At 33.2% G+C, this 115,084-nt stretch overlaps 3 protein-coding genes and 1 long non-coding RNA gene across 6 annotated transcripts; all 4 read right to left on the minus strand.

The window, feature by feature from the left end:
* Positions 1-559: 559 nt before the first annotated feature.
* Positions 560-5,093, minus strand: LOC127731007 (uncharacterized). Its single transcript, XR_007995411.1, has 2 exons — positions 4,689-5,093; positions 560-1,312 (listed from the first exon to the last, which is right to left on the minus strand). It is a non-coding gene; the product is annotated as an uncharacterized LOC127731007 (long non-coding RNA).
* A 3,803-nt stretch (positions 5,094-8,896) lies between these two features.
* On the minus strand, positions 8,897-15,077 carry LOC127730994 (uncharacterized). Its single transcript, XM_052239701.1, has 3 exons — positions 13,219-15,077; positions 11,812-12,108; positions 8,897-9,509 (listed from the first exon to the last, which is right to left on the minus strand). The coding sequence occupies exons 1-3, from the start codon at positions 14,681-14,683 to the stop codon at positions 9,184-9,186; spliced, it is 2,088 nt and encodes a 695-aa protein (XP_052095661.1). The 5' UTR covers positions 14,684-15,077; the 3' UTR covers positions 8,897-9,183.
* A 9,573-nt stretch (positions 15,078-24,650) lies between these two features.
* Positions 24,651-43,474, minus strand: LOC127731000 (uncharacterized). Of its 2 annotated transcripts, none has more exons than XM_052239710.1 (10): positions 43,420-43,474; positions 39,115-39,705; positions 37,631-37,754; positions 35,942-36,038; positions 34,663-34,755; positions 34,284-34,419; positions 32,164-32,276; positions 29,069-29,140; positions 28,582-28,645; positions 24,651-25,270 (listed from the first exon to the last, which is right to left on the minus strand). In XM_052239710.1, the coding sequence occupies exons 2-10, from the start codon at positions 39,626-39,628 to the stop codon at positions 25,113-25,115; spliced, it is 1,371 nt and encodes a 456-aa protein (XP_052095670.1). In that variant the 5' UTR covers positions 39,629-39,705; positions 43,420-43,474; the 3' UTR covers positions 24,651-25,112. The 2 variants fall into 2 exon arrangements, with proteins under 2 accessions (XP_052095670.1, XP_052095669.1); XM_052239709.1 differs by having other exon boundaries at positions 43,354-43,455.
* A 14,592-nt stretch (positions 43,475-58,066) lies between these two features.
* Positions 58,067-105,081, minus strand: LOC127730992 (telomere-associated protein RIF1-like). 2 transcript variants are annotated; one of them, XM_052239697.1, is made up of 34 exons: positions 105,010-105,081; positions 102,967-103,080; positions 101,029-101,193; positions 99,897-100,041; positions 97,815-97,909; positions 97,219-97,402; positions 96,379-96,471; positions 94,177-94,312; positions 93,402-93,553; positions 91,070-91,139; positions 90,403-90,570; positions 89,464-89,568; positions 88,547-88,704; positions 86,774-86,857; positions 85,943-86,016; positions 85,371-85,551; positions 84,876-84,980; positions 84,241-84,390; positions 83,400-83,496; positions 81,753-81,889; positions 80,902-81,105; positions 79,672-79,874; positions 78,461-78,572; positions 77,045-77,224; positions 76,678-76,757; positions 73,207-73,299; positions 72,526-72,553; positions 66,821-70,669; positions 65,639-65,761; positions 64,826-64,873; positions 63,372-63,517; positions 60,734-60,930; positions 58,694-58,935; positions 58,067-58,651 (listed from the first exon to the last, which is right to left on the minus strand). In XM_052239697.1, exons 2-34 carry the CDS (start codon positions 103,074-103,076, stop codon positions 58,133-58,135), a joined length of 8,433 nt encoding a protein of 2,810 aa, XP_052095657.1. In that variant the 5' UTR covers positions 103,077-103,080; positions 105,010-105,081; the 3' UTR covers positions 58,067-58,132. The 2 variants fall into 2 exon arrangements, with proteins under 2 accessions (XP_052095657.1, XP_052095656.1); XM_052239696.1 differs by having other exon boundaries at positions 58,067-58,935.
* Positions 105,082-115,084: the final 10,003 nt, after the last annotated feature.

Genomic DNA, 115,084 nt, shown 5'->3' on the forward strand with positions numbered 1-115,084 from the left:
ACCCCGTCTGACAACACATGTAAACCTTTGATCCCATACATGTATACCAAATATAGTTATGGTATTACTTATAATATGTCACAAATTCACTTGATAAAATCACTACACATGTAGTTTTTTAAGGAGCACTGAACAATGAAAATGGAATAAGGACAATGGACATATGTCTTGACAGAAACTTCTAAACATAAGGATTCCTTATACATTATCATGATTATGATTTTAAGTATGACAAATCCATGATTTCTACCCTCTGAAATATAAAACTTCATATAAATAGTAAATGCTGTTGTCCGATTAGCATTTCATGTCTTGCATGTCTTGTATTCTGAAACTTTTGTCACAGACAGGACATAACTGGAGACCTTTGAGGAATTAAGCCTACTTATACATGTTATAAGCCTCATGGTGATAGTCATTAATTTATCTGGAGGAAAATGAACAAGGAAGATACAAAAAGTGAAGGTAGACTAGTCTTCAGTTCCAGAACAGACATAGTTGTCAGAAATTTTTTTTTTAATTATCTGGTTTATCCGTTCAAATAAAGACAGAAGAAATCTATCTATTACTAAAATATAACTGTTCTGAACTGCATTTTATTTAATGAACATATAGCACTGTCAACATGTACAATGTACCTGACAACAACCAAGCAACAATCTTTTAGTTCACAAGTACAACAGCTTGATCCATATGTGATCCAAAATGTGCAGAATGCTATTATGGTGGGAGGTTCAAATTCACTTTATACTTCTCTACTTTGAATATTATATCCTATATCACCTTCATTGCTGGTGATCATCATGTCATGTACATGTAGAACTTATTTTTAAACTTCTATTGGAAACCAGATTGGTCAAATATGTCTTCATAACGAGTTGAAAATATGGAATGTCTTGGACTAGGTACCGTGGCTTCCAAAGATTTAAAGATTGTCTGATGGTCTTAAATCTGTATGGTATATGACTGTTACATGTATAAATGAAAAAGTCTTTTATATCTTTGCTTTTGTACAGACATCATTGACATTTATATTAGCAAACAATTTGCATTTCCTGGCATATCTATTTGTTTGGCGGCTGAACATTTCCAAATGCATGTTTCATGTTTTTCACATCCTTTTTAGTTTTCTGATGAAAATGCTGTTGCTTCCAGTTGATACAGATTCTATAGCTGAGCCTGTGTCTGGCCATTTCTTTATGTCTAGCATGTGTGTGAATTATTCACAGTGACTCTAAATTGCATTTCCCCAAACTTTCTGTGTCTGATTCCTTTCAATGAAGCTATATAGACCAGGGAAGAATGTCTGCTCCTGAAATATCAATTTAAATATATTTATGGAATATTCTGATTTCAAAACAATGCTGACTTCATCATAAAGCTTATTTATTTAAGATTATTTAACATCCGTTTCAGAGGAACTCATTTAATTTTTGTCTTTAATAATTATTACTAGCTTTTCCAGACTAAAAGATGAAGAAAAAATGTGGATAGTGTCCACATGTGGACACAGATGATGCCCCCGCTTGCATATCATATAGTTATAAAGGGACATAACTGAAGAACGGTAAAAGTGACACTACCCAAATTTGAACTTGATCTGAGTTTTGTGGTAATAAGCATTGTGTGTAAGTCTCATAACATTTGGTTGAGGCTAACTAAAGTAGAGAACAGAAACTAAAAATTCAGCAATTTTTCTATTTGTAATGACGCATAACTCTAGAACGGTTGTGTATAAATTTTACAACATTTGGTTGAGACAAACTAAAAAATTCAGCAATTTTTATGTTTATAATGGGACATAACTCTAGAATGGTAAAAGTGTTGCCACCTAATTTCGTACTTAATCTGTATTATGTAGTAATTCGCATTGTGTATAAGTTTCATAACATTTGGTTGAGGCAAACTCAAGTTAGAGAACTGAAACAAAAAAAATGTACTTGATCTTTACTGAGTTTTGTTGGAATGAATATTGTGTATAGGTTTCACAATGTTTGGCTGGGGAAAACTTCAGTTACAGAATGGAAACTAAAAAATTTTGCAATCTTTCTATTTATAAAGGGGCATAACTCAATAATGGTTAAAGTGACACTACCCAAATTCAACTTGATCTGTGTTTTATCAGTGGTAGTCAAAATTAAACATTGCATTGTATAAAGCATTGATTGTAGTTGATTCAACTATAATCATGGTCAAAGGAAGATAACTCCAATTTTAAAAATATATTATATAAACTTGATATTTAGAAGAAAATAAAAATTTTGCAATTTTTCCTTTTATAAAGGGGCATAACTCTAGATCGGTTAAAGTGACACCACCAAAATTCAAACTTGATCTGTGTTTTGTGGTAATAAGCATTGTGTATAAGTTTCATAACATTTGGTTGAGGCAAACTTGAGTTAGAGAACGGAAACTAAAAATTTTGCAATATTTCCTTTTATAAAGGGGCATAACTCTAGATCGGTTAAAGTGACGCCACCAAAATTCAAACTTGATCTGTGTTTTGTGGTAATAAGCATTGTGTATAAGTTTCATAACATTTGGTTGAGGCAAACTCAAGTTAGAGAACGGAAACCAATTTCGGGACGTACGGACGTACGTACGTACAGACGGACAAGGGTAAAACTTAATGCCCCCTCCGGTACGGCGGGGGCATAAAAATGTACATGCATGTTTGTTTAGGGTTTCCCTACCTACATGTACATACCCTGTTACTTAATATTAGTGTTTATTCAAACACATTTTAATTGATATGTTCCTCTGGTTAATGACAGAATGTTTTATTGTCATTAAATAAATGTTACTTACAGATATACATGTAGGTTATCTAAAAGTAAATTTATAAATTGACACTGTGAATCCATTTCTAGGATCCACATCTTCTTATCTTTGAACATTTTTTGGGGAAATAAAAACACTGGCCCTTGAGTAATCCTTTTTGGGATTAGTCCTTGAGGTGTGGATTCCCTAATCAAATTTGTACGTACATGTATTAATTATCAGAATCTGTACACAAATCTTTAAACTTGTATTTCATTTCATTTCACATTTTTTACTTTTTGTTTAGCATCATCATTTCCAGACATTAATCTTATAAGATACCTATTGATTTTGTTTGATGGTTGGTTGTTTTCTGAACAATTTAACATACATGTATGTACTATGATAGAGATAGCCTCGTCTGTCTTGTTCTTCTATATATTGATCAAGTATATGTATTGGACATGTTGAATTTAAAGATAGAGTATTCTATCAGTCAAGAGCATAATTACTTAATCAAGTCTTCAAAATTATTTATACTAGTAATGTTACAAATAAAAACAAAGCAGTGGCGGACCCAGAAATTTTCTTCATAATGGGGGCCTGTACAGCCATGCTTCAGTGATTCCCTATATAAACAACCATTTTTCCAAAAAAGGGGGCCTGAGCCCCTTGAGCTCCCCCTCTAAATCCACCTCTGCAAAGTTACTCAATCATGTAGTTAAAGCTAAATATTTGAGTATGAAAGACTACAATAAATGGGGAATGTGTCCATAGGACACAGATGATGCCCACTCTTGCAGATCATATAAAGTTATAAAGCGACATAACTGAAGAACGGTAAAGGTGATGCTACCCAAATTTGTGCTTGATCTTAGTTTTTTTGGTAATAAGTATTGTGTATAAGTTTCATAACATTTGGTTGAGGCAAACTAAAGTTAGAGAATGGAAACGAAAAATTCAGCAATTTTACCATTTGTTCTGGAACGGTTAAAGTAACACTTTTTGCCTCTTTCAACTGATTTTTATAGTTCGTTCTTATATTGTACTGTTACACCACTGTCCCAGGTTAGGGGGAGGGTTGGGATCCCGCTAACTTGTTTAACCCCGCCACATTCTGTATGTATGTGCCTGTCCCAAGTCAGGAGCCTGTAATTCAGTGGTTGTCGTTTGTTTATGTGTTACATACTTGTTATTCGTTCATTTTTTTAGTACATAAATTAGGCTGTTAGTTTTTCTGACTGTGCAATATGGGCTTTGCTCATTGCTGAAGGCTGTACGGTGACCTATAGTTGTTAATTTCTGTGTCATTTGGTCTCTTGTGGAGAGTTGTCTCATTGGCAATCATACCACATCTTCTTTTTTATATGTACATAAACAGGATGAAGTTATTTTTCTCACAAAGCATTAAACTAATATTTAATGAACACTGAAACACTAATTATCATTCTGACCCACTGTAGCCGAGTCCAAGAATAGTGAACAATTAATTTCTTTCTTGGCAGAAAATTTCCCCTAACAATTATCTGGAGCACCACATGATATCAACATGTATCAGTGTGTGACAGAAGTAAAAAAAGTATGCTGATATTAAAACTTCTTCTGCATGTGCTGGCATAAGTATACATGTATATCTTTGCAAGTACACAGTAGAATATCATTAATAAGATGACATTATGATTTATATACTATTTCCAATGAATTTAGATTTATCTGATCCCATATCTTCATTGACTTTGTAAATTATAGTTTTTTCGTAGGAGAATTAGGAGAATGAAGACTTGCAATGTATTTTCTGGGATATTGTCATGTTTTTTTAAAGTACACTGTGAATCCTCCACAAATATTTTTTTTAATAAACACTCGAGAAGTTGCCCAATGATAGAAAAATGTCAACCTTTAATAATACTCTATTTTCGAGAATTTACCTTTGAATGCAGACTTGATAAGTTGATTATCGCCATATCGGGTAGCAGATATCTGGTATGTAAACTCTTTCCATAGCCCGTTTGAAGCATGTTGGAAGCCTGACCATGCAATCTTTGATTTCCAAAATTTTTCTCTTCTCAAATTTCAATTCTTTCACTTTGTACTAAGGCAAAATTTCAGTTAATGCATTTTCTATGTTGTTTTTCCATTTCTACGTCGCCATCTTCAACATGTTCCTAGGTCGCGTTTATAAGGAGCATTCTGATTGGTCGATATAAATACTATCTGGGGTCAAATATTACGTTATATAAGGTCACAAAAGTGAAACCTTGTAGGGTACTTGTTAGATCTTCGTATGTAGTATAACGTAGTATAACGAAATCCGAGATCTATATTTTAATTAGATTGAATAGTCTTTGAGCTCAGGAGACATATATATGTATATGTCTCTGGTCTATGATACATGATTTTCTAATTAGTTGTTGTTGGTTTTGAACTTGTAGTTGATAGTAAATTTGACAAAGACGCCAACAAAAACATTTTGTATTTGATAGTAAATTGTCAAAGACGCCGATAACAAATTTCTTAGTTGATAGCGGTACATACCGTGTTTAGTATGCACTTCCTCGATAAAGTACCATTTAAGTAAAATATAAATACAAGGGTAATCAAAATGGAAATAACACTGTAAAAGTCTCTTGCGTCCAAATCGCACCCCAGGACCCACCTGCACCATGTGCGTAAATACCGAGTCACATCAAAAGTCATACGACAAAAAAAAACATAATAGCATGAAGACAAATAAAGTGAAAACTGTAAAGTAAATTAAAAGATACGCAACTTCAGCATCTAGAGTCTATAACTCAAGACCATCCTGTATTATTTGTGAAGTAGACACTGAATATTTATATATTACGTCTTGGTACTTTCCCGATGAACTTTTTGAGACAAAGGACGAGACGTTCTTTGACAAAACCCTGGCTCATTATTTTTTTGCTCAGACACAGATGACGTTTTACAAAGTCTGAGTAGCAGCTTCAAGCTCTTAAACATCGTATGAGTTGAGAAATGTATACTTCATACGCGGGTGAAGTTGGTATATTGATGCTAAGGTGAGAAAAAAAAATATAATTTCTAAATTGAAATCGTTTCGTTTGTCAGAGATTCTGGTACCGAGGTGACCGCTGTTGTCAAATTCGAGGTAAATATCTAGAAATGAGGCAGAGGAATCTCTACCTGTTGTTTCTTTAATCTCTAGTTCAGCGGGGGGATATATTAATGGGACCAAATGAGAAAAGTTTGGATTATTAATAGAAAGAACATCATCAATATACCTGTATGTGAAATTAAATCATCTAGCTTCTTTGATCTTCTTGTTTTTTACAAGTGTCGGAAGGAACTCCGACGCATATGAAAATAAGAAAAGGTCGGCCAGGTGAGGTACACAGTTGGTTCCGATAGGAATCCCGACAACCTTTTGGAAAATTCTACCACCATATTCAACAAATATGTTGTCAATGAGAAACACCAGCATAATGATCATTTGTTCTTCAGTGTATATCAAAATAAGAAGATGTGGTATATGATTTCCAATGAGTCAACTAGAATGTTTTATTTTCGGCTCATTTTTCACAAAGATTGCAGAATTATATCCCAAAACATTAAATTTGAAGCGTTTGTTGGTACCATTTTTATGGAGAAAGCATTGTGGATTATTTCTTAAAGATGGGTATATAATTTTGCATGTGGTATGGTGGTGTAAAGCGTAGAAAAATCGAAGGTTTTGATATAGAATTTATTTCAGAGAATGACCGAGATTTTAAATTTTCCAGAAGTAATTTTGAGGTTTTAAGAATCTACATATGGTAAATGCCACTTTGCGAGTAAACAGTGTCGCATTAATTCTGTAATCATTCTTTCACTACGGACAAAGTTTTGGCTAATCAAACGAACAATTCCTTGGTAGAACATGCAGATGAGCCGACAAGGTACCGTTGTTTGTACGGAGCTTTGTGAAGTTAAGGTATCCAATGCAAACATTGCAAGTCCTCAGATTTGTTGTTCATTGAAATATTCAACGAGGACATGAAGGACTTGTGGTTTGCCAAGATCTCATTTTTATCAAAGGTTACGTTTTTGTACGTGGGATTAGCCGAGTGTTCATTTACTCCTAACTCTTTGATAAGGCACTCGTAGTAATATGATTCACAAACAAAAACAATACTGTTTGAAGCTTTGTCCACGCGAACAAAAACAACATATTTGTCGAAAAGAGACTTCAGACTTATCACAGCCTCTTTGTCTCTGAATACGGACTTGGGAAACTTTTATGATTCTACAATGTGCGATAGACTTCCAGACCATTTCGAGATAGAAGGAATAGACATGGAACAGGTCTGAATGTTGCTGTTCCATACATGTGCAGTTGATATTAAAGTATTTTAGATGAATTAAAGCTGTCAAATTGATTTTTTTTACTTTTAACGTTTACTTTTATATCTGCCTGTAGGGGCATTATGTTTTCCGTTCTGTGCGTCCCATACCAAGTTTTGGGTTAAGGTGGTATATGGTCACATCAACATTAAACATATTAGTATTAACAAGTTCATAATGAAGTGAACCGTTTAAGTTAATGTATATGTAAGCCTCAAATCCGTTTACGTCTATGACATTAAAGAAAAGGACACAGATTTGAGGAAAGGATTATAGATTTGAGGCCGGACATAGATTCGAGACTAACAAGCCTCAAATCTGTGTCTTTTCTTTATTGACTAGCCTCAAATCTATGTCCTTTCTCAAATCTGTGTCCTTTTCTTTATTGACTCATAGACGTAAAAAATCCATGTCATTTTTTTCTCAGATCTGTGCCCTTCTCAACAAGCCATACCATATGTGCTGACGTCAGAATTATCAAAACGACATCTAGGATAAATGTTTGTTATCAAAGATATCAATTCCAGATTGTATTGTTCGAATTAAATTGATATTTGAAAGGCAAATAAAGAGTTAATGCTCGTTGAACTATGTACATAGGACCTTACAGTTTCTCGCAATAAAAAGTATACGCTTTTCATATTTCAGTCAGAAATTAGCCTTATCATTTAGTTTTAAATGTAAAAAATAGTTGGACAGTAAAAACAGTCACAATATAAAAAGCTAGATGGATTGACTGGGTTATAGAAATATGGTCATCCCTAGGGATTCTTCCCACTGGCAGTTGAACCCTCGCTAAATTGGAGCGTCCGTTTGGCTGTGCGGGATATATAACTTCGCAGCTACGTCCGGTCAGAATGGGGACGTTAAATCCGATGCCCCATGAAAAGAGTGCCACACTCTCTCCACATGGACCCTTACAACAACTCTGGAGGGTCCATAGGTGGTCAGTCGCAAGGCTAAATTTCGATCCCTATCCAACTTATCCCTATTTTCTAGTGGCGTTCAAAATTTCCTGTACGTCATCCCGGTAGAAAACCTACCTATTTTATTAATTGCCAAGTTAATTTGTTCTTGTCCTGAACATTCATGTAATATTGGCCACTGGACGTAAAGCAAACAACAATCAATCAATAATAACATAAAACAATTCTCTCAATATAAACGCTTTTTGAGGTTCAAAGAAATAATAATAATAGATCGGTTTTTTGGTGTCCTTTGTCTTTTTGTTAAATGATTTTTGTGCTTTGTGCCATTCGAATGAGTTTAGCCCTTTACAAATGATTTAAAATATTTGTTCTGGCTATGTTGTTCCATACAACACATTCTATCATGTGTCCGTCCCATAGTCATAAAGTTGAATGTAATGACGTCACTGGGCCCAGATTTGAGGCTGGACAAAGGGTCACATATTTGAGTGTCATGACATCATGGGACACATATGCGAGGCTGGAAATAGATTTAGCTCTAATATATATCAGACAAATTAAGGTTTTGATCGATATTTTGCGATTCACTTAACATAGTAATGTGATAGTGCGAGCAAGGCATGACCTTTGGTGTCCCGTGGACACACATTCTTGTTTACACTCTTTCTGGTATTTGATAGTTCTTGCTGTATGTCAATATTATTAGTATTTCTTCGAACCTCAATACATGTACTGTAATTATACGAGTATGTGATTGATATGGTTATTTATATATCTCTGGATATTTAAGGAAATTGAACATTACTACATACTAGCCAAACATTTGGTAAGATCTTGCAATAAACTAAGAGACGAGTTATTTATTTATAAACGAAATATGACAAAGTAAATAACATTTCATCAATATGTGGAAAAGGACGGGAAATTGTTCGGTACGACTGGTGCCAGCTGAAATGAAGAAATGAAATATGCTGCTTTCACACTATTGTACATGCAGATATATCTAAACAAAAACAACAAATCTGTTAGAACACAGATATGTCAGCTACAGTATCAACCAATGTGTACATTTCTATAAATAAGACTAGGCTTGTTAAAATGATTTTCTTAGTTCGTACTAATAGTTCTGTTTTCAAGAGCAAGTCAAATGAACAAATTTTTTTGACGGACATAGATTTGGAGACCAACCACCATATTTACATTCGTCCAATCTGATTTCATTTCCTGTACAATTAACTTTGTTCATAACAGCAACAACCTCTGTGGTAAGTACTTGTTCAGCACTGGGCGAGGATAGAACACCATCTTCATATCCCAGCTGCTTACAAACAACTCGTGAGTTTTCCGCCGACCAGTTAGTTGAACAAACCCGCGACCATTGATCCATGTGATGAATTTCTAGATAACCAATGTTTCTGCTATTGGATTCATCGTCTGTTCTTAATCGAACCATGTGATCTAAAATCAAAAGAAAACTGATATGAAAAATTGCATTACGATTTTGAAGAATTGTGGCTTTGAAAGGTGGACTGTTACTCAAAAAGATTACAGTATTAACTCAAATTATACATCCGAAAGATATCTGATAAAAAGTAAACGACTTATCATTGTAATGCTACAGGTACTTTATCTCAGAATAAGTGGTTGCAAGCAGTAACTGTGTATTGTCACAGATTTTCTTTGTTTAAATTAGTATGAACACAACAGAAAATAAGCAATGTATTTATATATCTTGTTTTCTGATACATAATCTAATGAATATTAAAAAAAAAGAAGACATGCATTTGTATAGAATACACGTAATGTGTCGATGTGTTTTTGACATTTCGGGGAATTTGGTGTTGATGGCAGATGTAAAAAAAATCTGTTTAATTTATTCATTAAATTTTATGTACTTTTCTAGACTCTGCGATTTAGAAATTGAGAAGCTGGAAACCGTATGTTGAACCCTATAGGACAAATGTATTTTAGTGTTTTGTGCTGTTGGGCTGTCTCATGGACGAATATCCAACATCTCCTTTTATTTATACGTAAAGTTAATGAAAAGAGCTAAACTTGACCAAAACTAATCAGTTCTAAGCAAAACAAACCATAGATATCACACAAACTTGTATTATGTTTTGCTAGATTAGTTGGCTATAGAAGTATCATAAGGTCACCGAATTCAGTTTTTCCCAAATTAAATATTCTATTACCACGTCATAAATGAAAAAGTTACACTATTTCGACTACTTGTTGTGAAAGAAAGGACTTGTGGGGTATGCGTCAATCAGGAGACAGCGACTCAACGACGCAAAATAAACAAACTGAACACTGTCGATACTGCGGATGGCAAACCTGTAGAAATAGTGAAAACCATGGACTCCCATGTTTCGGGTCTAAATAATACAAAGATTCTAAAAGGCAAGAGTCTACATATTCATCTTTATTGCAACGTATATATTACAAACAAAATATAACATACTCCAACCAGGACTACATTTAATCAAAATATATTACATACACAACCACCATTTCATATCCATTTAAATCGCAATGTTAACGAATACTGGAATGTTTTCTTTTCTTTTTAACATTGTATTACAAAAGGAATACATAATTTTCAATCAAAATTTGCACTTTTAGAGTTTAATAAATGTATTATAGGACCTGACAACTTGACATGAATGTATTATAGGACCTGACAACTTGACATGAATGTATTATAGGACCTGACAACTTGACATGAATGCTACTTTTTTCATAAAATAAATTGTCTGGTTTGTGTCCGTCCTTGATTTTGTTAATTTTTCAGTTAAATTCACTACAATTAATAACAACTGACCTTTCAAAACCAAATTATACAATGTTAACTACGACAGGACACTACCGATTATGACTGGACACGACTGGACACTACCGACCATGACTGGACACTACCGACCACGACAGGACACTACCGATCATGACAGGACACTACATACCATGACTGCACACTACTGACCATGACTGCACACTACCGACCACGACAGGACACTACCGACCATGACAGGACACTACAGACCATGACTGCACACTACCGACCATGACAGGACACTACAGACCATGACTGCACACTACCGACCATGACTGGACACTACCGACCATGACAGGACACTACCGACCATGGCAGGACACTACCGACCATGACAGGACAATTACAGACCATGACTTGGCACTACCGACCATGACTGGCCACTACCGACCATGACAGGACACTACCGACCATGACAGGACACTACCGACCATGACATGACAGGATAATAATACATTGATAATAAATGATAGATAATAAAAAATCATTGGTAGTCAATAAAAAAGGTCGTCCGGCTTTAGAGCAAAATTGGACTAGCTAGCTCATTTGAGGTTAGAAAACAACAATCAAACAAAAATCTCCAGATATTGCAAAAGTGGTATATATGACCCATACTTGTCCAGTTGCTCATGTGAGACTCTTTAACCATACTTTACATACAACAGATGACTGCGAAGTCTTGTTCGTGGTCACAGTGGTCAGAATGGATCATTGGCTCACGTGAGACTCTTTAACCATACTTTACTTACCACAGATGAAAGCGAAGTCTTGTTGGTGGTCACAGTGGTCAGAATGGATCATTGGCTCATGTGAGATTCTTGAACCATACTTTACTTACCACAGATGACAGCGAAGTCTTGTTGGTGGTCACAGTGGTCAGAATGGATCATTGGCTCATTTGAGACTCTTTAACCATACTTTACTTACCACAGATGACAGCGAAGTCTTGCTGGTGGTCACAGTGGTCAGAATGGATCATTGGCTTTACAATATCACACTGTCTTGTATATAGACAGCTAACATTCATTTTCCAGAACATTCCACTTCCACTACCGAAGTAACCATTTCCCGCCGAATTTCCTCCCATGTATCCAAGGTGACGACAAATATAGGCTGCTTCTATATGGCCGAACCTCCCACAAAGAGTTCCCCATTTGCCATTCTTGTAAATTTCAACGCGTCCTTCATTGTCTCTAGCACCTCCGTTTATAACAATAAAAGGTTCTGCAAAACAAGAAAAATCAATTTACTCAATTTATATATTCTGCACCGATACACAACAAATCTATCAAAATCTGATCAAAATCTATTACAAATTCTTCATGATGATAGCACGTGTTTCAAAAAGGTAATCGGTTTTAATTCGATGTGAAAGTCAGACTTAAACTGCAAATCGCGTATGGAAATGCCAATGAAAAATAAATGACTAAGACAGCAACCCAATGTCATAAATAAGAATATCAAAAAGACATCTGGATGTCAACTTACGGTCGCCAACAAAAGACAATTTTTTATACGATATGTCAACTTTAAAAAGACCATCAATTTCAAATTACGTAAGGACAAACATTACTAAAGACAACCACTGACAACTTATCTGACTAAGGCAGGCAAAACAACATGCAATCTGATTTAAATATAGATCCTATGTCCACTCTTTGCTTAAAAGATAAGCACAAAGTAAGCAAAGCGTGGACCGTAGGATTTGTGTTTCAATCAGATTGAAGAACATTTAGCGAGGTTAAATTACATACGAATAATTCGAGTAGCAAATCCTTTCCTAATCTAAAAAACAAATGGTACATAATTGACATAGAAGACAGTGCTCTAAAAAATCACGCCAGAAGAGACGTTCTTCTATGATAGTGGTAAAATAGACAAAAATAAAACAGACACGTCATATAATTAATTGGTCTAGTCAGCAGTCTCCATATCAATGATGTAGGGCTATGCCTTGTATGGGAAATGCAGGACTTTATTTGAGGCACAAAATGATCATGTCATAAAATTATATTATCTAAACTGGAGATTAATGGTAAAGGTCAAAAAGGAGGGGGGTGAACGCTTGCAAACATTTTTAATACCGACACATTCTGAATGCCTTAATGTCATGGATCCGCCTATGCAATAACTACCGGGTATTCTCTAGTCGTCGCAGATTTTGTATGTGTAATGTTTATAACCAATAAACAACAAATAAAGCTTAACAGACAGCTTGAAGGTTTTATGATAAAGGGAAAACTGGTTTTGAAATATCATTTTAAACAGCGTTAGTTTGTCGAAAGAAAACAAAGCTTTGGTAAACTTAACAAAAACTGAAGAATAAATAGATACCTGGCTCTCCTAATAATCGAGTCAATGGCGGGGTCAAACGTTCGAGCTTGGTAGCTGACTGATGGATGTAGTTAAACATTCTAGTAAAGTTTTCCACTGCAAAGAATTTATCCAATCCCGAAGTACTGTGACCTCTTTCGAGACCATCTAGAACACCCTGTATGCTCACAGAATTGGCTAATGTATGATTAACTTGCACTTCTACAAATTGTAAGTTATGGAAGATGTAAGGAATCCATCGCGTATTAGAAGCCACAGCCTCTATCATCTGTAATACTCCCTTTGTAGCATTTAACAACAACTCAAAGTCATACTCAATAAATCCATTGATCGTCGGTGGATTTTGGTGATTTATGTCTGTTTTCTTACTTTCCTTCAAGCGATGAACCTCTTTCAGAAGTTCTACTACGGTTGTTTTTAGAGAAATCTGACTAGTTTGGGCCAAATCAGTAACAAGTTCCACTAATTGTGATCCATTTTTCAATACTTGTTTAAATTCAGTAATAGCATGTACAGGAATTTCACATTTTGACACTTGTTCTGACTGTCTGTGATTAGACACCGTAGGAGGATTGGTTGAGGTGGGTAAAGTTTTATATTGATGGCTACAGTTCGTTATATTGGTCTGCTTCTCCAGAAATTCCCGCAGATCGTCGCGAATACTTGTTTGGTCTTCGGCAACTGTTTCTGTGGCTCCAACGATTCTCTCAACCAAATCACCAGTATGATAGTAGTAAGACATTGTTCTTTTAACATCATTATTCAGGCTTTTCAAAGTTTCAGTCAACACATTCATGACATGTAATGTTTTTCTATTTGTAGATTCATCTTGCATGTACCTTAAGCTACTTAGGGTGTTGTTCATTACAATATCTACTTTTTCTTCAAACTTTTCAAGTATGTTGGAGCAGTTAGGTTCTCTAACTTCTGGTATACTATTACGCGGTAATCCGTCTTGCATCTTCTGTGCTATTTCATCAGATGATCGATTAATCACTGATACCATACTTTGAAGGTTTTCTAGTTTCTCTGAAAATCCCTTGTTTAGATAATTAAAGTTTTGCTCCATGGCATCAAACATTAAATTATTTGTTTTCTCCACTGCTTTTAAATCTTGCTTCATCAAATCTACAGATATCTTTACACCTTTGTTTTCGACATCCATCAATCCCACTTGCGAATTCATTGCTTGCAATACTTTATTAACAGAATTTAGATTTGAATTGACTATTTTGAATTGTCTTACATTATAATACTGCAATCCATTGACTGATCTTTCTAAAGACGATATCCGTTCACTTAGAGAATCAAACTTATCGTCTACGATTTTTAACAATGAATCGACAACAGTCCGGTCTAGCTGTTGGAAGCTTGTTAGTCCAGTATGGGATGTTTCCATTGACTGTGCCCGTATGCTCACAATTCCAAAGAACACAATGCTTATGATATAAGCGTAAACGTCCATGTTTATCCTGTATCAAAAACGTTTTAGTTCACAGGGTGTATATGTGTTATTGAATTATATTAATTTAACACAGGAAAGTAACATAACAGAAGCAACCGCGTTTCAAGTTACAAGTAGAAAATTGACCACGAGGAAATACGTCACGATCAGAGGTTAAAGCACCTCTTTCAAGTTACTTAACATATATTACTTAATACATCCATTGTTTCCAAAAGGTCACTAAATTAGTTCTCCTCGGTCATTTTAGTGAAATCTTAAGAACGACGTCATCTAATGTTAAATTACACTTTCAATTTCATGCACAATTAATATCTTATTAAAACCACATATAATGAATTCAGCATCAGATGAATTAATCACAAGATAAGAATACACCTATGTGTTGAGAAATCTGATCGTCTCTGTCTAATCATCGGATTAGATTCTGTGAAGATAAGCACATCTTAAAGATCGCATACCTTTACAGTGTTTCACTTATTTTCATTAACGTAGGTATGCTAATTACACACATTTTGTTGTATTCCAACTGTATTTTGGTCATTCAGGTGAACCTGTTCAGTGCATCAAATAATTTGAAAATCTCATAATATTTATGTTTCAGTTACTACTAGCAGCTGTAATGAGGACAAATAATAAAAAATACTGAGAGCTTTTCTAATACAGTTTTAAATGGTTAGAGACCTATTATCATGTTCTCTGCATATTGTTATATTACCATTTCATTTTTTTTTACAAAACAAGTGTGGACACAGATCAGTGTGGATAGAAAATAAAAGGAGATGTGGTATGATTGCCATGAGACAACTATCCACCAAAGTTCAAATGAAGTGGATGTAAGCAATTATAGACAGCCGTACGGCCTATAACAATGAGAAACACCCATATCGTATGGTCGGCTATAAAAGGCCCCGACAGGAAAAATATGAAACAATTCAAATGAGAAAACTAACGGCTTAATTTATAACAAAACAATTTACGAAAAACAAATATGACAGACATAAACCAACGACAACCACTGAACTACAGGCTCCTGACTTGCGACAGGCACATAAAGAATGTGGCGGGGTTAAACATGTTTGTGAGCGCTCAACACTCCCCTAACCTGGTATAGTGGTGTAACAGTGCAACAAAAGAACAAACTATAAAAATATCTAACACTAAAATATCAATCATTACACATCCAACATCCAATGGATTTAGTGTAAAGACGTCATTAACAGTCAGAGAAAAACATGACCTTGTGCAATGCAAAACTATAGGTATCGACAGATTGTAGTACCGTGAAAGTACATATATGATTAATATTTAGTATGGTTTTAATTTACTGATAACAAAATCAATATTTATACCAATAAAACAATATTCAAAGATTTAATAACTGTTGAATAGGTAACCTTTTAGAATAAGTTTATTTAAAGGATTGATAAGTTTACCCGGATCGTATCTAAATTTCCGGGCTCGGTTCACACCATCACCGTAAAATTTAGGATGTGTTATTACGTTTGAAATAAGTTTTCTACGTGTACAGCCAAACTTGCAGACCAAATCTTTGTATCTATGGAAGAATTTAGTAAAGGTTTTAAGTAATTGGTAACGAATTCCCTGACTTAATAATTTACTAGTAATACACAGATTACGCTCATTGAAATCCAAAACGTATGTTTGAATGTTTGACAGTGTTTTCTAACAAAAAGAGTTCTCTGTTTTTCCCATAGGGTTTTATGTTTAACTGAGTTGCACAGTGATAGCCAACCTGTACCAAACACTCAAAATTATCAGTGTCGTTTATTTAATTTTTAGTTTTAATGTTCAAGACTGTCATGGAGGAGACACTAATTGCATGGATAACCAAATGATTCTGATACAATATGTTCCACAACTTTGACTTTGGATAGCAGCAAAAACTCAAAATTATGACAGTTATATATAGGTGCATTTCTGCATGATGTGATTTTAATATGCGAGATGGTATCTGAGAACCAGCATGCATGTACTATTTGTATGGTTCTATTTATGTTCCTTTGTGGTGGTCATTTCTTACTTGGGTTTGTCCACAAAAACTGTAAATTACTTAAGGATCTTCCCAGTATCATTAGTAAAAGATTTCGTTTAAATGTCGAAATAGTGTCTTAGAAGATAACTTATGGTTTAAGTAATGACAATACCTGGCATGACGCTTGGGGCTAGATGAGCTAGAAATACACGTTTGTGTTATGTTAGTTCTTTCTTCGAAAATGTCTTCTCCAAGGCTAGGTCGAAGTTAAAAAAAACATTTGACCAATATGAAAATAATGTCCATTAAAGAACCTTTATGAGCATGCTTCAAAGACTCATAACTCCTACAAAAGTCAACTGATAAAACTACATAATATATGTTCTAATTATCTACAAAGTTTCCTGAAATTCTGTTGTATGGTTTCGGAGGAGTTGCGATGAAAAGAACATGACTGATGGACAAACGGACTGACTGGTCAATAACATTAAACTTATTTACTTTGTTGTGTGGGGTATAATAACTTGGTAATTCAAATGAATTTGTTTATGATTTTTAATTTACAATAATAGTTAAAATTTTGAAGATAATGCTGGAAGGCTGTTTATAATGTACAGTGGCAAATAAAATGCTTATTCATGACGAGAACATGCTAATGAAATATAAATATGAACCATGCTTTGTACTGAGTCGGATTTTTAACGTGCTAGTTCACAAGGCAATATTTTACAGAAAGACATGTCACACACGGACACATTTTTATATGATTCCGAGCCGACCAGTCGTTGTTCTTATCCTTAATTAACGCCACGTTCTTAGGAGAGGAACAGCAAATTCTTTGACTTGACCCGGCCGTGGATCAAATATAAGGCCTCTCGCGATCGAGGCGAGCACGCTACCACGAAACAAACGAGGCGGTTTAAAAGTTAGGATGTAAAATCCGTGATTGGGGACTCTTTTTTCATCAGTATTTTCCGTCGGCGGTTCCATGTAACGTAATACTTTTACTTAATTTACATTAAAGCGAAAGAGAGACGTATAAAACAAAATTCTATTTGACATACTATTAGTATCTCCTTTAAATTACACGATTTCGACGGAAAGCTTAGCATAAACCCATGATTAAGATTTTAACCTTGACAATCCAACTACAGATTCAAACCGTATTAGCAGTACAGCTGTAACATATCAACAATGAACTCTTACTCTTATTTGAGCTGTAAAGTGGACACAATTTACCCTATATAGAGGCTGTAACATATCAACAATGAACTCTTACCACTATTTGAGATGTTAAGTGGACACAATTTAACCTATATAGAGGCTGTAACATATCAACAATGAACTCTTACCACTATTTGAGATGTAAAGTGGACACAATTTACCCTATATAGAGGCTGTAACATATCAACAATGAACTTTTACCACTATTTGAGATGTTAAGTGGACACAATTTAACCTATATAGAGGCTGTAACATATCAACAATGAACTTTTACCACTATTTGAGATGTTAAGTGGACACAATTTAACCTATATAGAGGCTGTAACATATCAACAATGAACTCTTACTACTATCTGAGATGTAAAGTGGACACAATTTAACCACTATAGAGGCTGTAACATATCAACAATGAACTCTTACTACTATTTGAGATGTTAAGTGGACACAATTTAACCACTATAGAGGCTGAAACATATCAACAGTTGCCACTTTTTGAGATGTAAAGTGAACACAATTTAACCACTATAGAGGCTTTAACATATCAACAATGAACTCTTCCCACTTTTTGAGGTGTAAAGTGGACTTTAACTTACGGAGAGAATTAAATCCAAGAAGGGATTAACAATGATGTAAAATATCATCATTTTACTACTAGAGGTATTCAAGAAAAAAAGATGGCATGAGTTGTTAACGATCAACAGACAGATGACTTGATTTCTATAAGCTGGGCAAAGGTCGTCAGGGCTATAATTGAAGGAAGTTTTGTTTTGCTATAACATCATCATATATCAGAGTTACAAATCAATTCCCTGTTCTTCTTACTTTTATCTTCCATATTGAAGGGCGGATTTACCCCTTAAAACGCAAAAAAATGTAAAATGTAAAATTACGGCCAATTTTGTGTCGAAATAAGGTCCTCAGCATATTCCCAGGAGCGCTCTCATAACATCAAATCCTGGATGCGTACCTGATATTTAGCATATCACATATCCTATAATTAATGGATTTGACAGAAACGGAAAGTTTTGATTAACTGTTTTTGTTAAAAAACATCGACAAATCGTCATCCTGTGAGTGAAACAAATAAACGGGAAATTGATCCTGCTTTGTCAATTTCACAAGAACATTTGCAGTTATCTCAGGGACTGTCATTTCAACGTTACTTTTCGGGGGAAAAAAAGGAAAAATTCTTAAAAATATTATTGATGATGTTGGATAACTGTTATTTCTCGAGTATTTGCTTTATATTAGCCCGTCTCGCTGAGTCGGATTTTTAACTTGCTGTCACAATGATTAATGAAACATATGCAAGATGATGTTTCAAAATTGCAAAAGTTGAAATTAAAATTGCAATACTTTTATATGTAAGTTATGCCCGAGACTAATATAACACCGTGTTATAGTAGTCTCAGGTTATGCATGATCATGCATAATATTCAAACTTAATGAACCATGACTGAAGGTACAGGGCCAAACAATCTCCATGGAAATGCCGCGGGGATGTGCCAATGCTAATACAACTGCGTACCCCATTTGTTTTTTGTTTTCATAATAATTTATTCTATCATTCAAATTACATTTGTAGCATTTTTTTTTTAGATGTAACCGTTTTCTTTCAGTAACATGTTTACAGCCCAATTAACTCCCTTGATGTTCGTTAATCAGTTGGTTATTCGATCTAGGGTTAATTAGTTGTCAACGTATATTTGTTCCGCTTTACAAAAGTTCCCTGGAAATTTTGTTTTAAACAATGTCATAACATCTGTTGGAACATGTGTATGTTTCTGTCTTTGTCTTAAGAAAAAATCTATTAAACAGTAATTATATTCAAAAATTTTTATTAATATACTATATTTACTTTTTTCTAATTTCCTGTGACCTTTTTATCTGAATCTAGAATAAGTAAATCTATAATTGCTTAAATCCACATCATGTGGACTCTGTTGAACAGTTGTTTCATTTTCAATCATACCACATCTCCTAAATTTTATATAAAAGTCGCCAATTGCTCACCATGCTTAGACTAGAGACATATAATACAATTGTGTTATATTTCTCTGCTTTATAGACCAATATAAAAATCCAATGCACAACCTAAGAACACAAAAATTGGAATTGTGAGTTCCAACTTGAAGAAAACTGTTTCATTTCATGGATTTGAAACAGCATACCCACAGTGGTCATAATTGTGTTACTATACATGCATGGTCACAGCGGTGTTACTATACATTCATGGTCACAGCTGTGTTACTAAACATGCATGGTCACAGCTGTGTTACTATACATGCATGGTCACATGGGTGTTACTATACATGCATGGTCACAGTGGTGTTACTATACATGCATGGTCACAGCTGTGTTACTAAACATGCATGGTCACAGCGGTGTTACATAACATGCATGGTCACAGTGGTGTTACTATACATGCATGGTCACATGGGTGTTTTACTATACATGCATGGTCACAGGGGTGTTACTAAACATGCATGGTCACAGCTGTGTTACTATACATGCATGGTCACATGGGTGTTACTATACATGCATGGTCACAGCTGTGTTACTATACATGCATGGTCACATGGGTGTTACTATACATGCATGGTCACAGTGGTGTTACTATACATGCATGGTCACAGCTGTGTTACTAAACATGCATGGTCACAGCGGTGTTACATAACATGCATGGTCACAGTGGTGTTACTATACATGCATGGTCACAGCAGTGTTACTATACATGCATGGTCACAGTGTTGTTACTATACATGCATGGTCACAGCAGTGTTACTATTCATGCATGGTCACAGCGGTGTTACATTACATGCATGGTCACAGTGGTGTTACTATAAATGCATGGTCACAGCGGTGTTACTATACATGCATGGTCACAGCTGTGTTACTAAACATGCATGGTCACAGCGGTGTTACATAACATGCATGGTCACAGTGGTGTTACTATACATGCATGGTCACAGCAGTGTTACTAAACATGCATGGTCACAGTGGTGTTACTATACATGCATGGTCACAGCAGTGTTACTATTCATGCATGGTCACAGCGGTGTTACATTACATGCATGGTCACAGTGGTGTTACTATAAATGCATGGTCACAGCGGTGTTACTATACATGCATGGTCACAGCTGTGTTACTATACATGCATGGTCACAGCGGTGTTACATTACATGCATGGTCATAGCGGTGTCACTATACATGCATGGTCACAGCTGTCTTACTATACATACATGGTCACAGGGGTGTTACTAGACAAGCATGGTCACAGCAGTGTTATTATACATGCATGGTCACAATGGTGTTACATTACATGCATGGTCACAATGGTGTTACATTACATGCATGGTTACAGCTGTGTTACCATACATACATGGTCACAGGGGTGTTACTATACATGCATGGTCACAATGGTGTTACTATACATGCATGGTCACTGGGGTGTTACTAGACAAGCATGGTCACAGCAGTGTTACTATACATGCATGGTCACAGCGGTGTTACTTTACATGCATGGTCACAGGGGTGTTACTATACATAGATATAGGAAGATGTGGTATGAGTGCCAATGAGACAACTCTCCATTCAAGTTACAATTTATAAAAGTAAACCATTATAGGTCAAGGTACGGCCTTCAACATGGAGCATTGGCTTACACTGAACAGCAAGCTATAATGGGCCCCAAAAAATAACTAGTGTTAAAACATTCAAACGGAAAAACCAACGGTCTAATACATATAAAAACGAGAAACGAGAAACACGTATGAACTACATAAACAGACGACAACTACTGTAATCAGACTCCTGACTTAGGACAGGTGCAAAAATTTGCAGTGGGATTAAACGTTTTAATGGTACCAAACCTTCTCCCTTTTCTGAAACAATAGTATAACATCGCAACATAGAAATGCATGGTCACAGCAGTGTTACATTACATGCATGGTCACAGCTATGTTACTAAACATGCATGGTCACAGCAGTGTTACATAACATGCATGGTCACAGTGGTGTTACTATACATGCATGGTCACAGTGGTGTTACTATACATGCATGGTCACAGCTGTGTTACTATACATGCATGGTCACAGCAGTGTTACTATACATGCATGGTCACAGCTGTGTTACTATACATGCATGGTCACAGTGGTGTTACTATACATGCATGGTCACAGCAGTGTTACATAACATGCATGGTCACAGTGGTGTTACTATACATGCATGGTCACAGTGGTGTTACTATACATGCATGGTCACAGCTGTGTTACTATACATGCATGGTCACAGCTGTGTTACTATACATGCATGGTCACAGCAGTGTTACTATACATGCATGGTCACAGTGGTGTTACTATACATGCATGGTCACAGTGGTGTTACTATACATGCATGGTCACAGTGGTGTTACTATACATGCATGGTCACTGTGGTGTTACTATACATGCATGGTCACTGTGGTGTTACTATACATGCATGGTCACAGCTATGTGACTATACATGCATGGTCACAGTGGTGTTACTATACATGCATGGTCACAGTGGTGTTACTATACATGCATGGTCACAGCAGTGTTACTATTCATGCATGGTCACAGTGGTGTTACTATACATGCATGGTCACAGTGGTGTTACTATACATGCATGGTCACAGCAGTGTTACTATACATGCATGGTCACAGCAGTGTTACTATACATGCATGGTCACAGCAGTCTTACTATACATGCATGGTCACAGTGGTGTTACTATACATGCATGGTCACAGTGGTGTTACTATACATGCATGGTCACAGCAGTGTTACTATTCATGCATGGTCACAGTGGTGTTACTATACATGCATGGTCACAGCAGTGTTACTATACATGCATGGTCACAGCAGTGTTACTATACATGCATGGTCACAGCTATGTTACTATACATGCATGGTCACAGCAGTGTTACTATACATGCATGGTCACAGCAGTCTTACTATACATGCATGGTCACAGTGGTGTTACTATACATGCATGGTCACAGCAGTGTTACTATACATGCATGGTCACAGCGGTGTTACATAACTTGCATGGTCACAGCTGTGTTACTACATATGCATGGTCACAGCTGTGTTACTATACATGCATGGTCACAGTGGTGTTACTAAATATGCATGGTCACAGCAGTGTTACTATACATGCATGGTCACAGCTATGTGACTATACATGCATGGTCACAGCTATGTTACTATACATGCATGGTCACAGCAGTGTTACTATACATGCATGGTCACAGCTATGTTACTATACATGCATGGTCACAGGGGTGTTACTAAACATGCATGGTCACAGCAGTGTTACTATACATGCATGGTCACAGCAGTGTTACTATACATGCATGGTCACAGCAGTGTTACTATACATGCATGGTCACAGCAGTGTTACTATACATGCATGGTCACAGCAGTGTTACTATACATGCATGGTCACAGCTATGTTACTATACATGCATGGTCACAGCAGTGTTACTATACATGCATGGTCACAGCAGTGTTACTATACATGCATGGTCACAGCAGTGTTACTATACATGCATGGTCACAGCTATGTTACTATACATGCATGGTCACAGCAGTGTTACTATACATGCATGGTCACAGTGGTGTTACTATACATGCATGGTCACAGTAGTGTTACTATTCATGCATGGTCACAGCTATGTTACTATACATGCATGGTCACAGCAGTGTTACTATACATGCATGGTCACAGCTGTGTTACTAAACATGCATGGTCACAGCGGTGTTACATAACATGCATGGTCACAGCTGTGTTACTATATATGCATGGTCACATGGGTGTTACTATACATGCATGGTCACAGCAGTGTTACTATACATGCATGGTCACAGCTGTGTTACTATACATGCATGGTCACAGTGGTGTTACTATACATGCATGGTCACAGCAGTGTTACTATACATGCATGGTCACAGCTATGTTACTATACATGCATGGTCACAGCTATGTTACTATACATGCATGGTCACAGCTATGTTACTATACATGCATGGTCACAGCAGTGTTACTATACATGCATGGTCACAGCTATGTTACTATACATGCATGGTCACAGTGGTGTTACTATACATGCATGGTCACAGCTATGTTACTATACATGCATGGTCACAGCAGTGTTACTATACATGCATGGTCACAGCAGTGTTACTATACATGCATGGTCACAGTGGTGTTACTATACATGCATGGTCACAGCTATGTTACTATACATGCATGGTCACAGCAGTGTTACTATACATGCATGGTCACAGCTATGTTACTATACATGCATGGTCACAGCTATGTTACTATACATGCATGGTCACAGTGGTGTTACTATACATGCATGGTCACATCGGTGTTACTTTACTTGCATGGTCACAGCAGTGTTACTATACATGCATGATCACAGTGGTGTTACTATACATGCATGGTCACAGCTATGTTACTATACATGCATGGTCACAGTGGTGTTACTATACATGCATGGTCACAGCTGTGTTACTATACATGCATGGTCACAGTGGTGTTACTATACATGCATGGTCACAGCAGTGTTACTATACATGCATGGTCACAGTGGTGTTACTATACATGCATGGTCACAGCAGTGTTACTATACATGCATGGTCACAGCTGTGTTACTATACATGCATGGTCACAGCAGTGGTCTCAGTCGCAAAGGAAAACCTTAATCACTAAAGTAACAATGTTTTGTCCCAACCATTCTTTATTTCAAAATATTTACCTCCAAATTTAAATTATTTCCTGTTTTAATGGGGAATAATGAGATGTTTGGACACTGTATCCCACTGGTTCTTTGATTTCAATGGCACCATAACATGTTTCATGAATGAAGAATGCAGATGTCAATGGAATTATTTGTCAGTTCTTTTATTAACATTTTTATTCTTTACAATTTTTAACTTTTGTTTTTTTTAAGTGAAAATTGAGTAAAAACTCAATTCATCCTGCTTCTGTTTCATCATTCTTTTTTTTTCTTCTTCTAAATTTCTTCATATGTGTTTTGCAGCATATAAATTGAACAAATAGACAATCAAAGTGGTACAAATTCATATTAGTTCTTGCAAATAAATGATCAGTTATTGTGTTGCTTGGTGTACTATATTTGTAAAAATAGCAATATAAATACATATTGTTGATGATTTTGCTATCACAACATTTCTTCATAATACATAGTTATAGCTTTATCTACATCCATTTGTGATCTCTCTATATAATATTTAGCTGCTTCTATATTGTCTGTAGCTGTCACAACTAGAAAGTCTGTTACTAAAGAATCAATGACTTCTTCTATAGGATCTATACAATCTACAATCAAATAAAACATTGCTTCAATGTGTATGTATTGATACAATGATATTATCATTCAACATCTGTATTGACGACTGGTTACAAAACAAGTACCCAGGCCTCAGAAAACATTGACCTCAAAAAAGTCTTGGGACTATTTTTTAAATGATTTTTTTTACTTATAGTTCCCCATGTATTCCTACATCAATAGCTGTCATTAATTTTGGCCCAATATTGTTATAAAAAATATTATATCAAATCCTCCAGTTACTTTAAAAGTCAATAAACTATATAACAGGTATTCAAATCTTTACAAAATTGATAGCCACTGGTGTTTGTTGTTTTTATACAGGTACCCATTGGCACAAGCATTTGTCTTATTTCTCAGCCTTCTTCTGTTGCAACTGACATATAATGAAAAAATATAATGCAGAAGTCTAGAACTGAACTTAAATCATTGTTTGTTTTTGTCAACAATAAAAAAAAATGGGTCAAAATATATGTCCTATGTCTAAAAATTCAATCTATAAATATACCCTGATTTATAACAAGTCAAAATAGCATCAAAATCTACTTTTTTTATGTCCGTTGTAATACATATATGCCAGATTTCATTCAAATACAAGATAAACTGAATTTGCTCTTATGATCTTCATATATAACTAGAGGTTCTCAAGAGCCTGTGTCGCTCACCTGTATCTACTGTGGATTTGGAAATCATGTAAAATAAGGTTAAAATCATATAGATACCCTAATAATGATTGAGGCCAAGTTTGGTTTAATTTGGCCCAGAAGTTAAATTAAAAGCAGAAGATTTTTGAAAAGATTTACAAAAATTACCAATAAATTGCAGAAAATAACTTTAAAGGACAATAACTCCAATAAGATGTCAATTGCCAATTGGTCATGTTAACTTATTTGTAGATCTTTCTTTGCTTCATATTTTTGCTGTTTACAGTATATCTCAATCTATAATGATATTCAAGATAATTAACAAAAAATAAAATATTTCCTTTCCTCCGCTCCAAAATTTATTTCACCCAGGGCCTGTATAATTCTGAAAATGCCTTTAAATGTTTTTATGGAACACCCTTCAAAAAAAATTTGGGCAGGGGTTCTCCTGACCCCGACTAACTTGCGGGGTCTGGGGGGCATTCACCCAATATAAGTATCCTCAAAGAAAAGATATAATAATGGTTTATAGAAAAAGTAACACTGAATAATTCTGAAAATGGAACATATCAAGGAGAAATTATTAGCACTCCCACTGAAAAAATTGCACCCCCTGGAAAAAAATTCAAGTCATCCCATTGTAGTCTTACAATAGTAACTGAAGACCCCTTATCATTATTTAAATTAGTTTTCAAGTTGTGACCATTTCAAATTGTTTTTTTACATTTTTCCCATAGACTTCTACAGTAAACCCCTATGTTCTATTTTTACCAATGGGGACCATCTTGATTGTAGGGCAGGGCCAGGGGCATTTTTCAATTAAAATACTCTAATAATAATTGTGGCTAAGTTTAATTCCATTTGGCCAAGTAGATTAAGAGGAGAAGATTTTTTGTAAAAGATTAAAAAAAATTACGAAAAATAGTGAAAAATTGACTTTAAAGGGCAATAACTCCTTAAGGGGTCAATTGACAATTTTGGTCATGTTAATTTGCTCTAAATGCTTTTGTTTCAGAAATATAAGCCAAAAAATGCATTTTACCTCTATGTTCAATTTTTAGCCATGGTGGTCATCTTGGTAGGTGGGCACGGTCATCAGATACATTTTTTAAACAACATACTCTAAGGATGATTTAGGCAAGTATGGTTTAACTTGGCCCAGTAATTTCAGGAGAAGATTTTTGGAAAAGATTACAATAATTTACAAAAAATTGTGAGAAATTGACTTTAAAGGGCAATAACTCCTTAAGGGGTCAATTGTTATTTTGGTCATGTTTACTTATTTGTAGATCTTACTTTGCTGAACATTTTTGCTGTTTACAGTTTATCTCTATCATTTATAATATTCAAGATAATAACCATAAACTGCAAAATTTCCTTAAAATTACCAATTTAGGGGTAGCAACCCAACAACAGGTTGTCTGATTCGTCTGAAAATTCCAGGGCAGATAGATCTTGACCTGATGAACATTTTGCTCTAAATGCTTTAGTTTCAGAGATATAAGCCAAAAACTGCATTTTACCCCTATGTTCTATTTTTAGCCATGGCGGCCATGATGATTGGTGGTGGGGGGGGGGGGGGGGGGGGGTCATCAGATACATTTTTTTTTAACAAGATACTATAAGGATGATTTAGGCCAAGTTTGGTTTAATTTGGCCCAGTGGTTTCAGAGGAGAACATCTTTTTAAAAGTTAACAACGACGACGACGGACGCCAAGTGATGAGAAAAGCTCACTTGACCCTTTGGGTCCGGTGAGCTAAAAATAAGATATGGTACTATGATTGCCAATGAGACAACTCTCCACCAAAGACCAAATCATATCAAAGTTAACAACTATAGGTCACCGTACAGCCTTCAACAATGAGCAAAACTAAACTGCACAGTAAGCCCAGAAATGAAAAATGTTAAACAATTTAAACAAGAAAACTTACGGCTTGTTTCATGTTCAGAACAATAAATGAAAAACAAATATGATATACAGTAACAAACGACAACCACTGAATTACAGGCTCCTGACTTGGGACAGGTACATACAGAATATGGCGGGGTTGAACATGTTTGCCTAAGCCAAACCCTCCCCCAAACATATGTTTATATTAATAGCCTGAATATTACACATTATTGTTACTAAAAGTTGAAAGGTCAAACTACATATGGTGATAAAAACTGTGTCAAGTCTATTCAAACTATATAAAATGAGGAATAATACATTTTTAATATATATGCAATAATTCATGAATTATTTAGCTTCCAAAACAAAAAACAAATGGTTATTTCTATACATATGAGCACATTATCTCCCTCTAAATAAAACACACATTAGCTTTGCTACAATCATATATAAAATACTGTAGGAGGCACTTTAGTCACACAGCCTTTACTTAAATTATATAAAAAAAAAATTCTTATTTATATATAAAGAAGACCTGCCAAAAAGTTATCAGCTTATCTGGTGATTCATAACTAGGCATATGAAGAAAATGAACTCATTTAATGTTTTAATTGTTTACAGTACTCAAATTCCAGATAACAACTTTTCTGCAACTGACAGAAATAGAAAGAAAACTAAACTATATTAGAAGGTAAGAGAAATATACTGGGGGATCAACAGTCCAAGTCAACATTTTTTGACATTTCTATATTGACAATATTTACCTTTATTTGATTGTACGCTATCAGTTTTCTCTTCATTTACCTCTATGGGTTCCTTGAAATCACCCTGAAATTATACAAACTAATAAATTTATTGTTGTTGCATTTGACTGGTGACTGGCTATAAGTTGTAAGGACAAAGCTGATGATTTGTTGGTGGGGATAGCATATAAATGTTGTTTTTAGGGGATGATGTCCTTTTAAAAAAAGAACTATCCCTCAAGATTTACCACTAGTATGTAGACTAACTCTGACAGAAAACTTAATCTTAATGGATATTTTATGTTACTTCACATTAAAACATAATGATATATTAATTTCCAAGGTAATTCAAAAAGTAAAAATCACTGCCCCCAAAAACAGAAAATACTATAAAATAGAAGCTTCTGTAAACAGAAACAATTTTGCAAACATTTTCTGGTACAAATTTTCATATGCCAATTCAAAGGTTAAATAAACTGTTTCAATAATAAGGTATCACAATACATACCTTTGAGTCATGACTTCCTTTATGAAGTTGTTGTAATCGAAGATATAGATCTCTGTCCCTTTTCTTCTTTTCCTAAAAATATGAAAAAATACAAATAATGATATCCAAAAATGATGTGCCCATAGAATTATGCAAATAGAAGGGGATGGACAAATAGTTGTATGAACCAGAACTACAATTTTCTAATGTCTCTTAATTAATCTGGCACTCATTTGTTAAGGAATGACTGTAATATTTTTTCTGTCTATGCAGAAATAACCTAAACAAGAGGCTCTCAAGAGCCTGAATCGCTCTCCTGTATTTCAGAAGAGAAGATTTTTAAATGTTAGCAAACTTGATGAACAAATTGTGTAAAATTGTCTTTAAAGGGTAATAACTCCTTAAGGGGTCAATTGACAATTTTGGTCAGATTAACTTTTTTGTAGATCTTACTTTGCTGAACATTATTGCAGCTTACAGTTTATATCTATCTATAATAATATTCAAGATAATAACAAATAAATGTGGATAGTGTCCACATGTGGACACAGATGATGCCCCCGCTTGCATATCATATAGTTATAAAGAGACTTAACTGAAGAATGATAAAAGTGACGCTACCCAAATTTGAAATTGATCTGAGTTTTGTGGTAATAAGCATTGTGTGTAAGTCTCATAACATTTGGTTGAGGCTAACTTAAGTAGAGAACAGAAACTAAAAATTCAGCAATTTTTCTATTTGTAAACACCCATAACTCTAGAACAGTTGTGTTTAAGTTTTACAACATTTGGTTGAGACAAACTAAAAAATTCAGCAATTTTTATGTTTATAAAGGGACATAACTCTAGAATGGTAAAAGTGTTGCCACCTACTTTTTATCTGTATTATGTAGTAATAAGCATTGTGTATAAGTTTCATAACATTTGGTTGAGGCAAACTCAAGTTAGAGAACTGAAACAAAAAATTGTACTTGATCCTTACTGAGTTTTGTGGTAATGAATATTGTGTATAGGTTTCATAATGTTTGGCTGGGGAAAACTTCAGTTACAGAATGGAAACTAAAAAAATTTGCAATCTTTCTATTTATAAAGGGGCATAACTCAATAATGGTTAAAGTGACACTACCCAAATTCAACTTGATCTGTGTTTTATCAGTGGAAGTCAAAATTAAACATTGCATTGTATAAAGCATTGATTGTAGTTGATCCAACTATAATCATGGTCAAAGGAAGATAACTCCAATTTTAAAAATATATTATATAAACTTGATATTTAGAAGAAAATAAAAATTTTGCAATTATTCCTTTTATAAAGGGGCATAACTCTAGATCGGTAAAAGTGACACCACCAAAATTCAAACTTGATCTGTGTTTTGTGGTAATAAGCATTGTGTATAAGTTTCATAACATTTGGTTGAGGCAAACTTAAGTTAGAGAACGGAAACTAAAAATTTTGCAATATTTCCTTTTATAAAGGGGCATAACTCTAGATCGGTAAAAGTGACACCACCAAAATTCAAACTTGATCTGTGTTTTGTGGTAATAAGCATTGTGTATAAGTTTCATAACATTTGGTTGAGGCAAACTTAAGTTAGAGAACGGAAACTAAAAATTTTGCAATATTTCCTTTTATAAAGGGGCATAACTCTAGATCGGTTAAAGTGACGCCACCAAAATTCAAACTTGATCTGTGTTTTGTGGTAATAAGCATTGTGTATAAGTTTCATAACATTTGGTTGAGGCAAACTCAAGTTAGAGAACGGAAACCAATTTCGGGACGTACAGCCGGACGTACGTACGTACAGACGGACAAGGGTAAAACTTAATGCCCCCTCCGCTACGGCGGGGGCATAAAAACTGCAAAATTTTGTTAAAACTATCAATTTGGTGGCAGAAACCCAACAATGGGGTGTTCGATTCGTCTGATAATAAGATCTTGACCAATTGAACAATATAACCCCATGTCAGATTTGCTCTAAAAGCTTTAGTTTTTGAGATATAAGCCAAAAACTGCATTTGACCCTTATGTTCTATTTTTAGCCATGGCGGCCATGTTTGTCAATGGATCAAAACTTCGGATATATATTATAAACAAGATACCCTAAGGAACATTTATTTAAAGTTTGAAGGTAATTGGCCTAGTAGTTTCAGAGGAGAAGATTTTTAAATGTTAGCAAACTTGATGAACAAATTGTGTAAAATTGTCTTTAAAGGGCAATAACTCCTTAAGGGGTCAATTGACAATTATGGTCTTATTAACTTTTTTGTAGATATTACTTTGCTGAACATTATTGTTGTTTACAATTTATATCTATCTATAATAATATTCAAGATAACAAAAAACTGCAAAATTTCCTTAAAACTACCAATTTAGTGGCAGCAACCCAACAATGGGTTGTTCGATTCGTCTGAAAATTTCAGGGCTGATAGATCTTGACCAATTGAACAATTGCACCCCTTGTCAGATATGCTCTAAAAGCTTTAGTTTTTAAGATATAAGCCAAAAACTGCATTTGACCCCTATGTTCTATTTTTAGCCATGGTGGCCATGTTTGTCTATGGATCAAAACTTCGGATACAATTTATAAACTAGATACCCTAAGGAACATTTAGTTAAAGTTTGAAGGTATTTGGCCCAGTAGTTTCAGAGGAGAAGATTTTTGAAATAGTTTATGACGACAGACGACCACGGACAACGACGGACGCCAAGTGATGGCATAAGCTCACATAGGGCCCTTCGGGCCCCGGTGAGTTAAAAATGTGGTAGCGTAGCGGATTATTTAAAAGTGTGCACCACATTTTTGAGGTTATTTCGAATAGACAGAAAAATGTTACAGTCATTCCTTAGAATTTAATTCTAAAATCCATTTTTAAGGCGTAAATCATGAAAAAGCGTTGATGACATCACGGTCACATGACAAAATTATGTCTATGAGCTGATAGACAAAAAACTTTCAGCCAATCAGAAGATTTGTTACATCCAAATTTAAATTTTTGCATATATTATTAAAAAGAAATTGACAAAATGGTCCAATATCAAAATTTATTACTTCAAATATATAAAATCATGTCATTGCATGATAAAGTTAACTTAAATCTAAACTTTCTGTATTTACTTCGTCTGGGGGAACATATTCTTCTCCTTTCTCTATACAACGTTTCCTTCTAATTGTCTCCCTTATTTCTTCTATCTTATCACCATGTGTATCATCTGTCACAGTCCCAGAATCTGGAAAAAAACAAAATTTGACTTTTGTAAAGACATTTTCAATAATCTGTATAAATTTGTCTGCATCTAATGATCATGTTAACCATCAAACTTAATAAAGTTCTATACCTGTGTAAAACTATTTGGATTCAATAAATTTAAGTGTTGTGATATTTAAAATCTGATATTGCAAGTCAATAATTCAACTCATTTGAATCTGTATTCATGCAACCTTTAATTTGACCATTAATGAAATGGGTTGCGCATGTGTTCAGTATGCGGTTTATTCATTAAAAGAAAAGTATTTCAATATTGAAAATTAAAACCAGGGAGCCACCAGGAATAAAAAAAATCTTTCTTATATTCTAATACAGGTAAAATGATGATATAATATATTTTTAATCTATAACATGAATCAAACAGACCTACAAAAATCATCATTATATGACTGCTCGTGTCTGATTGTTTATTTATATTTATATGCATGTTTATATCTGGTTAAGGGGGCTCGAGGGTATAAATCCATTTTTTTTAAATATAGGATTTTGCTATTTATTTATATAAATAAACTTTATCATATACATAATAGAAAAATAAAAAAAATAAAATAAGAAATTTGGTCACCGTTCATTTAAGCTCACAATCTGCCACCGAAAGAAGCATGCATTTTTGTTACTGTACTTTTTTTCTGTTGGACTAATAGGAGAAATAGAGGTAATATCGAAATAAAAAAAGAACTTAATTACAGAAATTGTTAAAATTTTACAATTGTTAGTTTAAGTACAGCTTATTTGAAAAAAATAGTAAAAAATATAGGTCACCGATGAATTAAAAAGATATTTCAATTTTAATGCAAAAAAAACGGCATATTTGCACCAAAGGGAGATAATTTGGATCTTGTTCAATGATATAAACATCTTAAAAGTCATCTGGGGCCAAAACGAATCGATTTTTTTTTGTTGATTTTTGTACCATATCATAAAGTTAGAACGAATTGTGTAATAAATAAAATTTGTAATCGAAAAACAAATGTTTGAAATTTTGCTGAAATTTTTGTACCCGCGAGCCTCCTTAAATGACCAACGGCATTCTCTGAAGGTAATCTAGATGGATAATTAGATGACGTCTAGTCTGCTGATATATTATAATGAGTCCATGCATTGTTAATTGTTTCTTTTGTACTTTTTTGTAATTTGAATATACGTTTCAGTATGTTATAAATCAAATATGAGAATTTGGGTCAAAATAGTGAACATAAATTTGACAGCTAATGCCTCTTTAATTATCAACAGTGGCAATCTTTGGTGGTACATGTCATTGCTTCCTTTTATTTATAAAGCTGGTTTGCAAGTTTCATTTGACATAATGAGGGAAAAAAATTGGGAATGTGTCCATGGGATACAGATGATGCCCTCGCTTGCATATAACATTATAAAATTCAGCAGTTTTTCCATTTGTAAAGGGACATAACTCTAGAACGGTATAAGTGATGCCACCAAAATTCAAACTTGATGTGTATTTTGTGGTTATAAGCATTGTGTATAAGTTTCATAACATTTGGTTGAGGCAAACTTAAGTGAGAGAACGGAAACGAAAAATTTTGCAATTTTTACATTTGTAAAGGGGTGTAACTCTTGAAAGGTAAAAGTGACACCACCCAAATTCAAACTTGATCTGTGTTTTGTGGTAATAAGCATTGTGTATAAGTTTCATAACATTTGGTAGAGGTAAACTAAAGTTAGAGAATGGAAACCAATTTTGGGACTTACAGACTTACAGACGTACAGACGTATGGACAAGGGTAAAAATTAATGCCCCCTCCGCTACTGGTCAAGTTCTGATGAAACATCAGTTACATATGGCTGTTCCATATAAGCAAGAAATTTTGCAATTGACCAGGCTGGCCTGACTGAAGCAATGTTTTCATGTTAAAATCCTATAAATTTAAATTGTAAGATATTCTTGTTCACATTTGTTCTGTGTATATGCTCTAAAACAGTGATATATTAACTGTAATGTTAGACTTACTGCAGTTGAAAGGACTAGGTAAACGTGTTCTCAGTTCTTGGTCTCCTCTTGGATCTAGTTGAAATGATATAATATACTCTATCATAGCTCTCCTATTCTCATATACTACAAACTCATTGTAGTCTCTAGGGCATCCCTGTAATATATAAATCATTGTTTTTGTGTCCATTTTTTATCATATTTTTCTGCATTTTCACAAAATCTTTTCACATGAAAGAGTCTAAAAATAACTATCATTTTGTAAATAAAAAAACAGGAATCAATGGTATTTTTTTTTATACATATAAATCAAAAATAAGCAAATACCCCGGTAGTTATTTTTAAAGAACAAAATGGCTTTAATAATTCATATGTAAGAGGTACACAAAGGATTTCTTACCATCACAGAATCATAAAACCTCCATCCTGCCTCTACATTAGGTTTCTCTGGCTCCCTCTGTAAACTTGTATCATATTCTCCTTTTGGAAAATGCTGTTAAAACAATACAAAAATGATGAGACATACATCTATGGTGCCCTCTTGGTTTTAATGAGACATGCATGTGTATTGCCCTCTTGGTTTTATTGAGACATGCATGTATGTTGCCCTCTCGGTTTTATTGTGTCTTAGGGTTGCTGTCTCACTGATGTTATCTCAAATCTCCCTTCATTAATGGGTCATGTGATAATGGAAATGATAATATACTCAACAACACATGAATGTATCACTCCTTTCTGGTGTATGGTTTTTACAATTTCCTGGATGTAATCAGTAAAAAACGTATTAAGCATCTTTTTGAAATAAATTGGTTCTAAAAAATGATTTTTGTAGTTTGAGATTAGTCATTTTCTAGGAAGGTTGATCAAATGCCAAGAAACTGATTAGCAAACTGACTTTTACATCCATTAAAAAAAATTTTGTTTTTTTCTTTTTTTTTGATAAACATATGCATGTAAAATACATTAATTATTAAAAATTTGGTGGTGCACTTCTTTTTTCTCCAAGGTACAATGGTGTTATAAGGTCCAGGAAAGAACAAAACTCTTCACTAACCTTAGATTCTTTAAGAATATCTCTACACTTACCTTAGATTCCTAAAGGATATCTTTACACTAACCTTAGATTCACCAAGGATATATCTACACTAACCTGAAATTCCTAAAGGATATCTCTACACTAACCTTAAATTCCTCAAGGATATTTCTTCACTAACCTAAGATTCCTAAAGGATATTTTTACACTAACCCTTAAATTGCTTAAGGATTTCTCTACATGCAAAAAATTACACTAACCTGAGATTCCTCAAGGATCTTTCTACACTAACCTGCAATTCCTCAAGGATATTTCTACACTAACCTGAGATTCCTCAAGGACATCTTTACACTAACCTTAGATTGCTCAAGGATATCTCTACACTAAAATCACATTCCTCAGGGATTTTTCTACAATTACCTTAGATTCCTCAAGGATATGTATTCACTTCTCTAAAATTCTTCATTTCTATCTTTACATTTACCTTTGATTCTCCAAAGATATATCTACACTAAACTTAGATTTTCCAAAGATATCTCTACACTTAACTTAGATTTTCCAAAAATATCTCTACACTTTTAAAAGTAAGATTCATCAAGATATCTCTACAATTACGTAGATTAACCAAGGATATCTGTAAACTAACCTTAGGTTCTCCTAGAATAACTCTACACTTGAGTATGTATGACTCTTCTAAATATTGACTGTCTTTTGCATAGTGAATACATTTCAAAGGATTGTCACTAAAAATAACAAAAATAACAAAAAATTAAACAACAAACTACCAATTGCAAAAAAAAGGAACCAGCATCTATGTTTTCACAAATATGTCTTTTATACTCTCTCCTGTTGCAGTATTTTGTCAAGTAAAAGTCTACAAATGCAGTAAAAGAGAAAAAAATATCCAGTAAAAGCAGGAAATTATATTTCATTAAAAAAGTACTTGAATGACTGTTTATGTTAGTAAGTGCAGATGAAAATGAAGATATAAATTTCTCATCAAATAACATTCTTTATAGAGAAGTAATGTGTCATTTCTTATACTAGATTAAAATTATTAAACAATTCAGGAATCGACATTAACTTTTATACCAACTTGTCCAGTTAGGCAAGTGCCCTATTACTTTTACTTGTCCGAAAGTGAAATCTACATGCCCAAACTTTGACCAATACCATCAAACTCCTTTTTCCAAGACTCAATGAACACTTGTGGCTTCCTTTATTGTTCATATAAGACTCAATGAACACTTGTGGCTTCCTTTATTGTTCATACAAGACTCAATGAACACTTGTGGCTTCCTTTATTGTTCATACAAGACTCAATGAACATCTGTGGCTTCCTTTATTGTTCATACAAGACTCAATGAACACTTGTGGCTTCCTTTATTGTTCATACAAGACTCAATGAACACTTGTGGCTTCCTTTATTGTTCATATAAGACTCAATGAACACTTGTGGCTTCCTTTTTTGTTCATATTTAGCTTTTGACTCGGACTGGGAGTCAGATTTCCTTTTTTGAGGAATTCCAGTGAAAAAACTTGCCAGTGTTGATTGTTGTGCCATGATGGCATCAACTAGACTTGACCACTGAGATACTATGAGGCATATATGAGCCGAAGAGGGAGGGAAAAGATCGACGAATATACGGGAATTGGATCATTTACATAGAGATACTTATTTCATAATAATTTATCTAAGAAATGCCATTTCAAAAAACCCTTCTTGATAAACTGACAACAACTGACAAATTTGTTAAAGTTTAATTTCATTTTCTCTTTCAAGCTTTTACATTTTTCCATCTTAGGGAAAATACACATCCAATGTCAAATTCTAGACCTCCTTTTTCCATTGGTTGGTGGGAATAACATGTGCGTCGGAAACGCCCGAGTGGTGTCCCTATTAATAACAATAATGACGAAGCAACGCCGCGGCCGCCTGATTGGCCAATATTTTTAAACATGATCTATTATTGTAAAATGGGGAAATTCAGTGCAAACAAATGACGAAATATACGCATTGAAGGGGGGTTAAGACCACTTTACTCGACCATGCGGTGTTATCACTGAGTAATCTATGGACAAAACAACAGACACTATTGATTTTGTGAAATCTTAATCATATAACACTTTTTTTCACTTGCCCGATCGGACAACCAAGATGATGTTTTTACTTGTCCGAATACGGCATTAACTTGCCCCGGACAATCAGACAACTGTAAGTGTCGGATCCTGCAATTATATCTCTTGACCAAGGCCTGTCCTTTTCCATTTATCAAGACTATCTTTAATTGCCCAATTGGATGTAAAATTTCTATATAAGTTAAAACATACAAACCTAAAGTATATTCCTTTTCCAAAGAAACCCATTCTACTCAGCCTTTGATCTAATCCTTCTTCACAAATACGCGACTTGTCAACTTTTGTACCATGGTATAAATATTTAATGTTCATGTTAAACCCTGAAAACAAATATCTAGTCTTATAGATAAAGAGAAATTGATCTACATGGAAAATAGCAGAAATAGATAAATTTTCCTGGTCATGAGTTATTCCCCCTTTCAAAATCGAAATTTCTGAATTATTTATTAACCCTTTCACTGATAGCTGCCCTGACAGAAGTTACTCTGAGACGATGGCTTCCCTGGCTTTTGTGACACAAGTGGGAGAACTTCATATTAAATATCGATAAAAACTTATGTGTAGTTATTTATGTCTTTATTTTATTCACTTACACCATGGACACAGTTTTGTTTATGTTTAATAAATTTTTTGTCAGAAAAAAATCAAATCTGCTAATTTTCAGTATTGAAATACATAAAATTCAAGAAATAGGTCTTTTGGACCAAAAATCATAAATTTTTAACAAAAAAGTTTGAAAATTTTTACAAGATTGCATGGTCATTGGTTATTACAAATTCCAGTAAAATCTGTAAATTTCAGTTGATTTTGACACGGTTTTCAACAAACCGAAGCGCCGTGTTTATACTTTCATCCATGCAATAACAAAGAAAGATAACGTCTTCACAATATTTTTCAGTAGGAAATATAAAAGAGGTATGCCAATCCCGGTAAAAGGGGACTATCGCCAGCTGTCTAAAGCGTGAATCCCAGTAAACCGGGATTTGTCAGCGAAAGGGTTAAACTAGAGTGCACACGCAGAGATGTCTCACCTGCTTTATTCCATACATCAAATATAGTTGACCTATGGCTTATGGTAATTGAAAAACAGACCAAAACACAGAAACTTAACATTGAACAATGAACCATGAAAATGAGTCAAGGTCAGATGATACCTGTCAGACAGACATGTACCCCTTATAATCATTCCATACACCAAATATAGTTGACCTATATTACTTATATAGTATTTGGAAAACAGACCAAAACACAAAAACTTAACATTGACCAATGAACCATGAAAATGAGGTCAAGGTCAGATGAAACCTGCCAGATTGACATTGTACCCATTACAATCATTCCATACACCACATATAGTATATGAGAAACGGATCTAATCACGTAACTTTAACCTTGATCACTGAACCATGAAATGAGGTTGAGGTCAGGTGACCTGTCTAACAGACATATGCATGTAGATGTTGCCAAATATAGATATAAAGTTATGAAGCATCCAGGTTTTCTACCTTCAGAAAAATAAAACTAAATATACAAATAGTTCACACAGCCGCTGCTGCTGCCACTGAATAGTAATCCCCATGTCTTGCATACTGCAACTTTCAAAAACAGTGTTCACTATGAAATATGCATTCACATTCTTGATGTACTGTGACTTTCAGTTTGTAATAACAAATTACTTACCTAACTGTCGATGCTTTTTGATATGTTCCGTTTCAGATTTAAATCTGTCAAGAAGATGAATATTTTCTAAACGTTCTATTTTAGTTATCTGAATGCCAACACTTTTCATTTCATCACAAATGTAGTCATATTCTTTTTCTCCAGGGTTTAATGTCACTATATCATAAATACTTTGTTTACAATTACTTGTCCAATTAACAGGGATTCCATTTTCATTATACGGAAAAGGATTTAATGGTTGTGAATGCTTTGCATTACTTGTTGAACATAAATTTCCATCATGTAATGTTGCAAATTCATCAATTTTCTCTTTTGATGTGACTTCAGAATTATCTGGTAACCTATTTGTTTTCCTTAGTCTCTGGTATTCTTGATGTGATATTGTCTCTCTTTGTAATAACTCTTCAAGTTCTTCAGCTACCCTATCTGGACAAGTTTCTACTTCTGATGTACACTTTAAGGAATCATTAACAATATCTGTTTCTGAAGTTTTAAATCTGTCTTTACGTCTCATTTTTCTTTAATTTCTCTTTATCTGTTTTGTCTAGTTCAACCCCATAACATGTTTATCTGTAAAACCAAGCTTTTCTTCTACAAAGGAAAATGTTCTTTTAGTGAAATCTTTAAATTTATTTTATACAATGCAGAGGCTGGTTTAGAGGGGGCAGTCATGACAACATTATATGCAGTCTTGACAACATTATATGAAGTGGTCACAACATTATATGCAGTGGTCACAACATTATATGCAGTCGTGACAACATTATATGCAGTTGTCAGAACATTATATGCAGTGGTTACAACATTATATGTAGTGGTCACAACATTAGATGCAGTTGTGACAACATTATATGCAGTTGTCGGAACATTATAAGCAGTGGTCACAACATTATATGCAGTTGTGACAACATTATAAGCAGTTGTCGGAACATTATATGCAGTTGTCGGAACATTATATGCAGTGGTCACAACATTATACATGTTTTGTTGATGAAGTTGGTGATAAGTGATAGTGATGGTAGTTGATGATAGTGATGGTGGTGGTTCAAATTCGGTAAACTTCTGATATTTTATCGGAAATTGCCGAATCTGGTCATAATTGATAATGGCCCGCAATCAAAATGAAACAGCTATTGAAGTCATGTAATTTAGGCAATTCGATTGAAAACTTTATCAGAGAAACTATAACACCTGCTTCTATCTGCAAATTGGACAGACATAATTTCATAGATTTTGGGGAGTTCTTTCAAAGGAAAGGATGAAACTTAGAGTTGAATGCAATTCATTATAGTTCTATTTGTCTTAAGAGATACGCATGGCATAATGTAATTCAAAATAATGAACAATTTTATTTATTTATAAATGAAATGCACATTTTACATCCCTGAGGACTTGGTATAATTATGAAACATAGAATGGCATATATGCATGCGTCTACTATATGCTTCAAGTTTATTTCTTACTGAACAACAATAGCTAGGTGCCACTTTATAGTCGATATGCAGTTTGAATTGCATAAGCACATTTTGAATAAAAAAGTCAGCTGTCTTTATATAAGACTTAGCTAAACCCCATATTTCCGCTTATATATGTCATGATAGAGCCATTATTTGGCTTCGATTTTCAGAATTATGCATTTTTACATGATTTAGTATATAACAGACATAAATAATGCAGTTTAAAGCATTTTATTGTAGGTGTTTGTCATAACGTAAAGCAGTTTGTCTTCTAAATATTAGCAGCAGCCTTATCAAAAGAAATATATAATCATATTTTACAGCTTCAGATGAACATATTTTTTTGGTTATATTTGATGCTCATATCAAAATATAAACTTTTATTAGAAAAGTTTACCCTATTCAAGACCCAGTTTAATATTTTTATTCATAGTTCATCTCTTTATCATTCATTCGCCAAACAGAGTTTAGGAGTGGACATAGCGTTTACTCTGTTTGTTCAGCCATCTGTCACGGTCATGTTTTGCATTTAATAGATATAAGAAGAAGTGGTATGAGTGCCAATGAGACATCTCTCTATCCAAGTCACAATTTGTAAAAGTAAACCATTATAGGTCAAAGTCTAGATCGAAACAAACTGAGAGTCAAAGAGGAATTAGTGACTTTTAGTAAGCACATCTTGGATATAGTAACAGATGTCCTTGAAAAAAAAGGTCACCTGTACCTACATTTTACACATATTTAATTCTGGTTAAGTTATGCATTAAGATACAGAATCTAAGCAACTACAAGTCATAAAGGAATGATATCTTTTCAGAGCGCACTTCTTGGATAATAGCAAAGTACCTTGAAATAAATTGCTTCGTAGAGCGCAGCTGGATACAGCCGTAGCTGGATACAACTGCAGAGGTCCAACCATGAACAGTTGGGGCGAAAATGGACACAATATTCACGCTTGATACAGGTCTGAAATTGGATTGTAATTAAATATTTGACACATAATAGGTTTCTGACACAGAATAACTGTAGTCAAAGAACTTAGAATTGGTTGTATGATTAGAATTTGTATTCAATTTTTTGCTATAAAAAAAAAAATCTTTCCCTCAAGATACATGTATGGTCATAATCTCAATTCAAATTTCCAATGGAGTTTGCAACCCATTTAAATACATCATAAGAGTTTTAAAATAGAAAATGACATACATAATCATGGCTAAAATCAATATTCCTTAATCAGCATTTTTAAATAGTAACTTCTAAAAATAAATTGACAGCTAATCACCTCAAGACAATACAACATTTCTTTATACATAATTTAAAAGCCATGTAAGGGAGGTAGTCCAAACATAACATTGTAGTGTAAGGGAGGTAATCCAAACATAACATTGTACTTTTTTCTAATTTTCCAATATTCAGAAAACCCTTGTTTTTCCCCCTTTTTTGCCCCTAATTCCTAAACGGTTTGAGCCATAACCCCTCAAAGCCAATCCTAACCATCCCTTTGTGGTATGGAAACTTGTGGTATAATTTCAGAGAGATCCATACACCGTTCCACAAGTTATTGTCTGGAAACTAGAAAAATGCTTATAAAATTGTTTGCGGTCATATAAAAAATTTGTATTTTTATGATTTGACATTATGCAAAATATAAAGCTAAATATATATAGATATGCACAAAATTGTCACTGTAGATATCATCAGATGACATATTCACTGGAAAAAGTAAAATCTATGGAAACGTAGCCATGCGATGTTCACAAAAAGCCATCTTTTAAAAATTAGCAAATAAAACATGTTACAAGCATCCATTTCTTAAAAAATAAAAAGTAAGCATGGACTAATGTCACATTGTTTTAAATATTTGAAGAAATAAAACAAAACATCTGTTATTTGATTCCAAAACAAGCCATTAATATTTAAATATTTCTATGTTTTTATCATGATTTTTCAGAAACATGTATTTTATTTCATATTTACCATATACATATCTGAATAAGTTTATAAAAACTTAATAATACCATTAATATTTATCATGTTTTTATGAAAAGTAGGGCGAACGAACCCAGGGTGAATGGACTCTATGGGCGAACAGACTCAGGGCGAACGGACCCAGGGTGAACATGTATTCAGGGCGAACTGATCCAATACCTGACTGGCATTAAAGAGGAGGGGTCTGTATACAATTCCAATTATTGCTCCACCCTTTGTGTTTGATTGTTCTTTGATTATGACAGTTGTCAATCAGACTGATATTGTACCAATACTCTTACTTAATCAAAAAGACAAAACCAGCCAGTAAATTAAAAAAAGTAAAGACTATTATTCTTGAAAAAATACTCTTTAATTAAGATGTAACCAAATTTTTTACAGTTCATTTCTGCATATGTACACAGACATGAGAACAATTTGGAACTATGTCAGTGTGTATAGATTTAGTTACTGATTTAGTAGCAAATCTGTCTTCTTTCTGTTTGAGAGGCGGGTGCCTTAGGAAAGAATTGGAACAATTCCAATCTTTCCACAAACCACTTTTATCGTTAATAATTGACTGAAAATGATTCATAATATTACTGAGACATAGTCTGTTAAAGAGCTCACCAGAGCTCATGTTTTCTATGTATTTGTGTACATATTTGCAGAATTTAAATAAAATTTACTTACTTACTTACTTACATATAATACATGTACATGTATTATATATCTCTCATTCATAATAATAAAATAATACATTATAACAATATTTTAGAAATAAGTGCCTGTGATAGCTTCCATTAATCTTTACCACACTTGTTCACAACTATAATCAATCCTTCTAAAGGACCCTTCAACACTATTATACTTGTTTTACCCGTAAATCTAAACCTAGTTCTGGTGTCAACTTTGTTTGGTCGTGTTTACATCCGGTTTCACTTTCGTTTTCATTCGTGGACTCGACACAACTAGGTCTCGACCCTTCTTCGTTTTTGCAAGTAGGTAAGAAGACTCCCAGTGTCTACTTCGCAAATAATACAGGATGGTTGAGTTATAGATTATAGGTGCTGATTCTGTTCAAAATTTTATCTACTTTACAGTTTTACCTTTATTTTAAATTGTCTTTGTACTATAATTTTCCATTTGGTCCACAGGCACTTGCCTCAGAAATTTTTTTCCTATATACCTTAATATAACACGTTATATTAAGGTATATAGGGGAAAAAAATTCTGAGACAAGTGCCTGTGATTTGGTCGTATGACTCTTAGCATGGTTCGGTATATGTGCATCCAGCATTCGGGTTTTTGGCTTTTGGCTTTTCTTATGCTGTTGGGTCCAGAGATGCGATTCGGACATATGAGGTGTTTATAGTGTTGTTATCATTTTGTATACCCTTGTATTTATATTATTTTATCAGGAAAGTGTATTTGTCATTATGGTTTACTATACTTACTGAATTGTCAACTACAAAAACTTCTTTTGTTGGCGTCTTTGTTTGATTTAATCAAGTTGTAAGTATTTGGCTGATGGATTCCAGTTATGGCCATGTTAACCAAGTATGTCTGTATGGGTTGCTCACCCAATTTGCAATATTACGGAACATTAAACAACTGTTATACGAATGAGCGTTTTAGCTAGAAAACCAGGTTTTATCCACCATTTTCTTAGGAAAAAGCCTGTGCCTAGTCAGGAATGTGACAGCTGTTTTCCTGTGGTATTTTTTAAACAATGTTTTTTTTCTCCAATTTTTACAAATATAATAAATATGACTGTGCATAAAAATTAATTGAAATCAGGATCAGACAATCTCACCTTATCATGAAACTTATGCAGGATGGACAGACGGACTTATATTGTCATAAGGCAACTAGTCGGTGTGGTAACTTCAAATAATCAGATCCTGAAATGGAATAAGTCATGCAAATCCAATCTTTTGCTATAACAATAATATAAATACAAATATAAATTAGCATGTGTTTAAAACATGATTGATCGATTTCGTGGATTTTTGCAATAAAGAATAAGCGGCAACAGATCTTTCACGATCCTTTTCACGATCATCAAAAAGCGGTACCCGATCTTTCACGATTCGAAATATCAATTTTTTACAAATATTCCAATTTTTGCAAAGTTTCCGACTAAACTAAAACTAGATAACTCTAAGAACTACAAATGTATTTTAAACATTAATAATTAATTACTAATTACAGCGTTAAATTAGTCACCTTTTAGAATAATCTTATTTTAAGGATCGATAAGTTTACACGGATCGTACCTGACTGGAATAACGGGCTCTATAAACAACATCACCGTAAAAATCAGAATGTGATATCCCGTTTGTTATAAGTTTTCTACAACAACAGCCAACTTTATAAATATAGGAAAGGAGTCTTATTGGTATTTATATAATCGATTTATTTAAAGTAAGTTCCTTTGGGTAAATTTCGACAGTATATCTAGAGAATTGTATATTCAACAACAAAAAAATCACCAAGATAACACTGAGTCAGTGTTGTTATCTGGAATTCAGACAGGCAGGCATTTAGTGAGATTTACCATAAACTGTGATCCATAGCAACGCAGTAACAGGGCTTTAAATGAGTTGCTGCAAATACATTTGCACTCAGATTTTTCAAACAACCATTTAATTAAAAAGGTTAATTTGTGTTTGCTAAGATTGTGTGGAAGTGTGGTGTAGAGAGTCGAATATTCAAAACTGTTAACCGAATTAAAAGGATAATCAAAAGAACGTAATTTATTAAAAAAAAAAAAACACGAAACGAATGTTTTACACAACACAAATAGTTAATTCCCATTAAGGTTGTGAATCATTACAACTTTACTTTTTTATATAAAATTGCCACGAATCAAGCACATGGTACACTTATTTACCCGACTTTTTCTCAGCACCGCGAATCTTAACTTAAGACTAAGTAAAAAGTCGTATCTATATATAAGTAGTGGTGGTTGTAGATCCTGCAAATGTTATAATGAAGGGATACCACTTTTTAAAGTCTCTTAGGGCTGGTGACATAATTAAAAAAATAGGAGGGTTGTTCAACTCAGTAATTGTATTTGGAATAAAAAAAAATGTAGACATCCAGTGGCGGATCCCGGGGGGGGGGTCCGGGGATTGGAACCCCCTTTTTTGACGATCAATGCTTTTGAATGGGGACATATGATTGGAACCCCCCGCCCCCTTTACCCTGGGTTGAAACCCCCTTTTAAAAATGGCTGGATCCGCCCCTGAAATTATTTGTAGAGATCCGTGTAAATTTCTGCTTATCTCAGGTGCGATCGTTTGATTTGAATTACATGTCTTTTTCAACTTCTACTTACCTCAAATTAATAACATATACAAGAATTGAGAATGGAAACGGGGAATGCATCAAAGAGACAACAACCCGACCAAAGAGCAGAAAACAGCTCAAGGCCACCAATGGGTCTTCAACACAACGAGAAAATCCCGCACCCGGAGGCGGATATCAGCTGGCCCCTAAACAATAATGTATACTAGTTCAGCGAAAATGGACGCCACACTAAACTCCGAAACATATAAATGAACCAAAATTTAAAAAAACATACAAGACTAACAAAGGCCAGAGGTTCCTGACTTGGGACATGGGCAAAAATGCGGCGGGGTTAGACATGTTTTGTGAGATCTCAACCCTCTTCCTATACCTCTAGCCCATGTGGAATAAACAAACACACAACAATACGCACAGTAAAATTCAGTTTAAAAGAAGTCCGAGTTCAATTTTAGAATAGGCAACAGAAGAAACTAAGCAAAATGACAATAATCAACATAAACTGATTTAACAAAGAACTACTAGCAGTTACTGACATGCCAGCTCAAGACCTCGTATTATTAGCCTGGATTCTTATATTTTGTAAGCTATCCCATGCAATGCAAGGAAATTATCATCATTGACCTTGAGCCTGGTCAGAGACGGATTTCTTTTCTCTTTTCAACCTGAGATATTAAAAAAAATTTATAAGTGGACTTTTCAGTTTTTTAGAATTAGTTAAACCGTTTGGAAAGGAAAGAGAACGAATCTGGAATGATTGTTATTAAAGGAAGATCACACTATACAACAGAATAATAAATACATTTTAAAAAGGTTTAATCCGCTCAAAGCAAACTTTGAAAAAGGCTTAGTAAAAGTAGGTAATAGGAATACAGGAATATGTTGGCTGTATGTCAATGAGATAGCAACCCGATCAAAGACATACAAAATCAAAAGAAATCTAGGGTAATTAAATTTTGATTAGGATCCGCACTAATCAAGCCATATGATGAAAGACTTTTAGACTTTAGAACTACTTCTTCATTTAATCGTTTTATCATCTTTTGACTCCTTTTGAACACATACTTATGGCAAGCCGTTTTACTATTTATTCTAACTTCAAGATATCTAATAAACTTGATAAGATATCTCATATAGTTTATAAGTTATCTTATATAGTTTATAGGATATCTTATATAATTTATAAGATATCTTATATAGTTTATAGGATATCTTATATATTTATAAGATATCTCATATAATTTTCTTTATTAGATAAAATTGAGAATGGAAATGGGGAATATGTCAAAGAGACAACAACCCGACCAAAGAGCAGATAACAGCCGAAGGCCGCCAATGGGTCTTCAACGCAGCGAGAAAATCCCGCACCCGGAGGTAGTCCTCAGCTGGCCCCTAAATAAAATTGTGTACTGGTTGTGAAAATGGACGTCACACTAAACTCCAAAACATATACAAAGACCCTATGAGTGAATCAATATTAATACCAAAATATGCAATCCTTAATGACCTGACAACAGTATCGTAACTATACCCCTTCCGAATAAGTCTGTTTAAAGGTTTGGTAAGCTTTTGATGTGAATGCCGACATTTTTGTGCTTTGTAAAGAATATTACCATAAAATATTGGATGTGAAATACCTGAACGTAAAAGATGTCTGCATGTTGATTTATATTTACGAACGATGTCCTTGTACCGATGATAAAATCTAGTAAATGTTTTGACTAGTTTGTGATATCGAAAACCCTGGTGTAATAATTTTTCAGTAATACAGAGATTTCTTTCGTTGAAATCAAATACGTTGTTACATACACGAGCGCTGAGGACCACCTCCGGGTGCGGGATTTTCTCGCTGCGTTGAAGACCCATTGGTGGACTTCGGCTGTTATCTGCTCTTTGGTCGGGTTGTTGTCTCTTTGACATATTCCCCATTTCCATTCTCAGTTGCATCTAATAAAGAAAATTATATGAGATATCTTATAAACTATATGAGATATCTTATAAACTATATAAGATATCTCATATTGTATATAAGATATCTTATAAAGTATATAAGATATCTTATAAATAAAATATTTATAAGATATCTTATACATTTTATAAGATATCTTATATACTTTATAAGACATTTTATATAATTTATAAGATATCGCATCAAGTATATAAGATATCTTATAAAGTCTATAAGATATCTTATAAACACAAGATTATATAAGATATCTTATAAAAACTAGATTATATAAGATAACTTGTATATTATATTGGATATCTTATATATATTATATCAGATATCTTGAAGTTAGAATAAATAGTTAAACGGCTTGTCATACATACTGATAAAACCCGTTTGCAATTACATTGACACCTGCAAGGGTTATAACAGGGGACAATCAATATCATGGACAGTTATCAGATAAATAGCACATGTTGTCTTACGGCATTGTTTGTGAATAGAGAGCAATTTATCAAGAAAGCCTTGCTACAATAATCAGTAGTATTATGACAGTTTTCAGGAAACACATTACTGTATTAGCTGACTTTTGGGTTTCTTATTAAACTCAATTTGCTAGAAAGGGTTCATGCTATTTATTATTCAATAACTTTAAAACACCCAACTCGCGGTGCAAAGTAAAGTTACTGCTGTGTGTGCCATTTCAAAAGTACATACTGGTATATTTAACAGTGTTATTCAATACAAAAGCTTAAAAATTGTTTTTAATTGTCAAGTCTGTCATTTCAATGCAATCTAATTAAAATATAGAACTCGGATTTCGTTATACTACATACGAGTATAACGAAATCCGAGTTCTATATTTGAATTAGATTGATTTCAATGCTATTGAAAAGTTAACGACATTCTCAATGATTTCAATTGTTACTGGACGTAAACAATTCAGTAGCTCTTTTATCTAAAACAAAGAGTTCGCAAATCACCGCTAAACTTCAAACCAACCAATTTGATTTAGAAATCCAAAAGAACCGTGCATACTTAACAATAATGCACGGAAAGGTTTCACAAACTTTCAATATAATCAAAATTTAGAAAAGACAACATGTTTTGTACTTTTATTTCACATTGACATTATCATATATCTTATTTAACAATTGAATTAAACACAAAATGAAATAAAATAAGGATATTGCTAATGAGACAACTATTGAACAGAGTCCAAATGAAGCGAATTTAAGAAACTATATGTCACCGTGCAGCCTTCAACAATGAGCAAACCCCATACCATTTAGTCGGATATAAAAGGCATAACATGACAAAAGATTTCACAATTCAAACCAAAAATCAATAGTCAAATTAAGCAAAACAATTAATAAAACCCCAACATGACAGACAGCAAACAACGACAACCACTGAATAGCAGGGTCATGACAGTGATAGGTACATATAGAATGTGACAGGGTTAAACATGATTGTGAGCACTCTCAACCCTTCCCTAACGTTGTACAGTGATGATACAGCACAACGGAAGAACAAACTGTTAAAGTCAGCACAAAAAAACTACATAAAAATAAAATACACAAAATACTCGCAATTGTACATGTACTTAGATAAAGTGTATCACAATGGTCACATACTGAATTTAAGTACCTAATATAAATATTTGCGACGTCACCGAATCTAGTCTAGAATACAACACTGATGGGAGAATTTTGCATTACAAATGAATTTGCACATTAACGCTTAGACGGTTAATGTCTGTATTTGGAAATATGAAATTGCGATAATAAAAAAGGATGGGGCGGTAAATACCAATGGGAGCACCACAAGTAGAACAGAGACCGACAAAATCCGGCATAGCAACAGTACTACTACATAAAAAAGTAAAGATTGAACACCACGAACCCCACCAAAAACCGTAGATGATATCAGATACTCCTGAAGGGTAAGCGTATGTGGCACCAGTCATGTTGTTCATGGTAAGTCATGTGACAAATACGGCGTTAAGCCTCATTCGGTGATGTTATAATCTTTTTCAGTTGTAGCCAAATGTCTTTCTGAAAAATGGCAAACTTTTTGGCTTAATAGCTCATGATTAACATATAAAGTATCCCACTGAACAGACGGTACATGCAAATCGGACTGTTTAATTCAGTTGAATTGTGTCAGAAGTCCGACTGCTAAAAATCCACCCATTATTTTAACTTTACACTTTATTATGAAAACGTTTCACTTTTGCGGGCTACTTTTTCAATACCTTTGTACTTCTGTATTTTCTGTTGGCATAATAAAAGGTTTTTGTTTGGAGTAGTACACAAAATATACTTTCCGTCCAAGAAAAAGTAGAAGTACCGTGAATACGCAAGATATCAAACCAATTAGAAGACGCTGTTTTATGCTCAACGTGCGTTGGTCTGAAACAACAACTAAAAAGTTTATCGCGTGACAAATTTCACCATTTGAGGACATAAAACATCTATATGTTCCTCTGTAACTTTCCTGGATATATTTTAATGTCAACACTGTCAAATTACGTGATAAATGTGCACCAAATTTAGTGTCACCATTAGTAACAAGGGGTACTTTATTTGGTATAACCCAGTTTATTTTTGAATCCGCGGAAACATTACAGTTTTTATGGAAACAATAAAGTAAATGTGTTGTTCCAAAATCAAATGTCAATTTAGTTTGCTGAATGTCCGTTGACGATTCTGCCACGCCGTTTGTGATTACGATTTTACGATACAGTCCATTATGGCAGTTGTTTACGTTGGAACTCACAAGCTGACTGTTCTCCACGTCAGATAGCATTACTGACACAATAAACCACAATAGTAACATTCCTAACACCTATCTAAAAAAGAGCATTTATTCAAATGTGTATTCTAGTTACAAAAATATAACAAAATTATCAAAATCAATAGTAATTCTCAATTCTTAAGGGCAATACATATCTGAGTTTTTTGTTTCTGGATGTTATCTTATTTATGACCGGTCTTTCGCGACATAAAAATTACACACTTCGTTTCAACATTCGTCCCGAACATGTCATGTGTGATATATTCCAATGGACGTTTAACCAACAACAGCCAACAATGCGATGGAACTATTGTGTGGTTTACTGGTCTCTGGACTGATCTGTTAGCGAATGGTTGGTCTCGAGTGCAATATACTCAGTAAAAAGGTCGTTTGCGACTGACATGGTCGGTTTTTAGTATTTGAGTGAATGGTGGATTATTTCCACTGTATGAATCCATGGCAGTTGTTTCATTAATCAACAGCAATTTCGATGATTGTAATGCGTATTATTTTGGTGAAAAACATTTGTTGTGATAATGTTTTTTTACCCAGTCATATTTACTAACCATTTTAGATTGACAATAAATATAAGGGAAACGAAAGATACGCATAGTAATGACTGGAAATATCTATTTTTTTAAAACTACCTGGCAAAATGTGCAATTTTTTTTTATTATAAAAAAAGAAGGACGGAAGAAAAAAATTATAAGTATTAGGAATACATGTAATTTTAAATGTTTAAAGACTAAAAAAGTAAGTATAAACTTACCTACAACATTGCGATGTTCATTCCTGAATGGAGTTATCTTAATTAAGATAATATACATCACAATACACAGAGGTATGTTCAAATGTCACAATGTACAATAACAACGGAACATCAATACATATTAACTTTCCAATATCCAATTAACTTAATTACTTCAAATGTTATGTACTGTTTATGTACAACTGTATCTCGGATAAGTTTCATTACAGGTTTAATTTCAATTCGAGTAGTAGAACAAGCTGATATAACTATTGAGGTTTTACATTTTGATTAATTTAAGCCCGTTCCTTTCCAGTGAACAATTCTTAGAAAAGTGATACTTCGTGTACTGATTGCGTTCTTTTCTAGCTAAGACTAACACAAGAGTAATACAAATCTAAGTCTGGATATCAAAAGTTTCAGTAATCGAGAAATCTATCAAAAGAGCTGACACCAAAAACTTTCATATTAAAAATTGTGTAATCAATAAAAAGATAAAGACTACAAATACAAATGCTGCGTTCACATGCTATAGACTGTTATCAATCAATTAAAAACACCGGAAATAGATATAAACGTTTTTGGAGGACTTGCAGTTAAAATGTTACTCGAGATTTTGTTGTTTGTAAGTTTGTATTAATATAAAGTTCAGGAGCCTGTGATTCAGTGTTGTGGTAATTCAGTGGTTGTCGTTTTTTTGCTGTGTAACATAATTGTTTTTTGTCTATTATTTTGTACATAAATTAGGCCGTTGTTTTCTCGTTTGAATTTTAGGGACAGAGTGAACAGCAAACCCTGGAGCCAACCACATCCCAACTGTGACTAGTCTTTGCTCTTGCTCCTAAATGGCACGTGCTTAGCGGAGCAGCAGCAAATATCAATTTTTAAAGTCTTTGGTTTGACCCGGCCGCGGATCGAACCCACGACCTTACGCGACTCCACTGAGAAAGAAAATGATCAGTCAGCAAGATCATAGGAAATTTTTTAAAATAGCGATAAATATATCTATATAGAAAAAAAAATGAATTGTCTTGGTCCCGAAATGTCCAAAACGGATGCCGAAATGTCTTCGGACCTGGGTGCCGAAATCTCTCGTTACCCTCTACGGGAGCACGCTACAACGAGACTACCGAGGCGTTCCCCACTTTTAAAAGCAAAGGTTTTATTGTATGACGGGAGTTCAGGAATTACCATATTTCTATACTCCAGTCAACCCTATTGGACCTTAACATTTCTCAATGAATCATAAAACGAGTTCAAAGTTATTTGATCAATCTATCTCATTAAAATAAAAGTCCTCTGTCCAAACCTCGCTTTCAAAAATCTGACAATGCTGTTTTACTGTCTATTGTGCAACTTTTTCGGGATTCTTGTGATCAAATATAACTTTAGTACACGAATTTTAGATGTAGTCAAGAAAAAATATATGTTGTTAAAATGGAGCCTTAAAATGAAGTCAAGGTCAAGTATAATCTGTCAGAAAAAACATCTTTGATTTTAAATTCATTCATTGACGGACAGTTAAAAAAAGACTTTAGTCTATATGCTACTCTACACGAATTAATCATTCATGCAACCCCGTCACATTTTCCGATACTATATATACGATGTACTCGTACTAATGCGAGTTTCACACTTTAGCACGCACGTAAAAGAGCTATGGGATATATAACTTTTCCCTTATTTTCAGGTAAGCACACATGTACTTCTATTAAACTCACAGTTCGTATTCCAATGAAACTTCAAGTTAACATTTGAAATAAATGTTTATTATAATTATGTATTTTCAGTGTGTATAAAAGTTGGTTTGTAACATATATATCGTCACTATATCAACGCCCTATTAAATACAACCCAAGTGGCCAATTACCCTGTGGCACATATGTACAAATAAGTCTTTCTATAGACCATAAATATATGACCATTAAATTGACCAATGAACACTGGGTCAAGGTCAGGCAAACCCTTTTAGGATGACATAGAAAAACGTTAAAATGATTCCAGACCAAATGTATCGGATTTATTACTTATAGAAGCAAGAAATTTACCTTATTATATAAACTTTTCTTCGATCAACCAAGTATAAAAACGAGGTCAAGACAAACTCTTTTATTCATCTTCGTAAAAAATACATCAGAACGTCTTAGTAGATTAATGTAGTGTTCATAAGCATGTTACACTTGTACATTCTCATTCTGCAATTCCACTGGACGTTAAACACCCATTGTACTTCAGTATATTGTACCATAGTGGACCTATATTCATCTTATAGTACCTAATGCTTGAGTTTGAATATTGATTTACACCACCATCAGTAGGGTTCGAAGAGATGGACAAACTGGTCTGTCCACTTTGTCCAATTGCTGACATATTCCCAAACAAGTAACTACATGGAAGTTTGTATGTTCTTATATTTTATGGTGAACATCAGTGGAACGGCAAAAGTAGGACAAACTAATGTAGTTTTCCTTGGATGTTTACCACAGGCACTTGTCTCAGAAATTTTTTTCCCTATATACCTTAATTAAACACAAGGTACCTAACTCGCATTTTTGAAAAATGTCACTCGGTCGCGAAATTCCGTTATATGCCGATTTCTTGGTTGTCAACACCACTAAAACTTATGTCGTAAATCTAAATTGATTTTTCTACACAATGGTGTATAACACGCCTACTTGTGTTGTCGGAATCATCTGTAGCAGGCCTACCCAAGTATGTCAATCGTCATTATTTCGTCTACCGACGCCGGATTGGAAACACAAAACTCGCAGTAAATGATTAATTATAACAAGAGTGCACACGCTGAAATGTCTCGCCTTCTTTACTAATCATTGATATTATGTTGATAGTCCTAAATATAAAGCTTTATTACAACTGTCACATAAACTTAACATTAACCAAGTACACTAAACATTGACCAATGAACCATGAAAATGAGGTCAAGGTCAGATGAACCATGCTAGGCAGGCATGTACAGCTAACAATTCTTCCATACAACAAATATAGTTGACCTATTGCTTATAGTTTAAGAAAAACAGACCAAAACACAAAAACTTAACAGTGAGCAATGAACCTTGAAAATGAGGTCAAGGTCAAATAAAACCTGCGTGACTGATATATAGATCATAAAATATTTCCATACACCAAATATAGTTGAACTATTGCATATAGTATTAGAAAAAAAGACCAAAACTCAAAAACTTAACTTTGACCATTGAACCATGAAAATGAGGTCAAGGTCAGATGACACCTGCCAGCTAAACATGTACACCTTACAATCATTCCATACACCAAATATAGTAGACCTACTGCATACAGTATAACAAAAACAGACCAAAACACAAAAAGTTAACTATAACCACTGAACCATGAAAATGAGGTCAAGGTCAGATGACACCTGCTAGTTGGACATGTACACCTTACAGTCCTTCCATACACCGAATATACTAGACCTATTGCTTATAGTAAGTATCTGAGATATGGACTTGACCACCAAAACTTAACCTTGTTCACTGATCCATGAAATGAGGTCGAGGTCAAGTGAAAACTGTCTGACGGGCATGAGGACCTTGCAAGGTACGCACATACCAAATATAGATATCCTATTACTTATAATAAGAGAGAATTTAACATTACAAAAAATCTTAACTTTTTTCAAGTAGTCACTGAACCATGAAAATGAGGGAAACTTCGTAACATGAGGCATCCATATACAAAGTATGAAGCATCCAGATCTTCCACCTTCTAAAATATAAAGCTTTTAAGAAGTTAGCTAACGCCGCCGCCGGAACACTATCCCTGTGTCGAGCTTTTTGCGACAAAAGTCGCAGGCTCGACAAAAATTATTTAAATAAATTTTTTGTCTGAATAGAACTTATCACCCAGTAAGTAAAATTGTATAAGATACCGTGAAAAAAAACCTAACAAGTGTTATTTGTGGTATGTCTATAAGTTACGAGTTTCTTTTTTAGACATAGATTTTCCCATCACGTCAATGTCATTCAGACTCTCGCTGGACTTTACGTATGAAATGAAATAAGATCAGATAACTCCGAGAAACATAAAGACTTTCCCATAAAATTTGACCAATCGGAAACCGAGATATATAAAGAGAGTGGGAAGATACCTTTTACTGCGAGACGTATGTTTCCAATTTGGCGTCGGTAGACGAAATAATTACGATTGACATACTTGGGTAGGATTGCTACGGATGATTCCGAAAAAAAAAAGTAGGCGTGTCATACACCTTTGTGTAGAAAAATCAATTTAGATTTACGACATAAGTTTTAGTGGGGTTGACAACCGAGAAATCGGAATATAACGGAATTTCGCGACCGAGTGACATTTTTCAAAAATGCGAGTTAAGTACCTTGTGTTATATTAAGGTGTATAGGGGAAAAAATTCTGAGACAAGTGCCTGTGATGTTTACCTACTCCTAGAAGAAAAAAATGGACCATATATAGTGAGTCACTTTTATCATTTGAAAGCAAACCAAAAAGAAGTACAGAATATACATTATTCCGGTAAAATTTTGTTTAGGTTGGTTATAAATAGTCTAAAGATCAACATAAAAAGTTGATTTACCATAAGGTCAACATGGTCAATATTTTTTTAACTAGTAAATGCTCAGAGGAAATTAAAGTCATGTAGACTAAAGCTCTGTCAGATAAAGTTGAACAGTACACTAACAACATTTTTTTCCAAAATGCCATGCACTGCTAGATGTCCTTGTCCTATGCTGTTACTGGGGGATCCATTATTACTCGTGGGGTACTAGTTTTGTTACTGGGGGATCCATTATTAATCATGGGGTACTAGTTTTGTTACTGGGGGATCCATTATTACTGGTGGGGTACTAGTTTTGTTACTTGGGGATCCATTATTACTGGTGGGGTACTAGTTTTGTTACTTGGGGATCCATTATTACTGGTGGGGTACTAGTTTTGTTACTGGGGGATCCATTATTACTGGTGGGGTACTAGTTTTGTTACTGGGGGATCCATTATTACTCGTGGGGTACTAGTGGTGGGGTACTAGTTTTGTTACTGGGGGATCCATTATTACTGGTGGGGTACTAGTTTTGTTACTTGGGGGATCCATTATTACTGGTGGGATACTAGTTTTGTTACTGGGGGATCCATTATTACTGGTGGGATACTAGTTTTGTTACTGGGGGATCCATTATTACTGGTGGGGTACTAGTTTTGTTACTGGGGGATCCATTATTACTGGTGGGATACTAGTTTTGTTACTGGGGGATCCATTATTACTGGTGGGGTACTAGTTTTGTTACTGGGGGATCCATTATTACTGGTGGGGTACTAGTTTTGTTACTGGGGGATCCATTATTACTGGTGGGGTACTAGTTTTGTTACTGGGGGATCCATTATTACTAGTGGGGTACTAGTTTTCATGGATTTCTTGTCCTATGCTGTTACTGGGGGATCCATTATTACTGGTGGGGTACTAGTTTTGTTACTGGGGGATCCATTATTACTGGTGGGGTACTAGTTTTGTTACTGGGGGATCCATTATTACTGGTGGGGTACTAGTTTTGTTACTGGGGGATCCATTATTACTAGTGGGGTACTAGTTTTCATGGATTTCTTGTCCTATGCTGTTACTGGGGGATCCATTATTACTCGTGGGGTACTAGTTTTGTTACTGGGGGATCCATTATTACTGGTGGGGTACTAGTTTTGTTACTGGGGGATCCATTATTACTGGTGGGGTACTAGTTTTGTTACTGGGGGATCCATTATTACTGGTGGGGTACTAGTTTTGTTACTGGGGGATCCATTATTACTAGTGGGGTACTAGTTTTCATGGATTTCTTGTCCTATGCTGTTACTGGGGGATCCATTATTACTCGTGGGGTACTAGTTTTGTTACTGGGGGATCCATTATTACTGGTGGGGTACTAGTTTTGTTACTGGGGGATCCATTATTACTCGTGGGGTACTAGTTTTGTTACTAGGGGATCCATTATTACTGGTGGGGTACTAGTTTTCATGGATTTCTTGTCCTATGCTGTTACTGGGGGATCCATTATTACTCGTGGGGTACTAGTTTTCATGGATTTCATGGGTACATGTGAACCATGAATTGAAATTTTCAAGGAAATAAAAGTATACTATAGGCTTATACGCAGAATTTTTTTTATGAATCCATGAAAAGAATTGGTGGGTAGTTTTAACACAAACTTCTATGAGAGGTGTATTTTGAAACTGCAAATTATTTCCCTCACTGGACTCACTGGTATAGTCTTTAAGCTAACAACTTTGATCTTACCCCTAAATGTTTAATACCTCACTTTGGAGCAGTAATTGCTATTCTCTGTCCAACTTTAGAGGATTAATTTCTTGTGTAACACATTAAACACCCTATCTATCTGTAACCTCAAAGTTTTTTGTTTGACCTTGCCAGAGATCAGCCTACTGCACTCTCGGTAAGCATGATATCACAAATGCAGGTCTGGCGTACAAATTTTAATCCTGGTATCTATGATGAGTTTGAACACAAGACCGTTCAGGTGCTTTTATAAGCTAGAAGGGCAGCATGTGAAGTATTAATCTGAGAAAGGCTTCAGACTGGCATTTAGTAGCATAAAACAAGCTAGCTCTCTAGTACTGATAGTGATGCCATCAAGAAACCACTGATATAGCAATATCAATGCCTGTGATATATCTGTTATTAATTAAATCACATCACAGGAAAAATAAAAGAAAATAGATATTATTATTTTAAAACATGATACAGACATATGTATATATTAATGTTATAATTTAGTTTTCGGTTGGAGAATGGCATCGTTGTTTCAATGTATCCACCACAGAAGTGGTTAATTCTGATAAATGTTGGTGAATTTTAAATATATCCTGAGTTTTCAACTCCTTCATGTTATCATTTTTACACTGTTCAACCAAACTTTGTAATGTTGATATCATAGAATTTTTGTCAACAGTTTTTTCCTCCGGATCAATTTTCAATTCACTAGATGTGCCTTCTGAAACAGAAGTTGACACCATTGTATTCATGTCATCTGTATGGGGTACTATTTTATCACTAGAATGTAATATGGTCTGAATTTCAATGTCTGCTTTATCCAGTGTAGATATAGATATATCACCAGTCTGAGTTTTACTGTCTGTATTATCCACTGTAGATTTATCATCTTTTTGTTCAATAGATATATCTGCTTTTGAAACTTTATTTTCAGCCTGATCATTTTCTAAATCTGCTTTTGAAACTTTGCTTTCAGCCTGATCATTTTCTAAATCTGCTGTTGAAACTTTGCTGTCAGCCTGATCGTTTTGTAAATTTGATGTTGAAACTTTGCTGTCAACCTGATTCTTTTGTAAATCTGTTGTTGAAACTTTGCTGTCAGCCTGATCCTTTTGTAAATCTGTTGTTGAAACTTTGCTGTCAGACTGATCATTTTGTAAATCTGTTGTTGAAACTTTGCTGTTAGACTGATCATTTTGTAAATCTGTTGTTGAAACTTTGCTGTCAGCCTGATTCTTTTGTAAATCTGTTGATGAAACCTGAATATCTGTTTTATCTATATTCTGTTCCTCTTTAGCATTTCCTGAAATAAAACAAATGTTAAAATAAGAAGATGCAGTATGATTGCCCATGATACATCCACCAGACACCAACAGACATAGATGTAAGAAACTTCAAGGAAGTGTGTTTTCTTTCTTTGAAAAACTTTGCTGTCAATGGTAATATTAAAACATGAGTGGGCACAATGAAATGCGAACTTTACTGATTATGACTGAATTATAAGTCAAAGAAATGTTATCAAAAATTTGTTATTTATCAATGAATCATGATGGGCAGACTTGCATTCATTACAACCATTCCTTTGACCAGCCATAAGTAAATGCAAAAAATTAATGACCATTAACTATGCAAATGAGGTCAAGGTAAGATGCCCCTTTCAATACATACATGCACATCTTTTATAGACAAAAAAACATAACTGACCTATTACTCAAAGTATATTAGACAAGAGTGCACATGCTCAAATGTCTCGCCTGCTTTACTCATGATTGAATTTATGTTGAAAGTCTGTACTATGAAGGTCTTACTATCACATAAACTTAACATTATTGGTGATCCATGAAAATGAAGTCGCAGTCAGATGAACCATGCCAGACACACATGTACACATTACAATAATTCATTCACCAATTATAGTGGTCCTACCGCTTATAGTAACTGAGAAACAGATCAAACCACAAAATCTTTACATTGACCAATGCACCATGAAAATAAGGTCAAGAAAATATGATCCCTGCCAAACAGCCATGTAAACCATACAATCATTTCATACACCAAATATAGTTGACCTATTGCTTATAGAAACTCATAAACTGACATAACCACAAAAACCTACCATTGACCAAATATACTTGACCTATTGCTTTCAGTATCTGAGAAATAGTTAAAACCACAAACACCAAATATTGTCCAATGAACCATGAAACTGAAGTCAAGGTAAGATGAAACCTGCCAGTCGGACATGTGCACCTTACAATCAATCCACAAACCAAATTTAGTTGACAGACTGCTTATAGTATCTGAGATACTGACTTGACTACTACATAATTTTAACTTTGATCACAGATCCATGAAATGTTGAGGTCAGAAGAACCCTACCTGACAAACATGTAGACCTTGCAAGGAACCCGTATACCAATTATAGTTATCATAATACTCATAATAAGAGAGTATTTCTCTTTTGTAACAGTCACTGAACCATGAAAATGAGGTCAAGGACATTGGACATATGACATCCAGAAACTTGGTAACATAAGGATCTGCACACAAGGTATGAAGCATCCAGGTCTTCTAGCTACTGAAATGTAAAGCTTTATACAAATAGTTTACACCGTCGCATTGTTATCCCTAGGTCTCGCAAGCATTACAAAAATGACCTATCATTAAAAGGTAATGTTGTAAATGGACATGCACACCTTACAATGATTTTATGAAGCAAAACGCAGTTGACCTTTCACTTACAGTATCAGAGAAATGGACCCAACTGTGAAATGAGAGGTCAAGATGACACATTGCAATAATTCTATATATCAATTTCGTTTAATCATAACTTACAGTAAATGATCCAGTTCTTTGAAATCTAGTGACTGAATGATGAAAAAGATAAAAAAAAGTACTCACCAAAAATAGGTCAAGAAAAATAGTAAATATTGTTAAATTTGCCAACAGGAAATGGAACTATTTTTTTTGGTGGGATGTGGAGGGATATCTTGTCTTGACATATATTCCACATCCCCTTTTCATATTCCCATTCATATTGTAGCTTGTTTTAATAGAAAATCAATGTATTTATTCTAATGTAACTTAAAATGTACAGTCACCTTGTTTTTCCTGTGCCGAAATAATTTTAATCTGTTTTGCACCTGTTTGTTCTTCATACTTTCTGAGAACCTTCCGTACCACAGATACCTTAGGTGATCTTATTGGTAATTCATCTACTTGTTTTTCTGTCAATGATGATAAATCTCCTATTGTGTGAATATTCCTCGCTTTAACTAATTGTCCCAGTCCTCTTGCCCTGAACAAATAAAAAATATACATAACATCCACAATTTGATGAAATAACAGGCCCATCAGTTAGCATGATACATAGATGCCAACCCCCCTTTGTTGCAATCAGTAAAAAAGTATTAAGATTTCAATAACTTCTGATTTTTTTCAGTAATATTTTTTTATAAGATTTTATAATAATCATACTAACAACTAGGCACACAGTGACAAATAAAAGACTTCCTTCCTTTATTTATGACAACTACGATTCAAAGTTGAAGAGCACTTAAGGAAAACGGACCATCGCACTGAATGGAAGTCGTGTTCACAAAATATTTGCAAAAGACATCAGACATCATTCATTAACATTAACTATTTGGAATCTAACAAGAAATGGATAGATCACTTACTAATATAGATAATCCCTAGAAACCCGAAAAAATCAAATAATCTGTATCACGCAAGTGCTTATTGTTACAAACTTATAACCAAAAATAAAGCGTCACATTGATCAAAATGATATCTAAATCAGTAACAAGTAGACTGTTAATCGTAACACCACAATTTTGTTCCAAAATTCGTAAAAATTATGGGTTAATAGTAACGTTTGGCATCTATGGTGATACTGAAATAATTTGTTTTCTAAATTTTAAATTCTAGATTTCTACACAATTTCTTCCTACTGATATTCAGTTTCTTCAATCAGTCTTTCTACAATTTTTCAATTTAAAAACCATATATTCCTTTGGACCCAATTTACAGTGAAAAATGTTTTATTTGAGTGTATTTTGTTAATAACAAGTGGCTTCAAGGAGCCTGTATTGCTCACCTAGTATACAGTATATTGACCTGTTACTGTAAGATGATAAAAACAGCATGATGATTTGGCAACTGAAAGTGCTTTCAAAATGCAGGAGACACTTTGAAACTTTTATTAAAATTTTGATCAGAGGTTTCCCATATTATCAGCATAACCTCGTTCATCTGTGTGTAATCATAAATAAACTTGTTGAAAGACCCTTTGAGCCTAAAATTGAAATCAAATCATTTTGGAATCCCATTATAGAATATTTCTTAAATTGAACAATCAGAATCCAAGATTGCCTCTGACAGGCATGTTTTTCATAGTTAAATAAGTAGTTCCACAGAAGATGAATAACATGTAATTTTCAATAGGGTTTTAAGGAGGAGCATTTGCAATCAATGCTGCTGCATGCAATGTTAACCCCCCAATCAACATTAAATGATTGTTCTTAGAGAGTCTTTCCATCATCAACCGCCCAAAGTTTCAAAACACCTGACATTGCAGTTTCAGAGATGACACCCAGAATATTCATGAATATTTCCCACTGTAAATTAAACACAAAGTCAACATCAATCAGGAGAAAAGATTTTGAAATGAGCTAATCAGAACTAAGATGAGCTTTTCATTCCATAAGACCAAACTGAGGATCATTTATAGAGAACCCATCATACATGATTCACAAAGTTTGGTTATAATCAATATACAATTAAAATGAGATTGACTCTGGTGACCATGCTTTTCATTGGATTTGAACTAATTTTTTACTTTCTGAACACCATTCCTACAGTTTTGGTTAAAATTGATAAAGTAGTTTCATCTGTTTTGATGAGTACCACTGGTGAGTCTAATTTAGGCAAAACACACGTCTGGCATTTTAAATTAAGACCGGTATCTATGAACCAAATAAGAATAATTGTAAATGAACTACCCTTTGTTTGAAGAATTTGATGATGACTGCAGTGGTAGAGACCTTTAATGGTCTCTGTTCACCCCTTGTATAGACTCTGGGTTTTTGAGAGCCTGACAAAACAGACTCTTATCTATTGCTGAAGACCAGATTTCTTTGGTTTTGTTTTGTGTCTTCAGATTGTTGCCTTATAAATATTCTCCTTATACTCATATCTAACTTATCTAATTCTCTGTCAATATTGGTAAAGCACAAAGTCCATAATTCTGAGGAAGGTAGAAAATAAACTCATTATACATAACAGGATTAAAATTTTGTACACCAGATACCTTTTCGTCTATCTCATCAGTGACGCTCAGAAAGTACAAGTTGAAGAGCATTGAGGAGCCAAAATTCTGTAAGGTTTTGCCAAATACAACTTAGGTAATCTATTCCTGTCATAGAAAATCCTTAGTATTTCGAAAAGTTCAAAGTTTTGTGAACAGTTAATTTATAATGACCATATCAATGATAATTCTTGTTAACACAGAAGTGCTGACTACTCGGCTGCTGATACCCTCAGGGAGGAAATCTCCACCAGCAGAGGCATCGACCCAACAGTTGTAAATAAACTCATCATAGGTTCCAGGATTAAAATTTTGTACACTGGACGCACGTTTTGTGTACAAAAGACTCATCAGTGACGCTTGAATCAAAAAAGTTAAAAAGGCCAAATATGATATCTTACAGGCAAAGTTTTATATAATGTACAACATACCACATGGATGATGTCAACTGTGGTAGAACTTTATCTACACTGACAGCACAACTTTTCAGTTCAGGAAATACTGCATCTGAAGTGTTCAGTTGAGATTGCTGGGTACTAGCATAACTACTCTGGCTCATCTCACTATCTTTCTTACTCTAAAAAGAAATTCACACAATGTTAACAAAATACTGATACAAAGGGAAATTTCTCTGATATATTTCTCCTATGTTAACTATGGTGGCATTTATTTTTCAGGATTATTTTCAAAAGTCTGAAGTACAGTGGAGTTACACATTAATCCTTCCTTGTAGTGTACCAGGTACAATCAGAAATTCACATATTACTCATCAGTGTTATTCAACACATTAAGTGCCAATCTGACTAAGAATCAGACAGTAGTGAAAACATGACAAACAAAAATCGCTCAAGTTTACATTTATTTAAGTTCAAAATGTATAATGGTGCATGAATATAACATTCATTTCTTTTTCCTGTTCTGACATTTCAAGATATAATTTGGTTGAAATGCACAAGAAATTAACACTTAAGGGGAGCTAACTCCAAAATTTGCTATCAATCTAACCAAAAGTTATCTAGAGATTTCTCGAATTATCAGACACACAGAAACAAAAGACCTACCATTTCTAACTCAGGAAGAGAGTAACTTCAAAATAGGATGGTGAGGTCATCAGGTTTTTTTCGGCTATGTTTTGAAAATCTTCTAAATTGCCTGATTCTTACAAAGATTGGCACTTAAAAGTCATTGAGAAATAACAGACAAATATTTATTCTAGCAACAGACAAACTTTCAATATAAATTCTACCCAAATAAAAGAAAATCGACAAATATTCTGCCTGCTACTGGATGATATCTTACAGGCAAAAGTTTATCCAATTAATTTTTTTCCATATCCCCTAAAACATTGAACAAAATATCTGTTTATCCCAAATTTAAACAGTTATGTATGTTGATAACATAGTCAAAAATATATTGCATATCTTAAACATGATTAAGGATTTAAGAATAAAATGGATTTTTACATCGGTTGCAAAGAAATACAATGATATGCAAGTGAAATAAAAACCGATAATTTCACTCCTCTGATGTCATACAATGGGACATTGTCAAAACAAATAGAGAATTAGTAGAAAAAGATAGTTCTTTGCCTACTTTATTTCCATTTAAAAGTCCATGTTCAATGTTATAACAGAATAACTAATCTAAGAATTCAAATATTGAAAAATATTCAACTCATACAAAAATACACTGATTTTAATACTCATGTGCTACACACATTCATGAATTAATGTGTTGTTCTGTCACTTGTTGAATATTTTTCTATATTTGAATTCTTGGATTAGTTATTCTATAATTATAATTTTGACTGAGTGACATTGCAATAATAAATCTTACAGCTTTAGAAAAAGTTCTCTCTCATTGGCAGTCTCAATTCAATACTTACCAAGTCAGAATCTGTAACTTGACTGTCACTAACTGATGATGTGAAAATCTGAAATATTTAAAAAAAAAAAAAATACAATTCTGCACCACATCTCCCTATTTTTATGTTTATGTTAATTGTTGTAGTCATCATTAGTAAAAATAACTAGTCTCTCTAAAGAGCCTTTGACGCTTACCTGCATCTTCAACAATGGCCACTTCTGAGTAAAAATCATCATTAAAGGGCAATAACTCTTAAGATTTAACTGACAATTTCAATCATGTTGACATATTTGTAGATCTTATCCTGCTGATAATTATTCCTTTTCAAAGTTTCTATTTCTCTATTATAGTTTTCAAGGTAAAAGGCAAAAAAAATGTTAAAAATTAACATTGAAGGGTAATAACTCCAATAAAGAGTTGACTGAAGATTTCGGCCATTATGGCTTATTTGTGGATCTTGTCTTGCTAATCATTTGTGCTATTTAAAGTTTCTATCTAGCTATAAAAGTTTTCAAAACCTTTTAGGCCAGGTGAGCTAATGAAACATTGACATATCTTATTGTTCAATGAAATCATATAAACTGGATGAGTCAAGTTCACCAAAAAGAGGAGTTATTTACTGCATAAAAAAATATATGCACTTAAAAATTGTCATTTATATATCAAAATGACAGGTGAATAAGGCATATAACATGTCACAGAAATAATCCTGGAAAAGTTCTGGTTAAAGCATATCTGCCTCCATGTAAACCATAAGCAGAGAAAATTTTTCCGACACTGAGTCAATCATTATATCTATAGCCTACTTAGCTGGGGTATAACATTAACAAACCTTTTCAAGTGAAGATGAGACTTTAGATGTTGATGTTGATACCAGTGGAGAAGCAGGTCTCTCTGTTGTTCCATTCATCTGTTTGGATTCTGATAAAGGTGTAGCAAATGACACTCTTCTTTGCTATAATTCAAAAATCTGTTGATGTTAGAAGTTCTTAATGAAATTTTTTTACACCTTTACAATTTACATAAAAATAAACTGAAATAATTCCCTCTATCATATTATTATCAAAAACTGTAAAAATATCACAAAGTAATATTAGTGTTGAGCTTTTAATCTTTTGTGTAAAATTTCAGGAACACTGAACATACAGCACATGCTTTACCTCCCAAAAAAAAATGTTAGTGATTAAAATAAACATTAAAGGTATCAATATCTTTTGATACGGTTGTGCTCTTATATTATTTCCCAATGTGTTTAAATCAAATTGTCAAGATTTTGTGTAACAACACTATTTTACTTGCTGTGTTACCCATGAAAAGGAAAACATTAAAATTTTCTCCAATTTGAGTTAATTGGTCAGATTCAGATGTTTAGCTATCACAGATTTTTTTTTATAAAGAATACACACATCACTCTAACCTTTGAAATTCAACCTCCAACTGCGATTACTTTTTATACTTAATAAAATTGAGAATGAAAATGAGGAATGTGTCAAAGAGACAACAACCCAACCAAAGAGCAGAAAACAGCCGAAGGCCACCAATGGGTCAACACAGCGAGAAAATCCCGCACCTGGAAGCGGGCTTCAGCTTAAAACTGTATACATATTTATGGCATTAAAATTTTAAACTGTACCTTAGATGGAGGAGACTATACATTCATGCATTAAATGTATAGTCTCCTCCATCAAAGGTACAGTTTAAACTATAAAACTGTACCTTTGATTGAGGAGGCTATATATCTATTGCATTAAACTATAAAACTATATCTTTGATTGAGGAGGCTATATTTTTATTGCATTAAACTATAAAACTGTACCTTTGATGGGTAGAATATATATTTATTGCATTAAACTATAAAACTATACCTTTGATGGAGGAGGCCATATATTTATTGCATTAAACTATAAAACTGTACCTTTGATGGGTAGAATATATATTTATTGCATTAAACTATAAAACTATACCTTTGATGGAGGAGGCCATATATTTATTGCATTAAACTATAAAACTGTACCTTTGGTGGAGGAGATGGTGAATCCTTTGCTTTCTCTCCACTAAGTCTTCTTCTTTTCAATATTCCTGCACTTGGTGAAGCAGATGGAGAATAGATATGGCCAATTTTGATTGGATGAAAACTTTTACGCTGTGATGGTGATTCAAGACTTAAGGAACGAATTGTTGGTTTAAGTATGCTACGTCTAGCCATGATTGACCTTTTCTCAAATTTACGTGATACTGTGATCAATTTACTGTCAGAATGTCTGTCAGCAAAGGTTAAACCTTTTCTTGTATTTATTACATCCGGAGTTTTACGTGGAGTTTCATCTTGCATCATATCATTGAATTTTTTCAGATTATCAGGGCCGACGATTTCTTCTGCTTCATCAATTTTAACACTTGTAGACTGAGATTGCGATGGTATAACAATCACATCATTGGCTTCAGTAGTAAGTTCTGACAAAGCACCTTTTCCATCTTTTTCTTCTTCTATCTGTGTTGTATCTACATTGTTTCTTTTTGTCCTTTTTGATTTAGATAGAGATAACATATCGCTTGCTGCCTTCTTTATACCACGTGTACGTAAAGTTCTACCTGAGGATCTTAACCTTTGAGACAAAGGAGAAGTCTTCCCTTTCCCATCCCCTGTTATTTTCTTTGGCCTGCCCTTTCTGGATTTATTTGGCAAACCCTCTGGTTCTGAAAAATTTTCTAAATCCGAAGTTGGACTTATATCTTTTGGCTTCAATGAAGAAAGGGGGACATTGTCATCACTTTCACTGGTAAATGATGTTGACATTAAACTGGTATCCAAATTTTCTTCTGATTTATTATTTTTATTTTCTGAACATACATTTGTATTTGAAGAGTTTATGGTGCCATTATTGTCGTTCTCTTGTTGGTTATCAATGCATTCCTTTTGTGCATCTATATTTTTACTTTGACTATCATCTTTCTTGTCTTGATTATTTCTCTTTTCTCCGCTGTTAAATTCATCAGTATAAACCTGTTCAATATTATTTTCCAGTTCCTTATTCTCAGAATTTTCAAATAATTCAAAATTTTCAGAGCTTTGTTTTCTGTCATCCTGGCTACTGGAACTCTTATTACCAAATTCCTGGTTACCTGAAGTCTTTTTACTGTCTTCTTGGTCAACTGAACTCTCGTTTTTATCTTGTTGATCACAAGAACTCTGATTATTGCTTCCCTGGTCACCCAGAATCTTGTCTGCTTTCAGTTCAGATGATTTAATAGTTTCACCAGAAAATTTGTCAGAATTTTTGTCTGCCTCAGGTACATTTTTCTGATCTTCCTTGATGGAAGCCTGCACATCTTCAATATCTATAGCTTCTATTGTTTGTTTGTTTTGTTTAATCTTATCCGAAATTTCATTGACTTCTTCAGTTAGATTTTCCTTGATAGATTTAAAGATATCCTCACTTTCCTGAACTTCAGATTCTATGATTGATTCAAGCTCTTTATTTCGTGTCTTAAAAGTGTCCTTGCTGTCATCAGTGTCTAATTTTGTATCTAAATCAAGTGGAATGGCTGTCTTTCCTTTTGTTAAAGATCTCCTTTGAGCTACTTCCTTTTTCTTTTTGGTGGTGCTAACCCTTGTAGGTGTATCAGTAATTGAACGATTTTCTGGTGTTTTCTCCATTTTTTGTTTGTTGGTAGAGTCTGATTCAGGTGTTTTGTTAATTTTTAAATGAATTTGACCAGTCTCTGCATCTTCTGTGAAAGATTCATTAAAATCAACGTCCATGAAGTTATCAGTCTCTACTGGTAACTCACCAGACTTTTTCTGTTTGAATATTTGACTTTGCTCATTAATATTTGTGTTATCAATCTGAACATGACCAACCGTAATTATATTGTCATTAACTGATTTGGATGAAGAGTTTTGAAGACATTCTTCCAAAGAAATCAAAGCCTGGCTTTCCTCATTTCTTAATGAATTAATTTGTGATGATTCTGAAGACTTTTCTGATTGTGATGTTAATAGAATTTTGGTTTCACTTTTTCCATCCTCCTTTTCAGCTTTCTTACCATTTGCTACAGGGTTATTGACCTCTGAATGATTTTTTCCTCTCATAACTCTCCGTCTTTTTGGTGTTGATACAGAATCAGATAAATTCTGTCCATCCATGCCGGAATCGTCTTGACTAGAGTTTTCTTCTTTTTTACTTGTAAGAGAAATGTGTCTTCTTTTACGTCTTGGTGGTCCAGCACTTTCTGGAGATAATTTTTTGGGTGTTTTCTGCTTTCTTTTTCTAGCAGAACCTATGGTAGATGTAGCCAAAGTTGGTTCTAACAGAGGATTATATGAACCTGGATCAGATTCATGTGTACTTTCACAAGTATCCTTTTCAATAACAGCAGGGGGACTTTTGTCAACAGATTTGACATATTTTTCTACTTTGGTAGTTGTTTCACTCAGTGTAGATTCTAAACAAGGATTATATTCCTGTGAATCCCTTTCAGTAAACAGACTTTCAGAAGCTGACAAACTTGCTTGTTTAGAACCACTTTGTTCAACAGAGAATCCTTGCGAGGCTGGCAGATCCTCATTCTGTGCTGGATCCTCAATTTGTTCAGGTTGAATCGGTTTTAAATCAGAAAAATCATCATGTTCATGGAGGAAAAGCTGAGCAAGTTCTTTGTCACCACTTCTGTTAGAAGACGGATCACTTGAACATGGTGTAAGACTTGTACTTTTACATGGTCTTCCACGTCTTCTAGTAGGAGTCAGACTAGAACTTGTGCCATCTTTACGTGATGGACTATACTGTAATATTTCATTTTGAGTTAGCTTCCTTAGTTTTAATACTGGAGTACCAAGTCTGACACTTTTATTTGAAGTAGGAGAAGCAGGAATAATGTTGGAGTCTTCACAGAAGTCAAGGTCTTCTTGGTTTACAAGTTTAGGTGGAGTTGTCAGGATGGGATTAAAACCTGTCGATTTCTTTGGAGACTGGGTCTCTTCAATCACAGCTATAACAGGGGATAGTTTACATATCTTAGTTTTGTCATTCATTTTCTCTCTCATGTCAGTTGTTGGTTTCACAAAAACTGCATCATCATTTGGTGGCTTCATCTTTTTTGGAGACTGTGTTTCATCTACTAGTGATATTGATAAAGATGTCTGTGAAAACATCTTCTCTTGTGATGATAGTAACTTGTTGGATGTCTGGGAATCTTCAGATACTTTTCTGTGTACAACCATATCATCTTTTTTGCCATTTTCAATAGATGATCTACGTGTTTGAACTCTTGGTGAACTAAAAACATGTGCTGATTTTTTTCCTTTAGTTTTTTTAGCATTACTTCCGGACTCTGACATTTTTTCTTGTCTAAAATTAGAAAGTTCTGACTGCTTTATAGGAGATTTTATTATCCAAGAATCTAGTCTTCTCTGTGATGGTGAAGGAAGGCCTTCCTCCTTACAAGGAGAATCAGACTGTGAGGATTTGCCAGGTGGTGACAGTCTTGGTGTACCTAATGACATAAGCTGCTGAACACAGCTGATTTCATCCTCTTCCCTGCCCATCAGTGACTGGTGATCATCAGACAAGTTTTCATTCTGTTTAGTTGGTGTACCTTTTGAGGCAAGGTTAGGTAACATACTCTTGATGACATTAAAGTGAGCAATATCTTTTTGTGAAGCATCAGGACTTGTAGCATCAATGTTGATTTCATCAGAAAACCTTACAGATCTCTGATTGGTTTTAGAAGTCCCATCTGAATCATTTATGGAGGACTTTTTCTTGTTTCTCTTCCCATGTATACTTGGTTCACGCTTCTTTACCTCTGATTTTTGCGATGATTGTTCACCTTTATCTTTTTCTTGTTTTAAAGTTTCAGACTGAAAACAAATAAACAACATTTGTGTATCATGATTTAGTAGCCCAACATGTAATTTTTATACAGCTAGTTCAAATATTTTAAACATTGGAAAATTATATATCAGCAAACAGGGAGTAGGTGTCCCACAGATCTAATAAACTGCTTCGCTGAGCGCAGCTGGATACGCCCGAAGAGGTCTAACCCTGAACAGTTGGGGCAAAAATGGACACAATATTCAAGCTTGATACAGGTCTGAATTTGGACTGTAATTAAATATTTGACATACATCTATTATAGGTTTCTGAATAAATGTAGTCAAAGAACTTGAAGTTGGTTATATGAATTGAATTTATATTCAATTAAAGATTTCTTGCTGTTGTGCAATACACTGTGCTGTTGCGCAATACTTAGTAAATCTGTTGTCAGACTATAAACAAATAAAAATTATAAAATTCTAAAGGGAGCTTACATCAATAGATATAAACAATTCACCAAAGTTTCATACGAATTGCTGAAAGCATTTTTGAGTTTTTGTCTGAAAACTGGAAAATCCCCCCTTTTTTAATGAATAAACCCCATAATTCGGAAATGTAAAATCTAAAATTTATAAAATTCTAAAGGAAGCTTACATCAATAGATATCAACAATTCATCAAAGTTTCATGAGAACTGCTGAAAGCATTTTTGAGTTATTGTCCGAAAACTGGAAAATCCCCCCTTTTTTTTATGAATAAAACCCAATAACTCGGAAACGTAAAATCTAAAATTTATAAAAATCCAAAGGGGGCTCATGTCATTAGATATAAACAATTAACCAAAATTTCTTGCAAGTTGGTGAAAGCATTCTTGAGTTATTGTCCTAAAACTGGAAAATCACCCTTTTTTTAATGAATAAAACCCCATAACTCGGAAACGTAAAATCTAAAATTTATAAAAAACGAAAGGGAGCTCACGTCAATACATATAAACAATTCACCAAAGTTTTAAGCAAATTGGTTAAAGCGTTTTTGAGTTAATGTCCGACATGTTGACGACGGACGGACGGACAGACGGACAGACAGACGGACGTACAACGGTATACCATAATACGTCCCGTAAACGGTCGTATAAAAAGGGCTCAAACTTTACAACTCATCATTGGCAGACCAAATACGAAGCCTCTCTGTTCATTAGTTGTAGTTCCTGAGAATAAAGATGTCAATACATGTTGGACAAATGGACAGGGGGGGGGGGGGGGGATAATGATTTAAATTTTTTTTTCATATTCAGAGATGGAGTCATGGAACAATATTCTAAAGCATTCAATGACAAACAACTTTAGACCATAAGACACCTGCATACAATAATGGACAATAAATCTCTTTTGCCATCAGGATTGATTGATTGATTGTTGGTGTTTTAACGCCACTTTTAAGCGCCACATTTGGGCTATTTCGTGGCGGCCAGTTTTTATTGGTGGAGGAAGCCGGAGTGCCCGGATAAAACCATCGACCTTCGATAGGAAAACTGACAAACATAGTCAATTAAGATTAGAGTCGAGTGCACGCGAACAAGCGGGGTTCGAACTCACAACCTCAGTGTTGACTGGCTAGTGATTACAGTAGTAACTACTTAGACCACTCAGCCACCGAGGCCCCCTTTGCCATCAGGAACAAAGTTTTATAAAGTTTATGTCATCACTGCAACACTGACATGTGTCATGTCTTCAGCGTCATTTGTCAAAAATTTTAAGTTTTGATCCATGTTCAAATGGATATAAATCAATTTTGTGCATTTAATCATATCCTTGTTTTAGATTCTCTTTTAAAATTGTGTAATAATTACAAAAACTTTCAATATTATTATTATCTATAAAATTTGTACAGTTTTTACTTACATTTTTGGCTGGTAAAATCTTTGGTAGCCTATATAAAATACAGAAAATGCAAGTATATAATCCTGGTGTATCATTGTCATTTTGTTCATTTATTCAGTTTTAAAAGTTCTCAATAAATTTCACCAAGGGCAGTTCCATCAAAACATGCACGTCACCAAGGGAAGGCATTTTGAAAATAGGGAAACCATCTTAAAGAGGCAATCTTAAATTTTCTGTTATACTTTCCCTGTACTCAAAACTCCTAACCAGATTTGAGATATCAGAGGTCCCATGTATGTTTTATTAAACAGTCCCAAAACAATGAAATCAAATGCAATTTTTTTCAAAAATAAACTCGTAAAAATCGTCTTTTCATCTGTGAGAATTATAAAGCCATTTGTTTTCTCTCACTTGAATTCTTTCATAGTTTTCTCTCACTTGAAATCTTTCATATTTTTCATGTCGGGGCCTTTTATAGCCCACTAGACTGTATAGGTTTTTCTCATTGTTGAACACTGTATGGTTGCCTATAATTGCTTATATCCACTTTATTTGAACTTTGGTGGATAGTTGTCTCATTGGCAATCATACTACATCTCCTTATTTTGATAAAGCATTATATTTTAACCTACAGATGTATATTTTGTTTAAGCATATGTGCAATTCAAACAAACTTTTATCTATTTGCAAGGCTCTACATACTGTGATTGTGACTGAGAATTCCCTGTGTTGAAGTGAGACATCAAAGAAATATCTTGTGAGGCATCCAATGTGTTGTACATAGCTGGTACTGTCCTGAAATATTATATACTTTTAAACAAGCATTCTGTGAGTATTGCATGGCAATACATAGTCCCCTACCAGTTAAAAATTCATTATATTGGAACAAAATTCTAACTTGATCTATAACTTGTCATGGTATAAACTATATAACAAATATCAAGTCAATATCTTCAAGAATGATGAAAAAAATGTTGAAAACTGATTATTAAAGTGAATTTTCTAAGTCCAAGGACCATAACTCTGCACAAAATCATCAGACCGGAACAAAATAAGACCTTGATCTGTAACTTGTCATCATAAATAATACACCAAATATCAAATCAATATCTTTAAGTATGAAAAAAAAAGTGTGGAAAACTTATTTGCCAGACTGACGGATGGACAGACAGACAGACGGACAGAGTGCAAACCTAAAGTCCCCTTCGACTTTGTCGGTAGAGGACTTATTAGTACTTTATATGTGTTGTACATAGCTGGTACTGTCCTGAAATATTATATACTTACAAAGTATATCATTATTTTAAATGTGCCGAAATAAAATCAAAATATATTAAATTGTTCATTTGACTATCAGGGGTTGAAAAAGCACTACCCTAACAGTGTTCCCGCCTGCCCTTCTGTACTCCAAAGTAAAAGAATGCACCCCTCTGCCTTTTCAAAAAAATAAAATTTCCAAATTTCATGCCTACCGGCGTTTCCGGTAAAATTGTTACCTGATTGTGTAACACTAATTAACTGACAATGGGATTAAGTTAAATACCTAATGCTTTGGCAGTTTTATCACCTTTGTTAATGATTGTTTACTGCTAATTAGTGGATTTAAGATAATTGAACAAATACTAGATATTTAATACAGAATGAAATGTCCACATGTTTTATGTACAGCTTGTACATCTGAAAAAATTTATTTCAGTAGGCATAACATAAAAAATAAAATCTTAAACAATTTTAAAGGCATACATAGTTTTGACTTAATTGGTAAGAATGTTTTGTTTCAGAACCAATCAGTATGAAATTTAAAGAGGAATCAAAGAAATTTGTACTTTGAACATAACAAGATTCACTTCCTGTTTTAATTCTTGTATTTTATAATCCTCCTGACATAGGAGCACTCAACAAATTTATTTTTAACAATGATGGAGAAAAAAGTAACTGTTTATACCTTCTGCAATATATTATTGCATCAACATAATATGATCATCTCCTGTCTCACCTGTTATATTTATAAAATTCCTTACTGAGGAGCACTTTGGTGTGCACTTAAAAATACTTTTTTGTAACAATTCAAATGATAATAAATAACTCTCAATAACATATATACTATATGTTTGAACAAGTAATTTAAATGTAGATAATTTAATTACATTAAACATTCAATTTTGCATGTATAACTCCATCTTTCAAAACTACTTGTTTATTTTTATAGACTGGTATAAGTTATAAAACATTGAAATTTCTGATGATTATTTTCCTTACCAAATGCACTTTGCTTCATGGTATGATAATTTGATAAAAAAAAAATTCTTACTGGAACCAACATCAAGAACACATTAATTTCTGAATATGGTTTAAATACAACTAATGTTCTCCAGCTGAGCCTAGCAATATTCAAGGTTACTTTATACACTGCCCTTAAAATCTGGGTTATAACGCTAAAGTGCCCTTTCAGACAACTAGCACCCTTCTGCCCTGAGATTCAAGCTGGAACACTGCCTAATTTCCTGGGTATAGTATGTATTACTGCTAGGCATTCATTTTATGTGTTTAATATGATTTCTCTGACAAGTAAATTTTATTTTATATTTTCCCTGTGATAAGTATAGCTATTTATATAATAGCACACAATCATGACATCAATCAGAATTGTCATAATCAATAATTTAATAAATCCTTTCAATATCTCATTAAACTTGCAACAGATACAGATTCATGTGTAAAATTATAAAACAAGCCAAAATACAAAAATCAGGATATATTAAATATCTTGTAAAGGAATATGTAGAGGCAAAAACAATCTATAAGGCATGCAGACCTGTCTGTGTCCCAGTTTGTCATCTGTAAATGCTCAGTGGTTACAATTTATATGCAGTACCAGTATGAGTATCAACAAAATGAGTCACTAAAAATATCAACGTTAACAGTGGAAAATGTAAAAATAATGATATAGACACAAACAAGAGGCTGTCGAGTGACAGCAAACTGGATTTTCCTGCAGAGGTCGAACCCTGAACAGTTGAGCAAGTATGAACACAACATTTAAGCTTAAAACAGCTCTGAATTTGGATTGTGATTGAATATTTAAAATAGATTATTATCTAATTAATAATGAAAATGATTTTTGAAAATCTGAACCCCAAACAGGATCATGTAAAAATTAAACATTAACACACACAACAAAAATAAAATACCATATAGCAACTGTGACATCTACCTTCATAACACACATGACTTAAAAAAAATAGTTATAAAGAAATTTTGATGTTATCATGGGTTCATGGAATAAGTTATTTCCCTTTGAACAGAAATATGGTTTAACATAGTACCCTTACATAAGATATGATTAATAGTTCTTTAAAATTAGATATGATGTAACACAATGTGTATCTATTTTCAAATTATATTCAAATATAATTAATAGTTCCAAATTTTTTTTCTTTCGTCACAAACTAATACAGATCTGCAACTTATCTATGATCAAATGTAAACAACTTTAAATGTAATGAAATATATCCTATAATAAAAATAGATTATTATCTAATTAAAGGAGTTCACTTATATATAGAATTCAGAAAATTAGTTTATACAGAATAACAAACAAACCTACCACAAAATTCTTCAAACAATTTACCAAAGAAAAGAAAAAAAAATCCAAAATGTCATTTATCATTAATACAATGTCTTTTAAAAATCTTTTAAAAAATGAGTTATTTCCCTTTGTACAGAAATGGATTAATTCATCAAAAATTGAATTCTTAGGAAAGGGCTATAACTGAATAACGAGAAAAGCTAAAATCGTGAAAATTGAACTTGACCTTCATTTAGTCACAGGAAACAACATATCTAAATTTGAAAAAATTCTTTAAAGCGTTTTCATGTAAATGAACGGACACTGTTTGGCAGCCGCCCGCCCGCTGTACATCCCCAAATCAATAACCGATTTTTACTTCGAAAATCCGGTTAAAAAGTAAAGCAAAAAAATAAACATTTTCTACAACAATGAAGTAACAATTCCCCATGAAAATGGTGAAATATGGAGTCATGAACTGACATTGACAAATATCTCAAATAATGCCCAGTGAACAGACAAATCAACATTTAGATTATACATTATTCTCAATCTTTATAATCTTAAAGACTACAAGTAATTATATCAAATTTTTTAACACATACCTTTTTTCTTTGAAAATTTCAATTTGATGTTCTGTCAATGGGTTCCTTTTTGGAGGTGGTGATTTTATAACTACAAAAACCTGAAAATACATTACAGTCAAATCATTTCTATCATTTCCATATCTAATTCATTGTTCCTTTAATCTAAGAAAAGTGTGACAAAAATATCATTGGTCAAACAAATGGACAGAAAAGGTGAAGGCAATATATAATAAAATTTCTAACACGGACAACCGAATCAAAACATGCATTAACAAATTCTCATGCATGTGTAATGATTTGTATAATGATACAAACAAGAAGTTTAGCTATAAAACAATTATATCTATTTTTTGGCATCTTCATAGTAAAAGGTTGCATGGCTTACTTCATTCTGAAAGTCGTCTACTGGTAAGATTTTCTTTTTCGCAGAGTTTGGAGTTTTGTCTGCTGATTTGGCTGGAGATTTCTCCCTGTGAGGTGATACTGCTTTCTTGAGAAAACTTCCACAGATCTTATGAGGTGATGGTATTCCAGGAATATGAGGTTCTGGAGCTTGGGAATCCCCCTGAAAGATTGCATACATGTTATGAGTTTTAAATCTAATAAAATTTATCTACAAAGACACATCTTTGATACATTAAATATGAACTACCGTAATCGGGCTTGTATAGTTCGCACTGGTACATAGTCCGCACCCCCTTCTCCCCACAAATTTCAGGTAAAAAAACTTTTTGTAACTGTTAGAAAAGGTCTAATGAAACTCCGGTAATTTTAAATCGTGTGTGGTTGTTTGCGGTATTTTCTGGGAAAAACCTATTTTCCATCACCAAACAGAAGCTGAAACTGCTTGTAAATGGTTCTAAAACACTTCACGCTGGTTAAAATAAGTCTAAATCACACAAAAAACAATTTAGAAACTTGTGTATGTTTAAACCAGAAGTTTGAAAAGCACGTGTAAAAGATGAAAAAACCTGGTGAGAGTCGAAATCCGTACATAATAGATATCACTATAATACGACTTTGAAAGTAAAACAGTTCCCTCCTTATGTAAAACAGTGTTTAATATATATATCACATTAATGTTTGAAGGGTCTTAATCTAATACAAAACATATTTGTCAATGGGAAACAACAAAACGGAACGAATAATAGCCAATTATGTTTTGTAGTTTACACATTGTAAACTGGTTTGCGGTTGTCTTTTTTTACTTTAGTAGATACCAGTTTATATTTAGCAATGCATTGAAAAGAAATGAGAATTTTGTAGTAGAGCATTTAATTTTTAAATTTATCAGTATTAATTTGATATTGAATAAAAATAACTTATTAATATGGATTGGGTAAAATTATTGGTTTGAAAAATGATAAGAGCGCCCTCTACAATGTCAATAACAAACATGGCGGAACGTAAACAGACTACATCGCGAAATTGAAATTTTCTCTCTTATTCTTGCTTATTGTACTCTATAGTCCGCACCCCTGCTATCAGGGTCAATTTTGGAGAATAAAACCGCGGACTATACAAGCCTTTTAACGGTAAAATTAAAGGGTCTGATAATTAAAATGCAAAGACTCTTAAAAACACATTTGTAAATTGTTTAATAATTACTTTTACATGGAGTTTTTGACTGAAAAACTTTCAAAAACAATTGATTTTTATGAGTCATTATATTAACTGGAAAATTAAAACTGCTCAGTTATAATTCATTCCTTCCTAAATTATTTACTATATTGATACTCAAGAACACAAAACATGTAAACAAATGGATTAATAATTTATTAAAGTAATGCTCTATTTTTACCTGTGTAAGTTCACTACAAGGTGTCTCATCAACAACATCTACTTCATTAACAACCCAATTTGGTAAACTGATCCGAAGCCGATGTTTCTTAGTCATACTCTGTAAAAGTTCACTACAAAGAAAAAAAAGTACTTAATATAAGACAGACAACAACTCTAACTTTTTGACCTGTCTTACATTTTCAGGGTACTATATACATATATTTGGTTAATGCTGGTTTCCGTCAAGCAAAAAAATCATTCGGATGAGAAACTGGGATACAGTATCTCATTTAGTTGATGTCTTTCAAAAGTTTTCATCAACAAACGAGATTGTTCACTTTACACAAAAGAACAACAAAACTACCGGGCAATGGAGAAAATAGAACTGTTCTTAGCTGCTTTGTTTAGAACATTTGTCAGGAAGGAATATCAGGTTGCATTTTGCAAAGCACTAGGAGAAAGAGTAAATTTGTTCATGTCAGCAAACCTAGGTCATTGTCAAAGTATTCAATACCTAGGTATTGTAGTCTTTTCACAATAAATATTTGTTTGTCTCTTTAGAAGTTGCATTTTTTATAAAATATGACACTAATGAGCTCAGAAAATAAAACTATATGTGTCCATAAAGAAAATATTTTATGTTAACACTAGAAACAGTCTAGTGCTGGACCTATTCTAAATGCATTGGTCCACATATTTTAAGTCTTGACACTATAATGCTTAGATAACTTGTGGAAATCTAAATATATATATTAGTCCATAATACATTAGTCAAGACATTTTGGTAACTGACACTTTATACCTGATATTATCTGGGAAGTTTAGTGCTGGTCCTGTACTAAATGTATTGGTCCATGGTTTTGAGAGATTACACCAATGTTATATACCTGAGACTTTCTGGATACTCTAGAGGTGGTCCTGTACTAAATGTATTGGTCCATGGTTTTTAGAGATGACACTAAATGTTATATACCTGAGACTTTCTGGATAGTCTAGAGGTGGTCCTGTACTAAATGTATTGGTCCATGGTTTTGAGAGATTACACCAATGTTATATACCTGAGACTTTCTGGATACTCTAGAGGTGGTCCTGTACTAAATGTATTGGTCCATGGTTTTTAGAGATGACACTAAATGTTATATACCTGAGACTTTCTGGATAGTCTAGAGGTGGTCCTGTACTAAATGTATTGGTCCATGGTTTTTAGAGATGACACTAAATGTTATATACCTGAGACTTTCTGGATAGTCCAATGGTGGTCCTGTACTAAATGTATTGGTCCAAAAGTTTTGAGTGATGACACTAATGCTACGTCTAGGATGAGATAATGTGGCCTCTACGAAAGGTGACATGATCTTGAGAAAGTCGGAGTCCAGTTGTCCATTGTACTGTTTCTGTACACTATTACATATAGTCTCGGTCATTTTCTCAGTCTGAAATCAAACCCAAAAATCTATCAGATGCATCACAGGTGACCTTTCTGCATTAAAGTGTCCAGATTAATAATAACCTGTTTATTAATAAGATTAATTGTATTTTGAAAGGCTTGAGTAATTTTACTACTTTTACAATTTTAGGGACCAACTAATGGCTCTGATCTTACCTCCTCCTTTCCAACATGAAAGAAGACCAATATTGGGTCTGGACCTGTATCGCTGTATGATTGAAGTTATATGTATACTGGAGCATAACTGACATCCTTTTCAAAGATGGCAAGACATCTTTGACATAAAATTTCCTTGTACAATGAGTGTTGAAATTTTTTGAACTATTGGCAACCAGGAAGTGGCTACACAGCAAATGTAAAAATTGCTTACTCACTACAACTCAACATTATCAAGCTGCAGACCAATATTAAATCAAACATTTCAATGGGAGCAGAGAAAACTTTGACGAAAGTGGTTACTAGACCTGCTTCTGCCTTCAGCAATATATTGTATGAATTGAAATATGCATTGAACAAGATTAGAGATCAATAGGACATCATGCCCTGCTTGCATCAACATTGTCCTTTTTCAGTGAGGCTTTATAACTGTAATTTGGCATATAATATTTAAAGTTCTCATCATGATGTAAATGTGTTTTTAGTTTCAAGTTAATGCTACTACAATTTCATGGTAAGCTACCGTGACCGCAAACTTTAACCTGATAATGTACTGGACAGTATGGAATTTTAGATGCAGAGACCATAAAACATAACGCCTCTCTACTATCGTAGGCAGGGCATAAAAATAACAATCCCTTAATATGATTTCATCATGTATTATCTTTTAAGATAGCAGTGCTTGAACATTTCAAAGGGGATAACTGAGTGTAATTTGTTCGTAAAATATATTCACACTTCTGATGATATTTGTAGGTTTTGTTTTATATGCTAAAAATTGAAAATTATCCATTAACGAAACGTTCAAACTTGTTGTATTTCTAAGTGTCCTTGCACAAAACTTTGAATCTACTGACCTTTTTAATGAATGGTACACCAGACCATCCACTAGATAATTTGTAGAGACCTGATATGGTATTGGCTGTCTTCTCTAGAAGTTTGACCAAAAATGTTGATGAAGTTATATGAGCATACAATATTATTATTGTTTCAAAGACAGTTGATAGTATACTGGTTAGATTTGGGGATCCACCATCAATTTTTCTTGTTAGAGATCTCAACTGAAAGCATATAAAAAAAAGCATAATTTAAAGTTTAAAGTGTGACTTAGATAAATAACTATAGTTTTTATTCATACATAACCAACTTCATACTAATACCGACTAAAATTTGGCCTATGTTAATTTTCATAAACTTTGGATTAAAGATTAAAATTTGGGTATAAATGTAATATATATAAATCTTACGAGTAAAATTAATCTCTACTCATAGTATATACATGAATGTCATCTGATTTTCTTTAATACTTCTAATTGCCATAATTTTAATTACTACTATCAACTATCAGGAGCCTGTAATTCAGTGGTTGTCATTGGTTGTTGTTGTTTATATCTGTTTTTTGTTTATTATTGTCATAAATCAGGCTTTTTTTTCTTTTCAATTGTTTCGCATTATTGAGGCCTTTTATAGCAGACTATATAGATTTTGTTCATTGATAAAGGTTTTACAATGACCTATAATTGCTTAAATCCACTTTTGTGGGTATCTTATTGAAGAATTTTTGTGTGTGCTAATTTTGGGATGAGAGTAAAATGAAAATACAAAAACTTAAGATTTGACTACCTTTTGTGGACTAGACATGAAGTCTTCTGTTAACTCAGTGAAGACAACACTCAAATGACACAGCAAAAACTTTAGATTTAAATACCTTTTGTGGACTAGACATGAAGTCTTCTGTTAACTCAGTGAAGACAACACTCAAATGACACAGCAGATCAACAAATGATTGTAAATTTTCTAAAGGTTTCTGTTTCTTCTTAGCCCATTTAGCTGGACTTATACCACCTAAAATTAGTTATTAGAGAGAATATAACATTCTGAAATGGCCAATTTTATGATTTGCACAATGAATATATTTCAATTATATGTCTTTCAACTGCAGGTGTTAGCATAACTTTTGAAAACATGTACACAAATCAAAACTAGGAATTCACAAACTGTACTAACTAATTACAAAATATTTTAATAAATCATAAAAAAAACCATATTTCAATAAATAGAAGAACTTTAATTCATCAAAAATAAATTAAATTGATCATAAAATAGTCAATGTTAAATGCAATGAAAGGACCAAAACAATTTTTTAGAGTCTGCCAAAGTGCTTGGGTATTTTAAACTTCAGCTAGAAAACATCAATTTATTATCTAGAAAACATTGATTAATATCATCTTTCATACAATAACAAAATATGTAAAAGTATTTCACAACAATCAAAGAACAATCTCCTTGGCTCTAGTCATGCATATGGATGATGACACCACAGTTATACAGTCATGCATATGAATGATGACACCACATTTATACAGTCATACATATGGATGATGACGCCACAGTTATACAGTCATGCATATGGATGATGACACCACAGTTATACAGTCATGCATATGAATGATGACGCCACAGTTATACAGTCATGCATATGAATGATGACACCACATTTATACAGTCATACACATGGATGATGACGCCACAGTTATACAGTCATGCATATGGATGATGACACCACAGTTATACAGTCATGCATATGAATGATGACGCCACAGTTATACAGTCATGCATATGGATGATGACACCACAGTTATACAGTCCTGCATATGGATGATGACACCACATTTATACAGTCATGCATATGGATGATGACACCACATTTATACAGTTATTCATATGGATGATGACACCAGTTATACAGTCATGCATATGGATGATGACACCACAGTTATACAGTCATGCATATGGATGATGACACCAGTTATACAGTCATGCATATGGATGATGACACCAGTTATACAGTCATGCATACGCACAGTTATACAGTCATGCATATGGATGATGACACCACAGTTATACAGTCATGCATATGGATGATGACACCAGTTATACAGACATGCATATGGATGATGACACCACAGTTATACAGTCATACATATGGATGATGACGCCACAGTTAGACAGTCATGCATATGGATGATGACACCACAGTTATACAGTCCTGCATATGGATGATGACACCACAGTTATACAGTCATGCATATGGATGATGACACCACAGTTATACAGTCATGCATATGGATGATGACACCACAGTTATACAGTCCTGCATATGGATGATGACACCACAGTTATACAGTCCTGCATATGGATGATGACACCACAGTTATACAGTCATGCATATGGATGATGACACCATAGTTACACAGTCATGCATATGGATGATGACACCACAGTTATACCCTTATACTTTTTTGAAGCAAACTGAAATACATATTTGTATTTATATGTATTCATGAAAATATACCTATATTGAAGTTTCCAACAGTACCAACAGAACCAAAGTCCATACAGTTTATCATGGCCAAACATCCTTGTGCTACAAAATCTAAACCATTCAAATTCTGAAATTGGAAATGGGATATCATTTTTCTTTTATTTAAATGATAAGACTTTTTCTGACATAGTTTTAAGACTATAATACACAGTAAAACTTGCATTACTACCATGATTTTTTTTTTCAGATAAAAGCTTTGTGCAATTACTTGAGGTACAAAACTTTTTTTTCTTTGACAATTGTTTGGTACCTACAAAATGTTCTCTGGGCTGTTCCAGATCAGATTATTTGGTGGTCTTTTGATTTCACTTGCATATAAAATTCTATGGATGATTTGGAAAAAAACATATTTAAGCATTAAGTATATGATGAAACAACAACAAATTTCACTTCCGCTAATGTTCTTCACTAGTCCAGCATTCCAGTGAAGAGTCCCTGTTTGTAAATACCAGAAATCCAGGGTTGTTTTCTGGTAAGCATCATTATATCAAATTATCAGTAGTTTTAATTACAGCTAAACATTATCAACAATGAAATAAACAAATATATATCAATAAGACTTATTTATTTAACAATTTACTATATATATCATCTAGCCATTATTTTATGTTGTTTCCGGAAAATTTTGACTTGACTGTAGTTGTGCTATAGCAGAGTCACAGGTATTTCTAAATCAAAAATTAATTTTAGTTTAAAGAAAATTAAGATTCTATAAATATTTAATTTTAAAATTTTGCAAAATGTGAACATAAAATCATGAAATATATTGCCTCATTCAAAAGACAGAAAAATGTAATAAGTTTTGCCTTACTAATAAACAATCCTTTGCAATGTCTTTGAGTATTATATGACACAACTCTTCACAACAAACATTAGATTCAGCTGTGGTCACTAGTGCTGAGAGACGTGACAATGTGCTATATAACTCTGTCCAGGTCTTAACCATCGTCTTGTATGTTGGCTGAAAACAAAAGTGTACAGTTAACCTTTCAATACAATATTAGTGTGTTTTACAACCCTCTTAAAATGAACATTTTTTTCTTATAATTGACATTCTTGTGAATGAATGTAGGCCATTAAATGAAGATATATGCCAACCCCATATTAACAATAAGATAAAGAGAAAGAATTTATTTTGATAGCGATTTGACTTCCCTATGAAGTCAGTCGGCTGGCGAGTTTTAGTGATTTTCAAAAATTGTTTTGATGACTTAAATCGTCATATTCCCGGCAAGATCATGGCCTGACATATTTATTTTTGTGAGTAGAAAAAATACCCAAATATTAATCGTCACAAAAATGTCAGACTTGAATATTTTCCTAAACAAATACATAAAAAAATGTCATAAAAACGACGTCAACTTATATAGTCACAAAATCTGCTTTTGAGGGCTAAAGGCAAAATAAAGTAACCATGGAAATAAGTTTGTTTACAATAATACTTACTGCTTCCACAGCATGTGTCATCTTATATTTGACAGGGAAAGTCAACATGTTGTACATACAATTAAAGTTGTGTTCTAATGAATCTCCTTGGTTTATTTCATTGGTCTAAAAATACAATAACATGTCAACATAAACTAACACAATAAATTAATACACATATATGAAATAAAATCTGATTCATATGATTTTAAAATTTGAAATTTGTTACAAAGATTTCAATCATGCTTTAATGTGATATCTGTCACAAATATCAAATATTTTATCATATATATAAAATGATATGGGTAACCATTAATGAGACAGCTAACAAACAAAGTCTAAACATCTAGACAGTCTTTACAGTCCACAAGATGTACTTTCAGCTATTGCTCACTTATTATACTCCCATATATATCAAATAGATAAAACTTGGGAGTGGTTACCTTACTGTAAACCAAAAACATTCTTTTCTGTTTAATTATTTAGTGACAGAAAAAAGTTGAATAAACAACATACTTTTGTTATCTGATCATGTAAGCAGTTAGCTAGTCTACTCCATAGTCTCCAAATACAATCTGGTTCCTTGATGAATTCTCTGTTCCTACCCAATAGCTCTAAAACTGACTGACAGAACTCTAGGTAACCAGTTCCATTCTCCAAACCAACAGATGTCAAATTACTGAATATGGTCATATACCTTAATATATAAATATATTAACATAAATTACCTAATATTACAGTTACAATAGCTTCAAAGGCCTGTTATCATAATATTAAATAATCTTATAGGTGAGATTTGGTTTTTCTATTATCTTTTAAAAAGTTTCTCCACAATATAGGATTTATATTTCTGGGTTATTGAATATTCAAAGATGACAAAAGAGAACTGCAATTTCAATAAGAGCAACATTTTTGAAATCACCATAATTCAACGAATATCGCATGTTAGTTAAAAAGCTTTAAATTTTGTTTTGAAATTAAAAAAAAAGAAAAAGGTATTGAAAAATTAAGATGATTATTGGTAAGCAACAGTTAATTTTGTCTATTAATTCATAGAATCATCTGTAGTATTCTAATTTTCTACTTACTTTTCACTTCTCTGTGATCTGGACAAAACAGATGGAGTCAATAAAAGTTCCATCAAAAACAATGCAGGACTTCCCTGAAATATACAGTGAATTCCTGTTAATACATCTCTCTTTATTGACAAATCCATGGCAAATCATCTAAATTTTCAAAACAAGAAAACAACCAAGGAGTATTATGATTGACATTTATTTGTGAAATTTGATTCTATTCTAAGAGATATAACAAATCAATTATACCAGCCATGTATAATATCTTGATCGAATCTGCTGCACAATGTAAGTTTGGTTATCATCTTAAAATCTTTTCATTTATAACTTTTTTGCTTCAATTGTTTCACTGTACAATTTACAATAATATTTTAATGCAAATCTAATCTGAATACATCAATGTTAGTGTTCTGACAGAGTAACAGCAGCCTTATCTTGATGATTATACTATGCTAAGTACTGACTGACTTGACTGCCACAGCTGCAACAGAAGTAATAATGATCAGTTTAAGATTCTAAACTGACACATCTGTCACAGAAGTAATAATGATCGGTTTAAGATTCTAAACTGCCACAGCTGCAACAGAAGTAATACTGATCGGTTTAAGACTAAACTGACACAGCTGACACAGAAGAAGTAATAATCGGTTTAAGATTCTAAACTGCCACAGCTGTCACAGAAGTAATAAAGATCTGTTTAAGATTCTAAAGAAGACTGTCTGTTGTGAACTTCCAATTTATTGTAAACTGAGAAATAAATGTCAAATGTTCTTTCAAGTAAAAAAAGTAGGATGACTCTTTAAACAGCTTTGTATTTCCTTCCCTTTAATAAATAGCACTTACATGTATTTTCTCACCATTACTGATATTGTAAGCTGTAGATGACAAGGATTTCCTGGGTAAACAACAAACAGCGTCAAACATTGTCTAATAAAAATAAAACATTGCATTTAATATGTACCACTAAATATTTAGATATATTCACAACTAATTATTAATAGGTAATAACATAAAAATAACACATACTACATAATAAAATATACAACAGCTTATGAAAGGAATTGTCATAGTTAAACAACTGTATGTTATAAATGTTATTACTCTCTCAAAATCATCACAATTTTTTTATAGCTAGTCTTGATAATGCACCTAATTTTCTTTCACCTCGTATTTAGTATAAAACTATGTAGAAACGAACAAGGGTCCGGAAACGGTCATATTTGCCAGTCATGTCCTAAACTGAAAGTATTTGTCCTAAATGAGTAATTGGTATTTAGGACAAATTTCATTTTTTAACAGAAATAATTTCGGTCATTTCATTGACTCAATGTTTGAAATCGGATTTCTTAATCGCCATTTTGCACTTGTGATCACTTGTTTTTGTTTATAATCCCTTTCCTGTAATAAAACTGCCACTCCAGTATAGTTTGATAATCCTGAGGGCCCTCCTAATACATTTGTAACTATATCAATGCCTCCGGGAAACATTGGCTAATGACCACTTATTACTTTTTACCTGAGTTTTTAATTCACACCTGACATTGACCACAAGCTCAGAATGATATCTTAATGAAATCAAAATTCCCTGACAAGTGTATTCATTATTTAATTACTTTTCAGCAAAGATAATCATCAATTCTGATTTAAAATTAAACCTTAATTTTATCTAAGCAGAAAAAGTATTTTTTTCACGAGTAACACATGTGCTTTATTTACTATGTAATACGCATGCGTGAAGTTGTCTTCAGCAAATTAAATATTTAATCGTAAAATGCAAATTGATTTCATGCTAAAGTAAACGAATGCAACTATTAACTGTTATATTCAAACACTTTTACAGGTAATAAAATAAAAAGAAGCCGGTGATTTCCTGTCAATTTGATAAAAACAAAACGAATCCCGGAAATGAATCCGGAATTTTCCGTACTTTAATATTATCGTAAACTTCCGGTTTTAATTTTGTCAAATCAAAAGAAACGGTAGCAATGTCTGAGAAATTGACCATTTTGAGTCATTAAAATCATTTCTATTTTAAACTGTTGCATTCCCTAAACTATTCTTGAAGGTTTTTAGAAAAATGGTAAGAAATTTACTTGTAGTAAATGCGATGAAACAGTAATTCAAGTTTGTTGATGCTATGAATCAGGAACATGTATTTTATATGTTCCCAGTATGAATCTAGTTTGACATCGACATTGATGACGACAAAATTATTTGAAAAGGGGCACCAACTTTTCAATCATCTAAAAATGACCGAAATTGTGTGAAAAAATTTCCGGATCCTTGGTAACGAACACAACATTTTTCAGTTGATGAATAGCTTAATTATCAATAACTCAATGAAACTTTTAGTGGTCGTATAGTTTGACCACGTGATAACTTACCAAGATTTCTGGTAGTTGAGTAATTTGACTATGTGACCACTCACCAAGATTTCTAGTAGTCTAGTAATTTGACTATTAAATTGAAAACTCCCCCAGATTTCTGGTAGTTGAGTAGTTTAACAATTAAAGTGATTACCTACCAAGATTTCTGGTAGTTGAGTAGTTTAACTATTAAAGTGATTACTCACCCAGATTTCTGGTAGTTGAGTAGTTTGACTAAGTGATTACTCACCCAGATTTTTGGAAGGTGTAAAGCCTGACTCAACACTAAAGTTTGGAACTGTGTCAAGAAGAAGGAAAACATTTCTTTAACATCAGACGTGATTCCACTGTCAAGGACATTCTTAATATGTGCTATCAATGCAAACCAAATATGATGTAACACTGCCTCTGTAAAGAATCAAACAATTAAACAAAAAGTTATAAGATTATCATTGCTAAAATTCTATTTAAACTTCTTATGTTCCTTGGAAGAGACTAAGAGGTGTCTTTAACATGTTTAACTAGATATCATCTCTGTGGGCCCGCTGTGAAAAAGGTGTGGTAAAAAAATTGTATCTTTATCATTGGACATGGGGTTGTCAACTGAAACCAAAGTTTTTGACCTTGACCTTTGACCTAGGAAGTTGTATATAAATTATGACACACCCTCTGGTGTTGGTTTATATACATGTCAAGTATAAACTTTGAAACCATAACGGTTCTCAAGATATAGAGCAGACACAATTTGTTACAGACGGACAGACTGATCACTATAGGGCGTCCGCCATTCGGCGGGGCCCTAATAATATGATGATGGGGGTTATTTACTACCTTGACTGGCTATAAAGCCCTCGCACAGTCGGCTTTAATAATAACTTATGCATCTAAAGGGGTAATTGACCATTAAAATACAGCTCTAAGACATATGTTTAGTATAAAGTTCAATGTCCTTGTAAGGTAATGGAACATACTTCAATATTTGTCCGTAATGGGTATGAATTTAAATAGATATGTGATATATGTCAATAAGACAGCAACCTTACAATATAGGAAAACCAATAAAACACATTTAATGTTTCAATAGTTTTTTTTAATTGGATATGCATCACAATTTACTCAATGCCTAGCCCTTTCGCATCAAATTTTTAAACATAATAATATACTGACCTGTGGTAAATTCAAACTTTAATATATCTATAGTAGCTGTGATTAGTGGTAGTGAATGTTTAAGGAAAGATGGTGGTCCTGTTAGAAATTCTACTTTTGGAGATTCTGAAAAATAACACAAATTTTAAACTTATAAATGTATTTCATAATAAACTCACAGATTTGTTTATACATTGAAGTGATATAAATTTTGTCAAAGAATATTAGTCATATATATTTCGTTAAAAAATGCATAAAACCTTTTAAGTTTTAAGGAATAGGGGAAGATTGACTTTTTATTTTACAATTAGGGCTGGCACTTTTTGTCCAACCCCATCCATCCCCCAATCAGGAGTATTTCTTAACAACTTCTACCCAAAAAATGGTTATGCTTAACTTACTTCATATCAAATTTGATTAGAAATGCCTTTCCCTTAACAATAATTCTGGATTGATTGATTGATGTTTTATACCACTTTCAGCACTATTGTGCTATTTCATAGCAGTCAGTTTTTATTGGTGGAGGAAGCCATAGTGACAAGAGAGAGGACCACAACCTTCTGTAGGAAAACTGACAATCACAGTCAATTAAGATTAAAGTCGAGTCCACCTACCCTGCGCAGGGTTTGAACTCCCAACCTCAGTGATGACAGGCTAGTGATGCAATAGATTTACTTAGACCACTCGGCCACCGACGCCCCCTCAATGATTGTGGAAAGTAATGTTATAATTCCTATTTTCATTTTTTTTTTATGTAAAAAACAAAAGCGCTTATTCAAAATTCACTATCAGGAATTTTTATTTTTGTCAATCATTATTTAGTGGTAAGTACAAACTGAAACAGTCTATCATCTCTCTATCAGGTTATTCTTTTTCCATTTTGTCATTATCATGATATTCCTTTCTGTGCCATCAGGCAAGTTTAGCAAACTTAATGAATTACAATTCTGTTCGTCTTACCTAGTTGATATTTAACAGATGAACCACCTAGATCTGAAGGAAAGTCTCCAAAGAAATGACCTATAACTTCCCATGCATTTCTCTGTAGCTTATCAAACACAGGTAATCCACTACTAGAACTAGGTAGGTTTAGATGTGGTGTCATTGGACTTATACCAGTCTGCATACCTGTCAACAATAAAGTACATTTCATATCATTCTACGGAATACCATTGAAAATTACATACAGTGAAACCGTTACTGAATCTTTAAGATTTTATTGAGCAGAAGTTTAATATATAAATATGTTAAATATCAACATATGTTTATAAATTCTGTTCATATATTTTTTATTTTAATATTAAAGTTTGCGAAACATACTTAAAGTTCACTGAATATAACCAAAGTTTACTTAAAAGTAAACATAAGCTAAATATAGCCCAAGTTTGCAAAATATATAGATAAAGTTTGCCAGATATAGCTGAAGTTTACCAAAAAATGATCAACATTCTTTTGGTACTAGCATCGTGTTTTTTGGCAAACATGTAATCTGCTATGGTATGGTTTTCTTAACAAATAAAAGTAACAATAGTACTCGCCTCTTTATTACTTATAAATGGGTTTTATATAATTAAACTTTTATCTTACTTATGAGACTGACTATATAACACCATTCTTTATTACTTACGAGGAGTTCCAGTTGAGGTGCTGGTCTTTACTGATCCTCCAAGACAGAAATTCAGCAAGGGCAAACAAACCTAAATATAGTACAATCATTAATTTACTCTGAAAAAATGCGGACTCACTGGTTTTATCAATTTGTAGCATAAATGGGTAATGCATGTTTTATAAATGTAGCATTCAATAAAATACATGGAAACTACAACTAACTAACTTCCACTGAGATTGCAGCACAATCTTTAAAAACAAACAGGTTTATTTTGTACATAAATTGTTTTATAATTGTCATTCCAGGGCCTTTAATAGGTTGCTATGATGTATGGGTTTTGTTTATGTTGAATATAGTTGTTATCTTCAAAATGATTTGATTTCTGATAGAGAGTTGTCTCATTGGCAATTCTACCACATCTTCTTATTTTTATATCGTATGATGATTGCCGTTAAGCATTTGTCAGATTTTACATACTGGACCTGTGCTATAAAGTTGCTTGAATATACATTTCTATGGTTGGTTCTAGATATGAAAATAAGGAGATGTGGTATGATTGCTAATGAGACAACTCTCCACAAGAGACCAAATGAGACAAAAATTAACAACTATAGGTCACCATATGGCCTTCAACAATGAGTAAAACCCGTACCGCATAGTCAGCTATAAAAGGCCACGAAATGTAAAACGATTCAAACGAGAAAACTAACGGCCTGATTTATTTACAAAATAATGAACGAAAAAACAAATATGATATAAAGCAACAAATGACATCCACTGAATAACAGGCTCCTGACTTGGGACAGGCACATACAGAATATGGCGGGGTTAAACATATTAGCAGGCGCCAAACCCTCCCATAACCTGGGACAGTGGTGTAGCAGTACAACATATGAACAAACTATAAAAATCAGTTGAAAAGGGCTCAACTCATCAGATTGATACAAAGCAGAAAAACAAGTAACAAAAACACAGAGTGGACTTGGCAGGTTACTTGTACATCCCCACAACAAAAAGACACTAAGTACAGATCTGAGGGTAATCACTGTTACTGACAGCTAGTTCAAAGCCAATAACAACTAATAAAAAAAAAAAACATGCACCTAAGACTAAAATATCTAGAACATATTTTACTTTCAGAATAAGCTAAAAATTCTATGGATGGTGGGGCATCAGAAAAGTTGACTTAGCAACCTGCAGATGTATTTTTTCTCTAGGCATAAAACCAACCATTTCTTTGTAATCTTTAACCCTTACCATGCTGAGCCCGTCATATGACGGGATGACCCAAACCACCGTTATTTGTCTCCAATGGCTCTCCATACTTTTAGAGGTCAACTTTATGATACTTATTTCGAAATTGATGCATGTTCCCTCAACCTGAGGCTATCTATTGTCATGTTTCTCATGTTTAAGTTGCATTTTGAGCTCAAATACAAACTTGGAAAATTGAAATCGGATAAAACTGTTTTTTCTGGAGGGGTGGGCTTCCCTTCTGTGTCTTACACAGGAAGTTCAGAAGCCTAAAACTTTCAAAAATAGTGTAAACCCGCAGGCACATATCTACTGATCATAATTATTATTGAAATACGCAGAGGAAACGACTACTTCCGGTTTCAGGTCCAGTTGAAGTCCAAAATTGGAAAAAATCGTGAAATTCCGTATTTTTTGTCCAAATGACCTTCTTTAGACTGGTGTTCCCAGATCAGTTTCACTCCAACCTAAGAACTGTTGGGGTTAATGTGTTTACTGGGGTCCACTGTACATGCAGACTACAGCTGGATACCTATATCAGCATCCCTTGGTCTTTGTGGTCAAGAAATAGGACGAAAAATCGTCAAAAATGATGCTTTTTGCACCTGATGACCAACTTTGGGGCAAATTTCCGCCCACCCACCCCCACCTCCTCACCCCAACCACCCAGCCCCGTGATCCCCTACCTTAGATTTAAAGAAATTAATATGCTTCAGCAGCAGGATAAAGCTCATTTGCATATCATTTGCATATTTTAGCAAATAAACGAAAATTAGACTTTTTCTGAAAACAATTCAGCATGGTAAGTGTTAATGACCAATATTTTAGCATTAACCAATTTATCTTTAATTTCTTTATTGTGATTTGATGGACAGATAAATCATATTTTTACAATTTCATTATAATGATTAAAGTTGTCAAAATCAAATGCTTTTACCAGAACTGGAATGATCCTTAAATTGGTTTTACTAGCATTCATTTTTAATATTTGTATTTGTAGATTAATAAAGTTTTTGATCAATGCTTGGACATTGACTGACCAACTTAAAAATCAATACAAAGACGGATGAAAATTTTGTAAATGAACAATATATACCTGGTCAAAATAAACTGCAGCTTTGCTACCCAGCTTGGTTATGAAGAACCACCATATTTTAAACTTTTCCACTGCCACTGGCTCAGTTTTAGCATTGTTAAACTTGAAAACTTGCATTATCAACTTTATACGTTTAGAATCTGACAAAATGCCTGTAGAAATAAATATCAAGTTTGAATTCTTGAAATTGGCATATGTATGTGTGTTATATAAGAAATTTAAAGTATATGTGAAATAGACAATAACCTTTTGCTTCAAATGTGAGAATAAGGAAATCTGTTGTTTTACAGGATACATCAATATGGTTAAGTGGATGTATAAAAACAGTTACTACATCCAAAGATATCATTCAATTTAAACCCTGTACAAACTACAAAGCTTTTAGTTAATAGGGGATATGGATCAGTTACTCACTGCTTAAAGCCAAGCATCAAATAGCACTTTCATATGCATAATCATACATCATATAGTAGGTTCTTACTAAGCCTGATAATTATTGAATAAAATAAGTTTGTCATCTGTGACAGGAAAAAATTTAGCAACTTCTTGAAATTTACATATTTCAGTGGAAATTTTATTATCTGTTTCTGGAGATGTAAATAGGCACATATAATTGAAGAATTTTTTTCTGGAAACTTATGCGAGTTGAAAAATGAAGTGTTATTTGTTTCTGGAAATTTATAATGTCAGTAGAGAAGTGATTTGTCCTTTTTTCTGAAAATTTAGAATGTTAGTGGAGAAATAAAGTGTTATTTGTTTCTGTAAATGTACATACTGATGTCAGTAGAGAAATTAAGGATTAACTGTTTCCATGCTCTGAAAGCTTCAATCTTTACTTCTGCATTTATACTTTTAAATCCTTCCTCTACTAATGGTAACATCTGGTTGATAAAATTGCCATTATGTAATTCCTGAAAAGAAGAAAAATAGAAATATTAAATAAATTCAATTTTGCATTAATACACTCTCAATATAAAGCTTTACCACTCATATCAGGCTGTGTAAATTTTTAAAAAAAGTATTCAGAAATATTTCCTTTCATTAGTAATTAAATTTAATTGTAAAAATAGGAAATATAGATAATGCAATACTTCCTGTTTATCTAAAATTCAAAACATAGAAAAACTTGCTAACCCTATCGATGTATTAACTGTTAGTATATATACTATATAAGCTGCTAGTATTCAATAAGGCCTCAATTTTCAATTTACCGCATTAAATTAAATATGAAAATTACTTAGGCCTAAAAAAAATAATCTGTGTTTCCGGTAACATCATTTTGAAAATAGGGTCGGTAGGTCGGACTTTTTTTTTTTTTGACATTGTAAACGAAATCCGGAAAATTATCATAGTTTTTCCAAGTCCGGGTCCATAATTAGTTTCAAATACCGGAAGTGCGGCCATTTGCAATGTTTTTGAAGCACCTGCTGTGCAAATTTCTTGGATTTTAACCTATTTGGAATACCTTTTGACATAAATAAAATGTTTTACTGGCTTTCTGTGCCAGTAGAAGCAAGTTAGATAAATAATTATGTCGATTAACAGAAGCCTGTGTCAAAAACAGGGTCGGTTGATACCTTTTTTTTTGAAGATCCAATAAAAAAATTAGGGTCGGGGCTAAAAAACAGGGTCGGTCGGGTTACCGGAAACACAGATTTTTTTTTTCTCGGCCTTAGGAATGTCTTTAAACAGTATAAGAACTTGAAATCATTCCAACAAAATGCTTTTTATCAACAAAGTAAAAAAGAAAACCTGAAATTAATTCTAAATGAAATAATAAGAAAAAAAAATCACTGGTAACATTTCTTTAACTTGCTCCGAGTTACACATTCCATAAACCTGAAAACTTGAGAATGAAAGCCAGGAAAAGGCAAGAAATACAAATCATTCAATAAATCGAATATCAAATATATTATTGACCTCATGCACATTTAAATGTTGTTGATTTGTCATGCATAGTTGCAAGGATCCTTATCTAGAAAGCTAAACAAAACTTTAAAAAAAATAACTAACGAAGCATAACAATGAGGTCAGGGTTAGATGACAAAACTTATGAGAAAAAAGGGATACAATATAAAGATATATACACTGGTTGATCCATTATTATCTCTTAAATAATACCCAAGTCTCTGTGACTTTGTTGTAGACAAGAATTGTCTTTAACATAATGCCACTTTAGCAATCAAATTTTTAAAAATTAGGAAGCCTATTCATTTGATCTTCATGTTTAAGTCAAATATGTGATTAGCACCAGTTTGGATGTTTAGCCCTTTAAAGAACTCATGCTACTTTCATCCTCAAAATAAAATAAGATGTGGTATGATTGCCAGTGAGACAGCATTCCATGAATATCGGGGAACATAGATGTGAACAGTCAAAATCATTTTAAACTTTGTAACATGAATTTTATAACTGATTTATTTACTGCATTTATGTGAAGACAAGCAAAATAGTCCAAAATGACTGTTGAATGTTAAAAAATAAAATTAATTCTATATTGTATCCTGTTACCTGTAATGTCTGAAAAAAAAACCATAAAACTAACTAAAACTTAGCTCTTTTTAAAAAGTGAAACAGTTTGTGTCAGATTTGAAGGCTTTTCTAGGATTTGTAAAAACTTCATCATGCCAGAAAAAATCTTCATACAGAAATGTTTAAAACATTTCAGATCAAATCTGCTTTAAAATCTGTAGTTTTTTTGTTTTTTTTTTGTTTACAGTAAAACCATAACAATTTGTATTAAACTATTGTTGAAGTGAAATTTAAAAAATCAACATGTGAACGAACAAGTGATAATTCATGAACTAATGTGTTGTTTGGTCATTCATTTTTTTATATTAGAATTCTAGGTTCTAGCATTATTATTCTATAAATAAACATACATTCTGTGTAAACAAAAAAATTGAACTATTACAAATTTCTACAATAAAGGTATAATTCATTGGGCTACTTATCCAGTATAACCATATCAACTTACTTTCCCCAGAACATGCACATACAATGACCATAATCTTAAAGCATGAACTTCCTGTTTCTCACTCATCATTTTCTTTAACTCTGGTCCAATAGCCTAAAATAAATAACATGTTTGGGCGGGTTAATATTGTCTACTTTAAATTTGATTTTCAAGTTGTTATAATCTATCACAAGCGTCTTCTTTATCTGTGCCTATAATCAGACCGTTGATCTATGTATTCTCTTAATAAATTATAGGCTCAAATTCTGCATTGCTCACCTGGTATCTATACATATGTTTGACACAGTCAATTGAACAATCCAGGAAAGGGAAAATTGGTATCTTAACATATTTTCCCATAAAGATCCTTTCAAAGACAGGTTCTAATTGGTCAAATGAAATGACAGACATCAAGTACACCAGCCCTCTTTGCCAGGTAGCCAATAAAAAATGTGAAGTGCTTCCAATTTTGATGATGTCTCCTACAAACTACATAACTAAATATCCATTCAATCAGATTTTTTTGTCATAAGTTATATCATAATTAATTATTTGTATGCAGCATTTCCATAAATTGTAATAATCAAAATCATTTCCATAAATTGTAATAATAAAAATCATTTCCATAAATTGTAATAATAAAAATCAAATGTTTGTCATTGATCAACTATTGCAATAATTTACAGTACATAAATTGTAATAATAAAAATCAAATGTTTGCTATTGATCAACTATTGCAATAATTTACAATACATAAATTGTAATAATAAAAATCAAATGTTTGTCATTGATCAACTATTGCAATAATTTACAGTAATTGAATATAAGACACATTTAACTAAAATTTTTGTGTTAACATACCATTTTATATTCATCCAAAACTGGTTTCGACCACAAAATGACATTGTCCTTTGTAAAGACTTCCCTTGCTATAGATAAAAGTTGAGATCCAATTTGAGGAACCAGATGAACCAATGATAATAATGTTGACTTTCCCCAGTCTCCAAAATTCTCTTTCATGCCTTCTGGGTCTTGTTGATATAGCCTGAAATATATGACCTTCTGTTAAAATGTTGGTTCTTATTTCTAATAATAAAATCAAAATTAAAAAAAAAAAAAAAATTAAAAATTAAAAAGTTGATTCCCATAAAATTTCTGCTAAGTAGTAGCAAATAATTAAAGAAGGCTGTGATTGCTCAATGGACCTGCCTTTTCTTATTTCCATTTTCATTTACGTGATTTTCTAAAATATCAAAAATTTGTCTAGTGCTGATTGTTTTCATTTGATTTCAAAATTTTATCAAAATAAATGCATGACTGCTCTTTTGTGAAAACATTTAAAATTATTTCAAGTATTCTGGCTAAAAAATTAACTATTATAATTGAATCCTGAAAAACCTTAATCAATAACATTCACATGAATATTGACTAATCAGTTTAACTCTAAAATACTGTACCTTATAACAGCCTTAGAAGCTTCATTTTCAACTGTAGCAGATTTACTGATCCATCTGTTCCAGACCTTACCAATAGCTTTAATCAACTTGGTCAACTGTAAATTATAATAAAAGTCTATACTATGAAGGTGTAAAAAGACCAAGGACTGGAAGCAAATGGTCTTTTGCTGTTACTCCTGACAAAGTGATTGATTGATGACTGTTTAATACCAATTGGCAAATATATAATTACATGCATATTCCAGACAAGAACATGCAGGAGTTAAACAATTTTGTTACAGCTCACTAGCCAAGGACTTATTGGTAGCAGGATTTCACTAGCCCTTTTGAATCAACTGCTATCCCATCAAAACTGACCTGCTAGCCCGAGTATACCTTACAAATTCAGAGTTTGCTGCATAATAAAAAGTGTGTGTCCCTGATTTTGAAGGCAGCATTATACACTGTATTTAATAAAATAAATCAAATAAATGTTTGTTTTATTAATTATAACAAGGATCTTAAGACATCTTTTTGGATTTCTGTTGTACTATGGGTTGTTCAATATTTTCCCGCACAGAAAACATGTTTATTAGTACTGTCATGTGAAACCAGCGGTTCAATTCGTATATTTGTTTTTCCCACATACAAAACAGACTTTATTAGCGTGATCAGGAAAATAACGACAATATTCACAAAACATTGTCTCCTGTTTAACATCAGCAACAGCCGACCTTGAACAGGGGAATCTTTCTGTCCATGACACTATAAATGTTCTTTTCTGCTTTTCCCGGTCGTATTTGGCGTTTTTTGGGATGAATTCGAGCCTCAATACGCTCTTCCTACCGTTTTTCGTTTTGAAACTGACAAAGTTCATGGGATGCCCGTACTAAAATATTTAGAAATATTTTGTTGCATGGTTTCGTGCTCAACAGCTGTCCGACAAGACAGGTCAATATTGATCAATGCATCATGCCGTGCCCACCACTGTTAATTAAAAATCACCGAATAAGCAATGTACAATACCCCCTGTACTGAGGAATCAATATTGAAGTATGGGAATTGCGATCAATACATGATAGGTCACAAGGAAATAGTCTGCAATTAGTCCTATCCCCCAAAACAGACACATTATTCTGACTCAAGGCTTACTTCTATATGTTGGGTGCTTAGGAGAGAAGTAGCTAGTACAAATTTAATAGTGTTTGGTTTAACCTGGCCAAGGAGGAAACACATGACAACTCATTCCTATGAAAACATGCTATCACTAAACAACAGGGGCAGTTCTATTGAAGTAGACATTATGCATTATATGTATTTTGCTTAAAAGTGATGATATTCTAAAATTAAGTACAAAGAAACTGTAGAATTAAGTGTTATGTGAATCACCATCTTAGTAGTTTTGCTGATTTCAATCCTCCCATCATATGTTTTAAAAACTTGTAAAAATTAAAACAAAACCAAGAATCAACACTTTTCACCTTCAACTTGTAAAGTATACTAAATAGATTCATCAAGGATCTGCTGGAAAATATTTAATTCCAGAGAATTTACTTGAATTATTGACATGGATGTTGATAAATTCATTTCTTAATCTAGATTTAAGTGATCTAGTGATCACAGATACCCTTGCCCACAGCATAATTCTTAAACAGTAAAATGCCCACTGTCAAAATCAAACTGGGTTTGTATAATAAGGTCCTTTTCATGCCAAATTATACCCTCATATACAAGAAAAATTAAATTAAAAAAAGTCCAGACAACTATGCCACAGGGAACAAGGCAGAAATACATTCACTTTAAAATGGAAAACAGTAAACACAATATTTATAATTTATGTAAAAACATGTAAAAAGGCGAATACAAAGCCAATTTTTTTAACAATTAAAATCCTACAACTCAGGAACACCAGGTCAAAAATTATTTAAAAACAAAATCAAATGGAAGTGTGATATATCTGAGTGTTAAACATTTTATACAAGTTACATACATGTAAAACATGACAGATTTGAGAAATAGGAGCAGCGTGATTCCTTTTACACCACATTAATTGAGAACTTGATTTCCTACAAACCATAGTTCTAGAGTACAAGTTTGACTCACCTCTGATTTGACAATAAAATCACTTAGAACTTGGTTTCCAATACACCACAATGCTCTAGTACATGCTATTTTATCTTCACAAAATTTTCCAATACATTTTTCAATGGCAATCAAGCATTTTGTTTGAAGTGGGTATCCTAATGACCTGAAATAATTTTCAAGATAGAAACATTCCTAAATATATTATTATAACTATCTGGTGTTTGAAAGAACATATGTAAATGTATATGTTGGTTTATTAAGAAGGTAATTATAAATTTGTTTAGATACTTTAGCTCCATAATGCAATTAACGTGATATAAGGAAGTTTTAGAACTGTTGCCAAAATAATGCATACTGACACTGAAAATATATACAAAAGTATACTCTTTACAGTATTTTCAGTGTTCTGTTCAGTTTTACAATTAGAATTGAATTTCGCTGATTTTACCAAATTTTCAACACAAGACAGCTTGGGACCAAGCATCCAAGAATGGGATATACTAACCTATTTAAGGTATTACATTAATATCCCAAATGGGATAGAATTTTAATGTGCACATTTTTTTTTATACTGATGAAACTATAAATTTAAAGTGTGTTTGCTTAGATTAATACTTGTAACTTTTCCAGAATCTGAATAAATTGCTAGATTTTGTTAAGGATCAGTCTCATAAACAGTTAGATATCCAGAAAAGGTTTTGCTTTTAACTTGTTAATTGCACTTTGTAATATTTCCCCATAACAGAAAAAAATAGCATAGTATATCTAAGGATTATTATAGTATCATTAAATCCTTTGTTTATCAAACTCCAAGCGAATCATTATTCAGGTAATAATTAGTATTGTTGGGAAGTCATTCAGGTGTCCTTCTGAAGGGGAAGGATCACAGAAAATAATCTGTTATGCTTCTTTCCTGGCCACTTCCATACTGCTTAGAAGTTTAACATGCTGTGAATATAATTCAACTATAGCCAGAGTACCATCATACATACGCAATAAGTAACAAGTATCGAAAAAATGCCTTCAAAAATATACATGATCACTACGAAGACAGTAAGAGAATTTTCCCAAAACTGAACTTGTGATGTCATTCTATTCTATAAACATAAATATACTACGGCCATGAATGAGTTCTGAATTCATTTCTTACCTTACTATGTCTTTGTCATGAAGACAAAAACCTAACACATGTAGAGCACCATGGCTAACTTTGGGATGACTATCCAAAATATCTCTTATTGCCATGGTTACCACCAGTTTTCCATGTTTAGACAGGTCAAGGTCAAACAATGACAAATCATCGTCTTTCATGTGCCTGTAAAAACAGAAGAATAACTTAATACATTGTACATTTTGTTGTAGCTTGAAAATAAATCATGTGCTGAAGACTCAGCATTATGTGTAAAATGTATGTAGTCAAGTAATAAAGAGGTTCAAAAATCAACAAAAACAGAAAAAAATAAAACAAATTTTAATATTGAGGCCAAGGACATAATTAAATATTGTAATGCTCTTGAATATTGGTAAAGATTTGTTTATCTAACATTTTACTTTTATCAATTAACAGCAGCCATCCGTTTGATTTCAACTTATTTTGTCATAATACAGAAGCTATTGATTGATTAATTAGTGTTTAATGCCACTTTTAGCACTATTGGCAATTTTGTGGCAGTCATTTTTATTGATGATTCTGACAGGGGTCAACTTAAGCACTGGCCCGCTGGCCCAAGGCTAGTAGAATTTTGATAGGGCTAGTTGAACATAAAGACTACTGGCCCCATTGGCCATTACATTTGACTATATTTTCACTTAGATAGTATTATTAGGGTAAACTTTATTTGAGTTGGGCCAGTAAATTTACGCTCTAACAGGCCCTATTGGCCATACTTTTAAATTTTGTTAAGTCGACCTCTGGATGAAGGAAGCCAGAGTGCCCAAAGAGAACAATAGACCTTCAGTAGGGAACCTGACAATCCTAGTCAATAAAGACTGGAGTCGAACGTACCTGCCACCTGCGGGATTCGAACTCACAACCTGTTTTGACAGGCAGGCCTGGGGCCATTACATTGAAATGTAATGCATTACATTACAATTACTTTGTGATTCTTCCATTACAATTACAATTACATTTTTCTCACATGTAATGCATTACATTACACATTACTTTTTCAATAACATTTAAAAAACAGATTTTTATAAGAAATTGATAAATATTACCGAGGTATATGTACATATATATACAGTGTTAGTGACACAGACTTCAAATGCTTGAAAAAATAAATAAATTATCATATAATTATGTTTCTAACATTGATTACTTAATCATTAAGACATCATAAAGGGATTTCAAAGGGATATAATAAATATGCAAATAAAGGATTATCTTGTTATATGCCTAAGGGCTCTGTGAGGACAAACATAAGTTGAGAAGATTTGATTGCAATAAAAATATTTTGATATTAATTAGGTAAAATAACAACCACAGTTTGGTGTAAAAATGTTGATTGACATATTCAATCTTTCATTGAAATACATGTAAGGTGTGTATAGAATTATGAAAATTTCATCTTCATATTTTGTCCATTCATCTATATAGTTTTGTTTAATAATTATTTTTAGAAGATTTTTGAAGTGCAAACTATCTATAATGATTTAATACAGTAATTAACTGTGACAATAATGTTATTCGATATTTTCTTTTGTTTTGTTAATACTTTATTTTTATTTTACTATATTCTTCAATTTTATGTATTTTACCAATTTGTAATGACAAGTAATGTACAGTAATGGAGGCATTACATTGATTTTTAACTAAAGTAATCATTACATTACATGTAATTGTAATGCAGAAAATGTGCATTACAAATTACTTTGCATTACATAAAAAAAATGTAATATTACAATGCATTACAATTACAAATTACCATTACCCCAGGCCTGTTGACAGGCTAGTGATACAGTAGTTGGACTGAGACCACTCGGCCATTGAGGCCCCTTACACAGAAGCAAAGCTGGTTAACTATAACTTAAATTGAGAATAAAATAGTTACAGGTCCCATGTGTTGATGGCTTCTGGATTTAGACTTACTTTGTCACCTGACTGTAGGCATCAGCTTTGTCTTCATGGCTGCTGGACTCATGCTCTAATATTGCTACAACAGCAGCTAAATTTATATCTACAGACTTTGTTGAGGCCATTTTTCTGAAAGTTAAATTCAATTTAAATATATCTTGGATAGTGTACAAATGGTTGATTTAATATTTATAGACCAACACAGTGAAAAATGGAACTTCTTGGTCAACTGTATCTTAGTTTTAATGTCTAAAGCAGGTCATAATCACTCAAAAAATTCACAGTACAGATTAATTATTATGACAGGGCCCTATAAAATATAACAGAAAAAGGGTAGGGCACCAACAATTTCTACTTAAAGGGCAGGGCAACATTCCCTCCCAAAACAACTGCAATACTGACACATTAAGCCAACAATTTTGTAAGTATACAAGCTTTCTGTTAAAGCCTAAAGGGTCTCTAAGTATTGTGTTTTGGACAAACAGGCAAAGACTGCAGCACAAGCAACAGAAGACCATGATTACTATCAGTGTTCTCCCCAGGCTGTTTTAGCGCTGCGGTATTCAGCGCTATCGGAATTTTCCGCTGTTCTATTGTACTGAGCCCAGCGCTATCCAAATCAATCACGTCGCTATATTTTTTTCCGATTTTTAAAAGAAAAATTTCCCACTAAATTATTACGACAATCACGTGATCGTCTGGTTTACTATTTCTGAATATGTTATTTGCCTTGTATAAAGTAACATCGCGGGACCAGTTTAATAAATTTTTTAAAATGGTGTCTTTGAAAGATCAAAATAAACAAAGAAATCAACATTATAATGATTATCATCTATTTTAAGAATTAAACAGAATATTGAGATGAGAAATCATAATGTTCCAAAATGTCAAACTTCTGTCAAATGTTGCAAGATTGATAGTACACTGCTCCAGTGGGTTACAAAACGATCCATTTAAAGATGATTTTCTAAATTTATGTTTCTCAGATTTGGAAACTTTTGAAATAAATTTTGTAAGAATTATAATCTTTGTGAGCTATGAGGAAGACACTCTAAAACAAAATGCAGTTCATTTTCTATCAAGTTTAGTGAACAGTGTTGACAGAGCCTTTCACATCCTACATGTTCTACAGCATCACCTGTTAAGAAATCTTCCCATTGCCAGTCTGGTGTTGACCCTTTATGAAATTTATTTCTGTACTTATTTTTACTTGATTATCTGACTTTACAATTGAGATAAAAATGATTCTTCATCTTTTTTCAAACCATAAAACATTTACAAACAAATGGGTAACTTCCATCAGGACAACATTACAAGAGCAAACATCGCAGCATATTGTACAAAAACATAATCACAAACAAACTGCACGTCGCGACAAAGTTACTGAGAATAGTCAAAAATCACGCGCTTACCACAGCGCTAACAAAAAATCCTGGGGAGAACACTGAGTCTTTAATTGAGGAAAAATCTCATTAGACATTGTGACGAGAAGATATAAGCTTTCTGAAATAATTTTTTTTCCAGGAAAATGAAACAATACACCTTATCGCTATTTGTCCGCCATTACTGGACATCACACAAGTTCCCGTAAAATTTTGACGTCATAATAGAAAATATCTGACGCCACAATGGAAAAGTGATTGTTGTATGACGTCAAAAGTTCGAGCGGGACTGATTCTCGGGTCAAGCGGGATTAGCGATAAGGTGTATTAAAAGATTGTGAATCCCATAACTTGGCACAAGGGATTAGTTGTACAGGTTGGTCTGGGGAATAAATATTTGTGTAAACACAAAACCTGCCCACAGGTTATGATAAACCTAAATTTTCCTGTATGTTGACAGACTGGATTTACTACTGTAGACATACTTGCCAATAATACTTATTTTATATTGCAGCTTATAATCACGCGTTGTGAAATGGCTACTTTATCGATGTACACGATGTTTCCCACGCATAATACAAATTTGGAATGCAATTAAACAGGTGTGGTGGTTTATTCTTTTCATGATTTTCTTTGTTATTTGCAATAACTTGAATTAAATTTAGTAACAACATACTTATTTCAATGTGTATTCATGGTCCTGTTGTCCGCGGGAAATGTACATTTCGTTGATATTTGATTGGCTAACATGACCAGGATGTCTAAAATTTTAACTAAAAGTTGTACCGTTACCGGAATGTCTATTTCCGGTCAGATGTTTACACCTGTTTAATATTACGCAGGAAGAAGGTTTAAAGAGCTCCAAAAAGTAAAAATAATTTCAGAAATCATAAAAATTATCTTTCTATGATGAGTTTATTTAATTTTATTAACCTAACAAAATTTGGTGCCCACTACGACATAAACAGGTTTTGTTTTAGTGACCTTTTATTTTCAAGTTTATAAAGTTGTACAAAGATATAAAAAATGTACCAAGAAGGCCATTAACATTCGTTTTCATGAATTTCTCTTTTTTCTTATTTTCATTTTGTTTGAAATGTTCCTGATATAACTATGCTGATGACAACGTGGTGCTGCTATTCAGGAATACACTGAGTAATTATTAATAATTATGAATTACCGTGAGTACTCACTATAATATATAATGTACCTATTTAGTTCAAGTTTTTGCAAATAAAATGCAAACTAACCAAGACAAGTAAATAAATGGGACTAAATTGGTTCCAGTAAAATTCAACCTATCTCTTTTGTTAAAAAAATATCTCACGTGACAAACAAGTTGTATTTGAATTAAGTGGTAAATCTTTATTACTCGAAGATGAGTGCCACAATAGATTTTAAGGACAATAAGTTTTCATTAATGTATAGCAATACATATTTAGTTGTCAGTGTTTAAATTTATCAAAAATAAAATCAATGTAAGTACAGATAAATACAATATTCAAAGAACTTACCGTAACGAGGCCTCGGTGGTCGAGTGGTCTAAGTAGTTGATCTTATCACTAGAGGTTGTGGATCCCGCACGTGGTAGGTGCGCACGACTCCAATCTTAATTGACTAGGATTGTCAGTTTTCCTTCCGAAGTTTGTTGGTTCTGTACGCGCACTTCGGCTTCGTCCTCCAAAAAAAACTAACCGCCACGAAATAGCACAATATAGTGCTGAAAGTGGCGTTAAACACCAACCAATCACTCAAAGAACTATTAAGATGTTGATATCCTTTAAGAATAAGTTAATTGAAAAGATCAATGAGTTTACATGCATCGTATATAGATTTACGGGCTTTATAAACAAAACTACCGTACAAATTAGGATGTCTTATCCCGTTTTTATTAAGAAGTCTACGGGTACAACCAAACTTTGAATCCAAACATTTATATCTATGAAAGAATTTAGTAAAAGTTTTGAGTAATTCATGGCAACAAATTCCCTGACTTAATGATTTGCCAGTTATACATAGATTACGTTCATTGAAATCTTAACCGTCATCACAGACATGGGCATATCGAACGATTTGTTAAATAGGTACATCGTAAAAAAGAACCAAAGGAACATCACCGCCCAAAAGGGAAAAGTAACGAAAATTCATCTCTTTTGTCGTTAATTTTTGTTTCAATTTTCCCCTGTGAAACTGAAATATCCAAATCAGATGAATGACACTTGGAAATTATCTTTAAACCAAAAAAGTATTTTTGCAACATGCCCAGAGGGGATGCTCAGAAAAAGACACCCGATCTACCTTAAGTAATTACCGCAGTATAATTTTTTTTAGCAAAACTATCATCAAGGTAATGGTCAGTATTAATAAATTATCAATTAGATGGAATTTAATTTGAATCCTTTGAATTTAAACAGATCTTTACTGAGTTTGGTCATACACTGCGAGTCACAACAATACTGGCGCAAGTCTGCCGTTGAAGGGACGCAATTGGTGCCAATATGAATACATACAACATTTAGATACACTTTATTGCCAAGATGTTTTTTTTCCTTTCCATATTCTTTTTTCTTCTACAACTCTCTTGCTCTTTCTCATTCTCGTACACATTCTTTGGGGTATTTTTTCGTTTCATTTAATCAACGTTTCTTTCCCTTTTGCTTCTTCATTTCTAACATCTTTCAACCCTTTTCTTCCTCTTGTTCTTTCACTATTCTATTTACCAAACGCATTTTAAACGCGTAAAACACGAAAGACAGGAGAAAATAAGTGTGAAGTGGAATCAGGTGTTTTACGTCTAAGGGGTGTGTGATTTGTGTAGAACATTTAGGACCTTAAACCGGGATATAATTGTCCTTTTCTAGATTTGAAAATTTCAGTTTAAAACGGGAAACATTTTTAAAAAAGTTGCAAAAAGAGCGATTTTTCATACCCTATTGTTAATTTTCCTTTTTTGGACGGTAAAATTTCTTCGATCCCTTCTTTCGGTGTGTATATCTCTCATCTCGTTCGCTATTACCTTGCCTGAAGTAATTGTTTTATAGATTCCATGAACGTAATCTATGTATAACTTGTAAAATATTAAGAATTTCGACACAACATATTACTTAACTCTTTACTAAATTCTTTCATAGATAGAACAATTTGGTTAGGAAGTTTGGCTGTACCGGTAGAAACCTGATTACAACCGGGATATCATATCCTATTTTTAAGGGGATGTTGTTTAAAGATTCAGTACATTTAGATAAGATCCATGTTAATTTATTGTTCCGTTGATACTCTTGTGTTGACATGAAATATCGTTGATACAATTATTTTCTGTAATAAACTGTTTGTAGAATGTTGAATTATTCGAAACACTAAGGTTCTGAGAATAGATGGCCTAAGCCAGATTATGCATAAATTTTTGAAATTTTATTTTTCAATACTCTTCAACTTCACATTCGCTTTTTGGCATTCTAACTGTTTTGGTGCGAGCGCCGCTGCTGAGTCACGTGTAGACGAAACGTGAATCTGGCGTTCCAAATCATAGACCAGTTATCTTTTGATGACTTTTTACAACCACTGTTGTGAACGTAATCACCAACCCAAAAGTCAAAATATCTAATTATTCGACTAGGGTTTTATTTTCCCAGGCATAGATTTTCTTAATCAAATTTGTCATGCATACTTTATTGTAATTTTTGGTTTTCAAAGATCTTCAACTTAGTATTCATTTTGACTTTCCAACTTTTGTGATTTGAGCGCCGCTACATGTAGTTGAGTATATGTAGACTTACCCGCCAAGTAGTTAGCACTCTGTGTTGACATGAAATTTCATTGATACTGCCATTTTCTGAATATTAACTGTTGATAAATTGTTGAACAATTCGAAATCTGAAACTTGTATATCCCCAGGCACAATTGGCTTTAGCCAGATTTTGTTTAACTTTTTGGAATTTTTGGTTCTTTATACTTCTCAACCTCGTATTTGTTTTGGCCTTCAAAATATTTTGATTCGAGTGCCATTGATTAGTTTTATTTAAACGAGATGCGCATCTTTCGTTCCAAATTATAAGTAACGGTTAGTCTACGAAAAGGTATATAATATAAAACTTAGAGCGAGGGGTAGTGGTCATTCATGCGCAGTTAATTTGTACACGGAAATAGTATGTACTATGAAACTTAGAATGTAAACTCAAGTTACTTGATTGGACAAAGAGTTGTAACTATGTGGTAAGCCAGGTATCTTTGATGAGTTTAAAAAAAATCGGGTTGTTGGCAATCACTTTTTCTATCTGCAACGTGTCACAACCAGTGTAGCTAATAGATGTGTCAGCTGAAAACAATCTACATATATAGAGTATATACATATGATGGATAAAACAGATCCTATTACAGAACCATGTTGGACACCAGACGAAGCGCTGCAATGTACTTACGGGATGTTAAATATATCTACTCGCTGTATTTGAAATTTTGGGACCTCAATGTTAATTCTTCAACTTTACTTGCTTTGGCCTTGAACTATTTTTCTTCGATAGTTACTGACGAGTTTGTGAAGACGAAACACACGTGTGGCGTACACAATTTTAGAACATACTCACTCATTCTCGTCCAATGGAAAATCAGTATTTTCCTTTCTATTTTTCATAGTACGTGGCTTTCCATGCACTATAAAATGCTACACATGAATGACTTTTCATTGTAGATTAATCATGAAAGTAATCTCTTAAAAATTGTACTAACGAAATGTACAACACCCAAGGCAATGTCCAAGGGAAAAGATTAGAAGAAAAAAATCATGAGTACTGTTGATTGTCTAATTACCCGGTATTATAAATGAAATCAGGAGAATTAGAATATAGCATAGTACTCTCGACCAATGAAATTGTAGAATTGGATGCCTCTTAATTGTGAAGAATGAATGTAAATCATGTTCTTAGTAAGGGATTATCCTATTATTTGGGTCTATTTTCAGTTCAAAACAAAGAATTTCTATAAATAAGTTACAACTGCCCCGAAGCACATTTATCAGATTGAAAGGATTTATCACACAGTGATTGAAACTGACTAAAAGTTGAATTGTGAAACAAACAAAAATCTCAAAACAATTTGAAGTTTACTGGTGCAGTAAAATTGGTACCGTGAATTTTATTATGAAAATATTTTAAAATAACTTCAAATTACTATAAAATTAAACAATACCAATGCAAAAAAAAAAAGAAAAAAAAAATCTTTCAGATAAAAAATAACCTAAATCGTTAGCTTTCCAAAACTTTGATTACCTGATCAGCGGTTGGGGAGAATAGTTATTTCCAATACATGTATCCCGAGAAAAAAACAGGAATTTAATTTTGAACATATTAAAAACTTATAAGGGCATTATTTTTGAACATTTCCCTGACATAATGACACAGTATTTGATGTAAAAAGCCGGACCAAATTATTGACTGTGAGATAAAATTTAGTTGTAACTCAAATGTATTAATTGATTTCAACTGTAAATAAAAAAGGATAATTCCTCACTAAAATATTACATGATTTACATTCATACTCACAATCAGGAAACATACAATTCCTACCTTTTCTTTCTACTGTTGTGTCACCTAATATCTATAACGCATTTTTAAAAACAAAATATTTCCCAAATGATGAGAAAGTCCTCACATCACTTAAACTTACCCATAAATGACATGCCGAAAAAGGAAGTCATGCATCAATTATAAACGTTGCAATGACAATGAAACTAATTCTTGAATATATCATTTGAGCCTTGAGCACTTTACAATATACTAAGTTTGTAAGAGAATGATAATCCCTTACTTCATGATAAGTACTCGCTAACGCTCGTACTTATTCATGAAGAAAGGGATTATCATTCTCTTACATATACTAGGACTGCAAAAGCATTTTAAGTTCAGATTTCAACATTGTAAATGCTATTTAATGGTATATTGAACAGATATATCATGTTCTTGAGGGGTATTTGCGAAAAATACCAGTCAAGAGAATGTTAAATTTCGCGAGCCGTAAGGCGAGGGAAATTCATTCTCAAGACTGGTATTTTTCGCAAATACCCCTCAAGAACATGCTATATCTGTTTAATTACACCGAATGTTAACGTACATAACGCATTGATGATCGTGACATAAAACGCATTGATGATCGTGACATAAAACGCATTGATGATCGTGACATAAAACGCATTGATGATCGTGACATTACAAGCGTCCAGTCGGATAGAGTATTTTTTGGCAAATACCACGGCAGAGAGGGTAAAAAAGGCATATCCTTTTTGCATATACCCCGGCGCTGTTTAAAAATGAATGATATTCATTTGATAAAAGTAAATAGGTGAAAAATACACTGGCTATCAACCAATCAAAACCCAGGATTCTTACATAACTGAGGTGTAATTAATAATTGACCCCCCCAAAAAAAAAAAAACAATTGAAAAGGGGGCAAAGGTGTAGGTAAAATACATTTAATATTTAATCTAATTTGTATACTAGACCTCAAACTCAATGTTTTAAGAAACAACGGCTGTTGATAAAAAAAATCAAAGGAAGTTTATGAAGAGAAAAAACCAAAACATTCATCAATATAAAAAAGTAAGCATCTGATGTTAAAACGATTGTAAATTAAAATTCATTGATGAAGTTTTGTCCTTATTAAAAATTATACAATTTTAGAAAAGCTGATTTATATAACATTTTGTGCTTATAAAACTATCTCATTGCTCTTTCATTCCATCTGTTGAAATGACCATTAAATGATTTAAATCCCTTTTACTAAACAAGTTATCACTTAACGTGAGCTAATATCAATGTTTGATTATTACAATGAGAAGCTAATTTTGTTATATCACTCGAAAGTGTGGATATGTTCTAAATTAGTCAGACAATACTTGGTCATGTTTATTGTACATCTATTGTGTTTTTTTCCGAAAAAAAATCCTTTGCTTTAACTATCAGCAGTCTGACATTGTTTTCTTGAAAGAAAAAAGAAATAATTGACTCGAATGTCTGGTATCAAAATTGAATAAAAGATTATTTTACATACATCTTTGCCCCCATTTCATTTTTTGTTTGTTATATATATGTGTACCATGATAAACATTTGCAAAATTCAAAATGTTTTTTTTTTATAATTCTAGTCTCTTTTATCTTTAATCAGTAGGCTATTTTCCCAAGGAAAATGCCTCAGGGGATTGTACACTTCGTAAGTGTAGTAATTAAGCGTTCCCTTTCATAATTAATCTACAATGAAAAGTCATTCATGTAAAGCATTTTATGGTGCATGGAGAGCCATGTACCGTGAAAATTAGAAGGGGGAAAAACTGACTTTTCATTGGACGAGAAGGGGTGAGTATGTTCTAACCTATAAATAAGCCTGATATCATTGATGAGTTTGTGTTCAACTAATTATTAAAATAATTCAATAATTAGCCGTCGATAACGTAAGACTTCTTTTGTCTATATGTAATTAGAATATAGCAAAGTGCTCTCGACAAATGAAATTGTAGGATTTGATGTCTCTTAATTGTGAAGAATGAATGTAAATCATGTTCTTAGTAAGGGATTATCCTATTATTTGGGTCTATTTACAGTTCAAAACAAAGAATTTCTATAAATGAGTTACAACTGCCCCGAAGCACATTTATCAGATTGAAAGGATCTGTCGCAGTGATTGAAACTGACAAAAAGTTGAATCGTGAAACAAACAAAAAAAAATCAAAATAAGTTGAAGTTTACTGGTGCAGTAAAATTTGTACCTTTAATGTTATTATGAAAATATGAAAATATTAATAACTTCAAATTAATAAAAAAAAAATAAACAATTTCAAAGCAATGCTTAAAAAAGAATAAAAAGTTTTAAAATAAAATATAACCTAAATCTTAAGCTTTCCGAAACTCTGATTACTGAACCAGCGGTTGGGAAGAATAGTTATTTCCAATATTTCGATAAAATAAAAAATAAAAAAACAGGAATTTGATTTAAGTTTTGAATATATTTAAAACTTTTAAAGGCATTTTATTAGAACATTTCCCTGACAAAATGAAATAGTATTTGATTTAAAAAGCCGGACCAAAATATTGGCTGTGAAATAAAAATAGTTTTAACTCAAATCTATTTATTGATTTAAACTGTAAATAAAAAAAGGATAATTCCTCAATAAAATATTACAAGATTTACATTCATACTCACAAACAGGAAACATATGCAATTCCTACATTTTTTTGTCACCTAATGTCTATAACGCATTTTTAAATATTTCTCAAATTATAAGAAAGTCCTTACATCACTTTAACTAACCTATAAATGAAATGCTGGAAAACGAAGTCATGCATCAATTATAAACATCTTATTTACACTGACAATGAAACTAATTCTTGAATTCAAATAATCAAGAGACCATTTGAGCCTTGAGCACTTTACAATATTCTAAGTTTGTAAGAAAATGATAATCCCTTACTTCATGATAAGTACTCGCTAACACTCGTACTTTATCATGAAGAAAGGGATTATCATTCTCTGGCATATACTAATTCTTGATGCTCTATATAAAAGTCAAAGAAAACAAAAACAATGTTTTTCTTAATTTACAATTGTAAATCACCATTGTTAGCTGGTTAACTGTTGAACATTTTGGAAGAAAGCCAGAATGATATATATAAGTCTATTTCATTGGAAGTGATGAAATACAACTGGAACCATTATTACCCCCAACACAAAGAATAAATGATATTGGTATATAAATATACGACAATGAAGTATCTCCCTTTATAACAATTGCAATCATCCTACTGGTGGGACATATGGTGAATTGTCTATTTTTGTATTCCACTATAAAATATATTTTATATTCTATATTGTGATAAAATTTGGTCAAAGTTCAATCTATGATACCATACCTCTGCTATAACTTTTTTTTAGTTTTAAGTTTTTTGTAATGAAAGTAATTACGTTCTTTGAAATTTGAGACGACACTGTAAACCAATCACACGCGCGACATATAAACAACCGAACGAAAATGAGGAGCAAGTGCGGAGAACTAATTTTAATTAGATTTTAAACCAATGAATATCGTTCCAACTGAGAAATTTCAGTCAATATAAACCCATTAAAGATACAAGGCTTATAAGAAGGGTAAAACGGAAAATTGATAGTATATTATCAATATGATGCGAAAGGTAGTCCCCCGGCAAGAAAAAATAAAGCAAAAAAGACAGACAAAAATATAATAAAAAAGACAAAAAAACTCATAACGAACGAACAACAGATGAACACACAAATAACAGTTCACAAAACTCCACACCTACACATGGTTATGTATAGAACCCTAACATTTAACGGTCAACAAAAGCAAGCTCAATTGCGATATAGAAATATGATCACTCATATTTATCTGTCTCATCTAGTCATATATTACACTTACGTTGAAGGAATGTACGTTGGTCTTATTGTGCTGGATCTATAAATACACAGTCACGACCGTTAAGAAGGTTGTTAAATCTCATTTCCATATATTGATGAAGTCGTGATTTCTGTCCCTTTCTTTATGTTTAACTACTATCGCAAAAATAATTGTGGAATCTATTAGGCAAAATGTTGGTTCTTACCTTCTTTTTTCATTGACAGTAAAACCAACTTTGATATATTGTTTAATGTGTTCTCGTTTTGAATATGATTGGAATATTAGCCACTAAATAGTTTGTAAGAATACGAACTTGTGGGTGAAGAATATAAAAAATCCCCAAGAACAAATTTAAAGAATAATGAGTAGCACAACCCTGATTAAACTGGAAGTAAACTTATTTCAAGTAATGTACCAATACTGACGTTCGCCAAGCTACTCGGGAGTGAAGAACGGACAAATACGACCAACTGAAAAGAATATAAATGTCCATCTTTTTACTTCCGCATAGGAAGTTGTCACTTATTCGATTCCATCCGGTGCATGTGGTTTTGAGGGAAACTAATATTTATCTAAATGTTTGGTTGCTGTCACGTTAACACTGAAATTAAATTCTACACAGAATAACGTCTCAATTCTACACATATGCCATACTTAAGAGTTGAAGCTAGGGCATGTCGGTTTATATATTTTATATAAATAGTAAGCAGCTATATCTGTCCGGTTATTTCACTGAAAACTGTTCTGCAACCATATATGTATGCTCCTGTTTGTCCTCTTGTACACGTTTGTGTCTGAGGAAAATAAAGTATCTGTTTGCTTGTTTTGCTTGTTATGTAGTCTAATGCACGGTAGAGTTTTTTTTCTATCGTATAACAGATTCAAAGTCAACAGAACTAATCTATGACTTAAGTATTAAACAAAACTTAAAAAAAAGTTCAAATCATGGACTACAAATCCTGCGTTCATTTTTCATCATAGTTTGTGTTTTGTATATTTTTTTATAAACGCATTTTCGATGAATACGGGTGCCTGGGGTCTAGTTTTAGTATGTTGAATGAAAAGTTTACTTTTTATTTTGACATATCATGATCATGTGCTACATTGAATGTGTAGCACAGTCCTCGAAGTTGTTTGTGATATGCATAAATCTGATTCACAAAGTTTCTCGTTTCAAAATCTCTTGTATAGCAAAAAGCTATATATTATCAACCAACTGTTGATTTAATTCATATAATGAAGGATGTGCACAATTGTCTACGACAAACAATAGAGTAAGCGTCTCATTGCAAACAATTAAACCTACACTAAAACACGTAAAGTTCAAAGGTCGAGTGATTTCTTAACCATAAAT

Source organism: Mytilus californianus, unplaced genomic scaffold (genome assembly GCF_021869535.1).
Source record: "Mytilus californianus isolate M0D057914Y unplaced genomic scaffold, xbMytCali1.0.p SCAF_2, whole genome shotgun sequence".
NCBI classification, from domain to species: domain Eukaryota; kingdom Metazoa; phylum Mollusca; class Bivalvia; order Mytilida; family Mytilidae; genus Mytilus; species Mytilus californianus.

Bases quoted from the DNA above. Each gene is read 5' to 3' on its own strand.
- LOC127730994 (XM_052239701.1), bottom strand. From the start codon at position 14,683: ATGGACGTTTACGCTTATATCATAAGCATTGTGTTCTTTGGAATTGTG. The intron at 12,109-13,218 runs GTATCTATTTAT...CTTGTTTTGCAG, and splicing joins TCGATTATTAGGAGAGCCAG to AACCTTTTATTGTTATAAAC. The intron at 9,510-11,811 runs GTAAGTAAAGTA...TTTTGATTTTAG, and splicing joins AGACTTCGCTGTCATCTGTG to ATCACATGGTTCGATTAAGA.
- LOC127731000 (XM_052239710.1), bottom strand. From the start codon at position 39,628: ATGAGACGTAAAGACAGATTTAAAACTTCAGAAACAGATATTGTTAAT. The intron at 34,756-35,941 runs GTTAGTTTACAG...TTGTTTTAACAG, and splicing joins TTATTCTAGGAGAACCTAAG to CATTTTCCAAAAGGAGAATA. The intron at 32,277-34,283 runs GTAAGTCTAACA...GTTTTTTTCCAG, and splicing joins ACCTAGTCCTTTCAACTGCA to ATTCTGGGACTGTGACAGAT.
- LOC127730992 (XM_052239696.1), bottom strand. From the start codon at position 103,076: ATGGCCTCAACAAAGTCTGTAGATATAAATTTAGCTGCTGTTGTAGCA. The intron at 86,858-88,546 runs GTGAGTAATCAC...TATTTTTATTAG, and splicing joins TACACCTTCCAAAAATCTGG to ACAATGTTTGACGCTGTTTG. The intron at 64,874-65,638 runs GTTTGTTAATGT...TAAATATTTCAG, and splicing joins TCTCATCTTCACTTGAAAAG to ATTTTCACATCATCAGTTAG.